The 138,870-nt window shown below is 33.8% G+C and overlaps 1 protein-coding gene across 3 annotated transcripts; it reads right to left on the reverse strand.

Annotated features, from left to right (window-relative positions):
* Nucleotides 1–4,060: 4,060 nt before the first annotated feature.
* On the reverse strand, nucleotides 4,061–118,337 carry ATG5 (autophagy related 5). Of its 3 annotated transcripts, none has more exons than XM_036220456.1 (8): nucleotides 118,081–118,337; nucleotides 111,272–111,437; nucleotides 100,707–100,834; nucleotides 92,973–93,051; nucleotides 77,102–77,264; nucleotides 55,028–55,122; nucleotides 20,510–20,627; nucleotides 4,061–4,839 (listed from the first exon to the last, which is right to left on the reverse strand). In XM_036220456.1, exons 2-8 carry the CDS (start codon nucleotides 111,377–111,379, stop codon nucleotides 4,703–4,705), a joined length of 828 nt encoding a protein of 275 aa, XP_036076349.1. In that variant the 5' UTR covers nucleotides 111,380–111,437; nucleotides 118,081–118,337; the 3' UTR covers nucleotides 4,061–4,702. The 3 variants fall into 3 exon arrangements, with proteins under 3 accessions (XP_036076349.1, XP_016011230.1, XP_036076355.1); XM_016155744.2 differs by having other exon boundaries at nucleotides 118,086–118,218; XM_036220462.1 differs by lacking the exon at nucleotides 118,081–118,337 and adding an exon at nucleotides 114,925–114,948.
* Between the last annotated feature and the right edge of the window lie 20,533 nt (nucleotides 118,338–138,870).

Below are 138,870 nucleotides of genomic sequence, written 5' to 3' on the forward strand. Positions count from 1 at the left end.
ATGCTCAGCGTGAGAAACAAATACCATACAGATATTTATTATAAACCGCAGTAGATGTTAATGAAGGAAAAGCTCATCGGCATTTTCTAACATCACGACGCAGACACCTCTTCCACTCAATATAAAAGATTGAAACCCAAATATTTCTCTTAAAGGTTTTCATGAGCATGGTTCTAACAGTCTACTTTAGTTTGAATAACCTTGCTCATAGGTCTAATACAATTTCCCTTGCTAAAGACGCGTTTACATTTTCACAAGTAAAATCTAGAGGCAAGACACAAACACTCATTTATGAAAAGGACAGAATTAATAAAAACCTCCAGATGCTTGATGAGAATAGCTCCAACATTAGGGGACGCTTAAATTAGAGTGATGTTGAAACACAAGATATGTACTGCGGTCTATGCTGCAACTAAAATGAATGTGGACTGACGCAAGGATCTCATCCACAGTGGTTCCTACTGAAAGTAGCAGATTTGAGTAAGCAAGTCAGAAATGCAAACCTGAACCAACTGCACTTGGTATATTGATTTCTAAACGACAGTGTTCTTCCTATTTTTATAGCTGGTATTTTTAACAGGAAAATACAATGATTTTAGTGTCCTTCAAGAATCTTGAGTTAGCTTTTTCTTCTTTTCATGCACATTTGCAAAGCACCAACTATGTGCTAGTCACAGCACATAGGACCAGGGAAAACAAAAAAGGAAAAGCCTGGTTGTGTTTTTATTTGTCCTTGTGATGCGGGGGTGGATAAGCCACAGAGGGAAGGCCAAATTAATCACTTTGAGAAGTAATCAAGTGTATGTCAAAGCATGCTGACTTCTAAATCTTCGGCTTCGGATTTGTCTTTATCTCACTGTTGGTCATTCCAGCACATTATCAGCTAACAAAAATTGTTAAGTATCTGAAAACAAACTTAATGAACCAGCTAAATGACTTTAAAATTGAGTTTTCACTCTGTTGTTGCCACATTGTGTCTACTAGATTCCACAGTACTACATTTGCTAAGTGTGGAGAATCAAATTTGTAATTCATGTTTGAGAAAATGTAAAGGATTCTCTCAAAGCTATAAATAGAATTTTATAATTACAAAGTGTCATTTAATCTCAAATTATTTGAAAAGAGGCATCCCTCTTTTCTCTCCTCCCCAGCACTCCCATGGGTTTTAATATTTTCGGACCAGGAGATGATTATATATAGATGATTATATATATAAAACACTTTAGAGGATGGTAGAGCCTAAGAGATTCCATCCATGTGGTTGACTATTGAAGGGGACCAATGTTTTGCCACTCTAAAGCTGCCTTTTGGGATATTGATTTTAAGCTGGTTATTAAGAAACAGAAGTCAGAAAGAACCTCTGACCCTCCTCCCTTTCCCACACAAGAGATTCAGATAGAAAAAACAAAAATAGCTTAATCACCTTAAGCATCAGACAGGAAGGACCTAAGCAGGGGCCTGTTTACTAGGTGCCCCGCTGTGCCTCATTGTTTCTGGGTTGCCAAGCAAAAATTTACCTGCCAAGTAGGTTCCCCTCTTCTTCAACCACCTGTAAATTACCAACTTCCTTTAAAATCTCAGACTCTACCCCTCCACCCTTTCTTCTTTGTCCAAAATGATATATATACCCGTTTGTCTATCTTTGGAATTTTCATGCTCATGTGAATTCCCTGTGTGCACATACTAAAATTTTGATTTTTCTCCTATTAATCTGTCTGTTAATTTCATTATTAGCAGAGCTAGAACTTAGAAGGTGGGAGGAAGAGTGTTACTTTGCAGCGCCCATACTATAAACATTGTCACACTTGATTTTTCCTTAACATACCCCAAGATTCTACACATCTACTTCGACTATGGTGGCATATCTAACAGGAAACCCAACTTAACCTCAGGCCTAAATACCAATAGTATGATAAATAAAAAGTGAGACTGTCATTTTTTGGCATGACCCATATAACTCAAATTTCTGAAAAATTAAAAAAAGGTTACCTCATATACCCTGTAAAAATAACCATTAAAAGTTATTGTCACTCAACATGAAATTTTGTATCTCATTTTCTTAGCAATTCCTTTCTAGTTTCTAGTGATTGAGGGGATAAACATAACAGGACTGACTAGTCACGGGTTCACTTCAGCCTGACTGGAATATAGCCCATACATCACCATGCTGTAAAGACTAATAGGTCAATTTTATTCAATTATGATCAGACTACTTTGAGTATTTAGATACGTAAGGTACTTATCAATTCAATTCTATCCATGATTAGAACTAAGGTCATCCGAATGAGAAAACATTATGAAGGACAAGCAATCATTTCCTTTTTTTAGGCTGAACTTATTCCTTCCTACTTAACAATGCCAGTAATTTTAAAACACATTTTCATTTTCTTACAGGGCTCACTACCAAGGATGAGTTAAACAAGCATGTAGATGTAGAGATCTGTGGCCTTCCCCAATTTTCTTTCATATGTTCTCCTTTATCCCTCATAGCTTTTTCTTCTTGGAGAAACTATTATGACTGGTTATAAAACTAAGGAAATTTTAGTGATTTCCGCAGTAGGTAACTTGCTTTATACAAATTTCATTTTTGACTTCTAGAAATAAAGACAGACACGAAATTTATTTAATTTTTTAATAAACCATAAAATTTAAATATTCAAATAAAAAGAAACAAAAATAGATATTTAAGCCAGCACTAATTTCTGTGTCTATTGTTCCTCTGGGTACTGGAGGCTTGACTTACCTGGGACTAGAGCAATATGGTTACGATGCTGGTATAAAAATGAACAAGTAAGTAAAAATGGGCAATAGCTTGATAAAATTTACTTTCAAATCTGGAAGTAAAGATCATCAGTAGCTCACTCAAGCCCACTGCAGAGACCTTGCAAAGGTATTGTCTGTGGAAAAGTATGGCTTACCGTTTTTACCACACTTTCTTCTTCACAGATTAGCACTCCCTGGCATTTTGATCCTTTTGCTCACTGAAGCTCACTTCAGTCTGTCAAAACATCAGGGGGAAAATCCCCAAACTGAATAGACGAATAAACACTTTTAATGTGAACAATCATATTCAGATCAACCTCTTTTGAAAAATACAAGTCAGTGGGTTTTTTAATCCTAAAGTAACTCAAATATTATTTTTTCTGCCTGCACTAAAATGGCACTTTTCGTTTTACTGACATTAACCAGCTATTTGCTACTTGCTTCTATTTTTCTCCAATCGCACTGGCACCCTGTTTTTCTTTTTGCTTGAGCCTTATACTTTCCATTCCAGAATATCTGACCTTTAACTAACTTTATCTCATTCTGTGAGTAAATCTGCTATTAATCAATGAAAATCACAGAAGGAGAGAGGAAGCAGTGAGCACTAGCAGGATCTCACTTCGATATTCATCTAATTTTTATAAGAAAAACATTCATTTTTATTATGCAATTTCAAACCATTATTGTATGACGCTATGTCTTTTAGCACACCCAAATGGGTCAACATTCAATATGGACAGCAAGCTAGCTTACAAGAAACAAAGTGTAATGCACAAATACTTTTGGTCAGCAGAGTCCCAGCAGTGTGGTAATAAAGTGCAGCAAAAATTTCCTTATATTGAATAAGAATCCAGTAACCGCTGAATATTTTTGGTAAAGTTAAGGAAAAACTACTGCAGTCAAGAGATCGGTAATCTTCAGACTTCACAGACTGGCTGCCCTGGACCACAGTGAAATATCAGACCTGAAGCCAATGAAAAACACTAGCTTGGAAAGGAATGGGCTTATCCCGAAACGCAAAGTTATCCTACACAGATGCTTGGCATACTATGATCTGACAGGTTTACAGTGGTAAACGGCAAAGATGAATGATAACATTATTTATACCGTTAGTGTGCTGAAGAACATAGATGTAAAAATTGGCAGCTAGAGATTCTATGACAGCTCTTGAGACACATTATCCTGTGCCCTACATTCATTTCATGCTGATGGCGACCAGTCTGAATGGTAACACATAGAGTAAAAACAGTGATCTACTGTATGTGAGTCAGAAAGTACTGGAAAAGTGACAAAATTGTATGATATTAAATGACAAAACATATTTTGAAGCTTTATTTAAAAATCTCTCACTGTTCATTATCAAAGTTACAAGATTGTTTGCATACCAATAGACAGACTGTAAACATAGGAAATTTTCATTAAGGAAAGATGAGTTTACTGTAATTTGATCTTTTACAAAAAATTACTGCAAGTTATTGATAACAGAATTTCTCTTTTACTTTCTTAAGTCTAATTCTCTTGAAAATTAAACCAATGTTTCCACTCCTTCGAGCTAAAGTTCAACCATGGTCACCTTAGGAAATACCCCTGTTTATTTGTTAATCAGAAATACAAATTGAGTGGCACATATTTCCATTTTCTTCTTAGGCCAAAGGTTTCAGCTTCATTATATTTTACAAGAAAACAGAAGACTTGCAGTGGTCCTGTAAAGTCTTTCATGTTGCAGCTGAGGTTTAATGACGGCAGCGGAGGGAAGCAGTGGTGATGCAAAGTAAGACCAGCCCGAGTGCCCTTATCACACATGGAATCTTTTTCCTGTTCGGCTTGCAGCAGTGTTTCTGGTCAGGTTGCCTCCACCACACCTGATTGAAGCAGAAGGGTGACATGCTCTGGTAAATCCTGTTTAAGGGTGATTCCGCTCAAGCAAATGGTTGATCCTTCAATCTACTGGTTGCGGGATGATACTAATATGAAGAAAATTATCCGGGTAGCTCAGATGTTCGCTCAGCCATTGCAGAGGTGTTTCCAACATTGGCTCAATTCCATGAATCATCACTTGATTCTTTTTTTCCCCATCTATTCCAAGAAAGAAATCCAATAATAAATCCAATCGATAAGACTCGAAACAGTTCAAGAAAAAATAATCTGTTGCCTTTAGAGAATCCTTAGTGAATTAAATGGATTTTACAGTTTTTACAGGTAAAACCTGGTCTATCTCCCGAGCAGGAAATGTGGACATGGAGAAAGTTCGAATGTTGCAATATGCATCACCCAAAACAGAAACCTGAGGGTTACAATGAATTCTGATAAAAATTCTGTTGCTATATGTGAAAGTATTCATTCTTTCTTAATTACTGTGCTTGCCTAAGATTGACGTTAATGAAACTATAGTGGAGAAGACAGCCAATTGTACCCACTGACCAAAATTTATTTTAGTTACACATTAAAAACTGTACTATATGGCAATTAAAAATGACAAGAACATGAAGTAGGTCATATTTAAAGTATTTAAAATATATAATATAGAAATGTGAGTAGAAGTCATCAATAATAATATCAGTGTCTATTTTAGGAAGATGTTTAAGAAAACAGATGAGAGCTGTAGGCTAATTTTCAGTAAAGTTGTTCAAACATGCATTAGAAAGTTTCAGAGACACTATTAGAATAAGAGTTAAAGTTTTAATGAGGAGGAACTAAGAGTCTGACTCAGGGATTTCTGCTTTAGAGTCATGAAACCTGATTGATTTTTGTTAACACCCATTCACTAATTAAAAGGATGCTGCAATTCACACTTTTCTTTTAAATTCATTTTATTACAAATTAAAGGTTAGTTTTGTGTCTTTTATTATTTTGGTATTATGTACTGACAGTCTTTAAAGTAAACAGAAGCACCCTTTGTTGTTATAGAAAAACAAAGAAAGCAAAACCGAACTCCTCTTTTGGAGAGGGGGAAAAAAAAACTTTCAAGAAACTTTGTGTCATTCCTTTAACACAATTCTCTTAGTCTCTTCAAAATGTCTACTCTTCTGTTTGCAGACAAAAGACAAGGAAAGAGAGAATTCAGGGAATTATATAAGAGGGAAATACCCTATTTTTTCCCTTTTTGCTCTGTTCAAAATGACTTTTGCATCTTTAGTGCTCTAATGTGTAGGCAAAAAGGGCTGATGATGTATGGTGATAATGGCTTGGCTGGCACCTGAAACAAGAGACCCTTTTAAAGAAATATTTAAACTTCCTGTTAGAGGCAGCACAATCTTGGGAGGTGACAGTCAACAGATTGACAACAAGAGAAGACAGAAAAACACTACGGAGAATTGCTAAAAGAATGCCGAAAATAAAAACCTAACAAATATACTATCAATCCCAAAGATAGCAAAAGAGAAGTTCCAAACAAACTCCTGAATCACTGTCATAATTTAAACTATTTCAGAAAAAAGATGTCACCTCACACTACTAACCTAAAAAATGTTTTCATTGTTTTGCTTGCCAATTTGTGTTGCATCTCTACATACTTTATACACAGCTGTGATCACAGTGTTAATACAACTAGTTTTCATAATGATGAGTATCATCTATAAATAAAAGATTAAGCTATATACTGAAACTGTAGAAAGTAGGGTATTAGTACTTTGAGAAGATTTTTAAATGCTGGCATTCAAATGGATAAACCCTTAGCTATCTGGAATGATTCATTCTTTTTAAGTACTAGATTGCCAAATTTTACTGTATTAAATCTTTCTTAGAATATTTGAAAACATTTCCAGTGTAGTTCTCTTTATATTCTTATATTTCTTTGAAATATTTTAATATTCTCAGAATTTTCCTCCTACTTAGCACTGAGTCAAAAAATGAAAGAGCACTGGTGTAAGAGTAAAAGTTCTTTATCTCTAAAGTTTTTCCTTAAGCCAGAGTCACTTCTGGATATTTTGAAACTGAGTAGAAGAAACAAGTCACAATTCAGTATCCAAAATACTGTGCCTCAAGTAGTATTTAAAGGTGGGAGCGAATACACTATGGCAAACTCATGCATAGAGTGCATGAAAGGCAAAAGACCAACCCTGTTACACAAAAGGGTAGATGAAGTTTGAGTTGTACAACAGAAGTTGCAGAACATAAATATGATTCAAACACTTTGTATAACAAATCCAATAAATCACATTATCAGAAACCTGAATACGTAGCACCGATTTTCTGTTTTAAATTGGGGACAGTTTCAATCTGCAACATAAACATATCACTAACTAAACTAAGACAACTAAGGAAGTAGACCTAGGACTATCATATCCCTCAATTTAACAATTTAAGATTTTAATTATTTTGTCAAGGCCTACATTTGTCCAAATATTTCACCTGTGTATATTTATCTTTTTTGTTTTCTGACTTCCTCCAATAACACACTGAAACTACGGGGATTCTTAGAATGGGGTAGCAGTTCCCTTGGAACTATTAACTTTAGTTTCTCTTATTTATCGCCGTATCCCCAGTTCCTAGCATGGTGTCTTGACAGTAATTAGTCAATAAACGTTTTCAGAGCTTGGATAATTCTGCTGCTGGTAGAATACATTGCCAAAAATAAATGTTTTGAAAATAGCTTACCATGGCTGATGCTACTACTCAGAAGAACCCTACCTATAAAGACTACTTTGGTTATTAAAACAAGAAAAAGTCAAAATGTTTCCAGATAAGCCATGAAGTTTATATACTATCACCTAAATTCATGATACTGTGGGGGCTAAAAAAAAATTAATACTTTTCCTTTCACTTTCTAAGTTCCTCTAGCTGGGCTAATAAATTAACAGAGACATATTAAGAGAGAAAATTAACAGAAAATCAAAATTCTAATACATGAACATGGGGAATTCACATAAGCATGAAAATTCCAAAGACAGTGAGGCAACATGGGGGTATATATGACATCTTTGGACAAAGGAGAAAAAGGGGGCGGGGAAGATAGGGTATTAGATTTCAGAAATGAGAATGGGTTATTTACAGGTAGTTGAGGAAGAAGAACACATAGCAGGCAAATTCTTGCTGGGAAACTCAGAAACAATAGGACACAGGGGGTGTCTAGCTAATGGGCTTGGAGTCTTCCTGACTAATTCTAGGGTGAAAATTCTTAAGGTAATTAAGCCCAGGCTCCTTACCCTTAGGTAGGTTTTTCTGTCTGAATCTCTGGGCAGGAAAGTGGGGAGTGCCAAAGGTTCTTTCTGAGTCTCATTTCTTTAAAAACAGCTTAAAATTAACATCCCCACAAGTCAGCTTCAGTATAGCAAAATTTTGGTTCCCTTCACTACCATAAATAACAAAGCATGACCATGTATATTCTGGCAATATCAGAACTAACGAAATGGAGCAGTGAAAAATTAGCAGATGTTCTTTTTTTTCCCTAACAGGAGAAAGAAAACATTTGATGATATTGCTAGAGTAAATCATGTTTTTTTGGTAAATATGTTTCTGTGTTTCAAAATGGGAATCTAGAATTTAATAATACTTGGGAATAATATACTATTATAAAGCAAATGACTCAGGAGAAAAACATTACTCCACACTTCACCCACTCAGATTTTTTTAGAGTTAGTTTGATGCTTTAAAGCAGGCAAATATTTGAGATAGTAATCAAATGAACTAGCTCCATATGAAACTCTCTTATACTGGGCAGTTTTTTGGGGTACCTTTAATTTTGATATAATTCTAAACTTATAGAAAAGTTGCCAGACTAGTACAAGAAAGTCCTCTTCACCCAGATTCATCAATTGCTTATATTTAGCCCAATTTGTTTTATCATTCTGTGTATATACATTTTCTGAATCATTTGAGAGTAAATCAGAAACAATGAGTCCTTTACCCTTATTTTAGTGTGTACTTTCTATCAAAGATATTCTTTTATATAACCACAGCACTGTTATCAAAATTAAAAATTAACATTGATATTAAAGGGGACCAAAGTTGTGTCACCCTAAAACTGCCTTTTGGGATACTGATTTGAAGCTGGTTGTTAAGAAACAAGAGATTCAGATGGAAAGACCTGTGTTCCCAGAAGGAAATCTTAGCTTATTCACCTTAGCCTAATTTGAATTAAGTATCATAGACAGAAAGATTCCAATTTGTTTGACATTCTCTTGCTACTTGTAAATTGACTGTTAGCACTTTTAAAATCTAAGATCCCCATTACCACTTTTCTCTTTTGTCCAAAATGACATATATACCCAAATTTGCCTGTCTTGGAATTTTCATGCTTATGTGAATACCCTCCCCATGTGCACGCATTAAATTTTGATTTTCTCCTGTTAACCTATGGTATGTCATTTTAATTATTAATCCAACTAGAAGAACTTAGAAGGTGGGTGAAAAAGTCTTTTTTTTTAGCCTCCACAATATATTATGTAATCATTTCAAATTTCATCAGCTTCCCCAATTATTTTCACTCCAGTGGAAGATCTAGTCCAGGAATCATACATTGCACTTAATTTTTATTTCTCTATACCCTGGACAGTTTTTAGCCTTTCTTTGCCTTTCTTAACCTTGACTATTTTGAAGAGTACGTGTCTTTATTGTGCAGAATGTCCACATAGCAATTTAAAAAACTAGTTATTTCAATTCATCTTCTAAACATAAAAATAGCCATTCATAAATACTTTGGATTTGTGAGTTAAGGAAAAAGACAGAAACAAATGTCAAATATATGTAGTTTCTTTAGGTAGAAATGGAATTAAATTCTCTTAAAGAGATCATACATAGAGACTATCACAATAAAATTTCATTTCTTACATGCAGAAGTCCAAGTATTATAAAATAAGATAAAGTATAAATGTAGCCTACAATTTTGTATTATCATCAATAGCCTAATAATTCAATACTGAACTAGCATCTACTTTAAAGTGAGTATTTTTAGAGTTGTGGGGCATTTTAAGACAAATATATTCAGGTAGATTTTGTCTGTATGATTAGAATAGTAAGAATTATATGTTAAAGCAAAAAGGAAAAAAATTCACATTAACAACACGAGTCATTAATGAAAATTATCAACTTAAAACAATGGTAGCTTCTTATGTATATATAAAAAATGATGCCTATATATGTACATATATATACACAAACAATGGATAAAATGATATACAATAATATAAACGAGACATAAAGGAAAAAGGGCTGGCTATGCACTGATAGTTAACAAGATGCTATTGAAAGATGGACGAACTGAGAGTTGGCAACTTGAATCTCAATTCTGGTAATTAAGGGCTCTGGGCATGCCTCACATTTTTTAAGTGTGTTTCTTTATATATAAAATGAAGATGTCTATCTAGATCCATGGTTTGCAAATCTGGCTGATGATCAGATTAATTTGGAGGATTTTAAAAAATACAGAAACTGGGCCCCTCCCCAATACCTTCTGAATCAATTTCCAGGGTAAAATCTGTTTTTTAAATATTCCCTTCATAATATGAGTGTAGAAGTTTTCTTCAAACAAAATCTTATGCAGAAACCCAATCTATAACACAGGTGAAGGTGGGGCAGCTTTGCTTGTTATGGGACTGAGTCTGTCCCCTAAGTTCTGCTGCTTGCTGATTTGTGACCCATAGTTGTCTCTAATGTAACAGTGGTCAGTTTATAAACCACTGGTCTAGAATAGAGGATCACTAATATGCCTTCCAGTTCCAGTATATGAGTCTTTATGCCTAAACAGTAACATATTTTAGACTTTAGATTGGCATGATTCCCTAGTTTTGAATTAGTGGGCAAATCACTTAACTTCTGTTTCTTCTTTTTATAGTGTCGATAAAGAAATCTAATCTCCAGGGATACATGGATGATTAAATGGAGCATCCAAGTAAGGCACTCTGCACAGGGTCTGGACAGAGCAGGTATTCAAAAAAGTGAGTGACTCTCTTCCTCATTCCTCCCTCCTGCTCATTCCCTAAAAAAATAAGTGTCAAATATATTACTTATAGAGTAAACGAAGACAGAGGACCACTTTTTTAAAGAGCATGGTTATTAACAAAAAGTAAACATCCACTGTAATTCTTTTCTTGCACACACAGTTATGGGAATAAGATAATTGTTTAAGTACTAGATATATCAAAAGATATATAAAAATCATGGATTTGATTATGTACTCAAAACGTGAAGGGCTGTGAGAATTCAGTTTCATGTTAATGTATACCCGACACTGCTCAGTCCCATTCCTATGCAGTGTGGAACATGAATTTAAAGAATGTGTTAAGAAAAAAAAGATGATAACAAAAACCCAAAGTCTCAATCATTATGCAAACAACAAAATGAATGATATTTCCAAAAAATTCCTTAAGCATTGTAAACCCTCTGGATTAAGCTAGCAGTGCTCTCAACATGTATATTCAGTACAGCACATCATGACAAGTAAAATGAGCCCTACTGTACTATGATTGTTATTTAAAAGGTCTTGGGTAAAGTTTTCATTTTTTTAAAAAAATGAAAACATTCAGGTCGGGGGGAGGGGAGACTTACAAAATCATTGTTATATATTTTTAAAATATCATTATTTGAGAACTCATAGTTTGTGATGCATCTCTCTTTTAGGCATTTCTATTAGCAATGGCTCATAGCCTTACCCATCTCAATCTGCATTTTAGTCCTTATTCTTCAGCCTATTTTCAACAAGGAATATGACCTAAATGTCTTTAAAAACAGGTCACTTGAGATTCTAGAAAGATGCATGAGTTTCATTCTTACTATTAACAAGTAAACTAAATATGTGAAATCTCTCTCAATTTAAAGGAAGCTAAAAAAATGGTATATCTTCATGGGAAAATGCTGTTAATCAGAAAATTTCGTTTAAAAAATACCATTTTTTTTAAGTTCATGCTTGTGAATACAGAAATAGTAGAAATATAAGGCCAAATGCTGTAACCACTGTGTTTAGCCTTGTGTATTCACATTTATATTTTATAATTCAGCAGAAAATAACTTGATTTGCTATTTTGGAATATATGATGCTGAAGGTAAAACTTTTAAACAATATTTAATACTTCTGAAAGTTTTAAATAAATAAAGAGATGAGCTTTTTGATTACCACCAGTCTGACAATTTTGGTCTGACAAATTCTTTAACCTCTGATATGTTCATTAGTAAAACGCCAACTAATTGAATCCATCGACATGAAAAACCACAGGCTGAAATCTGAAGTGCATACATCATGTTGAAGGATTTTGACTCAGCCTCAGCGGTAATAGTCAGTGAGGTCAGGTCAAAGAGGGTTAAACCAAGCCAGGATATAGCCAAAGGAATACATCAAACGCTGATTTTAAAAGGGCAATTAATCTTAGACAGAAATGCTTCCTGGGGAATGAGATCTCAATCTTAAGAGCACACTACATGATGTAGCAGTAAAAATGAACATATACAAGCTTACAGAGCTTTTATCCTATGATCACAAACAGAAGGAGAGTGCTGTTTATCAGAGAAATACAAACCCATTTAAAAATACTTACATTAACTTCTTCCGGATCTATACTCACTTAGCAGTATAGGTCTTAATGAACATATAATACCACAGTTAATATATACCACGTATCTCTTTTGAAGAACAAATTTTATACTTTATATATTTTTTTATTATTTCTGCCCACAATATTCTCAGAGCCTTGACTCTTAACATTTTATATAAGATTCTCAAAACATGTCATGTTAATTCTTTCACTAACTTTTGCTTACAATCTTTGTATTTCTTAATGAGAAAGACATAAACCAAAATTTAAACTAAAAAAAAACCCCATATAATTAGTTATAAGTATAAATAGAACACTATTAAATTAAGTGATTGTAAGAGTTTTTCAATAAACTAAAATTCTCTTGATAATAAGATATAAATGTGGTAAAAGTTAGAAATTACCACCCACCCAACATAAAACTTTTAAAATATAGGTTAAAATGTTTTATCTGCTTTCATAAAGTGACCCAGTAATTCTACCTGGGTATAACAGAGTCCATTAATATTTGTCAAGTATGCATTACAGAATAGTTCAGAATTGTTTCATTTAAAATAGGCAATAATTACACTGTTTATATATGGCCAGACTGAGTTTGCACAGGACTTGTTTTAATGATGACTAGCTTTTAATTGCCTGCATGTGTTATTATTTTGTTAAAAGAATTTTCTTTTCTTGTGCTAAAGATGAAATATTAATTGTGCAAGTGTCTGTTCCCACTTTGAAAAAGTCATGTTAATTTGTTTAACTTTTGAGACTTAAAGAACAATAACTGAGGGAAATCAGAGGCATCTTCTGACTGGTCCAGCAATCTCATCCTCATTAATGAAGAATAATGAAAATAACCAGTTTATTATTTCTTTTATTTTAGAAAAGACATATGTCAATGAATTAACTCATTAACAGATTCTGCCTCACTAAGACTGGTCTATGCTACCCATGTGCTGGGTGGGACAAAGCACATAGGTGGAGGAAAAATCAAACAGCCAAGGTAAAAAAACTGACACATTTTAGTTTAGAATTTGGTGGCATAATGATACATTTACAAAATATAATTATCAAGTTAAAATCGAGCCTAACAAATTGCTCTTTGAATTCCCACTGTGAATGATACTACATCACCCTTTTTAATAAAATATGCACCCAATGATAGAGAGAAAAAAATGAAACGCAGAGAATGCTAGAATGAGACTGAAAAGGCTGGGCTCTCATGAGAGCCCACTGACCCATGTCGGCTCACAGGATCTCAGCAAAATTACAACTGTACCTTCTTCTAGGGGTCTTCTTGCAAATAGCTGGAAAATTGAAATAAATGTGCATTCTGTTGCTTAGTCTTCAATGAAAAACTTTCACTAGTAACATTTTTGGACCTCTAGCCTTAAGATTTTTACTTTTAATATATTTTAACAAGTATATGATAATCAAGCTGGCCACAGTAACCATGGAGATGCCTTAGTAAAATAAGCTTATTTCTTCCTTAACAGAGCCACACTTTGGGCATTTCTAACTGTGTCCAGAATTTCTTAAAAAAAAAAAAAAAAAAAAAAATAATCAGTAGTATGGAACTCCTGCCATAATCTAAGGTATAAGCAGTTTACATTTAGAGTTCACTATACGTTCACACCTTCTGTGCAAAGGCTGAACATAAACAATTACTTGTCTCAGCAGAGTGGATTTATCAACAAATCATAATAAGAAAAAACAAAACTGCTTCTTACTAACTCGACTTTGTAAATCCCTTATGAGTACATTTATTTTTGAGAAAATATTTTAAAAAGTTAACTGTAAAATCTTGGAATAATATGATTATGAAATCCCATTTAAACAAACCTTTCATTCATTTAAACCCTACAACCATCCCATCCTATGAGAAATCTGGATCCATTACAGAAAATAAAACCCACTAAATGATCTTCCCACTCAAATAGTGTGAGAGTAGAAAGGGATACAAGAATGAAAACAAGTTCTAAATGAGTGAAAAAAAGAATTACTGATATTGTAAAACCATTATTATTCTTACTCATAAACCTGCATTCTAATGAAGTTTGGGGGGTTTGTAGGTTTTATGTTTCTGTGTTATGAGTTTACAAATTGCAATGCCACCTTTTTGGGGAACAGTGTTATCATTCTGACAGAAGTGATTATTGCTGGTTCAAACTTCAAATCAAAAGATCTGCCTCAGATGAATAACATAATATTTAGATACTTCTTTTCTCTAATTACTTTATGTCTGAAAAAATTATTATAACATCAGTTAATTCACTTTACAGCTACAATCTAATCATGTTGCAGAGCAAAAAAGAAAAAAATGTGAGTACATCATCTTTTCTTTTCGTAAAACTGTTCTGAGGTTTCTCATAAAGTATATCAAAAATGGCTTTGTAATGGCTGTCTGTAGTGCCAGACGGGTGCTAGAGTAATCGGAGGAACTACTTCATAAATTATATAAATGTCTCACCATTGTACTGTGTATCTAAAACTAACATTAAATAAAATTAAAAAAAATATATATATAAATTTCAAATTAGACTACCTAAATGGGGTATTATGACTCCCCTTGCTTCAAGGTATTAAAATCATCTTCCAATGTACTAACCAAGCAAAAAATAAATCAATTTTAAGTCAATTCCTCAGTGTTTTTCTTGCATTTCTGACCTCATTGGAAATTTTCTGCATATTTATAAGAGAAGAGAAAAATATGGCTAGTTCCTCAGCAAATAGAGTACAGACGTTTTAGATCAGCATTTTAGACCAGATATTAGCCCTTAGCAACTAGCCCCTGGGTAGCTGGTGAAAAATTCTTCTACAGTGGTCATGTGGTATGTGATCTGGTCTGGTCCTTTCTTTTCATCTAATTTCTGCTCATCTTTTAAGATTTGGCTCAGTCTTCATGACCTACTTCAGCATGACAGATAAGACAGTAATTCTAGGTGCTTCCTAATATTTTTTACATATCTCCATTCCTATACACATCATATATGTGTATCTTTTTGTCCATTCCAACTGGATCAAAGTTACTTAAAAGCAGGGACTATATCTTATACATTTTAATATCCTCGGTGCCAGAAGACAGTACCATGCAAAAAAACCCACATGATGAATAACGAAATCTACAATATCAAATGGAAACCAAAAGTTAAAATGGTAGTTGGGAAGGGTCTCACGGTAAATAAATTTCCAGGAAGCAGGTCAAAAATGGAAATGGGAAAAGGCAGTGATTACAGAATTGTACTTGTTAGTAAGAAAGATGCAGGGAATCTATTAATTTGCCATGGCGTGTAAAGCCTTTCTCTAGACAAACACCCAATTCATACAATATTAAGATGAGTTCAGGATTAAAACAGCCCAGCTGTTACAGAGGACTAATCAACTAGAACTCTGGCATAAATTTATAAAAGCAAGAATAGACATTTTATTCTCAGAAAACCTAACATACTAGGTTTTTATACATTACATTAGAAAACTGCGAAATGAAGTATCGTTAGGCAAAACTTATAGGTGGTTTTGTATTCTCTCAAGTAAAAGGAAAAAAGCTATGGTTTTAAACTTTTGTTGTTTTGTGTTTTTTTTTTAATATGTTGTTTTTAATGAACAAAGGAAAAAATATTTCATTTCAGGTCTGGTACAGAAGTTTAGCTCTCTGAGTCATTTTAGCTAAAGCTGACACCACAGAAAATATTTACCTGAGCTCACCTTTGCTTACTTCCTGTTGCCTCTAACTTGGCTAACTCCTCTAGCCACTTATAAAACAACAAAAAAGGAGCACACAAAGCATCCTTAGTTACTCCATAAGAACAATGACCTAAAGCACGTCTTCATAATTGTTAGTACATTATATCTTCGTATGATGAAATAAGGCAAAATTCCTTTACTTATGAATCAATTGTAAGGAGCAGACAATGGTGCCAGTGATACTTCAACTTTTATGAAGTACTTTCTCTCTTTATCATGTGATGACAGCCAATTCTTATCCATACACACCCAATCTTAAAGTCTTTCACTTTCAACCTAACTTGGGTGGAGGTGTTTCAAAATGCTTCACGTTTGACAATGAGACAGGTGTACTGGCAGTAAACAGTTCTTTACTGCAAGAGTAACCTGTTTTGGATATTCCCCACATATCCTGAAATGACAGTTATTTTCCAATATAAGGTGACAAAAGAAGGTAATACTTATATCATTTCAATGATCTATGTGCATGGCTTGTTTGTGTGTGTGTGTGTAAGTGTGTGTGTGTGTGTGTGTGTGTGTGTTCCTCAACTGATATGAGTAAGTGACAATAATTTGGGCGGGAAGTCTGTCACATAATGATATCCACCTATAGCATCTGAAATCACCTAAGAGGGAGGTTTGTGGATTACAGTTGTTAATGTTACCTCCTTGCCCCTCTTCAAAGAAATACAGGGGAAGTCACATTGTATATTCTTCAGGAACAGATGTGTAGGTAGAATGAGCTAAAAATTTAGAAGAGAACAAAGAATTGTCAAAAGAATAAAAAGCCTCACAAATGTGTGTGCCATTCTTGTACAGGGCCATGTTAATCTTGCGTGTTGTTGTGATCTGGGTGTAGGAATGGCAGAAGAGCAGGACGGCATGTTCTGACAGCACGCCAGCTCAAAGCACACTACTGCTTTTCATTTACATGCTTGAATGTCGCATGCACCATTTTAAAAAATTCAACAAGAGTGGTCAGAATTATATACAGGAACTCTAAAATAACAAAAGGAACAAAATGAAAATAGTAGAAGTTCAGGTTCATAAGAGCATACCAGCAAGAGAGAATAGCAGGAAGGCGAAATTAGGTACTAAACACAAATCACAGAATAAAGAGTAAGGAAAAAGCAACATTTCAGAATGTTATTTTAAACTAAGTGAAAAAGTTTAAAGGTTGAAAAAGAGAAAATGAAAAGAAATGGTAGCACAGTAAAGTGGAAAAACCAAAGGACCAGGAGATGGAGACTTGGGTTCTAAACCTAGTTCTGCAATTAAGTAGCTAAGAGATGTTTAGCAAATCATCTAAAAAAATTAAGAGAATGAATTAATAGTTCTAAGTTTCCACAGTTATATTATTCTTTAAAGATGTCAAATACAAATTAACACCCAACCAATTTCATCCTGCTCTTCTCTAGTAAGTGTTCTCTCACCATTCCATGCATTTGTTGACAAGTGTATTGCTGGTTGGGGCAGGGGATAGATCATTACAGTAGAACTGTTTTCTTCAAATGTTTTGAGCTTCATTGTGATGTTTGCACTCAACGGTCAGGATCTTATAAAGAACTATAGATTAAATGATACTTTTTTTTTAACGTAGATTGTCAGAAAACATCTATGAAAAATATGTAGCCATCTGAATATTAAGTTTTAGTTTAAATTTCAATTACTCTTAATTGATGCAGGCATTTTTTTCAAAGTACTTTAAAATACTACAAATTACTCAAAAAGAAAGATACAGTGGAGAGACATGAATAACTGAAAGCCAATGCTTTCAGTGGGGGCCTGGAATTAGGCTTATGGGTCCCATCTCTGTTAGTAATAAAAATGGTTAATCTCTTAATTATATTTCAAGTGAAAAAACTAGACTATATTCCTGAATCTTCAACAATGTAGCAAAACAGACATTAAAAACTAAAAAAAAAAAAAAAAAAACCTTATAGTATGGATAGTATGGAGAAAATAAATTGGTATAGCAAGTACTCCTGAATCAATAAAAGTTACTGAAAATAACCCAGCCAGAATTTCTATAACTTGACTTCAAAAATAAAAAGTTAGATAATTATCTCTATAACGATATACACGAAAATGGCAATATTAGTTGTCTCTGGAGAGAGGAGCTAGGTTAGGATTTGGTGGATAGGAACTGGGAGAGAAACTTTTCTCTAAATTCCTTTAAATGCTTTTTGATTTTAGAACTATATATATAAAAGCATTATCTATTAGAAAACAATTTTTAATTATTTAGCTGAGTAAAATACATTTAAAAACCTTGAAATTTAGGACTTCATCAAAATTACATACTTTTACTCTTCAAAAGAAAATGAAAAGATAAGTCTCAGACAAGGAGAAAATAAATGCAAGTCATGTCTGATAAAGGACTTATATCCAGAATATATAAATAATTCTTAACCAGTAACAAAAAGATAAATATTCTATGAAAAAAAATTGAGAAATGGATTTGAATAGACATTTAATCAAATATATAACAAGCACATGAAAACACTCAACATCATTAGTCATTAGGGAAAAAAAATTAAAACCACCATGAATTACCACTACACAACCACCAGGATGGCTATAAGACAAAAAAGTATTTGTTGGCAACTATGTGAAGAAAAGGGAATCCTCATACATTGCTGGTAGGACTGTAAAATGGTGCAGCTACTTTGGAAAAGTTGAGCAGTTTCTTAAAACATTAAACACAAACTTACCATACTACCCAGCCATTCCATTACTAGGAATCTAATCAGGAAGAATGAAAATGTCCACACAATGATCTGTATGTGAATGTTCATAGCAACATCATTCATAAAAGTGAGAAGGTAGAAACAATCCAAATGCCCATCAACTGGTGAATGAATAAACAAAATAAGATATACATACTCAGTGGAATACTATGCAGCAATAAAAAGGAACAAACTACTGAATCATGCTATAAATGGAACGAAATCAAAAATATTATGCTAAGTGAGGAAAAAAACAGTTGAAATTTTGTATAATTCCATTTATGTGAAATATCCAAAAGATGCAAATCACAGAAAGCAGACTGTCTACAATTGGCAGTGGGAGCAGAGATTAGCTGCAAATAAGCACAACTGAACTTTTGAGTTGATGGAAATGTGAATGATGACTGAACAACTCTATAAATTTACTAAAAAAAAAATCATTAAATTGACAAAAAAATTATTTAACTGAAACTTACTGAAAACTAAAATTACACAATAAAAATAGATTAGGATTCTAAGATAGTATTATAATCAACTTAATGTTAATTAAGCTATGATTAAATGTCATAAGTACTGTTTTCAGGTAATGATACAAAGAATGAGTTCAGTGATTAAAATCTTGAGTAAACACCTAATCCTTAGAGAAATGAGGACGTATAAGTCTACATCAAAAACCTTGACTATATGGTCTAGTAGAGTACAGAGATGACAAATGACAGTAAGACCTTATAAAATATATTTTTCACCTCTTAAACCAATGAAACCTGTTCAATTAAATAATTCTGACTAGTGGTCAATGATCTTTTTTTTTTTTTTTTTAAATTAATCTCATCTGGTACTGGTTCTGCTAGTGTTTTAGATGTGCACTTTCTCCCTCCATTGAGACTTTGTGCTAGACAAACAGGAATGCCAAAAAGGGCAAGCATATTTGATTAAGGAAAGTAAAGGTAAGAAATATTATTTTTACTATCTCATATTCCTTTAGAATGAAGAAACATAATGCAAGGTTAAAAATAATATTTACCAGAATTGATTTCACATATGAAAGACCCAGGACATCAAAACTGTGGTAAGAGGATAATTTAAGAGCATTTATTTGTAAAAATATATGTACCCTATGTTCACTGCAGCACTATTCAAGGTGGCCAAGACATAGAAACCACCGGTGTCCTTCTACAGATGACTGGATAAAGAAGATGTGGCACACGGATACTACTCAGCTAAAAGAAAAGATGAATTACTGCCATTTGTGACAACATGGATGGATCTTGAAAATATTAGGCTAAGCGAAACAAGTCAGATGGGAAAAGTTGAGAACCATGATTTCACTCATATGTGGGATGTAAAACTGAAAGCAACAAACTAACGAGACAAACTGACACAAACAACGGTATACTGGTTACCAGAGGGAAAAAGGGGGGTGGGGAGAGATAGAAAAGGTTAGAGGGGATCAAATATATGGTGATGGAATAGTATTTGACTTTGGGTGGCAAACACAATGGTATATATAGATGATGTATTACAGAACTGTACACTTGAAACCTATAAAATTTTATCAACCGATGTTGCCCCAATAAATAAAAAAATACTGAAATGTTCCCCCCAAAATACACAAAAAGAACAGTATGTTTTATTTTGTTAAAGAGAGTTGGATATTTTGTTGTTGTCAATGATTTATAAAATAATAAATATCAAGTGCTTCTGTTTAAAAGCTTTTTCCCTACAAGATAATGAAAATACCCTCCTGAAGTAACTAGCAAATGCTATTTATAAATGCAGAATGCTTTTGTTACCTCAGTGACAAAGAGAAATGAAATATTTTACTGTTGCTGACTATATTACCTTCAGGAGCAACTGCAGAAGGACAAACTTCTTTGAGGAGATCTCCTAATGTATGCAATTGCCCATCTGTAGCCACAGGACGAAAAAGTTTCTGAATAAAAGGTCGTTCAGTTGTTGTCTATTTGAAAAATGAAAAAAGAATTGAAACAATTAAGTTTTTGTTGCTATGAATACAAATTAATAGATCAGAAATTTAAAGTTTGCATTAGAAGTCTTCTGATATAGTATAATCTTGAGCACACATTACAGATGTGATATTATTGCCAAAAATGCTTAACATAAAGTCAGGTCAATCTAATAATGAGGCAGCAATCAGACAAACCCAGAAATGTGCAACATTCTAGAGACAACTGGCTTGGACTCTCCAGAAAAGTTTTCAAAGGCATTAAAAAATAAAACAACACAAAAATATTGAAAGAGATTGACAAGATGAAAGTACTAAATACAAAAAAATTAAATCATGACTGAATATTGGATTGGAGAAAGAAATCTTTAAAAAATCAGGTACAAAAGACATTTTTGGAATAACTTAGGAAATGAGGAATAAATATGAGATAATATTATTGAATTAATGTCAGATTTCCTAGAGGTGATAAAGTTATAAAGCCATATCCTTATACTTAAAAAATTCATGCTCAAGTATTTAGGAATGAGGTACCCATGATGTCTGAATCTTACTTTCCATTGATGAGAGAAGGAGGGGAAGGGAGAGAGAGAGAAGAAAGCAAATGTGGAAAAATGTTTAGTGTGAATCTAGGTGAAGCACATATATGATCTTAGTTGTTTTGTGATTTCAATTTCTCTGTATGTTTAAAATGTTTCAAAATTGTAGATGCAGCATTTCTTCTGACAATTGTTATTAGCGCTCTGTCATAACTTATTGCTAATAATTTCAATGTTCTACCCACTTTTAAAATTAAATTTAATTTTTCTAAACTACCTCTATAGGAGTATGTCAATGATGACGGGAACCTCATAATGACACAGAGAGCAGAGGCTCTGGAATCAGCCAGTCTATGAACAGCAGTATCATTTATGAGCTCTATGAGCCTGCACTCAGTTTCTTTGGAAATCTGGGACCTTTTACATCTCCTAAGTTTGTTGTGGGAATAACTGAAGAGCTGTGCCAAGTACAGAGTAAGTAAGTAAGTAAGTAAGTAAGTAAGTAATAAATAAATAAATAAATAAATAAATAAATAAATAAATAAATGGTGAAGAGAATAACCTCCCCCCCCCACCCAATTCCTTAACTGTTATTTTATTTTAAGATGCTAAGTTTTATTTTAAGATGGTCAGTTTTTATTTTAAGCTTCCTGGATGAAAAATAATAAAAACTTACAAATACAGAGTAATGCCTTATATTTTATAAGACAGTGATCTCAAATATTTAGCCATTAAGGACAATTTTTGTTTTCTTTTATCACAGGTATACCTCAACTTCTTCGACATAACTGTTATAGTGTTGGTAAAACTTTGGTTTTAAGTGTGGACCTACACTACAATGTAAAAAAAAAAAATGACAAAATAGATGTAGTGCAAGTATGTGAGAGTTACCTTTCCTAGTTTTACACTGTGTATTCAGTGGATACATAATAAATGTTAAAAATGGTATTCCAATAATACAGTTGTCTATGGCAAGTATGAAAAAAATGTAGAAAACCAAAACTTTGATAATTAGTATGCACTGAATATTATGCAATTCACTTCAATAACTGAACTCATTTTTTTAAAAAGCCTGATTAATATCCTTCAATGTAGGAAGCTCATACTTTTCACACAAGATGAAACTGAGAATGGTATCATACACAACCAAGAATTAATTATGCGAAGTTAATAAAGGTTAGGGGACTTCAGAGAAGAAATGAAAAGGAGACTGAAGTAATAATTTAAAAGAGCCACCACCTACTGAGGGCTTTCTATCTTCCAAGCAATGAAGAGGCTTTTAAGACTTTTTAGCAAAGGAAGTGACGTGATGAAAGAAGCTTTTTCTGAAGACTAATGGAAAGCAGCACTGTGTACAATGACTTGGTTAAGAGGCAACATCAGGATGACTGGTGAGAGAGGCTGTTTGAATAATGCAAGTCCATGTGATGACAACTGGGACTGGGTCAGTGGAAAAGAAAGGGAAGGACTGTATTCCTCGTTAAAAAAAAAAAATTAAAATGTACCATTCATAGTCTGATCTGAAAATACTAATGTTTGCAGCAAAGTCAAAGAAATCTTTTCAAGATTCAATTGCTCCCTACTTAGTGACAGAATTGAGAGATGGCTTAGTTATAATAACATAATATATAATAATATATAATAACTATAATAATATGTAACATAGTAATACAATAAAACAATATGCTAAACAGAAAAAGCCAACTAGTCTTAGCTACATTATTAAAATCCAGAAATTCTCCTTTACCTCCATTTTTTGGAGAAATGTCCTCTAATTGCTCTGCATTTCTTTTTCTACAATCTTATAATAAAGGTATGACCATCTTTATAATGATGTTATTTGCTTGGGGCAGCAGGGAAGCCCCAGTACTGTTAATAGTCTAAGTAAATTGTGTAGAATGGTAACCAAGAAAACGCTCAACAAAGTGAAGTGCTGTTTCTCATACAATAAAAAGCTTATTTTAAAAGACAAAGACCTAAATACCCTAATCAAAAATCTAATGAACATTCTGGGTCCTACTGATTAGTGTGCCTTTTTAAGAACTTATATTCTTTTTTTCCATCCTGCCCCCCAAACCTTTTATTCTTATTCTTAAAATTTTATTATGCTAAAAAAAAAAAGTGCACAAGTCAGTCACACCAAATACGGAAAATACTCAATTTCAGGAGTAACCCTTAAAACAAAACCTCTCCAGAGAGGTCATGCATTCAGGTACTTTACAGAGGTTCCAAAGGGCAACGGGACTAGAGAGTAAATTGAGGCATATTTCTTAAACAAATCTCATTAAACCTAAATTGGAGTTCAGCAGAGAATATTAAATTATGCTAGGAAGTAGTTAAAAGCTATTTTCCTTTTAAATATAGCAAGAATTTAAAAAATGTAAAAAGCTCCTCAAACATGAATTCTTTTAAACTTTGATTTAGTATACATGAAACCAGACAATGCTAACCACATACATGGTATTCTGAATCTTAGTCTGAGAGACAAGAATGCCGCTATAAGGAAATATAGCCAATACTTACTTAATCTAGCCATTAATTTATAAATATGTAAACTATTTCAGTGACTTCCAAGAAACACTATTACTCTCTCATAAGAAATATGACTTGGTAAAGTTATCTTTGAAAACAGCCCTTGTTACTTTAAAAATATAAAAATATGTTAGTCATTTCTTATATATGCCAAATGGAATATAATATTGGGGTGTTACTGGCTGGTTGTTCCCATGCCTCCTCTAGTCATGCACTCTCACCAATGAAATAACAACTTTTTCCTATGTGGAAAAGTTATATTGTTGATTTACTTTGGAGATAGAGTGAACGGAAGCAGCAGAACCAAATTAGTAAACTCTGAAAGTTAGATTTGTAACATTTTAGTGAATCTTACATATTTTCTTAGACTGATAGTTCAAGAGTGACACTTGAATTCTTATAATGTGTGTTACGACTACACATCAGTGTAGGCTAATCATGATATCATCAATTTTATACCTAAGAAGTAAAATACAAGGAAAGGTCTATTTCCAATATAGCCAAATAGGTTAACATTAAAAGTTGATAAAACAAGAAATGCTGACTGACTATAGTAGACAATGTAGTTGTACCTATTCTTAAAGTCCATACTTTAAGAATAGGTACAACTACATCACTAAGATCAAGTTTGGTTCTTATGAGTTACATAAAGTACATACTACAACAAAAAATATGAATTATTAAAGAGCATAGTGAGCTTTATAGCCAGAAAGAACTGGCTTCAAGTCCAGGTTCTTCTGTCTTTATTATAGGAGCATGGGGACAATTACCTAACTTTCCTGAACCTCAGTTTCCTCAACTGTGAAACAGAAATAGTTATAGGTGTATGTATACACACACATGCATGAATGTAAATGGAGATAATATCTACATTGTGGAATTTTTAAGATATATGTGCGCAAAATCATGGTACACATGACCACCTAAACACACATCTTAAAACGCAGACGAAAGCCATGATTAATAGTTTCAGAAGACTGGCACAGATATTTTAACTTACTACTATCCCAATTTAGCAGACTCAAGTTTTTATTTCCTTTTATTTCCTTTCAATCTTTTCTTCTCTAAGTTCACTTGTCTGTATGAAATTCAGCGTATGTTGCTAATGTATTTTTATATGGCAAGAGGAAAAGAGTCAGTCATTTTAGGACTACATTTATAACTGGTCTAGAAATTAACACCAAAAGCAAGATCCATAAAAGGAAATACTGATAAACTGGACTGCATCAAAAAACAACAATAAAACTTCTGCTCTGCAAAAGATCCTATGAAGATGAAAAGACAAGCCACAAACGGGGAGAATGTCTGTAAACCACCTATCCATATAAAGAACTCTAAAAATTCAACAATAAAAAAGCAAAGAATTAAATTACAAAATGGGCAAAAGACACAGACATTTCACCAAAGAGGGTATATAGATGGCACATAAGCACATGAAAAGATGACTGACACATCATTTGCCATTAAGGAAATGCAAATTAAAACCACAATGCCATGTCACTACACACCTACCAGTATGTCTAAAAAAAAAAAAAAATAACACAAATGCTGGTGAGTATGTGGAGAAAGTAGATCAGTCATATATCACTGGTACAAATGTAAAACGGTACAGCCCCTCTGGAAAGAGTATGGCAGTTTCTTACAAAACTAAACATACATTTACTATTATGACCTAGCAATTTTACTCTTGTGTATTCCTAGAGAAATAAACTTATGCTCTCAAAAAAACTGTATATACATGTTCATAGCAGCTTTACTTGTAATATCCAAAAACTGGACAATCCCTCTGTCTTTCAAAAGGAGTAGTATTCATACCACAGAATACTACTCAGCAATAATAATAATAATTTAAAAACTTATTAATATATGCAACAACTTAGATGGCGCTCAGGGGAATTATGTTGCATAAAAAAAAAAAGCCCATGTCAAAAGGTTACGTACTATAGGATTCCATTTACATAACATCAGTAAAATGATAAAATTTTAGAAATGAGAATCAATTAGTGGTTTTCAGAGGTTATAGCAAGAGGGAAATGAGGTGGCTGAGGTAGATGTCTGTGGCTATAAAAGGGTAGCCTTTGTGATAGCACAAAACTAATGGAGTATGAGTAAGGTTTATGGATTATATGACTATGAGTAAGGTTTGTGGATTATATCCATGTCAATTTCCTGGTTATGATATTGTACTATAGTTATACAAGATATCACTAATGGGGGAGACTGGGTGAAGAATATATAGGTCTTTCTGGATTATTTGTTACAACTATATGTAAAGATTATACGTTAATTAATGAAAGCATTTAGAACAATGCCTAGTGCATAGTAAATACTCGGTAAGTATTGTTAGTGTTCTTATTAATGTGACTTGACACTCAAGGGAAATTTATTAAATACTAATAAATATTTTGTATGGAGTTGTAATATAAAACATGGATGATTATAAGAAGATACACTAATCTTGTAGTCACTCTGTCACTACATATCAGTGCTAATTTTGTTGTTTTGATCACATATATTTTATCAACATGAAATATAAATTCTAAATGCAGTTTTTGTTAAAAATGACAGTTTACAGCTAGAAGGTACAAATCTGGCTCAGTGACTGTCAAGTCAATGACCATTAAGAGGAGGAAGAATCATATTAGATAGTAAAGAGAGATTCTATTCATAAAATGATTAAAAGTTATTAAGAAGAAAAACAAAAATTCAGAAAGGATACAACTTAAAAGATGTCCAGTAGATGCATGATTCACTGGGTTGTGAAACTTACAAATGGTCTTAATTACAAGGTGGGGTGTGGGGTGTGTGTGAAAGTGTGGTGGTGGTGGTGGTGGTGGTGGTGGTGGTGGTGGTGTCTCCTATTGACACAGCAGGCAGAACCTGATGATGACAAGGGGCCCAGTTTGTTAAAACAGCTCAGACAGAATTATCCTAGTAGTAATACCCAAGTTCAGGATCTCTAACCAATGACCTGAATTACTGTAAATTGAATCCATAACATTTGCTCCAGTTAGCCTTAGGTAGTCATTTTATTCTTCTTCGTTGAGGGGAAGAAACAAATATTATATTGTTGCTTCATATACATTGTATTTTTCTAGCTGTAGCAACAGGTTTTGATATTAACAGTTACTTTGTGTGTGTGCTTTGCTTTTAAGTCCTCTGATAGGATGATTTTCTACATTTATAAGTAAAAAACAAATTATTCAATTTATAAGAGCTGCTTCAGTATATCAAAGGATTTCCACTTGTTTGATTTACAGGTATTTTTTGAAAATCAGTTACACTGAACTATACCTGGAATTATCAATGTCTACTTATTGATCAATAAAGAATGTAATTAGATCTATAAGTAGTACTGTGGTTTAGAAGAATTAAATCCAAAAAAGGGATTAATTATAGAAATATCAAGAAGTGAAACAGATTGCTCTCATTTTTATACAAAATTTGTTATATTTATAACTAGCATAAATTGAACTGAAAGACATTAGAAAAACTAGATTTTACAATATACAAGTCTTATTAAAAATAAATAATTATAAGGATGCTATCCATGTACAAAAGCCACCTCCAATATTAAAAACCTCATCAACAATTACCAGGGCTATCAAAATCAGTATTTTCACTTGATACATGGTTTTAAAATAAACTGTATTTGAAAAGCTTTAAAAAACAAGTAGTAAAAGCTTCATTATTATCAAAATCGTGGCAGTAATACTTTCTGACGTGATAAAACCTTTTTTAAGATCCTTAAAGAAAATAAAATCACAATATACTTTATTTTTGAGAATCACGTAGTCACTGATATTACATAGTGGTGACAGGCATTACAAGGATATAAAGATAAATAAATTGCAATAAGGGATATTTTGTTTCCTGCCTATGCTAAAAAAGAAAAAGATATGAGATTGTTTATAACAAAAGCAATATAACAACTAAAACTATTAACACATATGTAGCTTGGAGAAGAGAGAAAGAGATAAGGCATTTTAGGCAAGTGGAATCTAAAAATAATACAAACAAAAAAAACAACTAAGCTCATAGATACAGACAACAGAATGGTGGTGGTTGCACGTGGGGGCTGAACTGTTTTTGTTTTAGTTGCAATTAATTAATTTAAAAAAAAAAGGACTAATCCTGCTATAATTTATAATATGAATTAAAACTGGGGAGAAACTGAAGAATTGGTGAGTCCCTTTAGTTATATGAGAATTAATGAGGATATTAACTTGCATGGTGGCAAAGGAAATGGAGAAAATGGATATAAGAAGTGTGGATAAATTATGTGATCTGAAAATAGATTTGTTTCATTGATTCATTCATTTATTCTTACTTTAATCCATTTCTTTTGTTGTATAAGGTACTTGTTAGTGGTATTCAGCAAAAAATGAGTAATGTAGTTTCTGCCCTCACAAATTTCTCTGACCAGCCCTAAGTAGCTCTTTTAATCTAGCAACTTAAAAATCAGTCCCACTCCCTAAATGTTCACAGCCTCAATCCAGAGGCATCCCACATCCTTTCAAATTGCTTCCTAGCCTTTTCCCAAACCTCAGTCTCTGATCACATCTTATTTTCTTGACTATGATTCCACTCCACTCCCTTGGCAGCACTCCAGCTTTCATCTCTGGTTTTACTCCTTGGATTCACTTCCTACTTCCTATTCTAGGTTAGGGCTGATTTCATATGCTTTGGAGAAATTCTTGCCTAATCCAGCCAAGCCCTGTGGTGTTTGCAACTAGGCACAGTGCATATGGCTGTCTCCCTTCCCCTCAAACAGCCCAGACCCAGGCACTCAGAGTCCAGCCATTAAAAAAAAAAAAGAAAAAGAAAAAAAAAAAAGATCCCAATAGTAGTAAGTACCTGGCCCAGGATCTCTAACTAATAAATAGAAGGCAAGGGTAAATTATATCATACATCCTCACTCATTAAATATTTAGTGAGTACTTACTAGGGTATCACTGTGCTAGGGGATACAAAGACGAATAAAGCACAGGTAAACAACTAATTGTAATACAGTGTTAAGTGATAACAAAGTGCTGTGAGCAAATTTAAAAGCCCAAGGACAAAATTTATTCTGGACTTTTTGGCAGTTAGAGCAAAACCAAAAATAAACCCCCCAAAACCATAACTGGTTACATAATCTCATTTTCTAAGAGAGGAAGATTCACAAGTAGGTACAAAATAAAATATGCTAAGTGTGGTAGAATGTAAGGTATTAAAAGAATAGAGAGTTCCAAAAGAGGATGAAAACAAAGGAGGGAATATAGGTCTTTAAGGTTCCAACTTGAAATATATAATTTTTTAAAAGAGAGAAAGAGATTAAGGCCTTTTAGGCAAGGGGTCAGTACCAATCCTTCCCTTTCACCCCCTTCACAAGTCTCCTCCCTAGGAAAGTATTCAGAGGGCAATTGGAATATAATGGGACCTGTGAGAAATTAGTGGATCAGAGAAGAAAAGTGCGCTAAGAGCTTAGCATGTAGAGTGTAATGTCAAATGCAGGGAGATTAAGAAAGGCTTGGTTGGAATCCCACCTCACAACGCAACTGACAGTGTATCTATGGCAAATTACACCAATTATTGGGAATCTGTTTCTAAATTTGAAAAATGGGAATAATATATATCTTTAAATGACTGCTGTGATAATTAAAGGAGATCCATAAAACACCTCATGCAACAGGTGCTTAATAACAAGTTATTTTCATTCGCCCTTTAAAAAATCACTGCTGAGTGTGGAACCAAAGAAATGTAACACTCTTTAGTCTCTACAGAACCAATAACGGAAAGAATAAAAACTGGTATTCAACCAAAGGTTCCTGCTGAAGTCGTGTTAATTAGAATAAATATGTGGCACAAATAAAAAGAGGGGTTTACACAGGATGTGCTCCCAGACTTTACCAACAATGACACATGATATGTGCTTCAAACTGTCACATGCATATTTGGCCTGAGATATATTCATGCATATCAAATTTTGCATCACATGCTTTTCAAAAGAAGCCTCATATTAAAATTAGCTTAAGAATATACACAATTATAATACCTCATTAAGTAAAAAGAACAGACCATTTTCAAATGAATGCTTTCAGACCTTTACAGTAAACAGTACTTTTGGTGGTGGGAAGTGGGGCAACACAGAGGGGAGCTGGGTGGGGAGTCTGTGCCACTTAATCAGACTACTTTTATCCTTTATGTAGGGAAATGGGAGACTTGAAAATAAGCACTTTCTGTAGTTATGCTACCAGAGTCTGAAGTCCACTTTTAATATTCATGACAACTCTAAAAAATAATAATTAACATTTGAAAAGCTGTCATTATTATAGTCAGGGACACTTAATCCTCAAAGCAGTAGTGTTTTAATTGAGACTATGATTAAATGAAAGCACCCATCAGAATTATATCCACACATCTGGTTTGAAATTTATGTTTTGTCTTATTTAAATTGTTATATTTATTATAATTCTGTCTAGACGATGTCAAATATACTTTGTCGCATAAATAGTTAAGCAAATTTTCTTCAAAAGCAGGCAACAGTTTGTATCTTCCTCATATCCCTTCACTGTATAAAATGTGTTTCAAGGAAGCACTATTTTCCTCTTGATCAAGATTGAGATCAATTTGGTGCTGTTTATGAGCCAATTTACAAAACAAGTTATATTGCTTAAAATTTTTTTATATGAAATTATTAATGGCCAAATGAGAAGCTTTCTATAAAAGTACTAGATTGATATTTTTAGTAATAGCTATTTTACTTCTAACATTTCTCCAAAAGATTTCAATATCATAAATTTCATTATCTACAAGAGCTTTAAAATATCTTTGCTAATTTTTCCAAAGCCACACTAAAAAGGTAGACCAATTACAAGAGTAATGTAACTAATAAAATATTTTCTACTGAAGAATCAAAGAACACTTTTACATAAGGATTATTTCTATATTTACATTATGCTCACATAAAATAAGTATAATTTTTAATTTGCACAAGAAATCAAAATAGCAAGAAGAAACATCTGAGTAAAAGAGGTTGTGCTGACCTCAGAACTGAAATTCTGTTCTCTTGATGCCCGGTCGAGTGTCTTATCCTCTATAAAAGTGTTTCTAAACCTGGGCTAGGAGCTAAGAAGCTCTATAAAATCCTCAGCTCTCTGAGCATGGTCTGTGGGTTTTACAGTGCATGCTAAATAAAGTTTATAATATGAGAATGTTGATAATTTTGTTTCTGACACGAATAATTGGCTTTGATTTTGGCAATGGTTTCTTAATGACAACCTGAAAGCACGAGCAACCAAAAAAGCGGGACTTCATCAATATTAAAACAATCTCTGTACTTTAAGAAAAGCAGAAAATCCACAGTATGAGAGAAGATATTTGCAAATCACATATCTGATAAGGGATCAGTATCCAGTTTATACAAAGAACTCTTTCAACTCAACAATAAAAGACAATGTAATTGAAAAATAAGCAAAGGATTTGAAGATACTTCTAAGATGATACAAAAATGGCTAGTAAGTGCATGAAAAGGTATTTAACATCATTAGTAACTGAGAAGTACAAATCAGAACCTAAATGATATACCCCTTTATACCCAGTAAGATGGCTATAATTAAAATGACAGAAAATAACAAATGTTGGCAAGGATGTAGACAAATTGGAGCTCTCATACATTACTGGAGAGAATTTAAAATGGTGTAGAAGCTTTGGAAAACAGTCTGGCAGCTCCTCAAAAGCTTAAATAAAAAATTACCATATAGCCCTGCAATTCCACTCCTAAGTATCTACCCAAGAGAACTGGAAATACATGTCAACGCAAAAGCTTGTATATTAATGTCCACAGCTGCAATTATTCATAATAGCTAAAAAGTAGAAACAATCCAAATGTCCATCAGTTGGTGAATGGATAAACAAAATGTAATGTTTCCATATAATGAAATATTACTTGGCCGTAAAAAGGGATATACTGAAATATGCTACAATGTTGATGAACTATGGAAATGTAATGCAAGCGAAAGAAGCTCGATATAAAAGACCCTATTATAAGATTCCTTTTATATGAAGTATTTGGAATAGGCGAATCCATAAAGATAGAAAACAGATTAGCGGTTGCCATGGCTGGAGGAAAGGGGAGAAAAAGAAGTGATTGCTAATGGGCTATGGGGTTTCTTTTGGGGGTGATAATGTTCTGGAACTACAGCAGGTCCCCAAATAACCTAGTTGCATTACAGCATTGATGAGATGCCACAGGAACTTAACTTCTTTATATCAATTAGCCTATAGCAAACTGTTTTGGTACACATTTTTTGTCATTTCGCTTAAAGTCGCATAACTTAACAACATTATGTGAGGACCTACTGTATATAAAGTGATGGTTCCACCAACTCTGTGAATATTTAAGAAAAAAATCAATAGTACACTTTAAAAGGGTGAACTTTACAGTACCAAACCTCAAAGCTTTTATTACAAAGAAAATGTAAGTAAAAATCCCTCATGTGAGAGGTAGGGGGAGTCCTTCTGGGTTGATAGCCTGGATTCATCATTGTTTGATTTATAACTATTCATCATACATGTTTGTTTCATGAGTTTTTAAAAACAATAATTATATCTCCATCAATTCTTTTTTTAAATTTTGAAGGAGGTCAAGAGCCCCCAAACAATAAGGATCAGAGAAATATTCCTGCCCTCATCAATTCAGAAAAAAATAGAGGTTTTTCTTTAAGAAGCTATATAGTGTCATGGCAATTTTAAAGTTGTCTGTGGGAATTTAAATAACTTTGCCTAACTGTCCAGCAAAATGCATTTAAAATCTATATTCTAACACTTAAAATGAAGCCAAAAAGTTTTGAAATTACAAAATGCTAGTTTAAAAGGGGGGAAGGCTTACTAAAGTAGATTCAGAATTTAATAATAAGCAGTTATATCAAATAGAAGTAATCTATATTACCACATAGTGTCTGGATCATAAAAAATGTCCTTATTGATAAACTGCTGCCCAGATTGTAGGCTCATTATGTCAACTGTTTCTGAGCTTTCCCAGGACTCTCTCCACCAGTCAGCACAGCAAAGGAACTCCTCATCGTCCTACTTCCTTCCTTACTAGCATGGAACCTCTGATTCCCACCCACACTGCTGTGACCTGAATGGGCAGGAAGGACTCTGCAGTAAAAGGGAACTCTTCTCGCAGATTCCCGAATTAGAATCGGAATGGTATATAAATGCAGTTAGGGTTTACAGTACTGCTGTCATAGTTCAATTTCATTGTTAATTACATGACCTATCTTGAGAATTTTATTATTCATGATACAAGTCCCTATCTCCATAAAAAATTCAAATTTTTGGAACACAGTATATGAAGAGAGGATGGTCTATGGAATTCAAAGTAGGGTGAATATCCCAACAGTATTTTATTTCAAGAAAATAATTCGACATCACCAATTGAGCAAGTCGAATTACAGGTTTCCTTTCCATAATGTAAGTTTTAAAATAGCATAAATATTTTGTTATTTAGTACACTGAAGTGATGATTTTTAAACAGGGTTTTAAGAGGACTGTAGACTTCGAAGATTAAGTCTTGTGTAATTTGACAATTTATTCATCTGAGAAAGGAAGACTGTGGTGAGGGGTCGAACAAGAGGCATTCTGCTCCAAAGGATTCACTAGCAAAAGAGGATACACTGTGGCTAAAAGCTGTAATCACAGCACTTATTTTAAAGTCTTCTCAGGGACCAGGTCTTAAAAGATGATAAACTTGGCTTCATGGATAGTTATCAGCCAAAATACAAAATGAGTGAAAGAATGTGATATTCCAACTTAAAAGATAGTGCTTTACTTAAGGAACTTTATTTACTGTTCCAAAAACAGTATCATTATTCCCCAGAACCAATTACAATGAAAGGAAATCTTCCGTGTTACACAGAATATGATTACAATGCTATTTAATGTGAACACTGTTAAAACATTCCAAAGTAATAAAACTATTCATTTACATGGGACATGGCTTAGGAAGGCACAGAAGACAAAAGTTTTAAAACTTTAAAATGATAATGTGGTTGGGAGAAAGGCAAATTTGTTAGTTCTACTCCATTAGGGTTCCTCAAGCAATGTGAAAACCAGAGTTCAAGTTACACTTTGATGTGTAGATCCTTTTGAAAGTTACTATACTGTTTTATATGAAGCATCTGTAGCTAAAATGAACACCTAGTGAAGAGTATGGATGCTACATTACATAAGCAGACGTCAGAACTGTCCCAAGCTGATTCTAAGTTACTTTAAACATGTACATACGCCCAGTCAGAAATTAGCTATGGCTTACTTAGAAGTAACAGATAATTACCCTCATCATGATGAAAAGGATTTTAAATGTAAGCTAATGGAGGTATTTTTCCTTTAACAAAGCTCTGCTTTTAAAAGTAAACTTCAAAACTTCAATTAAAATAGGAAATGCTTTACTATGTAGTAAAAATAAAAACACTTCTCAGATTAGTGAGGCAGAGAAAGGGAAGGACTCCAAAGGAAGAAAGGTGGGACAGAAAGATGAAGAAAAGAAAAAGTAAGGAGGAAAAAGAAAAAAGAGAAAGGAAGAACGACTAAAAGGACACAAGGGCCTCTTGAAATATATTCCTTCAAATTTTAATCTAGCAGGATAAATTCTTTCCTTTTTACATGAAATAACCAATGTTCCTTTCATTTATGGTTTGAGAGATCCAGACAAAATGTTAATATTAAGTACTACATGGGATTTCTGGGTCTTTAGCTCTGAAAACATGCTGTTTCTTATAAATACATGTTAATTTTCTACAATTCAAATGTAATTTCCATTTACAATGATATTTTGAAGACAAGTTTAATTTGGTGTAAAACATGGTTAAATGAAGTTCAATACTAAGTAACACATATTAGTCTGAATCCTCAGTTTCGTATAGATTAAATCAACGAACTCAATAATCATTTGAAATCTTCAACCTAGTACAATTTTAATTAATTTATGTTTTGTATATAATTGTGTCACAACATATGCATGCAGACAGGTAACTTTCATGAACAGATCACACTCAAGGTAGACATATAGTCTACTCAAATATGGTTTCCAAATGTAGACACAATTCTGTTAAACTTAATTATTATCAGACTCATCATTCCATTGATAGAGACCTTTCTCTACCCCCAGCCCCTCAGCAATACACTCAAACAGTGGCTCTCTGAACCGGCACTGACCTTCCTTTAAATTTATAGCCTTTTTTGAAGCAGACCTTTGAGAGATATATCCTGTTTAAGACAAGATATACAGTATTCTGTAAAATGCTCCCAAGGCATCAAAGTAAGACAATACAATTAAATGTTTAAACTAGGACATATTTCTTAACTGAGAATTAACATTTTAATATATCACAGTCTGCGAAAGAAGCCACCAGCCTCAATATTTGCAGTTTCAAATATCTCTATCAATATCAGTATCTGTATCTATATGGAATACCAATATAACTGTATACACATCAATATATCTATACATATATATCTGTACTTATGTCACCTCCTTAGGACTCATCTTATTATAAACAATCTGCATGGATCATAAAAGTATTATACAACCCCTCAAAACCTTGACAATTAAAAACAAAACAAGTATGATACAACAACTAAGACATACACATTATCAGGATATAAAATATCAAACGAAATTTTCTAGGATTAGGTCAGAAATAAAGAATAGAATATTGACCTTTATATTTTCTAAATGGAAGGTTTTTCCTTTTAATATTCCTAAATAATCATCCTATATATTAACCTACTTGAAATTACTAGTAAGTAGTTATTTTAAAAGTATGAGTAATTAGACCAAAAGCAACTCTCATATTTACCCAAAAGAAGGAACCACTACTAAGAATCAATGCCTAGTAATTCTGTTCTTAACAGACAGGTGTTGTGTGTTCTGGCATGTTCTATGAAAATCATTTATGAGAAGAACAGAAAAAAAAAAATCAGAAGGCAGTTTTCGCTATTGGAATAGTAAGTGATTAAGCAAATTTTCTTACACCATGCAATTGTCAATAGAGTAAAATGACTACCCTAAAGTGTATCATTTCTGGATGTGGGTATTCTCTGAGATGGAAAGAAAGGGACTGAAATCAGAAAAATGTGATAGGGACACAAAGAAACCAATTTGGGTCTTAGAGATTCTTTTTGAATAGCAGATTGAAGGAATGAAAGTTCTTTGGGAACTAAGCTTAGGCTTGCAACTGCCAAGACCTTATTAGGCCATAGGTAAATCAGGAAGCTAAAACCCACGTCTGAGAAAGTTAGGAAAAGATGGAAGACTGAATGTCAATCACTAAAACAGCAGCAAGACTGTAGCTGGCTGTCCTAAAGTACAGGTTATCTCGGGCATTTATTACCAGGGTTGGCAATTCCTCCAAGAAACTGAATATTAACTGTAATCTGAGTTACCTAAATAAATAAGAATAATAAGTCAAGAAATAAACTTAATTTAAAAATATTTTCTTAAGAGTTATATGCTAAGATTTTATTTTGTGATACAGATACTACTGAATACTTAGGAATGAACAACTCTTTTCATTTTAGTCAATGGTTATAACTTTTTAAGGTTATAAATTTTAAGCTCACATTTAACCTGAGCTTTTGTTACATTTCAAACTGACCAACTGGAATCTAACTTATTTTTACCATATTTACTCATATTCTCAAAGAGTGTATTAAGGAGAGGTAAAATTATCAAAAGCAAGGAAAGAAAATACATACCAACAACAGGTTAATTTTTACATATGTCAGAACATTATAATAAAACACTAAGCGTCTTACAGTCAAAAATTTCTTTGTAGAGGGAATTTTTAAAAAATCATTTTTTAGTGAAATAATTAAGACCGTCTTATCACGATCTCTGTCTCCTTTAAACGGGCTATTTGATATTTTGACTTCTAAAATTACCCCCACAGTACTACATGCTTAAGCATAGGGAATGAGGTTCATTCTAAGTTTGAGAGTTCAGTTTTAATATGAGCACTAAAAACTGCTTAATTGGTAATAAGAAAAAGAACATTCTGTAAATAAAAGACAAGAAAACCACATAATTTTATCTATCTGTTTCAATCTCACACTAAAGGCAGGATGTTATGTTTTACTTTCTGTCCATACATTTTCTATATTAGAAGGAAGAAATGGACTGAAGTCAGGAAGCAAGCAAAAGGATGGAGTAATAAGGAGCCTGATGTGTGTATAAAGTGGAAAACAGTCTCAAATGGAAAGTTATGATCCAAGGAGTAAGAAGATAAAAGTAATAAACTTAACAACATATCAAAAGGAATACTGATTAAGAGTGTGAATTCTGCAGCACTACTGCCTGGGTTCAAATCCCAGCTCTTCCATTAACTAAGCTGAGTGACTCTGGGCAAGTTACAATAACCAATCTTTATCTCAATTACCACATAGATTAATTGGGGATAGTAACAGCACACATCCCAAAGAACTATAGTGAGGATTAAATGATTGAATACATGTAAAATATTTAAAATAGTATCCAGCACATAGTAGCATCCTCAATAAATGTTAGTTATTATTTGTCTATAATTATCAGTAATGTTTTTTAATCTTGAAAATATTAAATGAAACAATAACCTAGCTTAGTGCAATAAATGAGTAATGAGAAAATGTTGACTTCATTTAATAATAGCTTTAGTAGTTTGGGATAATAATAACTTTACCTACTTTCATTTTTCTAGCAATAAATTAGGAAAAAAATTTGCCATAATATTCTGTTACTTTGAAATGAATAAAGCAAAATTTTAAAAAGCTCTAATAAATATTATTTTCTCTCATCCAATGCTTGAAAAACAAAACAGCAAATTATCTGCATCAGAAAGTTCTCATTCCTATACATGACAATTGTTTTAAAATATACCTGCCAAATAAGCTAATAATTTGTATTTGCTTTCATTTTTCAAGAAAATCCACATAGGAAGCAATTTAAATCTAAAACCATCTCAGAGAGTAGTAGCTAGCTTATTTTTATTTAGTAAGTGCTATCAAAACTTGCTGTGTTAGGCTGCCCCCTACTGGCCTCAATTTATCAATTTCTTTTAATTAAAAGGCTTGTAAGTAGGGAAGATCATTTGAGTTTTACACTAAGAATATTAATACTAAAGCAAAGTATTATTCACTCGTTTGTTTGTCATTTGTTCATTCATTCATTCTACCAGGAAACAGTCTCTGAGAAACATCTATAAAGATATAGAGAAAAATGAAACAATTCCTTGTCCTCCAAGAATCCACAGATGGGTGCTTACAGAGAAATTACATAGATTTCAACACATCCACAGTAAAATATTGCGAAATGGCTTCAGAAATGTCTATATTATATTATAATGCTGATATAAAAAGAACTAGGCTGAAAATCCAAGATTCAAGTTCTACTCCCATCTCGGCCATTGAATATCCAGTTGAACACTGGGTTAGAGTTTTGTGCAAGTTGTCTTTTATCTAAAATTAGGGGGTTTAATTAGATGATTCTTAAAGGCTTTCTCTGTTTCTAATATTCTATAATTACAATTGCCATAATATAAACTAGAAGGAAATGTTTTTAAAGAAAGTTAAAAGAAAGAAGAAACAATTTCTACATTGTATGGATCATTGGAGCACTTATGGAGAAGAAAGACTTTTTCCGGAAGGTGACATTTGAGGGAAGTTTAGAAGCATCCTGAGAGTAGATGCTATTCCTAGGAGTGAACAGTGTAAGAAAATGAAACATCAAGCATGTTTTGGGGAACACGTGATGTTCTTTGGTTAAAATCTCGCTGTGTTTTTGAAAATCTAACAGAAACTAAAAGTGCAAATGGCAAAAGGGGATAAATGCAAATGGTTCTGGTACATTACAACATACAGTTCTAAGAAATGGATCAAAAGTGATTCCATGGTATTGAGTCTGGGAACTTGAAAAAAAGTGATAAAGTATTAGAGAACTGAAACAGAAAAAGTAGGTTATGTGAGTCTTTGGTAGTGATGAGAAACTGATTTGGGGAACAGATAGAGCCTCACAGAGAAGACTATCCTAAGACCAGAAATACACAGATATATGAAGAGAGCTATTTGTCAGCTATGTTCAACTAGTCATAAAAATAAAAGAATATAGGAGGCATGGCAAGCCATCATCACTGCTGATAAAATAATTCACAGCAAAACTGTAATGAGTTAAGTCAATAACATCTGATAATAATGCAGTAAATAATTTGCACATTATTTACTATGTACCAGGCATAACACTATTAAAAGAACTACATTTAACCTTCATAATAACCATATGAAATATTATTATCTTTCTTTTACAGATGATAAAATTGAGGTCAGATATGTGAGGTGAATGCCCCAAATCTTTAACAGCTAGTTGAGACAGAAACTTAAAATTGCCTAAATGAAAACTTCTCTATCTTAACCACTTGCTATATCAATGAATGTTACAGATTCAATTATTTCAAATTTTTCTAATTTTTAATTTATCAGAAAAACTATGTGGAAAAAAATTCTAAAATAATCAAGTGTGTATGATTTTTACAAAAAATAATCATCTATCATTTATAGTAATATTCATGTTTTTAAGCAATATACTGAGTTAAAATTTTTATATTTATAAATAAGTAGAAAAAAATGATTTCTTTTTAAAACTTTAGAAAACTCCTTAGTCTTTTCTTCCTCAAATTTCTACCAAATTCACATATCCAAATTTGAAGGTTAAAAATCATTAGAAATGGTGATGTCATCAGTAATGGTGGAGTAAGGACCTCAAATATCCTTTCCTCTGTAAGAGCAATGAGAACACTGGTTAAAAAAAAAAAAATGTAGGAGTTCGCTCCATGGCGTAGTGGTTAGCACGTCTGCTTGACACAGAGAAGGTTTGCCCGGCCCCCCGCTGGGCGCTGCAAGCGGGTGGGAGGAGATGCCCCACCTTCGGAAATACAGTTTTTAAGGGGAGATGGCAACATCCCTAGGTCAGGGATGGAAGTGTGTGTATGTGTGTGTGTGGGGGGGGGGGACGGGAAGAGAGAATTAAAGAGGAGGGGGAAAAAACTATCAACAAACTGAATAGATCAATGACAAATCAGAGACTGAATTAGTAATCTGAAAAACTTCCCACAAAGCAATACCCGGGACCAGATGGCTTCATGGGTAAATTCTACCAATTATGAAAAGTTTAATACCAATCCTTCACAAACTTTTCAAAAACTAGAAAAAGAAACACTCCCCAACTTATTCTATGAGGCCGATATTGCTCTGATACTAAAACCATACAAAGACATCTTAAGAATACTGGAGACCAATAATCCTTATGAATATAGACACAAAATCCTCAACAAAAAACTAACAAAACAAATCTAGCTATATATGTTATATATTATGACCAAATGAGATCTATCTCGGAAATACGAGGTTGGTTCAACAGAGTCAATAAATGCGATATATACTAATAAAGGGGAAAAAGACACATAGTCTCCTGAATAGACACAGGAAAAAGTATCCGACAAAAATTCAAAACCCTTTAAGGATAAAAATACTCAACAAAATAGGAAGAGTAGGGAACTCAATCTTATAAAAGGCATCTATGAGAAACTTACAGGCTAACATCATATTCAATAGTGAAAGATTATAAGTTTTCCTTGCTCAGATAAAAAACAAGACAAGGATGTCTGCTTTTGTCACTTCTATTTTGACACTCTACTGGGGGTTCTGGTGAAGAAAATTAGATAAGAAAAAGAAATAAAAAGCATTAGAAAGTGGAAAGAGAATGATCACTGGAAAGAAGTAAAACTACCTCTATTTGTAGTGACATGATCTATACAGAAAATTCTAAGAAACCAGCAAAACTATTAGAATAAACCAGTTCAATAGGCTGCAAGATACAAAATCAATATACAAAATCAATATTACTTATATACACGAACAATGAGCAATTCAAATATAATAATAAAAGATGGTTGAAAAAAACAAAGAACTAAAGTGAATAGTAACCCTGTGTTCATGGCTTGGAAGACAATATTGTCTGTTAAGACAGTGATAATGCATAAATTGATCTACGTATTCAATTCCTATTAAAATCCAGTTGCCTTTTTGCATAAACTGACAACTTCGTTCTATTCCTAAGTATATACTCAGGAAAACTGAAAAGATATGCTCACCCAAAAACTTGTATAAAATTTTCATAAGAGCATACTCTTAACAGTCCCAAAGTGGAAACCACCCAAATGTTCATGAGCTGATGAACACATAGACAAAATGTGGTATATCAATACAATGGAATGTTATTCAGTCATAAAAAGGAAAAAGGTACATGCTATAAGATGCATGTACCTCAAAAATATTATGCCACGTGAAAGAAAGCAGACAAAAAAGGACATATACTATATGCTTCCATTCATATGTTATTAATACCCCATCCACAGAGACAGAAAGTAGATTAGTAATTGCCAGGGGCCAGGGGAGGAGGGAATAGGGATGACTGCTAATGGAGATGGGGTTTCTTTTTGAGGCAATTGAAATATTCTGAAATTAGATAACAGTAACAGTTATACAACTCTGTGACTATATTAAAATTGTGTATTTTAAAGGAATGAATTTCATGGTATGTGAATTATACCTCAAAAAAAATTAGAATAGTTGAGTAAATTTCATACAACTTTAGTTCTAGAGTCAAGTATCTTATTTTCTTCAGAAATCACTAAGCTCATACCTTACACTATGCCATTCTAGTTGTTTCCTGTTATCTATAATAACTTCTTTTCAATTCCTGATTAGCACTACCTTGTGGCTCTGAAGGTGCTTAAGATTTCGTATTTACACTTAGGAAAATAATGTAATAGTTATGCATACAAGAAAATTAAGACAAGCTTGTACCATAACTATATATAACACTATAACTGTTCTTGAATTATTCTGATTATTGTCAAAATGTGACCACAAATTGATGACTGAAATACAAATAGGATATAAAATCCTATCAATTAAAATTAGAAAAGAAAGAGGTTAGTTGCAATTTACACCGGGAAGAAGATAAAGAATCAGCTCAAATCAGGCAGAAAAGAAGTGTTTAAGATTAAGGTAAAACAAACAACAAAAACAATCAAAAATAAAACAAAACAACCCAGAACCTAAGCATATCACAAGAACCTATCCTAACAAGAAAGAGGAGCTTAAGCTGATTAATTTACAGTTTGGCCACGATTATCATGCAAGAAATTCCCATGACTCTCCCTAGTCCATAATCTAATCACCTAATTTTAAAGCTTAACTTTACAGAGGTATAAAATTACATATAATAAAATGAACACATTTTAAGTATATAGCTCAAACTGTCACAGTTATAGGACCACTGCCCCAATAAGATATAGATATTTCCATCATTCCCCATAGCTCCTTCTTGCTCCTTCTTAGTCCATTCCCACCATATCCTACCTACTAGGTCTGGCCCCCAGGCAACTACTTTTTGTCAGTACAAATTAATTTTGTCTGTTCTAGAACTTCATTAATTCAATTTTTAAAATAATTAAGACTTCAACTAATTTTAGAAAATAATTTGAGGGTTAGCATTCAAATATAGTACACAAAAAGCATATTTAAAATGAAAGGAGAACTAAACTAAAAATACTGGACTCTGTTTCCTTAATCCTTCAAAATTCAAATCACAATGCTCCAAATGAAGTCTTTATTAATTGAACCAATTTATGTCCATAAAGCATTACTCTCATATGTAATTACTAAAGTTTCAATAAACATTGATCTTTTTGCAAAAAAAGATACTCTTTTATAACTAGCTGTGTATCCTTTATCTGGTCATTAACTTCTGTCTTATAAAAAGAATATTTGTTATAAGGCATCCAAATTGGAAAGGAAGAAATCAAACTGTCATTTGCAGATAACATACTATATATGGAGAACCCTAACGGTTCCACAAGAAAAGCTGTTAGCACTGATAAATGAATTCAGTAAAGATCCAGGATACAAAGTTAATACTCAGAAATTAGTTGCATTTGTATATACCAATAATGAACTATTAGAAAGTGAAATTAAGAAAACAATCCCATTTATAATTGCATCAATGAAAAAAAAAACCTAGGCATAAATTGAACCAAGAAAGTAAAAGACGTGTTCTTGGAAAATGATTTTATTGAAGAAAGTAACTGAAGAAGATACACATAAATAGAAGCAAATACCATGCTCACGGTCCATACTACCCAGAACAATCTATAGAGTCAATGCAATCCCTATCAAATACCGATGTATTTTTCACAGAACTTGAACAAATAATGCTAAAATTTATATGGAACAATAAAAGACCCCCAAATAGCCACGAAAATCTTGAGAAAGAAGAACAAAGTTGGAGGTAATACAATACTTGACATCAAACTATACCACAAGGCTACAGTAATCAAAGCAGCATGGTACTAGCATAAAAACAGACACACAGATCAATAGAACAGAAAAGAGAGCCCAGAAATAAATACTCGCCTTTATGGTCATTTAATCTATGATAGAGAAGGCAAGAATATACAACAGGGTGAAGACAATCTATTCAATAAATGGTGTTGGGAAAACTGGACAGAAACATGCAAAAAAAAAAAAAAAAGAAACTGAACCACCTTCTTACACCATATACAAGAATAAACTTAAAACAGATTAAAGATTTAAATGTAAGACCCCAAACCATAAAACTCCTAGAAGAAAACACAGATAGTATACTCTGATTTTGCTCTTAGCAGTATTTTTTCTGATATATCTTTTTGGGCAAGTGAAACAAGAGAAAAAATAAACAGATTGGGACTACATCAAACCAAAATGGTTTTGCATAGCAAAAGAAACTATTAATAAAACAAAAAGACAACTTACTGAATGGGAGAAGGCATTTGTCAATGATATATGTGATAAGGGGTTAATAATTAAAATTTATAAAAAGCTCATACAACTTAACATCAAAAAAACAAACAATCCAATTAAAAAATGAGCAGAGGACCTGCACAGGCATTTCTCCAAAGAGGACATAGAGATGGTCAACAGACTTATGAAAAGATGCTCAAGATCGCTAATCGTTAAAGGAATGCAAATTAAAACCACAATGAGATATCACCTCACACCTGTTGGAATGATTATCATCAATAAATCGAAAACAGTAAGTTTTGGTTTGGATGTGGATAAAAAGGAACCCTTGTGCATTGTTGGTGGGACTGCAAATTGGTACAGGCACTACGGAAAATAGAGGCTCCTCAAAAAATTAAAAATAGAACCACCTATGACCCAGCAATTTCACTTCTGGGTAGTTATCTAAAGAAAACCAAAACACTAATTCAAAAAGATATATACACCCCTATGTTTACTGCAGTGCTATTTACAATAGTCAAGATATGGAAGAAATCTAAGTACCCACTGATAGTTGACTGGATAAAGAAGAGGTGGTATATACATACAATGGAATATTAGTCAGCTATCAAAAACAAGTGAAATTTTACCATCTGCAATGACATTGATGGACCCAGAGGGTATTATGCTAAGTGAAATAAGTCAGATGGAGAAAGACAAGTACCATATGATTTCACTTGTATGTGGAATCTAAAGAACAAAATAAATGAACAAACAAAACAGAAACAAACTCAAAGATACAGAGAACTAACTGGTGAGGGGAGGGAGATTCAGGGCTGGATGAAAAGGTGAAGGGATTAAGAAGTGCAAATTGGTAGTTACAAAATAGTCACTGGGAAGTGAAGTACAGCATAGGGAATATAGTCAATAATATTGTAATAAGTATGTATAGTGCCATGTGGGTACTTGACTAACTGGCGGAATCATTTTGTAAATTATATAAATGTCCAACCATTATGCTGTACACCTGAAACTAATATAAAATAATACTGAATGTCAACTCTAATTGAAAATTAAAATTAAAAAAAATATTTGTCCTGTTTATATTGTTTTGAAAATCAAATGAGGTAGCATGAAGGTATTTTATAAAACATAAAGTGCTATACAAATATGACTATTATTCTACATGCCATATTGCTTTCATATACAACTTTAAGGCAATAGCAGAAAATTATAGTTATTACCTAACAGAAAATCAAGCACAGAATTCTACAATAAAAACTGCAGTATGACCATTACGGTATAATTTATTATGAGCCCAGAATGACTACCGCTTTCACAGGTGATTCCAACTTCCTTATTCATACATTTTGTGTATTTATTGAGCGCATAGACATAAGTGCAGTACAGAGGCTCAGCTTCTTCTCTATGTTTACTATACAAGATTTCTCCTTAGCTGTTTAATAAATGTTTAAAATACTCTGAGAAGAAATTAACTTCATAAACTGACCTTATATTAATATCTATACAAAAATATAAAAATGAATGCTGTGCCTTCAGCTTCAAGTTATTTATCATGTTTTATACCTGTTATATTTACTTGGATCAAAAGTGAAGTTATTTTAAGAACTGAACATCCATGCTATACTACATTCTTGTCTTTCTTTACACGAGATACAAATCTTATTTTAAGCACAGATGTCTCAATATATATTTTAGCATTCTACTGCCACAGCTAAGGTGTGAATTAAGAATTAGACATGTTTCCCCAAGGATTACTGTTACATAATTCTTTACATAAATAATATTAACAACTATACATGGATGGGATTCTGGGAACACAGAAGCTAAATGTTTCCCCATCTCTCTTCTACCCCCAATTCTAACTCCTACCCAAAACAGCTGATCTCCTGAGCTAAAACAGCTGCTAGGGTGGGTGGGCAGGCAGGGCCTACATGGAGAAAGCTACAAACCTCTGCAGATTTGGTCTGAGAAAGCCTTAAAATCTTTTTTTTTTTTTTTTTACAATAAATAACAAAATCTGAATAATAAGAAAAGTGTCTCATGTTCTTAAGTGGGAAGATTTAATAAAATAAGAAGGTGAATTCTACCAAAATTAAAATAGAAATTTAATGTGTTTTCACTTATAATTAAACAGGACACTATGGGGAAATGAATAAAATAATTTAAAAAGTCACATGGCAAAATTAATGATGAACAACCATGAGAAGGATGATAAAAAAGGGGTGAACTGCCCTAGCAAATACCAGAAGACTAACATCATATAAAAATAACATTGGCATAAGAATAAGCGAATATAGAGAGTCCAGAAATAGGTCTCAGTAGTCAAACTATTTTAATGTAAAGCAGAGGTGGCATTTTTATTCAATAGGAAAAGGACAGTTTATATCAGCAGTCAATACACTATACACTAAGCCAAATTGTGCCCTTTGCCTGTTTTTGTAAATCAAGTTTTACTGGAACACAGCCATGCCCATCATCTGCAAACTATCTATATCTGCTTTCAAGCTACAGAGTTATGTAGTTGTGACAGAGACCATCTGGCCTGCCAAGCTGAAAATATTTACTATCTGGCTCTTTAAAGAAAAAATTTGCCAACCTTTAGTTTATATAATAAATGATCCTATTACAACCAGTTATCACCTGGAAGAAAATAAAGCTGTATCTCTATATTCCACACAGTATTTAAAAATAAGTTCCAGATGAGTTAAAGACATATATATAAAAAAACAATCTTACAAGAAAAACTAAGTAAGAAAAGTCTGTTTAACCTGCAAGTATAAGGGGAGGGTCCTTCAAAATAAATACATACATACACTAATAAGAAAAAAAGATATAATTGGCTATATAAGGAGTTAAAAATTTTTCTTAGAGACACCATAAAAATCAAGACAAATCTCACAGTTGTGATTATTTTTTACAAAGTGTTTGAAAAAAAAACTGGTTAATATATAAATCTTTTATAAACAAAATAAATAACACAAAAGAAAAATGTGCAGTACAAAACATGAGGCAATTTACAGAAAAATAAATCCACATGGTCAACAAAGGTGAATGGTGAGTGTGAGAGAAATACTTTAGAGTAAAAATGAGGTTATCTCTTTATACCCATAATACTTTTGTATGTCAAAGAGTTACAATGCCTACTACTGGTAGAGATATAAGATGAGAAGCACACTTTCATATTTTGTTGGTAGAAATCTGAATTCATACATTTTTGGAAAGTAACCTGGCAAATTTTTAAAAAATTTATATAATCTCTATCTTTTGACTCAAAAGTCCATTCCTGGGTGGCTATTATCTAGACCTAAAAGAATACATACATAATGCTGTTTACTGTAGCACTTTTGTAGTGATAAAAACTGGAAACAAACAACAAAAAACAATCCAGTTAAAAAAATAGCCAAAAGTCTTGAATAGACATTTCTCCAAAGATGTACAAATCTCCAAAAAACACATAAAAAGGTACTCAACATCACTAATATGCAGGGAAATTCAAATCAAAACCATAATGAGATGCTACTTCCCACCCATTAGGATGGCTACTATAAAAAGAAAAAAACAAAAAACAGTAAATAACAATTGTTGGTAAGGATGTGGAGAAACTGGAACCCTCATGCACTGTTGGTAGAAATGTAAAATGGTACAGCCACTATGGAGAATAGTATGGCAGTTCCTTAAAAATAAAGTTACCATATGATCTAGAACTTCACCCTAAAGAATTAAAAGCAGAGTCTCAAAGAAATATTTATATACCTATTGTAATGGTTAATTCTATGTCAACTTGGTTGCACCACAGTACCCAGATATTTGGTCAAACATTCTGGATGTTTCTGTAATGTGTTTTTTAGATGAGATTAACATTTAAATTGGTAAACTCTGAGTAAAGCAGATTACCCTTTATACTATGGGCGAGCCTCATCTAATCAGATGAAGACTTTGATAAAACAAAAACCTGACTTCCTTTGAGCATGAGGAATTCTGCCAGGAAACTATTTTTGGATTGAAACTGCAACTCTTCCCTGAGTTCCCAGCTTGCCCATCTATCCCATCAGATTTTGTGCTTACCAAGCCTCCATAACCATGCGAACCAATCTCTTAAAAAAAATCTCTTTCTATGTCCTGTTGATTTTGTTTCTCTGGACAACCCCTGACTAATACACCCACATTGATAGCAGTATCATTCGCAATAACTAAAAGGTGGAAACAACCTTAGTGTCCATCCATTCATCCATGAATGGATAAATAAAATGCGGTATAGACAGATATGCTACAACATAGAAGAATCTTGACACTAAGTGAAATAAACAAGTCACACACGAAAAAACTTTATGATTACACTTATATGGGGTAATAGAGTACTCAAATTCATAGTTGTTTAATGGGTATAGCTTCAGTTTGCAAGATGAGAGGTGTTTTAGAGACTGGATGCAAAACAATGTGAATGTCCTAATATTATTGAAGTATACACTTAAAAATAGGTAAGATAGTAAATTTTGTTATATGTCTTTTACCACAATTAAAATTATTTTTTTAATTTTTAAAGAAAGGTATTATAAATAATGCTTAAAAAATTACCATACCTTCAGCTGTGGAACTGAGAATATTTACATTCTATCTTGCTAAAGATATTAAAAATCTCTACAAAGTTCAAAATGTATTACAAATTACTCTGGTTCTGTTTGAAATGACCAAAAAAACAAAACTGAAAGTATTAATATTCAGTTTACTGCCCAGTAAGTCCCTCCTCTTGTTCTCTGGCCTTTCTGCTAGATATTATTGCAAAATATCGACTAAAATGGAAAACAATGAAAGAATAGAATTATAATTTCTCACCAAAATTGTCAAAATCCTGGAAGAGGAGTCCTAACACTGCCATAATTTGTTACACATTTCTATTGTCCTCATTTTTCAAGATTCATAAATAAACATCTCTGAAAATAAACTAAAATTTTGGCTGTTTCTTTAGTCTAGGATCAGGAAAGTATCGGCTTAATTTCTGACATCCTGGTTTCCATTTTTCAAAATGTACTCTCTCTCCAAACTCCTAAGTATCTAGATTCTTAAATATTTTAAAATAGAAGTTAAATTTGCTTAAGTAAAATGGCTAGTAAACTTCCCATTTAAACTAAAATATCAAGTGTTTTAATGTTATAAATGAACATTTTTACATTGAAATACCGAAGCTCTCTCTGCCCTCCCAAATTCTACTTAGAAGAATTAGGTATTTATATATATACCTAATTAGGTATTTATATATATACTTCTTCATAACATCAATCACAGCTGTGATTTTACATTTGCGTGTATACTTGTTTGATTATAAGCCCTATAAAGGATGATATTAATCACCACTTGCATCCCCTGTGCAAAGCACAGGGCATGGCATGCAAATACTTGTGAGTAAATGAACTTACTGAATTAATGACTGGATAAGACAAACTTTTCTTACACAAAGTACATTGGGCAGGATAACATTTGTGAATCCTTTGCTTCTTGAAAAACAGAAATAATGTGCCAAATATTCACTCTACAACCTAAATAACGATGCCTAGGACTTCACAGTCATTTTACTATCTTCTTAACAGATATCTTTATTAATCACCATCTGTTTACATGTGCTATTCTAAATAACATTTTAGTTACATTTCTGAAACACTTCTTGCCATTAACCTCATCTCTAGAATACTGGCTAATATGAGGCACCTGGATTTCAGGAACACAGACCTGAAACTCACACACCAAACTAAACTGTTATGTAAATGACAGAAATGACACATTTTGGTCTGTAATGGATCTCTAGACTACTTTCAGACCTATTTTACTTTTACCACTAAAATTCTGTCACTAGATTATGGTCATTTTGAGTCCATAATAATCGAATTACAGATGAAAAAGAACTAAAGTTTTCCAATAATCTATACAAAAGTCAGCCTTTAAGTAATATCACCAGTTAGAGATTTTCTAGGTTTTTATCAACTTATTTGGTCAAGGCAGACTTCACTTTATGTGATAATTACATCTAAAAATTCTGTAAACTTAATTTTTATAAATAAAATCATACTTTGTTTTTAAAGTCTCACTTAGGTCTGAATTCTAGCTCTTCCATTTTTCATTTCTGTGCCCATGAACGAGTGACTTAAAATCCCTCAATTTTAGTTTCTTCCTATGTAAAATCAGACAATGATCCCTACATCATTATAAGATGGTTTTGATGCTTCAAAAGATAAAATGAGCCTCACTCAAACATGCTCAGTGCCCTTCCTTTTTACCCCTTTTTATAAAGAAACTCTATTAGGATTCCGAAAACAAAAATAAGTAGTTTAGTCAATTCATTTATTTTATTAATAAGTCTGGATTTTTCAGGTATTATTTAAATTTACTTACTAACTTAAGGTCTCAAATAGTACAAAGATTTTATACCTAGTATGTTAAAGAAATAAAAGGTGCAGAGTAATGTAAATGCCACATAAGTAAAAGCTACATAAATCAATGGAATATTCCAACCATACGAATGAATCAGCTGTAAGAGAGTCAGCAATAGAAATTTGGTATTACCTTTATATCATATAATTAGAAAAATAGAAAGTAGAACCCCTCTTTCTTTGGTTGAGGCATGAATGAAGATTCAAAAATACAAAACAGGGAATGGAAAAAGCCAAGAAATGAACAACTGGCAAAAACTAAGGCTCCTAAATTTTTATATTCGCTTTTGTATCTCACTTCTAAAATTGTAACAAATTCATGTAAGAACCAAATTGGAAAGAGGTAAAGCCAACGAGAAAGTTACACAGGTCAACTGAGAACCTCAGGCTGTTTGAGGAAAAACTGCCAACTGTTGACACAGGAAAGATCAGGCGGCATGTTTTGCCCTAACAGAGGCCCCACCTGGCAACCAGGTTTCGTCAAATGTTGAGAATTCTCTAGCTTCCCACTTTCTATCTAATTATAGAACTTTATAAAAACCATTCTCTCTCTCATACACACACATTCTCTTTCTCTTTCCCTCTCTCTCTCTCACACACATCTCTCTCTCTAAATCTTTCTGTGTTATGATATATACTACAGTAAGGTGGATAATTTTCCTCCAAACAGAATGATAGATGTGAAAAGAAAGACCTCTCTGTTCTATATATCTGCACTATCCTAATAATCATAACCCCTATGTTAAATAATATAGTATAACACACTTTTCCTACAGGAGCTTAAAGTATTTACAATATAGAAACTCAGTATAGTTAAATATATATGCTGAAATCTAATTATCCAAATAAATGCTGGGAGGTATATGTCTCAAATTAGTTTTGGAGCTCTTCTTTTGGGGGTGTCTTCAGAGTTTATAATGTATTTTATTCAACTAAATTCCACAAATAAGATACTTTGCAAGGCTCTGGGAATGCATAATGTTACCATGGAGCTCGTGGTACAATGAAATAGTGCCAAATTAACTATTATGACTGATGAATGATTTAATGAATTAACAAATATTCAGCAATGTCTACTACATGCCAGGCACTTTCTAGACCCTGGACACACAGCATGAACAAAACAATTATTCTGCATTTATAAAAAAAAAAAAAATGAACCACTTGAAAAGTATAGATTTCATTTTTATAGATTAAAAATCATACAGCACCATAAGCAAGGGTCCCCAATGCCCGGGCCATGGACTGGTACCAGTCAATGGCCTGTCAGGAACCGGGCCGCACGGTAGAAGGTGAGCGGCGGGCAGGTGAGTGAACAAAGTTCCATCTGTATTTGCAAGTATTCTCCAACATTAGCATCACCGCCTCAGTTCCAGATCATCAGGCATTAGATCCTCAAAGGAGCACTGGTCCCTAGTGCCAAAAAGGTTGGAGACCACTGGTTTAAAGGACATCAGTCGAACAGTGCCATAAAGGAAAGGATGATTTTTGTTGTAAAAATGATAAATCTGCTCTTAAACTAGGAGTTTAAAATAATTAAAAAAATAAGAGTATGACTGTTATAATTATATAAATCAGTTATATGGCTTCTTTAAAGAACAAATGCAACCAGATGTATAAATTCACTCAGTCATGTACCTTTCATTTTATGGATGAGGAAACAGAGGCCTAGCAAGGCTGAGTAACCTCCTACGGATACTCAGCTAGTCCATGTCGGGCCTTCCACAGACCTTTAGAAGCATCCCTTCTAGTTCAGTGCTCTTTCCAGGAAACTTTTTTCATGGGAAATTATTTTATCCTTTGTCTCATACTCTTTACAACTTTCTGAGCTCTATGAGGTTTACATGGAGTCAGAAACTGTCAAACCAGAAAACTGAAGCAAAAAAAAAAAGGTAAAGATAATTTTCAGAGCAAGGCGAAATTGTGACCTTGATCATGCATTGTTTTTTATAATGCAACCCTTCCAACCATGCTTTTCAATTTGCTCCCATTCTTCTCCCATCATTTCATTTAATTTAAAAAATGTTTTGTGTTCCTCTACTACTATAATAGCATTGCCCTTGTTAAAACCACCATACATCTAAAACCAAAAAAAACTTGGCTAGCTTTTTCAGTTTTGAATTATTTGAACTATAAAATCTTTTTTTCAGCTTTAAAATTATGTGATCTTTGATGCTTTTAATACCTTAGGATTCAATTAGATACTTATGAAGCATGCACAGTGTATGAAACCCTGTGCTAAATCCTATCACACAGATTAAAAAAAAAAATTCTGCCCTTGCCTTTAAAGATATCACTAGCATGTTGAGGGCATTAGAGTATCCTGAGCGCTAGCAAGTATTAGAGTATCCTGAGTGCTAGCTAGATCAAGAACAACCTGACTTGTGGAAAGTACTACACCTGTCCAGGCCTAAACAGAAAGATTCTGTGCTTCAGAATTTCCATATACATTTGATCCTACAACTATTGGCCCCAGGAGCAGAGAGTCAAGCCCGCTCACCCCGTCTAAGCCTATAACTAAAGTGGGCTGCTGCTTTAAAAAATTTTGAAATCTACTCAGAAAACTTAAGTACTCTAAAATTCTATGATAATCTGTTAATTTTTAACTCGAATTCGAATCACCAATTATCTGTCATTGATGGTGAAATAGACTTTTCCTATTAGATTACAGACTGCATAAAGAATCCTACTCACTACAAATATTATACTTAGTCCATAAAATCTGACTCTATTTGGCTTTTTCTCTGTGGAATAAATAAATCCTATTACTACTAAACCCAGCTCTGTAAAATTACTCAAAATGTTTCTCTTAGGGAATACCGAGGTGGTCAGTATAGATTTATCTAATATGAGCTATTTCTTCTCTCAATATAAACAACTAAGCTTCCTGCAGTCTTTCCCACATTTTTTATGCAAATACAGGAACTGTTCTATTTGGCCACTATCAAACAGAACAGTTGCTGAAACTGTTAGTTTCTTCTTCTCAGCAAGATGGCTTTATTCCTTGCTACGCTGAGAAGACTGAGCAGCAACAATTTCCCCTCTCCTTTCCTTAACAATTCCATGCCAACTGCTCTTCTATTGGGTTAACCTTTACTGGTTAATCCCAATCCTCAACTGTCATGACCCATCAATTAATTTCCTTCTTATTTGATAGACACATTCCTACATAAAACAACTTAAAAATCTTTTCCATCTTAGCCTTTCTACTACTTTAATTCTTTATTAGACTGTGGATAATCCACGGCTTATGATGATACATTGCTTTTAGCTATCAAGGAGGGACACTTTAGGAAGCAGCATTACGGAAACTATTATTATCTTTTTATTGTAGGTAAGGTGTAAAGGATATTGTTATGCCCCCTCTAAATGAATTTATTTCCTATGTAACATCCAAGAAAGTTTAGCTTTCCCTGACGATCTATTAGGTTTTCATCTTGTTGAAAAACAAAACAACAACTTATCACATTTTCCCCCTTGCCCTGCTTACAAAAAATCTTGAGGTCAAATATGCAGGTCAATTTTAAGAAATTTAAGGATCTCATTTAGCCATAGCTTATGCAATTTCATGCTAAGTTTCCATTTTAAACTGTTAGTGGTTTTGATTTTACATTGAAACTTTTTCTATTTTGCGATTATATATTCTTGTAAATTGCCTCAGATTCTTCATGATACAAGATAAAGTATAAATAAACTATGGTATTTCCAAACCTACTGTGCCGCATCTGTGCTTAACAAAGACCTGTAGAATTAAAATTGTATTTTCCTATTAAAAAAGGGAAGCAGAGGAGTGTGGCTAATTAGGAAATCTGGTTTTATTGCATGGGGCATTTTTCTCATTTTATTCCTACTGTACATATTATGAAGCCATGAACTAAAAATAGTCTATTTGGCATTATGTTAATAAAATAAGTGAAAAGTAACCTTATATAAGTTAGATACTTTTCACTCTGAGTATACTGGGATTTTTGTTTACCTGTTTTAAATTGGACAATTTGTTTTTCTCCTTGAACATAATTACATGATGGCTCTGTAAGGCTTAAAAATAACTGTCAAAATAGCTATAAGTAAAGACTTATAAAATGGCTTATGAAGGGAAGTTACTACAACCTCTTTGAGTCTGAATGGAATTTCTGTTAGATCAGAGTCTATGTCTTTGATAATGTTTCCAATTCTTATTCTTAACTGCTCTTCCAAGAGAGTAGGTAACTTGATTTCTGGAATACTATTCATTCAACAAAAATTTACTATTTGCCATATGCACAACACAGGAATTTTAAAGTTAGTATACAGAAACATGGAGTTTCTTTACTCCTTGAAAATGTGCTGTTAAGAGCGCCTACTACCCATTTTGTTGAACAACAATGAAGACTCACTTTCTAAAACAAATAGTTGATTCTCTTTATTTGTGGTCGTTATTTAAAGAGGTCACCACAAACATGGAATTAGCAATACTGAACCACTGCTCCTAGGGAAATAAATACAGAATTGGGTAACCACAAGTCTTTGGTCGCATGCGCTTCAACTAGTCAATATATAACCTCGTGTTATATGTGTTTCTGTATAAAGACATCACTTCAGTGCTATGCTGAGGGGCCATTTCTAGTATCAAAATCACCAAAAAGCACAAAACTGTGAAAAACATGGCACTAAATAGACTGGGAAGAGTTACCTGGTTACAGTCTGAGAGCAGAAATAAGAAGGCACAGCACTGTTAAGAATGTGCATTGCGCAAATCAAATTTTTCAACCTTCTGCACATGTCCAGGATAGTGCTGTTGAGCATTGGCTTTGGGGTTTCAAATACATTCTAGCAAGTAGGCAAATGTGCAAATATAGAATCTGTGAATAATGAGGGTCAAATGCATATGAGTCAAATATTTCAATTCAGTCTCTCATTTGATTGCCACCAAAACAAAGAGATTTGGAAAGCCCTAATAAATACTATTCGGTTACCATGCAAATTTGGAGTTTTGGACTAGAGTGATTCAAGATGTCTAAGGCTTTCATAAATTGGTATTGTTAAAAATGTTACTTCCTACCTGATATATTCTAAAAGGGATGTAACGGAATCCATTTTCTTCTGCAGGATATTCCATGAGTTTCCGATTGATGGCCCAAAACTGGTCAAATCTGTCTGTAATGATAAATTATTTATTAAAAATGAACATTATAATTTAATACCTTACATGAAAAGAAAGTTACTAAACTTCCTTTTAGAAGTTGTTTAAAGGCATAATATACATATTATTTTTTCTTAAGCTTATGTTTCCATAACTAAACATAAAGATATAAAATTAATTTTTCATTATTGATTCCTCGTTCTAGATATTTGCATAGATGTATTTTTCCTCATAAGAGAAACCCTAAACTGATTTTGACTACCTGTGTTATCAAGGCAAAAAAACATTAGGCAGGGATGACTGTCTTGATTATCTTTGTCTTACTCCTCCTGTATAAATTATAAAGGCATAGCTTCGAGTGGCCTAAATTTTAACCAAAAATTGTTTAAAGAAATGAAGTAAAAATATCAAGCACAGTAAACATTAAACAGCAAGAAATATAAAATTCTAGGGAAGGCCTTGAAAGATATGTGAAACTGATACTTAAGAAATAACTGTCAACTGCCAGTTAATCTCAGACTGATTAAATAAATACCTTTAAAAAATTTTCAGGCTCAATTAAAAAACAACAAAAAAAAAACAAATAAAAGTGCTTTACTAAACTGTAACTCACATATCATAAAATTCACCATTTAAAAGTGTACACTTAATGTTTTTTTAATATATTCAGAGTTTAGAAAACACTGTAAATATTTAATTTCAGAAAACTTTCATCATCCCCAAATGAAACCTGTACCCATTAACAGTTATTCTTCCTCCCTCCTCCCCATCCCCTGGAAATCACTAATCTCTATTTTATTCCAGAAATTTTATATAAATGAATCATACAATATGTGGTCTTTTGCATTTTTTTTTATACTATGTTTTCAAGGTTCGTTCATGTTGTAGCATGAGATCAGAACTTCATTCATTTTTATGGCCTTGTAATATTTCATTGTATGGAGATATCACCTTTTGTTTACCCATTCATCAATTCATGGATGTTTGGGTTGTTTCCACTTTTTGGCTATTATGAACAATGCTACTATGAACATTCATGTACAAGTTCTTATGTAGACACATAATTTCAATTATCTTGTGCACCACATGTTTGTGTATATGTGCATGTTTGTGTATGTGAGCGCATATGTGTGTCTAGGAATGGAATTGCTGAATTATATGGTAATTGTTTAACTGCCATATGGTAACTATGTTTTGAGGAACTGCCAAACTGTTTTGCAAAGAGGCTGCACCAATTTACACTCCTGCCAGAAATGTATAAGGGTTCCAATTTGCCAACACACATGCCAACACTTGTTATTGTCCATCTTTATTATAGTCATCCTAGTTGGTATGAAGTGGTATCTCCTTAAGGTTTTAATTTGCATTCCCCTAAGAACTAATTATGTTGAGGATCAATCTTTTTACTTGTTTACTGGCCATTTATATATCTTCTTTGGAGAAGTGTCTATCAAATCCTTGTCCCTTTTTTAATTGGGTTGTTTACCTTTTTATTGCCGTGTATTGTAAGAGTTTATTATGTATTCTGGATACAAGTTCCTTATCTGATAAATGATATGCAAATTTTTTTTCCATTGTGTTACTTTTAACTCCTTTTTAATTCACCCAGAATTCTACCTTAAAATAAAAGTTTTTTTTTTTTCCTCAGAAATTTATCTCAGAATCAAGTATCTGGTAAAGCAAATCTATGAATAGCTCCAGAATTTCAGATCAGTTTGGTATTAGAGCACATTCTCTACTACTATACTTGCCTCAATTCAATTTACTGGCAATCTATTCATTCTGCTTAGGCTATCATAATTATAAAAAAGAATAAAACTTGTTTCCTCTTATACCCCTATTGTAGAAGACTGTGACTAGGACTTCTTTAGTCCCATCCTCAACTCGAATCTGGGGAAAGACTTATAATACATTGAAACTGGTAGAGAATTTAGTATCTAGTTAGTTCAATGCAATTTCACAAATGACAACTAAGGTTCAGGTTGTTATGAGTTTAACTCAGAACCAAGACCAGACTCTTGATCTTCTGATTCAAAGTCCACAACCGTTTTAACAGTTGCAACCACAAAACTGCTCCTTTGACCACAGTCCTTTCATATATGAATCAATTATTCTTTCAATGCTTTTTACAAAGTATCCTGTTTCCATCAAGTAAAAATGTGATAACTAAATAAAATAATTCTTCATACATACCTGAAATTTTACTCACTGCCTCATCATTAAATCTCTAGCTAGCACTTACCACAATGCATACATAATATATGGTCTTGAGTCAAAGAATAATAGAATACTATGCATATAACATTTCACTGAAAATCTGGGGTTCTAATCCTATGTCTGTAACTAAATAGCTAGGTGACTAGAAACAAATCAACTGAAGTCTACCCTAATTCACTTATAGATGAAATGAAGGAGTTAGATTAAAGAGCTTCTAATGCCTCTTCTAAAAACAAAATTTTATAATTTTATAAAATGTAAATTTTATAAAAGACACCCTCTTTTATTAAAATAGAAGTTGTTAAAAACCACAAACAAAACTTTATTAAATGAAAGATTTATAGTTCCTAACTGGGGGAGGAAAAAAAAAAAAAACGAGCTAAAGAAGATTTTGCTCCCGGGTGGGTCTGGAGACATTTTTGGTTGTCACAACTGTATGTGTGTTGCTAGCATCTAGTGGATAGAGGCCAGGGGTGTTGCTAACCACTTGACAATGCACAGTACAGCTCCCCACAACCAAGAATTATCTGACCCAAAATGTCAATAGGGTTAAGGGCAAGGAAGCAAGTACAACCATATAATAAAAAGTACAGAAAGGTAATTAGTAAAAAAGTCTTTACATACATATATGGCAAAAAAAACAAAAAACAAAAAAAAAAAAAAAAAACCAAAACAAAAAATATCCCACTGAAAAAAGAAACATTGCTGTGCACATCATTAAGTTAATGACTCTCAACTCCAAACTTACCCTTTAACATATGCACTGCCCTAATGGACACAATTTTGTTAAGCATCTCTACTGTGACAACCACATTAAGCTTTTTCAGAAGAGTGCTGAAAAAGACACTATAAGAGAAAGAGGCTCCTGCCTGTATAGGCACAGCGAAGGCCTCTTACCCTTGTCAGCACCCTGATTTCCTATGCCATATGGGTGGCTTGCCTGAGATTTCCCACAGAGCTACCACTCCCTCTGTAGGCCCATGACGCTTGTTGCTGGTGGCCTGCACTCTAGATTGTCTTGATTGCCCAGTGACTGCAGGCTAGCTCTACTCGGGGCAAAGTAGTGATTTTTTTTTTACTAATCCAGTAGGCCGACCTATACCTTCTCTAACAAGTTCTAAACTCAGCCTGAGAAAAAGGCTCCTTATAAGTGTGATCTTCCTCCCTTAGCCCTAGGGTACCATATACAGTCTTACATCTTTGTCACTCTGTTGTCAGAGTTTAATAATTCAGTCTGTAAAACTTACTCTGTTTAACTCTCTGTGGTTTCTATCACCACAGAGAGTTAAACAGAGTTTCAATCTGAAACAACTATGTTTAAAAAGAATAAAGATATAATAAAAGGTCTATATAATATTAGTTTTTAATCTTATAAAAATTTTGTTCTTATATAAAATAGGCATTTCCTCAATAATATCAAAAACGTTCTAACCAAGAAAAACTTTTATAAGTCAAAGCTATTAACAAAAAAGGCGTAAATAGAAAGAATTAAAAGAAAATTAGCGCTGAGGCTGAATGTATAAACAAATGCTTCTCACACTGGATTTTGTAATATCGGTATCTCTTCTATCCCCTAGTTGATAATTAAAATAAAATTGAAGTAAGGATGCATTACTACCTTCCCATATACTAATGAATCAAGACTACATTGACCTGTTGTTACCAAGCAATACTTTGAAAATCGAAACTATGCTTTTAGATATTATAATTAAGTCATAAAATTAGTTGTTTTATCAGGAATTAAACAGTACTTACAAGTAAAAGAAGCATTAATGGTCTTAAGCTGTTCATTTTTAAAACTATAAATGTAGGTAAATGTACATCAATTTCAGCAACTTCCAAATTAACTTAGTTCTAATTTTAAAATAAAACAAATGACTACGTAGGAAAAAATTAAAACTAGCAGTCAATTAACTTACTCAAAGAATGGAAGAAGATAACTTAAACATTTCTTGCCAGAGCTATTAACAATATGACTGATGAGTTTGTTTTTCAAAACTTAACATTCATTTAGAAAGGCTACCAAATCGAGGATCACAAAATTAAAGGACTGTCCTTAGAAAGTTGATTTATTTTTTTTTAAAACAAAGATATTAAAAAGAGAATTCCTCAAAACCTTGGTGGCCATCCAATTTTTTCTCACTGTCTGTTGAATTAAGCTTTTATCTTATCTTGGAAATTTTTTAAAATCTAGAAAAAATAATTTTTAAATCAACAATCTCCCTAAAAAGAATATAAGAAATAAAGTTGATTACACTGTATTCTTTGTTCCTCACATGGAAAAAAACTGCAGAAAAAAAGTAGCAATTTTAAAGAATGTATCTATTCCTCCACCTATGCTTTATGAGAGTTAAAAACTCAACATAAAATAATTTTTAACATTCTGATGCCACAAATAATGTATCTAAAAGCCTCCAAAGGAGATGTGGAAGACATCTTTGGATTGCTCACTCAGCCTTGTTCAGTAACGCGGTGTTGTTGGCTGAATCCCTTAAACTATAGAAAAGGGGCAAAATGGCCTCCACATGCACACACTATCCACTTCCTGCTCTTGTAATGTCTGTAATGTCAAAAAGAACAGATTTACAGCACCCCAAATAAGTATCAGATCATGACAGCATATATGACACAGACTCTGCTTTTCTTTGGAGAAAAGCAAATGATTGAAAATCACAATGAAGGGAATCCACTCTTCACAAAATTTTGCATTTATCAACATTATTCAAATCAATACTATAAGTGGCCATGTAATATATGTAGTATTTTGACCTGAGACTTTCAAAATATGTAACAGACAGCATATCCAGATATAGATCTATTTTGAATTAATTTCCCTTATATTTACCAAAAGTATTATTCTAGTTTCCTCTAAACATTTACTGTTACTTGAAATTAACCCTACTCACATGTTTACTTATTGTCTCTTTCCCCCAAGTAAAATATAAGCTCCATGAGGGCAAGGCATTTACCTACAGCCCTATAAAGTTCCTGGCACAAAGTACATGCTGGATGAATGTTTGTGAAATGACAAAATAACTAAATGAATTAGTTAAGTGATTTAGGCAAATAGGGAAAAACAAAATAAAGGAATCCCAAATGCAGCATAGCATAGTGGAAAAAGTAGACACTCTGAAGCCATATTGCCTGGGTTTGCTTCCTAATTTTGTCATTTATTAATTGCTGGGTGAGTTTAAGCAAAATACTTTTAAATTTTGTGAATCAATTTCCTCACCTATAAAATGCAAATATTAACAGTACATATTCATAAAGTTACTGGAAAGAATAAATGAGTTAATATACGTAAAATACTTACAACAATACCTGACACAAAGTAAGTGCTACATAAGCGTTTCGTCTCACAGTCTGCCTCGGATTCACTAAAAGACAGTGACCTTCTAGATTCAGCAAGAAGGCAACTGAAGGGTCAAAACCAATATGGGAAAGTGGTTCTACCAAAACCCCATCACCACAAGATTGCTGGAGTGCTCACTCAGTCTGACTCAGAGCCAGGGAGTTTATGCCACTCACCTCAGATGCTATGTGAATCCTGTCTCTTGAAATTATGCAATTGGATGTTGGGGAGAATAAGAGCAATAACACAATTCAGCTGCAACACTTTACAACATCAAATTCCCTTTATGTCTCTTTCTGCTTCCTCCAATTCTTTCAACTACCATATAAAGCCCTATTTTCTCACTCTGTTAATAATTTCGTTGCCATTTACCTTTGATCAATTTCAACAGCATCATCTCCAGCCATATCATGAAACAGTAGTAGGGGCAGGAACGGTGATCCAAGAACATCTAGGTCAACATCTGAGGAGTCCCTCCAGTCTTGGCAGGCTAGTCTGAGTTCCACCTCAACTACCTTTAATATCTAATATAACCATTCCTTCTCAACCCCTCTCTCCCCTAACATGTCTTAAAATATTAGGGGAGGGCAGAGTGAAAAAAAAAAAAAAGAGGTTTCTTGTTAATCTGTGAAGAGACTCTCAATTGTTATACTTTAATAGCATTAGTCTACAAATGAAGTCAGTCAAAATTAGGTACTTTACAGTTAAAAAAAAAATAGTGCTGGAGACTTAAAGAAAACTAATCTTACCAAGTATTGAAAAAAACAGGCTGTAAATTTTAATTTCAACATCACAAGCCAATAAACCATAACTGTACGTTACAACATCTTTAATGCATTCCAAGAATCAATCTCAGTAATTGACTTTTATTTTTAAGTAGACAGAATCCAATTACTGTATTCCAACCAATTAAGAAAAGTTTATTCACATTTACTTTGAAATTGGGCCAGTAAAAACATAAAAGGGATTTAAAATTCAAAAATTTAATAATGTAAAAAGACTAACATATTTTATGCGTTCATGTTAAAAAAAGGAGTGATCTTCAATTATACTCTAGTCTTCACTTACTTACTTTACAGGACAATCTTTAAAAGGTAGCTTGTGTGCCAAAAAGAGATTTGCAGAGATTTACAGCTGTAGCACAGTGGCAGGCCAAGACTAATTAACTAAATGTATTATTGTGTAAATCACCTATAGATTTATGACCAATAATCTGATTTATTACCTTTCAAAACTTCTGTAAATTGAGAAAATGTTTTTCCTCTTAGACTAAATTACAGTTTATCACTTTTCTAAATTCAGCCAGATACAAATTTAAGGAGTAATCAAGTTCATTTCACTCAAAGAATACCCCAAAGTCGTAAGACAAAAACAAAAATCTATTTTAATTTCTGAAAGACCAACAGAGAAAAAGATACTCCATTACAGTCACTATATCTTTGCTGTTTATTATGCAGGATGTTGTCTTTTCTAATACAAATCCCTCATGCTTCGCATGAGAAAATGTAAATGAGAAACTCCTATTAATAATTACTCATTGACAAATGACAAAATCTTTAAAGTACTAATGCCAGGCTCCCACTCTAGACCAACTATTTCAGATTCCCTGGCAACTATACTTTTGGGAAGCTCCCAGACAATTCTAGTATGTAGCCAGAGTTAACAACTTCCAGATATAATGAAAAATACTTTCATTTTCATTTTAGAATCAGAGATCTAGGTTCAAATCTTGATCCTATCTCTTACTAGCTCTGTAAGCTCATTTCCTCATTTTCAAAGTTGTTTATCTAATTCCTACAAGAAATCACTGAGATAATGCATAAAGTACCCAGGTCTCGGACATCACATGAATTTAGTAAATGTAATATAATTCCAGGTAAATTCTGTTTAATTTCAAATCCATCTAACCTGTCCTTAGTGGCTACATGAAAAATACACCTTTAAGAGAAGTTCCGAATTTACAAATGGTTCATATTATAAATCTTCATGCTAATTCTAAGCAAGGAAAAAAGAAAGAGTAAAACAGTTGATAGGCTGGTAAAGAAGTGGTATTATGCTAGAGTAAAAAGTTGTTGATTCTGATTATAGTAGGACCTCAGAGATCATTTTTATTACAAATAACATATCGGAACAAAATTTAGCCATTTAAAAAACCCCAATATAGGTTTTATGTTGTTTGATTTCTACAGCAACTTACTGAGGTAGCTATTGTTATTCTACTCAGGAGGTAAGTGACTTGCCTGAGATTACTGAGCCAGTAGGCTCTCATGGATGCTACTATATCATAGAAAACCTTCAGACACAATTCTATAAATAAAAACACTGCTTGCTTATTAAAACTCCAAGTTGAGTCAATTCAATAATCTATGATTAACAAGAATCTGGGAAACCATTAATGAATGGAACACTCATATTATCAAAAATTCTGGAGTTCTATACTTCAAAATTCATGGTAGTGTCAGGTATTACTAAATAGTGAAGGGAACCAAAGTTTTGCCACCTCAAAACTTTGCCTTTCGGGTTACTGATTTTAAGCTGGTTGGTAAGAAACAAGAGACTCAGAAAGAACCTTTGATCCTCTCCCTTTCCTAAGAGATTCAGATGGAAAGACTTGCTCCAGGAAGGTAAACAGCATATTCACCTTACCATACATAGGAAGGCTCCAGGGTGTGACCTGGTAACTAGATGCTCTCTCCTCTCATAGTTTCTGAGCTGCCTAGCAAGAATTTGCCTGCCACATGTGTTTTGCTCTTCCTGTAAATTGCCAATTCCTTTGGAATCTCAGACCCCTGCCCGCTTTCTCCTTTGTCCATATGGCATGTAAAAAGTGCCCAATGCATTTGGGGTCTCATTTTTATATGGCATCCCCCAAATGTGCATTCATATAATAAACTTTGTACAGTTTCTCCAGTTTGTCTGTCTTTGTTAATTTGATTAGCCCAGCTAGAGAGCTTAGAAGGTGAGAGAAAAAGTAATTTTTAGAGTTTCTACAATAGTTTAACAAATCTCATCTCTTTGGCAGTTTTAGATGTCAAAACTGAACAGTCAGCAGTCACTGCTGCAGAAATAATACTATTTGCTTCAACATTTTCATTAAGGTGTAATTTGTCAATGAGAACAGGAGAAATGCACTGAAAACATCACTTTATTAAAATCAACCTCTTAAAAGAAGGCAAGGACAATGATGAGCAAAACTGAAAAATCATAGTTCAAATTTTAGCCACTAAGATTATTCAGGTGTCATTTACTACAAAATTAATTTATTTTAATAACTCATTTACTGCTAAAACAAAGGTGATTCTTAAAATTACATACACATCTCAAAAATAGGGACACCCAATATTTTATAAACTATAATTTATTACTTCCTATAACAAATTTATTTTGGACTAAATACTATTATTTTAAATGTATTCAGTAGCTTTTAGTGATAAATGATACACACGATATATTCTACAAAGCACAAAATTTAATCAAGATTTCTAAAAATCCTAAGTAAAAATAGGAATAAAGTTATTAAAACTTGAAATTATTCTATCACTATTTCTCAACTTATTCATTTATAACTCAAATATCTGAATCTCACACAATATTCTTTTGAGTGGAATAACATTCTTCGAGTGTTGTATCATTAATTTGAGAGAGAACAATAATGGGGGGGGACTTCTAAATGTAAATAAACCCTTTCTCTTTAGCTCAACAAGCCTATAGGGAAAAAAACCTAAGAAATATATTAATACAAACAAGGAGCTAGTTTAAGAAAAACAGCCATAGTATCTTTAAGTTTTGTTTTGAGTGTGACTTATGGTAATTTAAAATAAAGTGAAAGCTTATTGATTAAATCTTTTGTGGGAATTAACTCCAATTAAAAATACTTTTGAGATATTTCATTGTTATCCTTCTACTGTTAAAGATAGAAATAAACTAGACGTAAAAAAGCCAAGAAAACAAGGATAGTCTTGAATTCTAAATGGACCCTGTGAGAAGAAATGCTTAAGTAGAAAGCCACTTTGAAGATAATAATCAGAACTTGACTAAACATCTACATCTTAGATGAACAAATTTGTTTATTTTGCACTCAATTTTTTTAATGGGCTCTTTCTTTTCTAGTTTTCTAGTATTTGGGTTAAAATCTTGCAACTCTCTGAATATTAATTAAAATACTGGCATAGTTTATAATATTTAAATGTGATTTTCACATAAAAGGATTTCTGAATCTTCTATAGTTTCTAAAACAAAAAAGAGACATGCAATGACTAATAAGAAATTAGCACTACTGTAGAACTGCACTTACTTCATGGTTCAAGAAAAGACATCATCAACATAGAGAATTCTGACATCCAGAACTCATCGCTGCCACAAAATCAGAACTGGTCTGCAAAGGCAGCAATGGAGTAAACAGGGATGCGGTAGGATAGTGGGGTGGGGAGGCTTGAAATTCTGAAATTCTCAATAAATTAATTTCTATGTGTTTGTGGAAAGGTGCGTGAAATAGGTACCTGGGAATAGGTAACGCACAGTCCAGCATTAATTACAGAGTTAAACTAAAATGTTTATCTGCCATCCAGACCTCAAAAAGATAAAAAAGGAATAGGCCAGAGACTAGGTAAATTTAAATGACAGGTAAGTTAGAAGGAAGGAAGGAAGTATTATTAACATACGCAGCACTAGATCAAGTGCCACACAGAAAGCTGGAGAGGGCTATGAAAAGAAGCAAAAGAAAGAAAAGAAAAAAATATAGAAGATGCAAGTTACTTCAAAAATGTAAGCATAATTAGTTTTACTGAAATGAAAGCATACTATTGATTCATTTGTCATTTAATAGTCACCTGAACGAAAATATTTCTCATAATCCAGAAACAATCATGGCTAAATTTACAATAAGAAGTTCACATTGCTAAGTTTACATATAAAAAAAGTGGTTAAAATAATTAATTGGTTTATATCTCAAATTATTTTTGTTTAAACAATATATAGTTCCAAATATAGTCTAAATGAGTCATTGCAACAACTAAATGTACTAGCAGTTCTCAAGGGCAAAGCTGGTGAAACAAGAGAAACTTCATAAATGGGTTGGCCTGAGCTTTTACACTTTCCAACATAACTTGCAAGGCTGTTGTGATGACAGCGATAATTCATATAAAGTATCCAGAACAGAACTTGGGGATTCAGTTAGTGGTCACTTCTACTATAAAGGAGATGCAGTTTTATTCATTAACCCTATCAGGTCTCTCCAGAGCAATGGTTCTCAAATGGGTGAGTCTACCACACCACTGAGGGAGTATTTGGCAAAGACTGAAGACATCCCCCATGTCTACATTTTTTAACATCATGACTAAGAGTGGGGAGTAATGTGCTACTGGTATCTAGTGAGTGGGTTGAGGCTACAAATGCTGCCAAACATCCTATAGTGCACAGGACAGCCCCATCCCTACCACTACTCAACTTCGAAGAATTATCCAGTCCAAAGTATCTATAATGCAGAAGTTGAGAGATCTAGTTCCAGAAGAGTGATTCTTAAACAATTACCTATAGAGAGCCTGCTGAACCACACATTGCAGGGACCCACCCCAGAGTTTCATTCGGTTGTGCATTTCTAATCAGTTCCTAGATAATGCTGATGCTTCTGGCCCATCGTCTATACTTTGAGAAACTCTGCTCTAGAGAAAAGTAATTCAAACTAATTGACAAAACAAGACAGATACTAGGAAAGTAAGTACTTATAGGATATTCAGTTCTCTTAAGGAGAATTATGAAATTAAGTTTTGAAACAAAACATTTAAAAACAATATAAGTTAAACTACTGTACACTGATGTAGGTCTTGACAATAATTTTTTGAATCTGACAGCAAAAGTGAGAGCAACAAAAGTAAAAATAAACAAGTGGGACTACATCAAACTAAAATGCTTCTACATAGCAAAGGAAACCATCAACAAAACAAAAAGGTGACCAACCAAATGGGAGAAGATATTTACGAATGATATTTCTGATAAGGCGTTAATATCCAAAATACATAAGGAATTCATACAACTCAACAGCAAAACAAAAACGAAAACAAAAACAAGAACAAAAAACCCAATTTGATTAAAATGAGCAGAATATCTGAAGACATTTTCCCAAAGAAGACATAACAGGTACATGAAAAGATGTGCAACATCACTTTTCATCAGAGAAATGCAAATCGAAACTCAACAAGATATCACCTCACACATTGGAATGGCCGTCATCAAAAAGATAAGAAATAAAAAGTGTTAGAGACAATATGGGAAAAAAGGGAACCCTTGTGCACTGTTGGTAGGAATGTAAACTGGTGCAGCCGCTATGGAAAAGAGTATGGAGAGTTCTCAAAAAATTAATACTAGAACTGCTACATGATTCAGCAATTTCACTTCTGGGTATTTATCTGGAAAAAAAAAAAATGAAAACACTAACTCGAACAGATGTATGCACCCTCATGTTCACTGCAGCATTATTTACAAAAGCCAACATATGGAAAAAAACTTAAGTGTCTACTGATGAAGAAATTGTGATACACACATACACACAAATGGAATATTATTCAGCCATAAAAAAATATTGTCTCTTGCAACTACATGGATGGACCTCGGAGGCGTTATGCTAAGTGAAACGAGTTAGACAGAGAAACACAAATACTGTATGATTTCAATGATATGTGGTATCTATACTGAATCATTATGCTGTATACCTGAAACTAGTTAATATTCATAAGGAAAGGCTTATAAACCTTGCTAAACTTAACTTATACAAAAACAATGAGAGTATGTTAGAAGGCATACATTTTTTAAAAAGTTTTTTAACTGGACCAAATAAAAAGATATAAAGTAGTCTTTTTACTACACATGATTTAATTTTTTTTTTGCAAATAAAATTTATTTTGCCTATGATTTGAAATTTTATTTAAAAGGACATTATAAACTAAACCTTTGTGTTTCTGTAGCACTGAGCTCACTAAAAATATTTTCAATTACTAATCAGAGTTAAGACTCAAGTATCAATCTAGTCATATAGATTTATGCATATATCAACTGAATCTCATATACAAAATGTATTCTTTACCATTGATGAACTCTGGGACATATGACCATTCACTGTTATTAATGGACTCTTTCCAATAAACCTAATGTTAGTATAATTTGTAGTATATTATAAATAACTGTCTAAATGGTTTTGCCAAGTTTTATTATCCATGACATTCACTGCTAAATATACCTAAAGCACAAGAGGCTATGATCCAAATTACTATCAAATTTATTCACTTAAATCATGTAATTTCCAAGAACAATATTTTTCCAGAGGACTAGCGAAATATCTCTATGGCTTTATATTAAAATGCCAATGCAAGAATTTTTTAGATTTCCACTACTGTTTTTAACTATAGCAAGTGGAATACTGAGAGACTGATTTAAAGTATGTAATGTAATATAGTAAAATGCTTGTTTCACAATAAACTTAGTTGAATAATCAAGCATTCTAAGTTGTAGGTTCTTGAATGCCACACACACAGCTTCAGACTGAACTTATTCACCTTACTGTATTGCAGGCAAAACAATAATGGAAATGACTAATGCAGCTGTATGCGGAAAGCTAAGCACATGATGGTTAGTGGATAACAAAGAATTTCCGAACATCGAAAATATATGAGATTGCTCCGTATTTCATTGTCTTGTATCACTAGGAACGTTAACTGTCATCTCATAATGATGAAATAATAAAGCTGGTATTTATTGTGAAAATAAATGAGTATAAAATTAGAAGCGGCAGCATTTGATTCAAATTTATTAAGCTTTTTCCATCTACTGCCACATACTCACAATACTTAACATCTAACTCAATACATCTCCCTGGGAATGTCTCAGAGACATTTCAAACTTTTGACCTCAAAGCTGACCTTCTCAATTAGGCTGTTTCCCAACCCAAACCTATTCTTTTATCTAACAATTTCACATCACAGTATAAAGTACACTGTCCATCTAGTTACCCAAGTCAAAACCCAGGAATGATTCTTTCTTTTCTTTTATCCTAAACTTATATCCAATCTATTAATTCTACCTCTAAACAAAGCCCCAGATTTATTGACTTTTCTCCATCTCGACTATTGTTACCCTAAAGCCAACTATCATCTTATTCCTGGACTTACCACCAGAGCCTGTCCACTTCCACACTTGGCTCTCTTTATTCCATTCTCCTTTCAGCAGCTAAAATGTTCTTATATCACATTCTATACCATTACTCAACTGCTTAAAAATCTCCCAATGGCTTCCTACTGCACTTAACACCTGAATTCTTTTCCTCGGCTAAAAAGGCCCTATATCATCTACCTCTTTCACATCTCCCCAACCTCATTTAATGTCACCCATCCTTCTTGGTCCATGTCACACCAGCCTTTCAACTCCCTAAACATACTAAATTTATTTTTGCCTCATGTCCTTGAAGCATGTTATGCCCTGGTGTGACTGGTTCCCTCCCATCCTTAAGATTTCGGCCTAAATACCATCTCCTCAAAGAGGTCTTCTCTAACGACCTTAATATAAACAGGTCCAATCCCAAATGGTTTCTATTCTTAGCAATTTGTTTATTGGTTTCAAAATAGTATAAAATCAACTGTTGAAAAAATATTTTGTGTTCCATGAGATAAGAACTAGATAGATAAAAGTGCCATTTTTGCTATATAGAATGCTCTAAAAAATGGTGAGTATACTATAGATTGGCCTCACAGGTAGAGGAGAAATATGACAAGTACACAAGAAGAAATGGTATTTTGGTGGTGGTGGTGTGTGTGGGGGGAGGGAGCTGTTATCTACTACATTTAAAAGCTACAAATAGCATTATGTTCTTCAAAAGTATCCAGCATTTTTCCCACCTCAGGGCCTTTGCCTTTGCTGTTTCCTCTACCAAGGATAATATTAATCTTCAAAAAATGCATGATGAGCCTGCTTCGAGTCTTCATTTAATGTCATCCAACCAGTAAGGCCTTCTGTGACCATCTGATTTAAAATAGCAATGTCCTTTCCCAACATAATCCCTTCCTATCTTCCCCTGCTTAATTTTCTCACATAGCACTCATCATCATAGAACATATAATGTATTTTACTTATTGTCTGTCTCTCCCACTATAATTTAAGCTGTATAAGGGCAAAAAGGGCAGGAATTTTGATCTATTGTTCATTACTTTATTTTCAGTATGAATTCAATTACTACCTGTTTAATGAATTAACATTAAAATATTACCCATAAAAGATGAGCCAAGTTATAGCAGGAATGTTATGGTTAATTTTATGTGTCAACTTGACTGGCCACAGGGTGTCCAGAGTAAACATTTCTAGGCTGGTCTGTGAGGGTGTTTCAGGATTAGAATAGCATTTGACTGGGTGGACTTTCAGTAGACTGCCCACCCCAATGTGGGTGGGCATTATCCAATCAGTTCTAAATAGAACAAAACAAAAGGCAGAGGGAAGAGAAATTTGTCCTTTTTTGTTTGCCCCATTACTTGAGCTGGGACTTCTCATCTTATCTTCCCCTGCCATCAGACAGATTTATATCATTGGCTCCCTGGTTCTCGGGCCTTGGGACTTGGACTGAATTACACTGCTGGCTTTCTTGGGTCTTCAGCACGCAGAAGGCAGGTTGTAGTAATTATATGAGCCAGATCCTCATTATAAATCTCCTTTTAGATACACATGCACATTTTTTAATTGATTCTATTTTTCTGGAAAACTCTAATACAAGGAACGTGTAAGAACAGTGGCAGGAAGGCCAATACCAAGCACAAAATGAGGCTTGTAAAATGTAAAGAAGAATGAAAACACAGCTAAAGTAAAAATGATGCTTTGATAAGCTTAGACATAATAATTAGAACTCTACTTTGGTAGTTATGCTGCTTTACATTAATGCAAGTCTTTGGATTAAGGGAAATTACTTCAGAGGACGCTAAAAGAACTTAAAGATAGGATTACAAAACCAATGCCAATAATCTTATGAAATAATGGAAAATGGGGGAGGTGCATGAGGTTAGGAGACAGGCAAATGTTTCAGCTTAAAAATATGAATGGATTTTATCATCTGGTAAGCTTGATGTCAATCTCTGGGAAAGTTATAGAATGTTTCTGAGCATTCTGATAGACTGTAATCAGTAGAAATTAGCATAAATTTAAAAATATGTATGGCATCAAATAGACCTACATTCCTTTTTATGATATTATTAAGGGACTGGGTATCAAAAAAGTAATTTATCTCAAATGTAATAATATAACAAAGATCTATTTCTGGATAATATGTGTAAGCTGAATGACAGTAGTCAGGAACACTCAGCAGTTTCTGTTCCATTTGGGAATCAGCCTTGACAGTTCCATTATATTACCTACCATATTCAACCAAACACTAAGTCCTAGCAATTCTATATCTCAAATATTTCTCAAAATTATCCACTTTGAGAACTGGACCTCCATTTGTAATCTGAGCAATTACCATCTGTCATCTAACCACTGAAATGGACTCCTACTTTGTCTTTTAATTCCTTATTTGTTCCCTTCTAATTCATTACCATACTGTAGCCAGAGAGATGTTTTAAAAAAGATTAACTGATTCTGTTATGTTCCTGCTTAAAAGCTTTCAGTAGTCCCTTATCTAGCTCCCCTCATTCCCTGGAGATTAAGCTCAATATCATTAAAAGGGTATATGAGGCCCTGAATAGATAGGGTCTCTGTCTAAACTGCAGTGTTACCTACTTGCTTCTCTCAATTTTGATCACCAGGCTCCAGTCAGAATGGCCTCTGAGCTCCCAGAACTTATTAAGCTCTTTTCTTTTCCTGAACTCAACCCAGGTGATTCCCTGTGCCTGGTGTGCCTGGAACACTTTCATCGCAATCACCCTACTCTCTATCCCTTCCAACTCCAGTTACAAATAATTATTTTAAAGCTATTGGTTTAGTGCTTGCCTCTCCTACAAGACTATAAACTCTGAGAAAACAGACCGTGCCCGTCACATTAACCCCAATGTCCCCTGTGCCTAGCACAGTGCCTAACACATAGATTCTTATAATTAGCTAATCCATACTATCAGGATCTGGGCATGACTCTCCTATAATAAATGTTTCCAAGACTTGATTAAATATCGGAGTATAAAATCTGTGAGGGATATAAACCTATGAGCAATATTTATGGCACTGGATGAAAGAATAAAAATTTCTATAAACTCAGAGTTGGGGAGGGGTGAGAATAGACGAAACAAGACTGGCCATATACTGATAACTGCTGAGGCTGAGTGATAGGCATGTAGCAATTTAGACTATTTTCTCTGCTCTTATTTTTAACATGTGATCCTAGTATTGTCACAACTGGCAAAAATCCGAATTTTTCTAAAGAAAGATGAGAAGCTTACCAAATATCAACCTTTCATTGAGACAAAAGGTTCAAGAAGAGTACTTAGACTTCCTAGTGACGATTCTACTTAGAATCTCCTTCCATATCACCCATTCCTAGAACAGTATCTGACACTGTAATAAAACCATAGAAATTTAAGCTTCGAAATACAGAGGTAAGTCCAAAAATCTTTTCTCTGTTTTAGTAGTCCTTCTATGACACTACATATTTCTGGGAAGTTATCTATTACCTTCCACCTAAGTCCTATTCAAAAAAGACAGGTGGGGCAATGGGGGTCAGTGGGGGGAGAGGAGGGAGGTGAGGAAAAGACAGAAAGAGGACAAGAGGGAGAGAAATGAAAAAAGAGAAATTATGAACAGTAATTATTATTTCGAGAAGTCCTCCTGGCATCTATTGAGAATATCTATCAGAATTCAGGAATATATGATTACTGCTTTACAGTACTTGAATTTGTCTTGTAAGGTTTTACTACTTTCACATTTATACAGAAACACCAAGTTAGAGAAAAAAGTGATCTGACAGGGCCACACAACCAATAAAGAGATAGTAAAGTAAAGATCAGGTCCAATGTTCCTTCTCTGAGCAACAAATTCTCACTCAAATACTTATTCTACTATATGCAACTGAAAAAAAAAAAAAAAAAACAAAGCAATGCAATTATAACCTAACTGTCTTTATCATATAACCCTCCTAAGAGCTAAGACCATTGCATTTATCTTTTACATCACCTACCAAACAAAAGTACTTTCAATGTTATGACTTGTTAAAAAATCATTACTTCTTCCTAGAAAACAGCTTCAAGTTAAAATGGTATACTACCAAATAACTGATTTCTCTAAAAACTTACTTAGCTCAAAAAAAGATTAATTGCACTTTAGAAACAATGTATATTTTCAACATACTTAGCAGTCAAAATGTGCATTTATTTGAAGGTTTATGGAATTTATTTAATGCCATCTTTTCCTTTTTAGTATACACAGATAATCAAGGCTGAAAATTCATATATTACGCTAAAAATATTTTTCAGAGATTTCCTCAAATCTCTAGCTTATAAGAAAAATAGCTTGAAATTTAATAGAAAATAGCTAACACATGTGAACTGCCGTATTAATAACAAAAATGCTACTTTCTTTTCTTTTTTGTGTGTGTTCACTAACTCTGTTTCACAGGAAGGTTAAATACTTTTATATCTAAAATGAAACCCATAAAAAACACAGAAAGACAGTATGTCTCAAATGAGTTTTCTTAGTTTCAAAAGCTTTTCTTATTTCTCTTTCACAGAGATCTGAAAAATTAAAATTAGCATTTGAAAGTATTCAAAAATTGTTTAAATTGTTGTTTAGTTGTTATGTTCTACAGGTGCAGTTCTGAATGAATTAAACTTACCATCTGCTATATCTAAATTTTGACCAGTTTACAATTATACTAACCAAAAGGTGAAATATCTTTAACTTCACAAGTTAACAAGACTTTCTATTGGATGGAAAAATTCTTAAAAAAAGAGAAATTCTTAAACATAAAATCTATTTCAGTAAATAAATTCAAACAAGGCACTTCCTCTATTTTATACTAATATTAAACTATTTATAAAAAGCTATAATATTACTTCTTTACAGTATTAGAAAGGAACAAAATAAAGGAGTCATTAGGTTAAGTGCTCAGGGTACAAAAATGATTCTAATCAGGAGAAATCTATATTCTAGCACAATATATGAGCTGTAACCATACCAGAGTGTGATAAAATAAATATGAGAGCAAACGTGCATATAAATGGACAAGGAGCTTTAACAATATAAAAACTCTACAACTGTATATAAGGTCCATGAAGACAGGGTTTATGTTTGCTCCATCACTGCTGGATGATTACTAGGTCCTAGTAATAGTGCCAGGCACATGTTTGGTTTTAAATAAATACTTATTGGCTAAAAAAGGAGGGAAGGCTTCACACAGAAGGTAACAAAAGAGATGAGCATTAAAACATAAGTAGGAGTTACATAGTCAAAAAATATGGGAAAGGGCATTCTATGCAGAAGGAACAAATGAATTACTACACCTATCTTTCACTAATTTATGTCATTGTAGATAACATTCAGACATTTAGCCCAAAATATACTTTAAGTTATACCAAGTTCTGAATGTGTGACATTTTGAGTCATGCTTTAGGTCAATGATAGAAGGAGCTGTTTATTTGGTCAACTTTCTACGAGCTGACAAATATTTTCCAAAAGGGTCAAAGACAGTAAATATTTTAGGCTGTGGGCCACAGGATCTCTGACACAAAAATTTAATTCAACTGTTGTAGCATGAAAGCAGCCATAGACAAAACATGAATGAATGGGTGTAGCAGGGTTCAAATAAATCTTCGCTTACAAAAACAGGTGGCTGGTCCATGACCACTGCTTGCCAACCCCGGTTCTAGATTCTCAAAGGGACTTCTTGATAATTCTTTTTATCAAGATATTTGCTTCCTTTCAAACACTTTCACACTGTATTAGTGTTTCCTTAAACCTTCTAAAGACACCAATTAAGAGAAATAGCAGAGAGTCTCTTGTTTTACAGATAAAGAAACTAAAGCTAAAAGTATTGAGTGACTTACCCTGAGGAGCTACTAGTAGAGTTGATACTAAAAATCAGGCCTGTTTTCATGATTCTTAACCATCACCCTCCATAGCCAAACCTCCAATGCCCCAACTGAAACATTTTCATCATTTTTAGAATTCTCTTCTGAATCCCTAAGCTCTCTATAGCTGACTCATCACGTTCACAACAGATTTCAAGAACATCTACTTAAACGTCCATTTAAATATTTACTTCAATTTTGAAGCCAAATTATTCTTAGATTCCTTTTCTCTTTAGAAGGTTCCTGTCATCTTCCACGTAGGCAATCCTCTGATTCACAAGTCTCCTAAAATGTCACTTCATCTTCAAGTAGACAGCCAGCAAGGAAAAGGGAAAAGTACACCTTAAGGGGTTTTAAATTCATGTAATCATTTAATAAGGCTATGTATTCAGTAATATAAATGAAGTGAAAAGCCTGATGTCTGTCTCTGCAATAATCTAGTTGAGAAATATCAAAGGTACAAAACAAAATTAAGGAGCAACTCCATGTAATTCAGGTCAAATCTAAGAAACTTAAAACAAATGAGGAAAATTAATTTACAGTACACGCTGTCATAAAATATGTGCCTTTTATACTACTAAAGTCAGATAATAATCTCTATTTTGCATTATGAAAGTTTATCGAGATAGACACTATGTAAGCGGTCCTTGCTCTGCATAGTAGTATGGGACTGGAAAAGTGACCATGCAAGATGTAAACATGCAAAGTGATCTTAATAGTTAATGGGAAAAATTATGATTGTCCTGTGATCTTAAAAAAATTGTCAAACATGAAAAACTGATAGTTATAAATGTATAGAAAAATGAAAAAAGTAAATAAAACAAGTATTTAGCACAGTAATTCAAAACATTAGAAACATGCAAAATAAAAAAAAATCTTAAGCATAGTTTGAATAGTGCTTGCTTCCTTGGCATATGACTTATAAGTAAGCATCTTTCATACACTGTGGTGAATTGTCATACCATTCTCTTAAGTTCAGATCAATTTCTAATGTATTAGTATTTGTACTTTCAGTGTCATAAAATTTCTCTGTTCCAATAATGAGTTTTCTGCCAGAGCCACTTCCTCTGAGATAACTTCATCCTTTTCTCACAACCAGTTTCTACATTTTTGTGGAAAAGTTAGCCTTCACTAATTTCCTGTGACTAATATCTAAACTCTGAAATAGCAGTAGTGTCCACATTCCCAGTCAGCTATGTCTTCTATAATTCCAGTACATTCTTTTCAAATACTTCTTCCAAAATTATCACTTTTCCTTTCTTTGCTATACTTTCACCTTTCTTGGCCTTTCCCTCTTTTGATTATCTTGTGTTATAAAATGTTCTGTGGGCTTATCACTGGAGGCAAGGCGGTAACACAACTACATGCTTTGTTGTCTGGAGGTGAAAATAACAGATACATAATGATGATTCACTGACAGACATTGAAAGAAGTGAAGTAATCAACTGATTATGATGCATATGTATTGTTACATAATGATTCATGGGCTGAGGAGCTAGCAATAAAGTTTGTACCTTATGTAATTATTCATAGTTAATATACCACACAAATTTGAACCATATTCTTCAGAAACTGGTTTTTCTTTTTTTATGTTGAAGTATAATTAACATATAACATTAGTTTCAGGTGTACAATGTAATAATATAATATCTGTATATGGTGCAAAACGATAAATCTACTTATCAATCACCACCATACAAAATTTTTTTTCTTTAAGATTTACTTTCATGATTTACTCTCTTGGCAACTGAGTATGGTATTATTTAACTAAAACATGATAACTAAAATTCATGCATACTGGATCTGTGCAAAGGACTACCTATATACACACAGAGCTGTTTGAAGGCTTTGGGAGGCAATCAACACAGGCCAAGATTAAAGAGGTATGATTTCTAAAAGATAAAGAATTCAGAAGTAAATTGCAGATTCCCCTCGGCTTTTTCCTTGAGTGTATTTTCTAAATTCCAGCCTAAGAGAGCAAGAGAATCCAAGCACAAAGTAAGTCTTAGTAATTCTTAGAAAAAAAAGGTTGGCGTTCACGCCCCACCAAGCGGACATACTTTGGTATGCACACCAGGGCATGCAGTTGCAATTCCAAAAAGATCATGATCAAGAGTACAAGAGTAAGGCACTTTTTCCAGAAGTAAAACACAGGAAGTTTACACTATCATATATTATGAGAAAAGCAATCAGTCTAATTCTGGGGAATTCAGGAAGAGAGAAATATTTGAAGGGTACAACATAAGGGATGACTAAAGGTGGCTTCTTCACAAAATTATGTGCTTAGAGACTGGAATCTAAACTTGGATCACCAATCCTAAAATATACCAATCACTCATAGAATTATAGTTACTTCATACTTTTATAAAGGGGTATTCTGAAATCAAACATTGCTATATTTACCATTATGTAATCCCATCCAGAGCTGCTTGTGATCTTTTTTCTGCATTTCATTGATTACTTGACTTTTGTGCTTTAAAGCATCAGCTTCTTTCACACAAGACATAAAATGAGCTTCAATTGCATCCTTAGATGGACAGTGCAGAAGGTCCTTTTCTGGAAAACCCTATCAAAAAAAAAAAAGTACACATATAAAACGGGTACTCACATTATAAAATTAGCTTCTTAAAGAACTATATTTCCCCCAGTTTTCCAATATTTTTCGCAAAATATCTCTTACTTTCCCAATAGATTTCAGTATATCTCTAAATACTTTTTAAATTAACTTAAAAATCTTCAGCTATCTTGAGTATTTTATACTATTTCCAAATAATCTTTATATAATATGATATGTGTTTAAACAACATGAAAAAAGATATGAAAGAGTAATAATTTTAAAACCAGCTTTCTGACTGACCATACCTGGTGTTGGCAAGAATGTGAAACGGAAATCTCACACACTGCTGGTGGAAATGTAAAATGATACAACTACTTTGGAAAATAGTTTGACAGTTTCTTTAAAAAGGTACACACACATCTACTGTCTGATGCAGTTATTCTACAACTAGGTATTTACCCTAAGAGAAAAAAGCATATATCCACACAAAAACTTGTACATGAATGTTCTTAGCAGCTTTATTCGTAACAGTCAAAAAAAGGAAACAACCTAAATGTCAACAGATAAATGAATATGTAAATTGTGGTATAAATTTATCAAAGGTCACACTTTAATATGTATAGTTTGCTACAGGTCAATTAGAGCTTAATAAAGCTGTTAAAATGTAGCTTTTAAAAAGGTCAAATAGCTCAATTTATATCCTATACCTTCAGTGAATCTTTTAGGCAGTTGAGATAATGATCACTGGTCAGATAAGCAGTTATGTAAATGAGATGACTAATATAATTTGAAAAAAAGAAAGATAACAATAATAACTAATACTAATTGAATAAGTGACAGACCTTATACTAAGATATTTTATATGATTATAATTTAATCTTTATAATGACCCTTTAGGTAAACACGATTGTGACTGCTATTTTATGGATTAAAAAAATTAAAGTTCAGAGAGTGGATAGTCATACAGCTTGCAAGTGGTACAGCTAGGATTAGTCTGACTCAAGAGTACCAGCTCTTAACCACTATGCAATACCACTTCCTCCATAACATCTAAATACTTAATGATTATATTTCGACATTATTTTACAGAAAAAGACTTTTTTTTCTGTAAGCCCCATAATAAAAAGTCAAACAATAATGGTAGAAAACAGCATTTAGTTGTAGCCTACTCATGTTACTATATTAATAGACAACATTCAATTATTCCAAATCATGGAAAGCTCCTGAATGATTAAAAAACTTACAGTAGATGCCCTCCTACTAAGAAAGTCACTTTACTATGTACAGCTATTTCCTAAAGTATATTCTTTAAATGCAAATAAACAGTCATACCTCCATTCTGTTCTCATAGAGTCTGATTTCATAGTTCCTGCTGAGTAAAAGGGGAGCCACTATATGAACTACCCACTGGTCACAGCTGCCCAGAGCAGAAAGAAACAGCTGAGACAATCAAACTGTTTCTCTAGGTACAAAAGGATTCCAGATGCATTAGAGGTGCTGTTGCATTAGAGGTCCGTAAAAAACTAAGGCGGATGTTTTCAGACACAGGAACACAAAGGCAAAGAATAACAAAAAATATAAAATTTCATAAAAATGAAAAGGCATAAGGAGACTGAGAGATAGAAGACAAAAATAAGAGATGGGAGAGGATATGGGTGGTGCAGGGAGAAAGATATCTGCCTTAATCAACTTTACAATCAGCTGTATTTGCTTTGATTCAGCTAGACTAAGTGAATTTGCCCTGGCTTCCTGATCAAAACAAATTAAATATGTATCATAACAATTCTATCTAGTCAAATGAATTAGCATTATGATAATTATTTCTATTTAGGAAAATTCTGACTTTGTTAAACTTGATCTGTAAGTTTAGAATGGATTTTTCAGATATTGTACAGTTCTCTGTGCTGCTATTTACCCACTTTGGTTATGAATGAGTAGCAGAAAATATGAAAGTAGTTTCATGTAGTTTGAATTTATGATCTATGTGAGCTTAAATACTGTTAGAATGTTAAACTTGTACACAAGCTGATTATGGGAAAAAGAGTTAGGATCTCTCAAAAAAGTAGTTTGAGATAGTAGGAAGGAGGATCCTATCATTTTTAAGTGTTGCTTCAGAGTTGGCTGCTAAGTCTCTCAATGGTGCTTGCAACCAGAGAGGGTACTTAAGTTTTGCTTTTCCTGGATTTCTATTGTTTTACAGGTTTCTAAACTTAACTAATGCTGACTGACACCTAAAATTGAAAACTGACCATTACAAATGACTAGTCTTTACAGCAAATGAAGGGGGCCCATCAAGAAAGTGCAGATATTTGCATATCTATCCTTCAAGAGAGGTGAATTCTTTTATAAAATGAACTCAGGGGAAACATGAGAGCAGTAACAGAAAAAGCAGAAAACTGTTTAGGCAGCCACAGCAGTTGAATTAATTGTGGCAATGAATAAAGTAACTGATGTCTCAAAGTCCTCTCAGCTCCCCCTCATGAAATGCTCTTCTTTTCCATGATTAGCTTGGGGTAGGGATGGAAAATCTCTTTTTCTTAAAGCTTCACAGTAAAACTGAGCAGACTCTTGACTCATTACAATTCTAATCTCTTCTTAGATATATTAGCAGTTGTATGTATGTGCGAGTCTTCAGTCCAAACCAACCTTGAAAATTAAGGTGAGTTTGAGACCAGGTTTACTTACTTTCATTAATCCTCCATGTCTGAATGCCTAATAAACTAAATGTAATTTTACTTTTACACAATTGATCTAAAAGGTTCCATTTACTTAGATATTATTACTTGTGTCCTTTAATTAAAATATTAATTTAGACAATCTGGACTATGTCCAGACATATTAGAAATAACCAAATAACACCAAACTAAACAACACTAATCTAAAACTACCTACAAGGTAAGTGGCAGGGACGGGGCGGGGGTGAGGGGGAACTTTCAATCTATTAATAACACCACAAGCTCTATTGAGACAATGGAGCAAAACAAACAAACAAACAAAAAAAACATTTTCCCTATAATCAATAAAAAATCTAACATCACATTAAAAACACAAAAGTTGCCAATACATAGTGTTATGGACTTAGCGTTTGTGTCCTCCGCGCAATAGTCACATGTTTAAAGCCGCGATAAAAGGATAGCAGTATTTGGAGATGGGGCCTCTAAAGAAGAAATTAAGATTAAATGAGGTCATAAGGGTAGGGTCCTCATCCAATAGGCTTAGTGTCCTTATAAGAAAACACAGCAGAAAGTCCAGTCTCTCTCTCCCCAGAGATAAGGAGGAAAGCCATCAAGAAGAGAGACCTTACCAGAAACCAACCATGCTGGCCCTTGACTTGATCTTGGACTTTCCAGCCTCCTGAACTATGAGAAAATAAATTTCTGTTGTTGAAGCCACCCAGTCTGTAGTATTTTGTTATGGCAGTCCAAGCAAACTAACATACACAGCAATGTGATTTTATTTAATGTCGATTTACCTTCTAATAGCAGACACAGCATTCTGGCAGGGCAAATATGAGGCCACAGTTCGAAGACTGACTTTTATAAAATCTAAAATGTTCTTTCAGCAATTGTTTTGGGGGGTGTGTGTGTGTGTGTGTGTAAATCGAAAGGGAGAGGAGTTTTCAAATGTTTCTATCAAAATATTATTTTTAGGAGAAAGGCACATACTACGTAAAACATGCTAACAAGAGTTAGCTGAATCAATGCTAAAATCAGCATTAAAATCTGTTAAACTTTCTTGATTTTCTTAAATCTTCTAATTTTACCACAATCCCATCTACAAACTTACCGGCAACCAATCTTCTTCTTCTGTTCTGGTACAATCTAAGGAGTATCTTCCATCCTGTTTTCTAGATACCATTTTTTTTTTTTTTTAACTTTGAAACCCAGTTCAACTACTTATTTCTCTCTGTTCCTGTAACATTATCTTTAACGATTTTTCTCTGTAATTACCATTTCCCATTAGTTGTTCTTAAAAATAAAACCACCCCCTAAAAACAAAAAACAAAACCTTTCCCTCAACCTCAACTTCCCTCTGGCTGCTGCCCTCCTTCTCTTCTCCCCATCAGAGCCAACCTTTACACTCACTTAGCTGGCATGCAGCTCTTACTTACCATCCATGGAATCTGTCTGCTACCCTTACCATTCCACTGAAACAGCTCTCTTCAAGGTCAACAATGATGCCTTTCAGTCCTTAATTGTTTTAAGTCCTCACCAAATATCTAACACTTTTGACTATCTTTCTTGAAGCAGTCACCCTCAAAGTTGTTACTATACTTCTCATTTTTCTCTTATTTTTTCTCACTCTCATTTGCAGAAGCCTATTTCTGGGCCATCCTTTAAATGCTGAGTTTTGCAAGTTTCTAGCCTAGAATCTCTTTGCTTTTTTTCATTCTATATACTTGCTTTAAATAAGCTTACCTACTTCCATACTGTGTGAACTAAGGAGTCTCGGTATCTGTCTCCACCCAAGATCCTTCTCGTGATCCCAGAACCCAGATATCCATTAATCTAGTAGACATATGTCAGTAGGTGCATGAAACTCAACAAATCCAAAAGTAAACAAATGATTTTCCCTCTTGACTCTTCCTCCTATTTCCCACATCTCCTCTAGTTCTCTTGCATCCACATTCTAAGTATATCTGAATCCACTCACTTTCAAGATTCTCAGTGCCACTTTCCTAGTACAAACTAAGCAACCATCTAATATTTCTTATAATTGGGTTCCAAAGTGTTAATATGCCTTTAATTCATTTTTCACATTTGGAGTCACACTGATCATCCTAAAATGCAAATCTGACCTTCTCACTCAGCTAGCTGCTCTGCTCTATTTTTAGGATAAAATCAAACTTCTCCTAAAACCTTCAATTTTCTGAATGACTTACATCTCTGCTAACCTCTCTAGCATAATCCCTCACTCCCATTTCATATACTCCATTCTCTTTCCCTTCTGTCATCTGCTCATTGTTTCAGCCATACTCTCTCATTTCAGTGCCTTCGCACAAACTGTTTCCTCTTCCTGGAGCTCTTTATATTTGCCTATCTCTCAACCACTTATAAGCCTACTCCCAAAAAATCCTCCTCAATCTTCAAGTTGTTTTGACATCACTTTCTCCAGGAAATTTCTTATTTCCCAAGTCTAGGTTCAGTTTATAAAGTCCTTATACTTGCTCTGTATCATTTATATTCTTGTGTCACACTACTTTTAAAGCTCCAAAAAGAAGAGACCATGATTATTCTTACTTCTCTGTCCTCTCTTGATATTTAAAAATAAATTTTACTACAGTGAAATGCAAAAATTTGAAGTATATAGTTACATGAATTTTGACACCACATAACTGTCAGCTCAAACAAGGTATAGAATATTATCACCCTCAAAATTCCTTGGTGTTCTTTGCAATCAGTTCCCTCATTTTAACCCCAACTAATCACTGAATGATTTACATCACCAGAGACTAGTTTTGCCTGTAATATAACTGCATATAAATAGAATCATATAATATGCAGTATTGTGTAATATAGCATCTTTCACTTAACATAATGCTTTTGAGATTCATCTCCATTACTACATGTATTAGTAGTTAGTTCCTTTTTGTTTCTGAGTAGTATACCACAACCTTCAAATCTAAAAACCTATCAGCAGACACTAAGACTCTATTCAGATTTGGGCTATTATTAAGAGAGCTGCTGTGACATGTGTTTAAGTCTTTTATAAACATGTTTTCATTTTTTCAGGTATATACCTTGAAACAGAAATGTTGGGTCACAGAGTAAGTATATGTTTAACTTTATTTAAAAATTGCCAAGCTGTTTTCCAAGGTGATAGTACAATTTTACACTCCCACTAGCAATGTATGAGAATTCTGGTTATTATGGAGCCTTCCAACTTGGTACTGTCAGTCTTTTTAATTTGTCATACTAGAGTCTGAAGGAATATCTCATTGTGATTTTAATACACATTTCCCTGATAACCTAAGATGATGAATACCTTTTCATGTGCTAACTTGTGATTCCCATATAAATACATATATACACATGTACATATATATGTATATATGTACATGTGTATATATGTTGTCCAAATCTTTTGAATTTGTTCCAAAATGAAAAATATATTTGGGAACAATTAAAACAGTTAATTTCATGCTTACTTTTGTAAATACTGTTCATAAGTAACACTAGGTGAACACGGAAAACTGTACCCAGTTAAGTCAAGCCACATAACAATACACAAAACACACATACCTCAGAAATGGACCTGCTGCTTCAATTCACATTATGAGCCATCCATATCCAATGTTACAATTTTATCTGATTTCAGATAACTTTCCTTTCACCACTTCACAAAAACTGAGAAGCTGCAAACCATTCCAATGCTCATTTCTACAAGCAAATTTCCAGTCTTTTTCTAAATAAAAAGTCATTTTTGTAGTTTTTTTTGTATTTATTAACCATTTAACATGTTTAAACTTGTGCTTTTTAAAAATTAGGTTCCTATCTTTTTCATTTGTCACTAATGAAGTTTCGGGTTTTATGTCCCTAACTTTCCCCATAAGTCCTGTAATTTTTAACAGCAGTCCTTTTTAGAAATACATATTTTACAGTAGAGTAAAACTGCCTATAGAAATGGTGGAAGTAGACGTCCTTGCCTTTTTCCTGTTCTTACAGTGAAACATTCAATAAATCCCTATTTAGCATGATTTTTAGTAGTAGGTTTTTCACATTTACTGTCAAATTGAGGAAATTCCCTTCTATTCAAAAGTTTGCTAAGAGTTTTGATGATATATGGGTACTAAATTCTGTCAAAAGCTTTTTCTGCATTTATTTATCTGCTCATACGAGTTTTCTACTTTTTTCTGTTAAATGTGATGAATTACACTGATTCACTGATATTTGAAAATATCACGCTTCTATTCCTGAGACAATCTCAATGCAGTCATGGCGTACTGTCTTCTTAACATATTGCTAGATCAATTTGCTAGTATGTTCTTGAGAGTGTTTGCATCTATGTTCATGCATTTTTGGGGGCGGTTGTATTTTCTTTTAATATTTTTAACAGGTTTTGGTATCAGAGTTATTCTGGCCTGTAAGACAAATTGGGAAATATTCCCTTCCCTTCTATTTTCTAGAAAAAGTCTGTAAAGATTGATATTATTTATTCCTTAAATATTAGAATTCAAAAATGAAATGGCAAGAAATATAACTTTGTGAGGAAGTTGTTTTTAATTACAAATCCAATACTAAAGGGTTATTCGTATCTGCTACTACTTCTAGCAGTTTTGGTAAATTGTATTTTCACTCAATTTGTCCATTTGTCAAATTTGCTGGCATAAAGTTATAGTATCTCCTATTATCCTTTAAATGGCTATAGGATCTGTGGTAATACCCCATTTTTCATCACTGATGTCAGTAAATTGTGTTTTCCTACTATGGAAAGAGAAAGTTTTAAATTCCCTCTAAGCACTGCTTTAGGTGAATCCCATAGATTTCAGTATGTTATATTTCCATTATGATTTAGCTTGAAATATTTTAAAATTTCCCTTGTGATTTCCTCTGATCCATAGCTAACTGACAATTTAGTGGTCCCATCCTTTAGACAAGTGTGGTCATATATTTTACTTATACAGACATAAACCCTTCCTTAAAATTATGCTATTCTTGCTTGAGACAGTCATTTCTCTTTTCAAGAAGTTAAAAAATGTTATCTTTTATATTTACCATTTATTTACCATTGCTGGTACTCTTCATTCCTGCCTGTAGCTTCTTTCAGTCCTTTAACATGTCATTCCAGTGTCTTTTGATCTCCACTATTTGATGAGAAGCCAGCCATCATTTACCTTACTGTTCACTTTTATGTCATGTGTCACTTTTTGTGTGTGGTTGCTTTCAAGATTTTCTATTTATAACTGTTTTTTTTTTTTCTTTCAGCAGTTTAATTAGGATGTGTCTGGGTACAGTTTTCTATATATTTATATGCTTGAGATCTGCTAAGCTTCTTTGACACCCAAACTAATTTTTTTTCCTCCCAAATTTGGAAAATTAGTAAACATTATTTTTAAATTGAGACATAATTCATACACAAATCACTTAAAATTCGCCATTTTAAAGAGGATGATTCAGTGGTTTCTAGTATAGTCACAAGGTTGTACGACCATCGCTACTAATTATACAATATTTTCATCACTCCAGATGAAAATATTCATATCTATAAGCAGTCACTCCCCATTCTGCCCTCTCTCCAGCCCTTGAAAACCACAAATATACTTTCTATCTCTATAGATTTGCATATTCTGGATATTTCATATCTAAGTCATATAACATGCAGCCTTTTGAGTCTGTTTTCCTTCACTCAGCATGCTGTTTCAAGGTTCATCTATGCTGTAGCATGTATCAGTACTTCATTGCTTTTCATGGTCAAATTATACTTTGTTGTATGGATATACATTTGTTTATAAACATTTGGGTTGCTAAACATTTAGGATGCATCCACCTTTTGGCTGTTATGATTAAGGCTGCTATGAACATTATGTACAAGTTTTTGGATGGACATGTTTTCAATTCCCTTGGGTATATGACTATAGCATAATTAGTGGGTCATAAGGCAAGTCTATGTTTAATCATTTAAGGAAATACTAGACTGTTCTCCAAAGTGGCTCCATCATTTTATATTCCCAATAGTAACATGTAACATATGAGAGTAACGATTAGTCAATACTCTCTTTACTTGTTATTGTCCAGCTTTTTGATTATGGCTATTTTAGTGGGCATGAAAGAGTGACCTACTGGGGTCTCTCTTTGCATTTTCTCAATGACTCATTATGCTGACCATCTTTTCATGTGCCTACTGGCCACTTATTTATCTTTTTTGGAGAAATGTCTACTTAAATCCTTTGCTCATTTTTAACTGTGTTATTTACCTTTTTATTATTGAATTCTAAGTTTTTTAAAATATATATGTCCTGGATACTATATCGTTATTAGATATATAATTTTGCAAATATTTTTTCCTATTCTGTGGGATGTCTTTTCACTTCCTTTGAGACATGAAAGTTTTTCATTTTGATAAAGTCCAATACATCTATTGTTTCTTGTGCTTTAAGTGTCATACCTAAGAAATCACTGCCTAATCCAAGGTCACAAAATATACTCCTATTTTTTTCCTAAGCATTTTAAACTTTATCTTTTTTATTTAGGTCTTTGAGCCATTCTTTATTTTTTTTTTATATGAGTCAATTTCATTCTTTTGCATGTGGATATCCAGTTGTTCTAGCATCCAGTTGAAAACTATTCTACCCCTCACTGAACTGTCTTTGCACCCATACAAAAAATCAACTGCCCATAAATATGTGTGTTTATATCTGGACTTTCACTTCTGTTCCATTTATCTGTCTATCCTTATATGCCAGTGCCACACAGTTTTGGTGTCTGTATCTTGGAAACCAAGAAATGTGATGAGTCTAATCATTATTTCTTAAAAATAATTTTCTGGCCCATTCCCTTTCCTCTCCGTCTAGGACTCCAATTACATGTACATTAGACTGCCTGATATTATCCTAGAGGTCACTGAGTCTCTGTCCCACCCCTACTCCTCGTTTTCTTCTCTCAGTTCTTCACACTGGATAATTTCTACGGCTCTGTCATAAAGTTCACAGGATCTTTCTTGTATCATCCTCAATTCCCTGTTAAGCCCATCCAGGGAATTTTACATTTCAGATATTGTTCTTTTTAGTTCTACAATTTTGTGATCTTATTTTAAGTCATTTGAGTTTTTAATAGTTGCTTTAATTCATTTTTTGCTAATTCCAAATATAGGTTACCTCAGGATCAGTTTCTACCCACAGCATTTCTTCCCCCTGATATGGTTCAAGCTTTCTTGCTTATTTGCATCTCTAGTAATAGCTGATTATACACTGGTATTTTGAATACAGTGTAAAGGTTAGAGATCATACTTTCTTGTTGAGTTTTGTTTTGCCTGATGCTGCTCTTTAATCATAAAAAAAGCCTTAATTTTAGGATATATTAAGGAAGATTCTGAGTAATTCTTACTCTATAATAGGAATTGGCGAATTTCTTCTGTAAAGAGCTAGATGGTAAATGTATTAGACTTGTGGGCCACACAGTGTCTACAACAAGTGCTCAATTCTGCCGTTGAAGCCCAAAAGCAATATGTAAATGAATTAGCATAGATGCTGAATTTCAGTACTTTACTTATGGTCACTAGAATTTACATGCCACATAATTTTTACATGTTGCAAAATATAATTTTTTTCAGCTATGACAAAACATAAAAATCATCCTGAGATCACAGGCCATACAAAAATTGCCAGTGGGCTAGATTTGGTACACAGGCCAACCCTCCTCTGAAGTATAATCCTTACTCCTACAGCATGGACTTTCTGGTGTCTCAGATAAATGCCCAGTATGTTAACTAGGTCCCTCCCACTGTGGATGGGCTGGCATCCAACATCTCCAGGCATCATGGGACCTGTCCCACGCAATCCCCCTATCACACACTCTCTACTAGGCCTTAAGAAATACCACCTATACATGTATAGTCCAGCCCTCACCCAAGTATTTATTTGTTCCCTCTTCTCTGATACTCTGGCTGGCAAGTTCCAGATGCTTCACAGCCCAGAACTCTAATCTCTCCATTCTCAGCTCAGCAGAACTTTCTTACTCTGCTTGAGTTTGACTCCCCATTACAAGTCAGAAAATTGCCCTGAAGCACAGATAGGCTGAATGTGGAGCTCACCTTTTTTGTTCTCTTTCTCTCTAATGTCCAGTGCCTGAAACAGCTCTACTTCATATATTTTGTCCAGTTTTACAGCTGTTTATGGTTGGAGAAAAAATCCAATCCAGTTACTCTGTCATAGCTGAAAGCAAATGTTAACCTCAATAAATATTTGATGAATAAATTAATGACTAAACAAACTATATTTCATAAAGTTTTAAGTATATATGACCCTCAGTGATCTCTACCTCTTGGTATTCACACCTTTCTTTAATTCCTTCCCCCTGGAATGTGGGCAGGACCTGTGATCTGCATTCAACCAAAAGAATGTGGTAAAGGTTATGTGATATTACTATGAGTAAGTAGCATTATATAAAACTCCAGTCTTGCTAACAAACTAGCTCTGGAGGCTCATTTTGTTGACTCAATGAAGTAAGCTGATATATTGGGAAAGTACATATGGCAAGGAACTTCGAGCAGCCATTAGATGCTGAGTATGGCTTCTAGATGACAGACAGCAAGAAGACATAGCCCTCAGCCCTACAATCACAAGGAAATGAATTCTGCCAGCAAACTGAATGAGCTTGAAAGCAGATTCTCACGTCTCCAGGCAAGAATGTAGCCCAGTTAACATCTTGATTGCAGTCTTGTGAGACCCTAAGCAGATAACCCAGGTAAGTCTGACCCGCAGAAACTGTGAGATAATAAATGTTTGTTGTTTTAAGCCGCTACATTTGTGGTGATCTGTCACATGGCAACAGAGAACTAATATCGTATACTATTGATATATATTATAAAACAGCTACTAATATTGAGAGCCAGGAAGTACAGGTATCAGAAGTATGGGAGAGACTATGAAATATACTCAAGAACAAGAAAAGCTACTTCAGACTTGTCATCACCACAGTGGAAAGAACCTAGATATGGTATGTTACCTGAGACATACACAGTGGCTCTTGGCCTAGCAAGAAAGAACTTGTCCATCAGAAAAGGGGTGTGGTCAGTCACACAAGTATACTTAAAGAAAAAGTCCAGTCAGGACCACTGGTAGGTCTAAAAATTTAACTTTGTCTGGTCATCATCCCTCAGCAATGTTTTGCACAGCATCACTTGCCTTAATGCTGACCCTATTTTGCCCAGTAAATGTCAGCTTTTGCCCTTAATAATCACTGTCAAAATTCAAAACTAAAATTTCTCCTCTTATAAGATCAAAAGACAACTTAGTACCATGTTATCAAGCAAGAAAGAGATAAAAACATTAAATTATTGTTGATTCTGTTTACTCTATGAAACTTTATTTAGGATATGCAGTAGAACTGGGCATTTTAAATGGCCCAATATTTTCACTTGATGTTACTAAATTTTGAATCACACTAACGTCCCTTTTAAAAATTCCACACTGTTAGTAACCTTTTGATTGTAATTTGCAAGCCTACAGAAATAATGAAAATATCAAAGAAAAAAAGACAGAGAAGTAAAGCAGAGGTAGCAAAATGTTAACAACTGACAAATCCAGATGAAAGGTACATGGATGTAAACTGGAGAATTCAAATGTTGGTCCCCCAACCCTCATCCATGAATCTACTCTGAACTACAAACTGACTACGTGTGGAGAGCAGGCAGCAGGCAGCAGGTCTCCTGGAGACTTTAGTGCTGCGTGTGTGTGTGTGTGTGTGTGTGTGTGTGTGTGTGTGTGTGTAATGCCTGCTAAAAGACTGAAATCTAGGTTAAAATATATCATTGCTACCCATTTATTTCTTCGTTCAACAATTACTGAAAATCTAATAAAAATCAATATATATCTTTGAAAGCAAATATAAAAGAAATAAATTCCAAGCAGTCTGGTTAAAACACAGACATCATTTGACATACTCACTACAATATCATAAAACAAATACTGACATACCAACTGACAAAGTTGTTACTTAATAAATTTAATCTGTTGATAAAATATTGTCTAGAAATTTAAAACCTGCTTCCTCACTCTGAAAGCACCGCTTCTCTATCTGAAAATATAATGTTTACTCATTTTTGTCACAATCAATCAAAAGCCGTTAAGTTAAGGTAATACAACAGAAGTGGGCTTACAACAATCAATATAAGCTATCGGTCAAACACCTGGGGACAACCTTAGAGATAAGCTAAGTCTTATAACCCTAAATAAAGAGAATTTAGTATATACACAGAAATATGGGCAACGGTTTTCCTCCAACAGAGACAAGAGAACAAATAAGAGCAGCTAAGAGAAACACATCAGTAATTTGAGAAAATTTGTTACATCCTCTATGATTTCCTTATTAGCTGTAGAATTCTGCTTTTTATTTGATTTATCTAATAAACTTTACATCTGGGAAGAAAAATGTATGACCTACTGAGGACCCCAAAGAGCAATTCATTTTAAAATACAAAGAATAAACCCATTACATGTTAACATACAAATCCTCTTTTTGTAAAAAAGTAGCTATATTTTCCAGAACAGCAATAACAACAACAAAAAAATCTAGGGAGAAGACTGGAACTGTTTTTACAGTTTTGCAAATAATGTCTGACTTAATAGAAAATATATGGATTATGTTATTTGCTTCTACATTCAGTATTCTGTAATGTTGTTTTGAAGTATATAAATATACAGACATAAAATTATGCAGTTGGAAAAAAAGAGTAGCGTTTTAATAGTCTTGTCATATTTATGGATATTCTTTTTTGATACTACACTAAATTCAGTAAGTATAGTTTATTATAACATTAATGTGGAATCTGAAATCACATCAATAAACATTTCAACCTGTGTTATATTAAAATCCTGATTCACAATCTAAATGGCTCTTTCATACATGTATGATTTTGTAACAGCATGCATTGGTCATTTGGAAAATATTTGTTGAGTTAATGTAGATTTCCAAATGTCGACACAATTCATTACATAAAATTCCTTAAAAATCAGATTTGTTAAAACAACCACCAATCTCATTAAAAAAAAAAAAACCCTTTTAAGAATAATGAAGCTGTCAAGCTTATTGTAGCAGATACATGTTTTCCAAAATTCTAATTTTCACTTAAAAGTTCAAATTTTGTCATTGGGAACAAATACTGTCAGTTGTTTCACTTGCAATGACAGGTTCACTTTATTTTCAAGAAACTGAGTGGCTAATACCCAAGTATGAATAGCTACAGTTGTTCTATCAGTCAATCTTTCAAATAAAAAATGGTGTTTCATGAGAAAAGTGGCTTGTTCAGCGTGCAATTCAAACAAGGGCACAAGCACTTGCACTTTTCCTTAGGACAACCACAATATCTGGCGTACAGTGTTAAGTGTTTTATGTGTATTTCCCATTTATCACACAGGAGATTAAAAAGACATGTACTTAAGAGTCAAAATAAATATTAATAATTTGTACTGCTTCATCCAAAACAGTCAGTGTGTGGTGGTGAAGAATATAATGACTACTAGTACAGTTTGGTGTATTGTCTTACTTTGTGCTAAGGGGCCAACAGTTTTACCCACCAACACTTTTGCAGACCATTACAAAATGTAAACACAGTGGAAAGGGCAAATAGCATTTTAATATTATTAAGGAAATAGATTTGACCTCATGAATCCCTTGACAGGATTCTGGAAAGTCCCATGGGTCCACTCTGAGAATCATTACACTATGCCAATCCTAACATTTCTAAACCTTTCCTGTCATTATTACAATCCATCAGCTCATTCCATTGATAATTTTGGAGGGCTTAGTATGTAGTACCAGTAACTACCATAAAATATCTGAGTGTTTGAGTGTCTTGGTGTCATTCACCCAAGCTCCTAGAACAGTGCCTGGCTGGCACATAGCAGGCTCTCCACAACTGTTGAATGAATAAAGAATGGATAGCCATGATATATTCTAACCTACATTTCAAAGTTTTTCAGCATGTACTACACACACGTGTGTGCGCGCGCGCGCACACACACACACACACAATCTAATTATTGAGTTTATTTTTCAACATAAAATGGGAAAGACTTGTTAGAAAATACAGGACCTCTGCCCTTGTTATGCTTGGAGCAATTTTATCTTCACACCATTCTAAATGTTAATTATTATATATACAGACAGTCCTTGCCTTGGACGGTACCATGGGAACTGACACTCATATATATCAGAATCATGTCCTCACTGTGTATAATTCCATGATGACTAAAATCTGTAGTAACATAGTACTGTGCAAAGCACATTAGTGCAAATAATAGGGAAATAAATTCCAATAACCTACAAATTCAATTTCAGTAAGAGAGGAAAGAAAGCATCTTAGGAAGAATGAATGGGCCATCTTTGGGCAGTGACTTTAAATGAGTGCCCCTTATGGAAAAGCAAATCAAACTAAATGACTTTTCAAACTTTTAATATGCCTCCCTCCCACTACCCCTCACCACCTGAGAATTACTGCCTCAAGATCATATAATAGAAGTGGTTCAATCCTTCAAAGGTGTTTATGAATTGCTTGAGGGGCAAGGATGGAGAATCAAGATGATTAGGGAGAAAGAGGGACCAGCACTTTATAAAATATTGAGACAAAATTAGGTTTTAATAAATCTCAAAACAGAATTAGATCAATTCTTTAGACTTTTCTCTCCTAATCTTTCTTTCCAAAATTACTCAGTGTTGTCTCCTTCCCTACTCGCATGCCCACATCTGCACTCAAGACTTTGTTCTTCTTATCTGCAATTTTTCAAAAAAGAATATGAATATCCCAAAATATTATAAATTATAAGCACAGTTTATTTGGCTCCAACAAAGAATAGGTGTTTATACATTAAATGTTTAAATGGTTCTGCAAAGAGTCAAGAAAAAAATTGAAAGGTATTTTATAAGCACTAATGGCAGCTTAGCAATTAAAAAGTGCCATAGAAAAGGCACTAAATAACTTCGCTCTTTAAAAAATTCTATTCTAAGTCTACTTACTATGTACCACAAGTGGGACAAATGGGAAATGCTATTTAAACTATACCTTAAAATGTACTGTGATGTTCCAAGGAAGAGCTGAACTTGATGCAAGAAGATCAAATAGCAAACCAATTGGATAATGCCTAAAAATGAAAGAGTATATTTTAAGAAAGAATAAATAAAGTTATAACTACAACTCCAAAATCAATTTCTAGCACACTCTAATGTCAAATAGCAGGGGTCTTTAACCATGAATTGTGGGAACGTGACATTTTATACTGTTACTTGCCTGGGCTAATATGGTATAATTTTCAGGCATCCAGTGGTTTTCCTTCTAATCATTTCATTCCCCAGCAAAGCCTCAATGTACATAACGGGACTGTGCTAAGGTATATTTTATCAGCGTGAGCAGTGTGATATTACAGTACTGTAGCATCGATCATCCCAGCATTCATATTGGGCAACCAGATTTTAAAAATTTATTTAAATATATTTCTGATTTTTAAAACAATTTAAAAGTAAGAATTGAGAAGAGCAGCTAAAAGAATATGCAGTTGCCTATTCTGTGGTTATCACTATACAGCACATAAATTTCCAGTCTTTTACTTCTGCATGCAAATCTAAATTTAGATTAAGCCTTTCCTTTACAAAGTGCTTTTTTCACATAACAATATGGCAACATTTCCCAAAGTCATTGACTGTTCTTCTTGCAACCTAATTCTAAAGTGTTTTTTTTTAAATAAAATTTGGACTTCCCAAATAAGAGAACATCTCCTAATATAACCATTACTCACAGTGATGCAAATTATTCAGCAATAAACAAAATTAGTAACACAAACCATGCAGATTCCAATGGACAAACCTTATTTTTTAAATCGCCCTTTTAAAAAATCTAAGCTTCCTTAGTGACTCAGAATTAAATAATAACTCCCAACAAAGGCAAAAAGAGGACTGCTTGGTGTGATGTACAATCCTGTTCTTTCCTATATACTAGTGAATTACTCCTAGATTTAAGAGGTGAAAAATTTGAAAATACATCTTATTTCTCTCAAAACAAGTGATCCAATGTACTACCTAAGATTCAAATATTAGCTAATCTATATGTTTGCTTATGTGTACATAATTGTAGAAAAGTCATTGGTCGTTGGAGATTATATATTTATTTAGAATGAATTTAGGATGAATGCCCTGCTAGTAAAGTAAAATAGTGATAGCTTTAGTCATATAAGTTGTATCTCTTAATAATAACCCTTAACCTCCTCTCTATTCGAAAGTCAACATCTACCACGAATCTTTGAGAGACAGAGATGAATACTGAATGAAATTTTGGACTACCTAAATAGTAGGATGTTTACTTCAGAAAATTTTGAAGCTGGAAAAAACTCTGGTCTCGATCAAAACTTAAAATAAAAATAATTTTTAAAAAATATTACACTAGAGACAAGTTATAGAATTCTATCCAATTCTGGTCTTTCTCTCTGACTCTTAAAATTGTACAAGCTCTACATAATGCCTTGTACTTTTACAAAAGTGACCTTTTTATTCTTCATTCCTTTTTTTTTTTTAAAGAGTGTTCCTCTTAAGTATTCACAACTAAGTTAAGAATGAACACGGGTATTTACACTAAAAGAGCAGCTATTGCTTTCAAACTCTATGCAGTACTGCAGATATAATTAAAGAATCCTTTTAGCAAGTTCAGCAGTTGAGCTGTTGGATAGATTTGCCACTGATTCTATAAAATGGCTAGCAATTCAGTATTGTACACTTTCTCTGCCATTCACAATGGAATTGTACGCAAATTCTAAAGTTAAATCAAATATTATCTTAAGGTAATCTATAATGTCATAGAAAATCAAATATAATTTTTAAAATAAATAGTATTTGGGTCAGAATACAAATTAAACATAAGACTCATAATCGATTATTTTTATACCTTAAATATTAAAAAAAGACTAAGCACCCAGAATCTTGAACAAAGTAGATGATAAAAAGTTGTGAATAAATAAATCACAGAGCCAGAGAAGAGTTAACCCTCAGTCTATCATAAAGATCATATGGCCTCAATTTTAGGTTCTAAATGTCTTTTCTTAGCAGTTCTAGTTTAGGTTTGATCCTATATAACTTTTACTCTTTCTTAAAGATCTTCCAAAAACCACAGAGAAAATTCACTTCAAAAAAAAAAAGAAAATTCTACCTAGTAATTTTCATGTAGACCACTGGACCCTTTTATAAATCTATGATACATTATGAGATTTTGGTAATCTTATTTTCTCCTCTATCTTAAAATGTTTTGTGAATTCATCATTCTAGAAATTATTTTATCATTCCTTACCAATTATTCCCAACTACAATTTAAAAAAATGAAAACAGTAAGAATTTAAAATAATGGCATGCCTAAAAGGGTGATACAATAATGCATCTTTCTTCCATCTTCTTACTGTCACCTAAAATATTACATACGTCATATTTCAATAGTTAAAAAAAAAGAAGATGCAGCTTTCATCTTTGGAATCTGCATCATTAATACAGTTGAAAATTCGAAATGTTTTATTTTCCTTCTATAACGGAAAAAAGAAAATTTAAAAAAGATGTTACACAATTATTAGATAAATCAGATTTTTGCAGAGACAACACTACTTTAGAATTTAATGAAAGTGGTAAAATTGGTCATTTAAGTAAAATCTTGGACTGAATCTTTAGATGATGATATACTAGATGAATTTTACAGAACTCAATAACCAATGAATAAACAATATATTTCTAAGGACAGATGCCATTCTTATCCACTTAGTCATTCAACAGAAAAAATTTTACCATGCAATATTTTATGACAAAAACCTGGACCATTCCATGTTGCTAAAAAGATGTTTGACAGTATTTTTTCATCTTTTATGCCATTTGTGCACTGCAATTTGCTTGATGGTAAGTGGGCAAATGCTAAAGGCAGATTTATACACAAAGATGACTAAAGGAATCTGATGGTGTAGAAATGAAAAAGTGTTCAACTGATCATTCTAACTAGTGTTTACTAATGTAAAAAAGAAAACATTTTACAATAAAAGCATAAACTGCCAAAGGTTTTAAAATTTTCTTCAAGCATTGCTGTTAAGTGCAAGAGCCAGAAGCAATGATAAGCTAGACATTCTTAGAAGCTTATGACTGTATGACAACTAATAAGCAGTTAGTTCAACTAATAAGCAGTTAGTTGCATTCAGATGATGTTGCCCATTTCAGGTATGTGTGTGTGTGTGTGTGTGTGTGTGTGTGTGTGTGTGTGTGTGTGTGTGTGTGTGTGTGTGTATATACCTTCAAAACTAGGAAACTATACAGTTAAAATATAAATTTGCTGTGTTTAAATGCTTATTCCAATTTCTAATAAAGTTCTCTTACACTATTCCTTAATTCTTACTTCTGTAGGTTACTTATAAAATGATTTAAATATATAAAGTTCATTGATCTCAAGTGGTAAATGATGATGACTCTTTTTCCTCATATACTAAGGATTAGAATGAAATTTAAATATTATGGTTTCTAAAAGTTATATTTATGTCGGAATGATTTTGATGCAAGGACACCAACTCCAAACAATTATCCGGATTAACTGGTTCTAAGATGACTTGTTTCTAACAAACCTATTAATATGCAAGAAAATCTCTAAAAGAAATCAGAACCAGCAAAAATTAAAGGTACTGAATTTTTCTTACACTATAGTCTGATTTACGTCAAAGATTTCAAAAGTACTAATTTGTATAATTCCTATAAAGAGATATTCTATGTAGTTTTGTCAGGAGGCTCCTAACCCAAAACACAGAAACTACATAAGCCATAACTATAAGTAAATCATAATGTAGTCATTTGGCTATTATGTTGTTACTCATGCCAATCTAACCCAGCTAAAGGTTCATCTAGTGCCCTAAAAAAAATTGATTGCACCAGAATATTTAGTGTTAGGTCTATTTTCACATTTTATTCAATTTTTTCTCTTTCTTAAATTGCTCTAGTCTTTTCTATATTCAATTCTCAAAATGAGTATTTTCAAATTTTTTGCATAAGGTGTTTCTTCTTCACTCTTTCATTACTGCTAAAATAGTTATATAAATATTGGCACAAAGCACAGCAATATGGATATTCTCTGAAGTTGGCCAGTGGTGCTCGTTCTAATCTAAACATCTACAGTCAGACAGCAAACCAGCATTCTAATAGCAGCATTGAAAGGAATCTTCCCCATATACTACAGAACTAGCTCCCCACTCCATTTCACTGAAATAAATGCATCCTATTCATAAGTTTTCTACATTAGTGATTCTCTGGAAACAGGATTAAATTGCAGTGAACAAAAACGTGTAACTCAAATGTAAACCAAAGTAATTTAATGATGAGAACCAATTTTGCCTTACTCTATGTATGGTATAAACATGGGTAGACTAGCACTGTTTCACAGCTTTTCAGCCTATCTTTATGTACAAAAAGGTATAAAAATAACCAATAACCAAGGGATTACTACTACATGTATAAGATACTAAGTAAGCCACACTTCAAAAATCTAGTTTACAGGGTAATTTATAAAATTCTAGAAATTTGCAACCCCAGAAAAATGATTAGACAAGAGAGAAGAGCCTGCACACTATTTATACTTAAGATGTTAAAGTTATTTTGTTAATATTTATTTTTGAAATCACATAGGTACAGTATTAAATTCTGGGTCATTCTATTACATCTATGTTTAAAATCAACATTGATATTTGCTTTACTCTTTTAAATTAAAAGGTAGTTTCAACTTCTTACTTTCAACAACCAGTCCTGAAATAAGTCCATTTACACAAAATAATATCCTATTAGAGATAACTGTTTTATAGTTGACAAAAAGAGAAGCTTTTTTTAACTCTTGTACCTGAAGGCCTAAAATTTAAATCAATATTAGAGTATATTGACAAAGTATTCTTTAAAAGAACCAAGATCAGTTCTGTAAAAATAAGTCTAATATATAAGTAACAATTACAGATTTTGAACACTTGAGTTAGACTTTACCCCTTAAAATGCAATGTTAGAGCACCCTCTGCTGACTATCAACTAAATATCTCTTTAAAAAAAATAGGTCCCTATGTTTGAGTTAATAAACACTTTCCACTTTCTATGTAATTTTTAAAAGTTAAACTGTAGAAGATAAAGCACTAATCAGATAAAACCTCTTTGAAATCTCTCTACAAATCAACAATATATTAAGTATTCATTGTGTGCATGCCACTGTTCTTAAATATTTTTCTGTTCCTGGAAAGACAAACTAACATGAGCAATTAGGGAAAAAATATAAAACTGGAGAACACCAACAACTGACAAAAAGAATATCAGCAGGAGTGGTAGAGAAGAGCCCTGAACTGAGACTCTCAAAATCTGGTCCCATTTGCTCATTTGAACAAGTTATTTTATTTACTTTAGCCTCAGTTTCCTCAATAAAAAGAAGAGACTAATTTAGATTCATTCATTCATTAAACAAACATTGACCTAGTTCCTCTTACATGCTACCACTTAAGGTACTTACCCAGGTACTTAAGGTACTGCGTTAAGTATCTTACCCAGATGTTTAAACAATGTAACAACAAATACAAACAGGAGAAGGAATATCAATGCTTTCTGTTATTATGGATTGTCTAAACTGGTGTTCAGTTTCCTTTCTCACCTGAATTTTTTTAAAACTGCAAAGAATCAAGTATAAGAAAGATGTTATCATCCTACTCAAATAAATGTTCCTACTCTTAAGACACCTGTACAGTCTCAAAAGCCCAAGTCCTACAAAGCTTCAGCGGTAACTGCTTCTCTGTCCTGGATTAAACTCAGGCCTCTGCAAGTTATTCATTCCTCAAATACATGGAATACTTAATGATACTAAAGGAAAATTGTACCAAAAGCCATTAAATACAATGAACTTCTAACAAGACATAACTATGCAAGTGATATACATAAAAAGTTAATACCCCAAAAACTTAAAAGAAGATAAGTGAACATAATTACATTCACTTACTCTCTAAAAGGGAAAATAATTTCATTAAATAAAAGACTTTCAAAGGCATAAATAATGAAAAAGTACTAACATTATATATTTAAGCCAAAATATTACTCTGTAGTAACAGGGAGAAATGGTTCCAAACATTATTTATTGAATACAAATCATATCAAATATAAAAATAACCTTCACATAAGACAGATTAAAACAGGAACTGAAGAATGATGACTTAACATTAACTATAAAAGCTAAACTGAGGTTCCCAACGTTTCCAGTTTCTCAAGTACAGGTGGTTTTGCATCCCACACAAAACACTTATCACGACTGAAGTGAATGCTTACTGGAGCTGGTGGGTGGTCAGGGCTGCTGTAAAAACTCCTACTATGTACAGGGTAGCTCTCCCACAACAAAGAATTATCTAGGTCAAAATGTCAATAGGGCCCTATTAAGAAATCTTGCTTTACAATGGTAAAACAGAAAACTTGGTGCCAGTTGCACAAATTCTTAAAATAATCTATAATTAATACACATAGAGTGATATAATTATAATATCCAACTAATATATAGATTTGTCAAGAACATAGATATATTCTATTGCTACACACCCACAATCTTTCCTTCTCCCTTCTTTCCCTCTATTCTCCTGATCTTGTTCTTTTTACACTTCTTTTAAGTCATCTTCCCATTCTAAATCCTCCAATTCTTCTGAGAAATAAAAGACATAAAAAGCATCAACTTATCTATGTTGCTTATTCAAAAGTCATGAGTCTGATACATGATCACGAAGTTTAACATTCTGTGTAGATTTAAAAATTTTTAAAGAATTTTGTCACCTCTTCCCAGAACCACCTCAAAAAGGTATAACTCAATATAAAATATCATCTTGTATGTTTCTATATCATGAAAAATTTACTCATTCTAGAGAATTCGTCAGCACAACATGAGTTCTAAAAATCCACTCCTTATTTCTAAGCACTCGTTGGATTCAACAGCATTTATTAAACAACTGTTAGCTTCTTTTAAGTCTTTTAGAACCCATTTTAATATTCCCAGATTCGGAGAAGCAAGTCCATTTTAAACCTATATCTACTTTTCCCATTTCATTTAAATTTTGATGTAGTCTCTTTTTCATTCAACTATATCCATATGGCTGCATTTCAACACATATCCTAGTGTACCTTGAACCATTTTGTTATATTCTTCTTTCATTAAATATTTTGAAGCAGAGTGAACAAAACTCCCAATAATAGAGGAAGTTTAAAAATTCATCATCTGCGCATGGTAAAACCAGATTTAGGATTTATTTTCAATATATTTCTTAAAAATTATATACCAAAATTATTTTTCACATAAAAGAAAATCAATATTTTAAATACTAAACCGAGGTTAGATTAAGAGGTGCTTATGGCACAGTTATCAACTAAATGTGGTAATCAGTTTGAAAGATATCACTGTAGGTAATCAAGTGTATATAAAGATCTGTAAAGATTTCAAAGATAAAAACAAAATTGAATAGTGTCACAGAATGACTTATTTATATAGAAGTTTTAAATACATCTGCAAAACAAACAAAACTAGTGAAAATATAAAAATCTGTCCAGTTTTTCATGCATCCAAATAGAAAACAAATATTTTCAATAAAACATTCTAACAATAGTTTAAATTTTCATTATTATATTATTGTATGAGCTAGATCAGTGATTTAATAGAATATTTTTAAAAACTGTTTTAGGACACTATACCTTCTTAATGAAAGCATATACTCTATGCTTAATAATGCAAAAAAAATCCACTCACCATTTCAGTGGTGTGCCTTCATATTCAAACCATATCTCACTGATGTCTTCTTGTCTCATAACCTTCTGAAAATGCTTTTTCACTTTATCAGTTACCAACGTCAAATAACTTATTCTTGGCAAAAGCAACTGAAATGAAAATTTGTGGAACCATATTTATGTACTATTTAAAATATATATATATAAAATAAATAGGCTTTTTTAATTTTAAGGGAAAACACCATGTTCTTTGCATTATTTTAATATTCAAATGCTTTTTATAACAAATCAAAGGCTAAAGGTTAAGGTGCTTTAAAATTTCTTATGAGGTCATTACTTTAAGAATGGGTTATAGCATAAATGCCTAGAATAAGTAACACAAACCTATGTACAATCTTTCCATAATAATTTTCTCCAAGTAAAAGAACAATGTAATCAGATGTCATACTATTTAGGGTACTTATTTCTATCAAATTTGACTTTAAAATATGATTCACCTGAGTTAATTAAACTGTCTTAAGAGAATAATCAACTCAGTATTAATGTACCTCTGACTTATCAATCAGGATTTCTCAACTGGTCTATCATGTTTTGATAATCTATTGTGTATTAGATTAGTTGCAACTAAGAACACCAAGACACAGACATAATCTGTCCTATTCTATAAGAGGCTAAAATACAAGTTAAAGAAATGAGTATTTTTTAAAGTACAAAAAGGTCATTTAAAGGTCAAACAAATTTTCATTTGAGGAACAACAAGGGCCCACTATGATACCATGAATAAAAGGATGGCATGATGAGAAACAGTATTTGAGGAATGTTCTAGCAGTTGTACACAAAAGATTGAAAGAAGAAAAGATTATAGACAGGAAATCTGTTAAGGAAATATTATATGAAGAGATGGGTTGAAGGCATGGAAAAGTGGGAACAGTCTAGAAAGCAGTCAGAAGAGGTTTTGGTGATTACTAATGAAGAAATCAAAGGAGAGAGAAGTTTGAAATGACTGACTTTTGAGCAACACATTTAAATCTTTAAGGTGCAATAAAGCACAAGCCAAAGGTATAATGCTAGACTGGTGATCAATTAACTCCCTCAATCCTGTACTGTGGAGGCTGGGCCCACTTGGACTTTTGAGAGAGAAAAGTCTGGGAGGGAATGTTGGGCTAGGTAAAGCCTCAATTGGAACAGTGTGAAGGCCATCAATGTTTTTCCCCCAGGGAAGGTGCCCAGAAAGAAAACATAAGACAGTGTTTGAAAAAAAGATAGTTAGGACTTATATAAAGAACCCACAAGCAAATAAAAGGAGAAAACTGGCAAAAATACATGTCTTTTCCTCCTTTGCAGTAGTCACTCTAGCATTTCTTGCTTTCCTAAACTTCTGTCTTCCTTTTCTGGTAAAGTTGTTTGGGTACTCTCTCTCAGCTGCTTTTGTGAATCTAATTCTCCATCATTTTTCATGCTGCTTATTCAAGGTTATGTCTTTTGATCAGTAAGTCAAGTAAAGCTATAAGGCTGGGGAATACATACAAAGATATATATTCTGGTTAAAGAAACTGATATTTAATCACTGAAGCTCAGGATAGCAGGTCCCAAGTAGGTAAGAGAACATGACAGTGGTCCTAAGTACTATTGGGTACAAGGGTGCGAGAGGTACTTGGCATACTCTAGCATCGAATATAAGGTACAAGCTCGTGAATAGTATTGTGGATTTGACAAAACATAAGATGCTTATATTCTTTTGTAAAAAAACAACTAGAATGTGATTAGGGAAGAAAAAGGAAGCTAATACTGTGTATAAGAAAAAGCACTAGTTATTTTACAGAAAATATTATCACTTCTATTATATATAGCTTAAATAATTTGCCAAAATCATATTCTATTAAATAAGTGGCAAAGAAAAGATTCATTAGAGTAAGAAATGACAGAATCAAATACAGATGTAACAAGACAGCCTCTAAGAAATTAAAACAGCATGGTAAATTAGTCATTTAAAAAATAAATACAACATTTGTTCTTCTCAAACTATTCTAAAGCTCAAGAGGGAAGGCTCCTTAACTCCTTTTATGAGGCCATCATTACCTTGGTTCCAAAATCAGACAAAGACACTACAAAAAAAGAAAACTATAGGCTCTTATCTCTTATGAACATTGATGAAAAAATCTTCATCAAAAAGTTAGCAAACCGAATTCAGCAATACATTAAAAATATCGTACGTCATAATCAAGTTGGATTTATTCCTGGGATGCAAGGTTGGTACAATAGCCACAAATCGGTTAATGTGATACACCACATTAACAAATCAAAAGATAAAAACCATATGAACATATCAATAGATGGAGAAAAACCTTTCAACAAAATTCAGCATCTATTTAGGATAAAAACTCTCAGCAATGGGAGTGGGAATAGAGGGAACATATTTCGATGTAATAAAAGCCATATATGACAAACCTACAGCTAACATCGGACTCAATGGGGAAAGGCTAAAAGCGTTTTCCTTAAGATCAGGAACAAGATAAGGATACCCACTCTCACCACTACTCTTCAATATTGTATTGGAAGCCTTAGCCACAGCACTAAGACAAGAAAGAGAAATAGAAGGAATCCGAATTGGAAAGAAATAAACTCTCATTATTTGCCAATGACATGATACCATATAGACAGAACCCTAAAGATTCCACCAAAAAACTGTTTGATGAATGAATTCAGTGAGGCAGCAGGTTATAAAATTAATATTCAGAAGTCAGTGGCATTTTTACACACCAATGATGAACTTTCAGAAAGAGATATTAAGAAAATAATACCATTTGCAATGCATTGAAAACAATAAAATATCTGGGAATCGAATTAACCATAGAGGTAAAAGATCTGTTCTCAAAAAATTGTAAGTCATTGAAAAAAAACTGAAGATACAAATAAATGTAAGCATATACTGTGCTCATGGGTAGGAAGAATAAACATCATTAAAATGGCCATACTAACCAAAGCAAGCTATAGATTCAATGTAATCCCTATCAAAATACTAATGGCATTTTTCAAAGAGCTAGAACAAATATCCTAAAATTTATATGGAATCATAAAAGATCCTGGATAGTCACAGCAATCTTGAGACAGAAGAATAAAGTTGGAGGTACCGCACTACCCGATATCAAACTATACAAGGCTATAGTAATCAAAACAGTATGGTACTGGCATGTACCATATATCGATTACTGGAACAGAATAGAAACACCATAAGTAAATCCAAACCTATGCACTCACTTAATATATCACAAAGGGGGCAAGAATACACAATGGAGTAAAAATAGTCTTTTCAATAAATGGTGTTGGAAAAATTGGACAATACATGCAATAAAAGAAACTGGACCACCTTCTTACACCATATACAAGAATAGACTCAGAATGTATTAAAGTTTAAATGTAAGACCAAAAACTATAAAACATGTAGAAGAAAACATAGGCAGTAAACTCTCTGATATTGCTAACAGTAATTTCTTTTCAGACATATCTCCTCCGGCAAGGAACACAAAAGAAAAAATAAATAATGGTACTACATCAAACTAAAAAGTTTTTATATAGCAAAGGAAACCACTGACAAAACAAAAAGACAGCCGACTGATTGGGAGAAGATATTTGCTCATGATACATCTGATAAGAGGTTAATATCCAAAATATATAAAGGACTCATACAACTCAACAACAAAAAAGTAATCCAATTAAAAAATGGACAGAAGACCTGAACAGATATATCTCCAAAGAGGAAATATAGATAGCCAATAGATACATGAAAAGATACTCAAGGTCACTAATCATCAGAGAAATGCAAATTAAAACCACAATGAGATTTCACCTTATACCCGTTAGAATGGCTATCATCAATAAATCAAAGAACAACAAGAAGTGTTGGCAAGGATGCAGACAAAAAGGAACTTTCAAACACTGTTGGTAGGATTGCAAATTGGTACAACCACTATGGAAAACACTCTGGAGGTTTCTCAAAACATTAAAAATGGGCATACCTTTTGACCTAGCAATTGTACTTCTAGGTATTTATCCAAAGAAAACAAAAACAATAATTCATAAAGATCTATGCACCCCAATGTTCACGGCAGCACAATTTACAATAGCCAAGATATGGAAGCAACCTAAATGTCCATCAACAGAAGATTGGATAAAGAAATTATGGTTCATATATACAATGGAATATTATCCAGCCATTAAAAAAAATAAAATCCTATCATTTGCAACGACATGGATGGACCTAGAGGTTATTCTGCTGAGTGAAATAAGTCAGACAGAGGAAAATGAATAACATATGACTTCACTTATATGCAGAATCTAAGGAATAAGAAGAAAAAAACTAATCAAAAACAGACTCGCAAATGTAGAAGACAATCTGGTGACAGCTGGAGAGGTGTTGGGGGGCGGGGGTTGGGAATGGAGTGAAGGGTTAAAGAATTACAAATTAGTAGTTGACAGATAGTCACAGGGATGGGGAGCATGGCATAGGGAATGCAGTTAACATTAATGTAATGGCTAGGTGGAGAACCAGAGGCCAGAGAAAGAGCAATTAGGGGGATCATTTTATAAACTATATAAATGTCTAACCAATGTACTATATACTTGAAACTAATAAAATAAAAATTGAAATCAATAAATATGTATATAATCTATCAGTCCATTAAGTTCTATAAGTCCGAAACTTTAATTTAAAATGTCTCGCAGGCATTACATAATACTGTTTTGTAGAGAATGATATAACCTATGGAGACTGTAAGAACAATACACAATAGGGCTAATGAGTATGGATATCAGCTCCTGATTTTGAAGAGTGTTGTACAACATGCCTAGAGTTCAATCAAAGTTGCTGAAAAATTCACAAGTGATTTTCATGATACAAAACCTTTACCATAAAGTATGAGGAACATTAGATTGTAAGCTCCATTAAGATAGGAATATTTGTTTTGTTCACTGCTACATTACCAATGCCCAAAATAGTGCCTATATTATAGTAGGCACAAAATAAATATTTGCTGAATGAATCAGAGATATCAAAGGTTAAAGTAAAACAAAAGGCCGAAAACATTAATTAATAAAGAATGCCCATCCTTTAGACAAATTACAGTGAAATGTAGTTGGAATCTTTTGTTCCAAACTGGCCTATTGGAGTAATATGTAATTGCTTTAAATATCCACATTAGCTCTATAAAATAACTCTAAGATTTAAGAATGACTATACTAGATACAAGTTATCTAGTAAATTTTAAGTAGGTAAAGTTTCTAGTAAATATTTTAACAGTTGAAAATAAAAAGAAAATAACAGTAAAAAGACGTCATCCTGCCTTCTACATCCAGACTATACCACTCTCTTTCTTAGATGTGTTTCACTGGTTTAAGTTCCTTTTTTTTAATTGTGATAAAGTATACCTAGCATAAAATTCACCATTTTAACTCTTTTTCAATGTACTGTTCAGTGGCATTAAATACATTTACACTGTTGTGCGACAATCTCCAATATCCATCTCCAGATCTTTTTAGCATCCCAAATTCAAATATTATACCTATTAAACAATAACTCCCCTATTTTCCTCTCCCCTTGGCTCTAGGTAATTACTTCTCTACTTTCTGTCTTTTGAATTAGACTATTCTGGGTACCTCATATAAGTGGAATCATAAAATATTTGTCCTTTTGTTTCTGGCTTATTTCTCTTCCATTAATGTCTTCAAAGTTCTTTAAGTCCTCTTATTACAAAAAGAATTGGACCCCCTCTGGAGACAGTGTCAACCACATGGAATCCAACATTCTTATTTTTCATTCATCACCGTCAAGTATCCAATGAATATGACACAAGTGGTTCATTTTTTTTCCTATACAGCTTGTAAGGAATACATGTTTTTTATAGTTGTTTTGCTTACTTATGTTTCTGAAAAAGGTGCCTGTAACAGTATTTGTTTATGCCAAATCCTATTTTGTCCAACAATTTTTAATAATACAATGAGAGATTTACCTATCCAGAACAAAAGTAGAATTAAAATATACTAGAATTCTGTTCCATTTTAATGTGTGAGGCATCACAACAGGCAACAAGGAGAAACACTGAATAAAACAGAAAGTTCTCCCTCTCATGGAGCTTACAGGCTGGAAAAGAAGACAGTAAAAACAAAATTACAAATGTGATAAATTCAAGGAGGACGTAAAGCATGTCATAAGAACAAGCAGCAAAGGAATTTAACCTAATCTAGGGCTCTGGAAAGGCCTTGATAGGAAGTCTATTTTGAGGCAAGAGTCAAAAGGCAAACAGGAGTGAACCAAACATGGCTGGGTGTGGATGTTTGGGTATGAGTACAAGTGGGAGATATGGCTGCTTATTCCAAAGAAAATGTGAGAAGGCATGCAGTGAATACAAAAAGACAAAAACTGGCACGTCTGACAAACTTTAAGATGAATATGATAGAAATACAGAGGGCTGGGACGGAAAAGTACCACAAAAAGAAAAGTACCAAAATGTACCAGCAAGGGACCAGATCGTGGAGAACCTTGTAAACTACATTAAGGATCCTAATGATGATGAAAGCCACTAAAGGTTTTAAGCAGGCAGATGAGAAGATCAGACATGTGTTTTAAAAAGATTGCTCCAACTGCAGACTGGAAAGTGGAAAGAGGGCAAGACCAAAACCAGGGAAATTAGTACTAGTAATCCATCAGTTTTTAAATGGTGGTCTGAATAGGCTGTTGTAGTTGGTATGAAAAAAGTTGGAGAAATTTGAGAGATATCTGAGATGCAAAATCAAAGGGACTAAATTATTGACCAAAGGTAAGGGATATGGGGGAAAAAAGCATCGAAGAATGAGTCCCATGTTAATTACTGGTAATTAATTAGCCAGATGATAGTTCTACTTGACACAGTAGGAAGGAAATACAGCAGCAGATGACCAGACTGTTTGAGGATAAAGATGATGAGTCCAGTTTCAAACATAATCCGTTTGAGTTCCTTCAAGATATCTAAGTGAGGATATCCACCAGACACACATCAACATCCAGAACTCAGGAGTAAAATCTTGGGAGATGTTGAGGTAAAAATGCTCAACAAAGACATAAACATGCATGAGAAGTCTGGGGGGGAAATGTGAAGTGAAAAATAATAAAGACAAAGCCCCAAAGAATGCCAGTATTGAGGAAGAAGCAAAGGAAGGAAATCTGGTAAAAAAAAAAAAAAAAAAAAAGCCCACAAAAAAGCCCCCCAAAAACAAACACGAAAAAAAAATCCCAATGACCCAGAAAAGTGGAAGCAAAACCAGGAATATAAGGCAGTACAGAGCAAGAGAGAACAATGCCACAAAATGGAGAAAACAGCCAACAATATAAAATACTGCTGAGAGAGCAAGCAAATGAAAATTTGAAAACAGACTCTAGGTTTGGCAAAACAGATGTCGTTAGTGACTTTGGCAAGAATGGTTCTGTTGGAGTTGTGTGAAAATGTGATTACAGTGAAGTAAGTGGTGGGAGGTGAGAAGGAGACAATGAATATAGACAACCATTTAGCAAGTCGGGCTGTGAAGGGAAAGTCAGAGGTTTAAAGACAGAGAAGTCAACAGAGGATTGTTTTAAGATAGGAAGGATTTAAGACAATATCAATGTTGTAGAGAAGGAGCTAGTAAATAGAAGTTAAAAGAAAAATAAATAGAGAAGGCAGCTGTGGGGAAAGGAGAATATTAGAAGCCACCGGCTTCCTGAGAAGGCAGGAGATGGGATCCAGAACACAAATGGCAGGTTGGGCCTTGCTATGAGAAAGGATACCTCTTCCATTAAAACAAGAGAGACGTAGACATGTCAGTACAGATAGGTTTTACAGACTTGGTGGCAGAAAGTTAAGGAAGGTTCTATCACATGGTTTCTCTTTTTTTTGTGGAGTAGGAAGTAAGGTCACCTGTTAAGAGCGAAAGATGAAGTCAGGGCTCAGAAAAACGGTCATAATGGAAAAGAACAGACACACCTAAGGAAACATAAAAGGCAATGTTTAGGGTCTACTCAGATTGATGACCATGTGTTTGAGTGGGTGAATTCCTCTGGTAACAAGTCACAATATACGAATGCAAATTACTATGTTTTCACATTAGATAATCTAAAAACGCAATAGTTTAAATGAAGATAAAAACAACAAAAACTGAAAAGTTGCCTAGATTCTAATAAATTTCCTTCCTAATATTCTCTGCAAAATAAGATGTAATTCTCAATGACATACAGACATAATCCAGCCTGAAAGATTTATGAGGAGACAATAAATCAAAATCAGAAACAAACAGGGATAGATTTTAACATTAATATGCTTTTCCAATAGAAAAAGAAAATTCTAAAAGACTCTGAATAATATTTAATTTAAAACTTTGGTATGTGTGGGTATTTTTAAATCTAGTTTTTAAGAAATAAACTATAAGCATGATAAAAAGTAAACTATATTCCCATTCACCTATACTTACTGCACCTGAACCTGAATGGGCTTTTCAGGCCATGGTAACCACCCACAGCTTTGAGAATGTCTGGGAAAGGTACACTGGCTCTTTGGCAATGATATTTTTACCTCATTTCATCTAGAATCTTTAAAATGTTATCATTATTATAAACTAAATCAATTAAAAATATTTTCAAGCGCAATTTACAACTAAAACGCATGTAAACTAAAATCATACGGGCACGAAAATTTTCACCTATAATTCAAAGACAAACACTGCTGATGGTTTTGTATATTTTCTTCCTGTAGATACTAACTTATACTTAAGTATACGTGTATTTAAAGAGGAAAATCTGGATTACACTATATGATGTTAAACCATAGTTTTTGTTTAAAATTTATTATGTATGTCACCCAATAATCTTCAAAAACATAATCATAATGACTATGTAAGAGTTTCCTTTTGGTAAAGAATTAGGAAGAATTCAAGAAAAAATCAATTACCTATTAGGAAAATAATCCTCCGTCTCCTACAGTTATCCCCAATATTTCCTGCCTTTCGATTTGATTAGAAATAACTAGAAAACTACTTACAATCTAGTTCTCACAACAGTCTTTTCATACTTATGCAGACATATATAAAGAAGTAAAAATTTCATATTCTTTACTGGGTTTTTTAACTACAGAAAGTGTGCCAAACAACATTCTGATTTAAAAGTAAACAGACTTAAATTACATATTTTTCAGTTTTTGCCACTTGAACCAACATATATACTCCTTTGTTTAGATACTATTAGAAAGCCATCCAATGTTAAAGTTTTAATTAAAATACCGAAAACTAGTTTTGAAACGAAATGTAAACGATATCCTAACTCATACTACAGAAAAAGAGGAAAAATACATCTAATGAAACTCTTCTCAAAATAAACTTATTTTTTAACTATAAAAGTTTTGTTTTTAATTATAGAAGTTTTTATAAAGGCAGAAAACTTGAGATTGCCAAAGTTAAAGTGACTCAAGTGTAGTCAATCAGTTATTATAATGTAAGTACTAGTAACAAAAGACTACCCAATTTCTCTGAAATTATCATTTCCAGTAAGAAAACCCAAAGAGACTATTTAAAACAAAACCCCAACATGTGTGGGGAGGGTTTTATACACTGAGAATCTACCACTTGCATGACCTATGTCAGATGATGAGGATGAACAGAGAAAAATGAAATAGTTCTTGTACCCAAAAAGTTAGTGAGTAGGCTCCTTAAGTAGTTTCCTCCAGCAGTCTGACTTCCCATAGCTGGAGCAGGCTGCGGAGCAGTGCTGTCTCCCAGACAGACAAGGGAGAGAGCAAAAGGCAAGCTTTATTAAGATGAAACAAGAAACAGTCCAGCACCACAAACACATTTCCACTTTTCCAGATCCTCCTGGGTAAACGATATCATGTGTACCTGAGACACAAAAAGAAAAAACTCAAATAATGACAACTGAGAATGTGCTCTGCCTATTAGGGGCTATTCAGTAAACAGGCAGGATACTATTATCTCTGAATGACAGATGCCTAAGTTCAGATTACATACAAACTCAGAAAAGGAAAAAAAACTAGGCTAAATTCAGAAGATATGATACTCATTTTTAGAACAAATATTGTACTAACAAACCTACGAGTGCATAAATTTGTTATTAAATATATTTTACATAATATGTATTAGCTCATCAACATATGAAAACACACATATGTTCATATGTTCACTTAGCTATAATAAAGAACTTGTTAAATTATTGCTTGGAACCACCTAAATACAAAAGAATCAAATCTAAACTTATTATTTTCAAAATAGCTTCCAGTTAAAAAACAGCTCATAACTTATGATTCTATTATCATATATTATATATATATCTATGCATAAGAAAGTCAAGAAGGTCCCATGTCAACATGTCAACAGTGGTTTTTTCCTCTGGATGGTAAGAACAGAAGTAATTTTAATTTCCTTCTTTTTGCTGATCTGTGTTTTCTTATTGTTTTCCATAATAAGCATGGATTACTTGTACATAAAATGTTAGTTAACAGCCTCCAGGTTCTTAGAGCTTTATTTACAAAAATAAACAAAGTTAGACATTCCATTTGTCATCACTGACATACTTACATAATATGGTTCTGCCTCCCGTTCAGTTATCTCATCCTGATACAGGGTGAAGCAAGTTGGAATTCGTCCAAACCACACATCTCGAAGCACATCTTTGTCATCTGTCATTCTTCCAGTGGTTAAAGCAGTACATATAGGCTAAATTCTTTTTTCAACCAAAGCCAAACTGAAAATAAAATGAACATTAGTCAGATCCTTGCAAAGATGAATGAACCTGCTCCAAAACAAAGAATAATTATAGAAAAAATGAATGCCAAAATCAGTACAACGAATTCTAAATGTAGAGCTATTATTAAAGGGATCACAGAAGTAACCAATTCGAAATTATGTATTCTAACATACACAACTAATGAACCACAGCCAAAGTAAAACTATTCTTGCATTGTTCTCTTAAGCCTTATCTATAATGAACTAATATCCTATGGCTCATTATAGCCTAACTCCAAAATATCACCCCCACAATTATCCCTGCCCCATATTTTAATCTCACACTTCAGACTCTCTTCCTGCAAAACACACACACACACACACACACACACACACACACCCCACACACACACACACAAAAAACACCTCTCATCTTGGAAAAAAATCTTGTTATAAACCTATTATTCCATTCTAAATTTCATCCTGTACACAATTTGATTCCACCAATATTTCCAGTCTTTTTAACTATACTGCTTTTTAAACCCTCTAGCAAAACTGGCCCCTTAAACACCTTGCTCTCTGTTCTACCATCCCCCCTGATTAGTATGCTCTTCTCTCACATGTTCAAATCATACCCACTCTGCAAACCTAGCTCACAATTTTCTGACCCAATGAAATAGTAAAAGTTCTACTTTGAATGCAGAATATTCCCTGCACCACAAATACAGCACTAAATCTGCAAATTCAAACATTATGGGTATGGTAGAAGGACATGTCATTTTGACCTCTGTAATATCCAAGTGTCTTCCAGAGCTAATATTCTAGAACTAGACACCACTAGATTATACTGTATGAGTAAATGCTGAAATAAATACTGTTGGTACCTTACTACTGAGATTCGATAGCCTTCTACATATATATATATATATATATATGTATATATATATATATATATATACACACACACACACATATATATGATAAATATATCCCATCTTTTGTAGGCTAGCTAATTCAAAATTTATCATAATGTATCCTGTGGAAACATTTTAAATAACTATATTAGTTTAGCCAAATATCAATTACTAACACTGAATTATTAAAGGAGCTTTTCTCTCTCTTTTCCACTGACCAACGCCAAGTACATCAAGACTGTCATAAATTAGTCTAAGAGAAAAAAACTCAAATTTTGTATCACTATACTTAAATGTACATTGGAGGTAAATTGGATGCAATGTCATCTACAGGTAAATAAACGAAAAGAGGTGAAAAAATTTGCCAATGTAATAAAAGCATTAATTACCAGTCAAACCAGGATTAGTACTCTGGTCACTTGAACTGAGTCCAGTCTCTTTCCAGCATACTGCAGTGTTTTAACTTTTATTAAAATATATCCATAAACAAAATTCAAGTCTTGAGAGGCACTACACTATGGGGATTCAAAATTTAGAATATGGAGCCAGACTGCCAAGATTTAAAAACTAGCTCCAATCACTTACTATGTGACCTTAAGTAAGTCACCTAACTTCTCTGTCTCAGTTTCCTCATCTGTAAAATGGAATAATAGCACTTAACAAATAAGATAGATATAAAAATTAAATTTATAGAGGTAAAGCCCTTAGAACAATGCCTATAACATAGTTCTATAAAACACATATGCATAATTTACAGGACAAGAGCATGTCTCAAAAAATGTTTAAAAGCCATAAACACTTCAAGAACCAAGAATAATCAAAAGAATTATATAATGTAAGCAGGAATTATAAGAGTAAAGGAAAATAACTAAAAATTGTTCACTGAACATTGCTAATAACCCTTAATATAAAGTCAATAAATACTAAATCATTTGATATGCCCAGCTCTATTGCAGTTGCTGAAAGAATACACAATAATGACAATTATAATAACAACATCTTTCTAAAAACCTCAGGCATTGCCCAGAATGTAATATCGCTAAATCTACTAACCATACCATGTACTTTCATGTCCTTTCCATGGCTATGCTCATGCTGGTGGTTCCTTACTCTAAAGTAGTCTTTTCTACTGTGTCTTTCCAACTTAGACATCCTTCAGGACCCAGAACAAATATCTTTTCTTCAATGCATGACTCCGACAGAACCTGTTTCCTTAAAGCACCTTTATTTTCCTCTACTACAGCACTTCTAAGCTTATTGTAAAGATTTCTCATCTCTGATTTCCAATCTCATATTCTTTCCATCAGACCACACTGGCTATCAGCATCCCATCCAACCCCAAAATGTCCATGGTTATAATGAAATGTTACTTTTAGAAAGCTTTCATAAGGGAGGAGGGCAGAGGGGAAGAAGTAAAATATTAACGTATTCTATAGTGTTCAGGGAAGAATTTTAAAAGATATGGAAATTGAAAGAATGGGTAGAATATGGACAGGCAAGGAGAAGGATACAAATATTCCACGCACGGCAAAAGAGCATCAGCAAAAAAGTCAGGAAGTGAGCAGGAACAATGTGTATACCAACAGCTTAGGAAACTCTGGGTTCGATAAAGTAGATAATCAGAGCTGACACTGTGAAGTCTTAATATCACATGTAGAGCCTAGTCAAGTCACTTTATTTCACTAAACCTCAATTTCCTTACCTGCAAAATTCACCTGGTTATTCTGAAAAAATTAAAATCTTTGAAGTGTTTGACACAATATAAGGGCAGAGAAATATGAGCAATTATTATTCTTTTAATATCAAATCTGTAAATGTAAAATAAGACGATTATGAAGCATATCAAATAGAAGATTATGGGTTCTTAATTTCATCCAATAAGCCCAGACAACCTGTAAGGTTTTATAATGGAGAAATAAAAACTGGTAACAGTACAGAAAAGGAGATCTCAAGTCAAAGAGAAGATAGCCAGGAAGCAAGTTCAGCAACTATGCATATAATAATGAGTGCCTGACCTAGACTGGCAGTAGTGGAATGAGAGACAGATAAAATGTTTTTCCAAAAAAGAAAGAATAAAAGTTGGTGAAAAACTGGCTTAGGGATAAAGAACAATGGCAGGGAACATTTAAATGCTAACAGCGGGCAATAGAGTAAGGTAGTTAAGGGGTTTTAAAATCAGATTGACATTAATTTCACCAATAAGCTGTGTGTCCTTAGACAACAAACCTGACATCTCTGAACATTATATCTGTAAACTGAAGATAATTCTAATTTCACAGGAATGTTGGGTGTTCAGCAGCTTGTAAACACTCAATAAATGGTATATGTATTTAATACATGGCTTTTTCGTGTTCCCATGGCCCCTCTGCTTGAACAGCTTTTCCCTCTTCTTGGCCAACTCTTATTCCTCTTTTAAAGAGTCAGTTTAACATCAGCTCCTTGGGAAGCTTTCCACTAAGCAACCTCCAATCTAATTACTTCTATAATAGCATGAGCATGTTATAACCATGCATTGCTGTTTTGTTAATCTTGTCTCTTGCCCATCCCCCAAAGAACTGAGTTCCTTGACAGCAGAAACTGAGTCATATTTACCTGTATAGCCAAAATATTAGCATAATTAGCATATAGCAGCCTCTGCAATTTTTGTAAGCTGGAAAATATAAATACATAAAATATATAAATCCAAAAGTTACACTATCTACTTAAGAAATTTTTCCATCTAAATGCTTTTCCAAATCAGTACTATCACACTTTAAATCTAGCAAATTTCATTATTTTAGAAAAAGATTTTTCCCTCTCATATAAATGCTACACTATCATTACCACGCACTTCATTTGAAGGCAATGTTCTAGGAGCACAAAAATTCCAACCCATGATGCAACCTACTAGAAGTAAGCTTCTTGAGTACAGGGTCTACTTTTAATTGCTGTATTCTCTGCATCTATCTCAGGACCTAAAATAGAGTAGGTGCCCAATTAAAAACATTTAGCAAATAGCATAGTGAGTTATGATAAAAATATAATGTACAATGAACAGTTCCTTTGACACTACAAACCGAGAAAGGTTAACCTATTATCCAAAGCTATTTTGCTGACAAAATCCTCATCTAGAAATTACTCAAAATATCAAATGTCTACCAGTTGTAAACATCTAAAAATAATAATCTGTGCTGACTGGTCGCCCTTTAAACTAATGAAAACTAACCTCAAAAGTGGGCCCTGAGTACTGCCCAAATTTCCCTAGTCCATTTATTCTCCCACTGTCCTAGACCTCCATTTCATACCTTCTCCCTCCTCAAATTTCCACATCTCATTCCTCACTCTATCTCAGCTAAGGCTCTGGCTTTCTATGTCCTTCTATCTTGTAACTAAGTGGTTCTCAACAAAGGTTTCAGTTAACAGTCCCATGCCTTTCCTGGAAGATAGTCACCAACCTCCAAATGCTCAAGTGCCCCAGGGCTCGGTCCTTGAAACATGCCTTTAGAGGTATCTCATGTCTTCGAATATCATTTATACATTAGCAATTCCCACATTCATATCTTCAGCCCAGACTTCTCTTCTGAATTCCAGTTTCATATATACTATTGCACACTGATATCTCATTTGAAAATTTAGCATGTTGTAAAACAGAATGATTTCAGATTTTCCTCCCCCCTCTCCCTATTATTTTGTGGTCTTTCCCAGATTACTAAGTGGTAACTCTATTCTTTAGTGGATCGAGTCATTAACCTAGAGTGATCCTTGACACTAGATGGCTCTAGCTTAGACACAAGTCAAAAATATCTGCCATTCCTCACCAACTCCACTGTTACCACCTATACAAGTCCCTATGTCCTTTAACCTGGATAAATGCAATGGCCTACTGACAGATATCACTTCTGCCCTCGCAACAGACAGACAACACAGCAATCAGAAAGGGCCTTTTAAACGTAAGTCAGATTAGTTTACTCTCACTCAAAGTAAAAACTAAAGTTTTAACAAAGCCCAATAAGACCCTTTATGACCTGACTCCATTCTGACCTGATCATTTACTTCTCTTCCCCCTGGCTTACTCGGTTCCAGTCAAACTAGCTGGTATACTCCTGCCTCCAGAACTCTGTAGTTGCTCTGATGTATCTTTCCACTATATCTACATGGTACCCTTTTTTGTCACTACTAGGTCTCTGCTCAAATATCTCTTCGAAGTCCACCACTACAATTTTCTACACTCGTCATCCCATTCCCTTTCATTGCTTTATTTTTTTTCTAGCACATCTCACCACCTGATATATATTTTAATTAAATTTTTATATTGTCTTCCATCCTACCCTCAAGATGAACTTCATAATGGCAGGAATTTTTATTTTGATCATTGTTTGCTTTGTCTACTTTTTGCTCAGTGCCTGGTACATAACAGGCATTGAGTATTCGTTAAATTAATAAAGCTAATCTACACTTGAAGTGTGTGCATTATTCTAAAAACTTATACCCACAAATTACCATTCTGCTCATTTCCCCCCCAACTTTAGCCAACGTATCTTTGAGGATCAAAGCACATGCTTAAATCTACTTTAAAATTCTAAAATTTTCCTCAATAACTACCTCAGCCCAACATCCTTACTTTATTTTTATTATTATTTATTAAAATTACTAGAGTGGTTAATAAAATCAAATAGGTTTCAAGTGTACAATAATACATCCTATGTATATTGCATTGTGTTCACCACCCAAAGTTAAATTTCCTTCCACTACCAAATATCTGACCCCACCACTTACACCTATCTACCTCCTCCCCCAGCCCCTTAGCTCAGGTAACCACTAATTCACTGTCCAAGTCCATGAGTCTCTATTTGCCATGTTTGTTTTAGTTTTATATTCCACATGAGTGGAATCATATTGTTCTCAACTTTTTCTGCCTGACTTATTTTGCTTAGCATAATTTCAAGATTCATCCATGTTCTCACAAATAGCAATAGTTCATCATTTCTCATGGCTGACCAACATCTTTACTTTCAAATTCAAAATTCAACTAACAACTTCCTCCATGGAAATCACAAATAATTCAGTTCAGATCAAAGTATCCATACTCCCCCACACTCTGAGATTTATCAAGTGAATTCTGGAACACTTTGGAAGTTCAGTACTGTTTTAGTCTCCAGATTCTGATTCTTGCTGAAGACCTGCTGTGCCTTCCTAACCCTCAGAAAAATCTAGAACCAATCCAGTTTCTCTAGGTTCCTTAAATTCGGGTATGATTTGAAAATAATCCAAAGTATAATTAAAGCACGCGAAAATGCTCTGCCAACAGAAAATGGCTCTGTTAGCACTAAATATTATTAAAAGACTTAATGAATGCCGTTGAGATAAATTGAAGGAAATACCCACCCAACTCGGATAGAATTGAACTGCTTGTGAAATAATTATGATTTAAATAAGTGTTCCAAGAAAAATTCAGATTCTGAACTTATAAACTCTAGCGCCTGCGATAAGACCCTGGGCTTCCTACCTCAGTATGGAACAGACGTATTCCCCAAGAGAGAGCTCACAGGTTACACCCTCCTGCCAGCCTAAGGGCTCCGGGGGCGTGGGGGGGGGGGCGACGCCTGGCCAGCCTCACCTCCCCCAGAGGAACCACCTTTACCCGCCACTGCCGCCTGGGGGAGCGCTCCTCCAGCCCGCCACTCGCCCCTCCTTCTTACCACACCTACCTGGCCCGACCCTCCTCTTTCGGGCTTTTCCTTACTCTGGGGCACACATACATACACACACCCTACCAGAAGCTCTGGCTCCTCCTCCGCCTTCCTGCACCGGTGAAGATGATCGGGTCCCTGGCTCTGATGGGGTGGCGGCGCTGGGTACTTAACACACTGTCCCGAAGGGGCGCGGGAGGCAGCAGTCCCAAGAAACCGCGCAGCCGCAGAAGACACCGGCGCGGTGGTCGGAGCCGAGCCCTGCTGCACTTCCGCCCTCCGGTATCCAGCCAATACAACCCGCAGCGCAGCGGAGCCCGGAGAGCCCACCCCAAGTACAGTCACCCCCGGCGCCCGGAGATGACGTCACGGGACCACACGTGGCCCGCACTCCGCCCTCGGAGTTCCGCCCAACCCCGCAAGGAGGCCAGAGCCGCTCTTGAGCATGCGCAGAAGGAGCGGAATGCGTGAATGTGGCGTTTTAACTCCTGGCAAATAAATTTATAGTGCTACCCTCTTACCGGAGTCTCGCGTCTTCGACGTAGTCGTTGGTGTTTGGGGAGGTTAATGTAACAGTTCTGTGAGAGCAGAGAGTTTTAAAAATACGGAGACATTGCCTCATTGGAGCTTGATTGCAGCATCCCTTTCCTGGCTTCACAAAATATTAATAAAACATTGGTTTTTAAAGTGTTTTCATATCTATTTTCTCATTTGATCGCAACTTCATCAGAGCCACAGCAGAGATTAATAGCCGCATTTCACGAAAGACGTATACTTGACTACTGAAGCTCTTCCATCCATCCAATAGTGCATATCCATAGTTTCCTGTTTGTGAAGATAATGAGCAATAACCAAACTTATTCCCAGTGTTTGAATTAGATCTATCAAAATTTTTATCAGGCTTTTAATGATTTTCTCTTAATTATGCTAGCCATACAACTTAATGCTTGCTATAGCTAAGTAAATACTATGTCGACACTCAAAATAGATTCCTGATCGTTGGAAAGATTAGGGAAAATCTAGTAGTAGCCACAGGATTCTTTAAGAAAGAAGAATCCTGAAGGTTGATTAGTCCAATCATTTTCAAATAGTGAATCAATCCAATAGTGATTCAAGTTAGGCCATGACTAGTACTTTTGAAAGGAAATAAAATAGCAAATATTAGCATGCTTCACACATGTTCAAGTTCAGTACTGTTTTCTAAAATTATTACCTAAGTATGTATGTTGTATAAAATGAATAGGTATGTGAAATACATTTCTTCGTATGGGTAGCAGTCAAAAAGGTTGAAACCCGGAGTCTGTTTCACTCCACCTTCTTAATGCAGAAATCCCCTCTTACAGCACCTCCAACAAATAGGCATTAGCTTCCATTAAAAAAGCTCTTGGGATTAAGTTGCCTCACCTTCCCAAAGGTAGCCAAAACTATATGAAATTTACTTTAAAATGCATTCCTAAAATTCAATCGATGGAAAGAGTGACGGATAAATGAATGCATACATGATAACTCAAGTACAAATAAAATGTTAATGGTAGAATCTAGGTGGTGAATAAATGGGCATTCACTGTAAAATTACTTCTACTTTGTTATAGGTTAGAAAATTTCCTTAAAAAAATGTTGAGAGGAGACTATGTATGGAGAACCGATAGCAAGAAAGTGATTATATTGAGCTAAAATCCAGTTTCATGTAACTTAAGAGTTGACCCTGTTTTCTTCCTTCCTCCTCTTTTTCTTCTCTCACTCTATGACTACAACCTACAATAGAAATATTTAACTCCTGTTCTACTAGACAGTAGTTCAGATATGAAAAAAATAGCTGTCATGCCCCATAACCCATTCAGGGATAAGCACTGTTCCAGAATGGTTGAAAAGTTTTTTCAACCATTATTCACATGGCATATTTACTCTAGATATGGTCCATTTTTCAGTGTCCCTATTAAATAGTTGTACTCTTTCCCATCTCGTGATTATGCTGCTTGAGCAAAATTTGGAAATAAGGATTTTATATTTGTTATCTGTCATTTTCAATTGTTAATATTATGTTTTCTCTCCACATCTTTTAATATTTTTTTCTATGAAGATAACTTTAAAAGAGCTCTTTCTGATTGGCCTTACCATTTTCTCCAAGCCTCAACTCATTCTGGGTGACATCAGGCAGACGTTTGAGATCTGTGAACTTGCTTATAAAGTCTTCCTTTCACCAAAAGTCAAATACACAAGTCCTCTCAAATTCTGATTCAAAGGAGAGACTCCAGAAACTCTCTGTTAATAATATGCTTTCTTTTCTTCTCACTGTAATAGTTTGTAGTTGTAAGGTCTGGCTTTTATTTTTGCATGCCTCACAACTTCTAAGACTCAAAGCTGTGGGATCACAACTTTCTTTGCTTTAGATTTACTTAAATTTGCTTTCCTAAACTCTAACATGTCTCTATTACCCCTATGTATTACTTCCTGACCTCCATCCCATCTACTCTCTTTTCTCTCCAACCTGCTAGTTTCAGAGGATGAGTCAAGCCAAATTTAATTATTCTACTTCAGCTCTAGCTCCTCTGACTGCACTCCAACCAACTAACCTGTCTCCTTGATTTTCCTTACTCCTGGTTTTTTCCTGTAGCCTACAGACATGCTCAAATATAGTTCCATCCTATTAAATTCTTTATCACTTCTTACCTGAACGATTTGGATAGCCTCCCGACTGGTATTCCTGCTCCAGTCTTGTTCCACTTGCCCCAGAGAACATTTATACTTGACTTCAATTTCAATCAGAGTGGATTATCTAAAATGCACTCCAATCATGTCACTCTCTGATACTTAAAAGCTTTTAGTGATTCCTTCTGGACAACTTTCTAGTTTCTTAGCATGATCAGCTCGTTCGTTTTTTCCTTCTTAAGTCTCATTTCTCAGTATTCTTTTCCTTGAGCTTCGAACTTCAATAATATCAAACATTTTGCAGTTTTGTGCACTCAGGCTATGTGATGCTTGTATACTATCATTCCTGATGTTCCTGCTGTTTAACATGCTAACCGCCACCAGACTCATCACTGCATCCCTTCTTCTGTAGTTGGCATACAACAGTCCATCTACACGACTCAGTTCAGGTGCTGGAAGGTTTTCCATGATCCACCCAATTCGGGTTAGGTGCTCTTTATAGTTGCCTCAAGCATTTTTTGAATTCCCAGTGCCAGCGCAATGCTTGGCATTCAATAAATGTCTGGTGAAATAAACTCAACAGAACATAAGTGTCCTTCCATAATTCCCATGACTTTCACCCTAGGAACTAAATTCTTTCTTGTAGCTTAGAGTTTAAGTAGAAAGTGGTGGTTTTCTTTATTACTTCATCAATTTCAAAATTATCAGCAAGGAAAGTAGAAAGTGACTGAGGTACACTGCTATTAGCAGAGTGAGAGTCCTTCAAGCACCTGGCAGTAAAAGGCCACCACTACTACATTCTGTCTCTGAGCCAGTGTTGTGATCTGTGTGGGAAAGGCAGTATTGCTTTTTCCATCTGACTGGGCACTCCGCAGTGTATTTGCAGAACACGATCACATTTCTGTTCTTCTATCCTTTTATCCTTACTCAAATGACTCCTCTAAATGATGCAAAATGGAACTCCTAGGAAGCAGGAATGAATTTTTATATATGAAAGTTTGTACACTGGGGTTCTACAGGCCAAAACTGGGCCAATGGTATGACACTATAATGTATTTGAATCTACTTTGTCATACACACTGTGATATTACACATATGCTAGTTTAAGCTTCATTTCTAGTTGCCCAAACTGAGAATTCTATGCTCCAGAGGTGATCAGGTACCAACACATCAGAAAGACCACATTCCAGAGCTATCACAAGGCTATATGTTATCACTATCTTGATTCATACCACATGGTTCGCTAATTAGCATAGTGAATGTCAAAGATAGGTTTTTACTTTTGGCTGACTTGAAAGTATGATAAATGTTAGAAATGAGATTTCATTTATGAAATTAGCAGTATTTAAGATATGCAGCTTGACTAAAACATTTTAGAGATTCTTGCCACCCTTGCATGAACAGAGTATAGGAATCCATGAAGCCTGCGGCTCAATCTCTAAATTTTATTATGTCTTCTCTAAAGGTTACAAAATTCAGCCTCAAGAGGGGTGTTACGTCTTCCTTAAGAGAATCTTTCTTGCAGGGAAATAGTGAGCCCACCTTAAAGAGCAGGGAGTTGAGGTATTATCGAGCTTATAGGGCAGGTTGTATAATTGTTTTGTTTAATAAATATTATGTGCGTGCATCAGAATTTGCTCTAAGACTGGCTTCCATTATAATCTCATAACCAGATTATGGAGAAATAATTCTCACCCACCTCAATTTCTTTGATTGCTAGATATCTATTTATGGAAAAAGAATGTAAGAGTTACGCATGATCAAATTAGTCTTGGTCAGTTAGAAAGAGTGGCAGATGTACAGTTGACCCTTGAGTATAATTTTCGAGTCCCCCAAATTTATTAACAGCCTACTGTTAACTGGAAACCTTACCGATAGTATATGATATGTAGTATATACTACATTCTCACAATAAAGTAAGCTAGAGAAAAGAAAGTGTTATTAAGAAAATTATAAGGAAGAGAAAATACATTTACAGTATTTATTGAAAAGCAATCACATACGTATAAGTAGACCTGTGTAATTCGAACCTGTTTTGTTCAATGGTCAACTGTATTCTTTGTCTTTTAAAGTGTTTTTCAAACTCTAAAAAAAAAATAAATTAAATTAAATGGCAACAGGTTTCACAAAGTTGGGATTTCTAGCTTTTCTTAGAATCTGACAACCTGGGCCCACATTCCCACATGGTAACCATGTGCTAGAGTAGAGCAGCAGCTGCTCCATTTTAGACTGGGCTTGCCTTCTCCAGTTTACCACTGTCCCCACACTATAACTTATTTGGGCATTAAATTATCTACCTGGACACTAGAGGTACTGGACCTTAACACTTCTGTGTAGCTCTTCATTTTTCTAAGGTACCACCTGCCTTCATTGCATATAAATGTTAACATTGAACTAAAAGCCAAAATAACCAGTTCAGAATGCATTATACTGAAGAATTTAACACGCGTTTGATTGTGATTGTGATCATATTTATGGTTCTAATATTTTACTTTTAAGCAATTCTAAGACACATGCTTAAAACTTAGGAAAGTATTATTATATACTGTATCATTATTAGTGTTTTATCTAATAAGGTAAGAGAACATTTGGAGGATTTGAATATTATTTTGAGAATTTCAATGCTCAACAAGAATAGGAAATCCATTCGTATCTATTTAATTAACATTTTAAAATCAACCCAGGAACTGGACAGACCCTTTTAGCTTTAATGATAGATTTTAAGTCACTGTGTCTTAAACTCTCCATTTAGTCATTTAAACATTTCTTGAGTTTAAATTATTATGTGCTTGGTAAAGTGAAAATAGCTCTTCAACAACAGCAAAGGAACTCCAAATTTTAAATATATATTTTAAAATCATAATTTGAAACAGCTTTCTAATGACTACCATATCATGAACCATATGTGATTCTGTCACTGCTAGATATAAAATGTGGGTTTCTATTGAAAATATTATATTATAAGACTGTATAATTATAGTTACTCAAGAACTCTTTACCTACTTATTTACAGAGATGGATTCTGTAGAAGTGAATTACAGCAATAGACCAAATATTTAGAAATACATATGTAAATATAATTCATAACTCTTATGCATTTGTGTTTCAATATTTGATTCCATAAGTCAATATCATTCTGAAGTTTTTTGAATTAGATTATTTGACTATTCCCACGTAAATATTTTTCTATTAAAGACTTATTAAAAACTGGGACAGATCAGCCAGGCAGTTTTCACTCTGTTTTTTCAATGTGTAAAGAAGAAAAATAGTCTGGAAAGTTTAAAACTTAAAGAGAAGTCTTAAAAAACAAACAAACAAAAGCCCTAAACAGCCCAATTCTTGAAACAGCAAAATGAATTCTTGCAATAACACATTGTTGTCACCAGATGTCACAAATGACTTCGTATAAAGCTCAGTGCTCCCAGCCAGCAAGGCCTGTCAACAGCACACTTAATGATGTAATAGTGTTTCTTAATAGGAAACTTCTGGTTATCCAAGAGGTCTTGTGAAAGTCTAAAAAATTCTCAAAATGAAATTATTTTAATTGCAAAAATGAAACAGAACAAAACAAAAACTGACTTTGTAAACTTTGTCAATACTGACAAAAATCTCTTTTAAATCCATTTTCCTCGCCTTCTCATTCTGTTCTTGAATCATAAGTTAATACAGCATAACATAGCTGAAGACATGGGTGCTTAAGTCTCATATCTGACATCTATTATCTGTGTGGCCATGGGCAACATAATTCAAGTGGGACTTGCTATGTACTCGCCATGGTCAGTGCAAAATGAAAATGAGGGCCCTTTGTAAGAAAAAGAATTTCAAGATGGCAACAGCAGAGCGTAAAATCAAGTGCTATGCTATGGAACAGGTCGCTCACCCAAGAACCTGGCTCTTTATGTAACTTCTCAAAGTCGCCACTTCTCTATTTTCCTTGTGGTAAAATGAAAATAATGATAGCATCTGCTTGGTAGACGTGTTTTGAAGATCATGTGCAATGATGCTCATAAAACATTTATAACAGTGCTTGGCACATAGTGAGCTCTCAATAAATGAAAGATGTTGTTTTTGTATCTTTTATTAGACTCTGTGCCTAATATTTTTAAATTAAGTTATTCAGTTTATCTAATAAAAAAGTCTATCATGTAGTAACTTTTGAAGTTCTGAAAAGTCGATTTTATGATCCTGACCTTTTCGTATTCACCTGTCAGATCCGACGCCACAGCCAGCCTATACCTTGCACCTTTATCTTTCTCCCTTAGTGTTATCCCTGCCACACACGCGTGCCATGGTTTACTTTTTAAGTTTTTCTAAACACTACAAGCGAAACCTTCTATTACTATCACTGTGTTTCTAAGATCCATTTATTACCTTGGGCTTTAAAGAAGTGGCATGATTTAAGAAGCTAAAAAAGAAGGGAAAGGTACAGAATTTTTAGGGAAGGAATAAAGAGTGACAAAAAACAAGGAGGAAACACATTTATGCTGGGTGTGGTGAGTGTATTTTATTTCGCAAATGTGAAATACTACATGTCAGGATGTTATAAAGTTCTTCATACATGCATAATTTATGTAGTTAGTTAACATATGCACAGCATAGCATGTGCTAGGCACAATTCTATAACACTTTTCTAATATTCTAACCAGAGTCGCAATGCTCATACAATTTGCGAGGGCCTGTTTAGAAAGCACGCATATTCACAAATAACTTAAAAATACAAAATTAAGTGACCTTAGAAAGGTCCTATGATAGAGAAGGGTCTTGAAAGTTTAGCTTCATAGTAAACACTCCTCTGTTTCTAACCATGGAGAGACTGAAGTTAATAAGTAACCTTCAGGCAGCCTGACCCGTCACCTGTCTCAGGTTCTAAGACTGCTTCTGTCCTGTGATCTAATCTCTGTAGAAAAACAGTTTGACTTGGTTGTAATTCCATTAGCATAAAGGGCAAAATTAAACAAGACTCTTTCATGTTTTGCCAGCCATGCATTATGATCCACCATTTAAGCGCCTTTATTTTATTCACTGCCTTATTCTAGGCAGATTTTCTAACTTTCTCTTCATCCACTAACCATAATATGAAATTTCTGTATTTCTGAAAGACATACAGTAAAGTATCATTTTCTCCCCCTTCTTCACACTTTCCCAGCAATTTATAAAATGATTAGTGTTCTCACAAACAGTGTGTTCATTCCTTTGTTAGGCTTTTACACATAAGCCTGTGCAAGGTACTCAGGATACTAAGATGCACCAGAAATAATTTTTTCCCTCAAGGAACTCACATTTCAGTGTGGCAGAGAACTTATAAGTAAACATATGACTGCAGCAGTCCCTAACAGGCTGTCATAGAACCATGTACAACTGTCATGGGAACCTGGTTTCAAGAACAACTAGCAGAGAACAAACTGATGGTTGCCAGATGTGAGGGGATTGGGAGTGCTGGGTGAAAAAAGGTGAAGGGATAAAGAACTACAAATTGGCAGTTACGAAATAGTCATGGGGATGTAAAGTACAGCATTGAGAATACAGTCAATAACACTGTAATAACCATATGATGCCAGGTGGGTACTAGGCTTATCAGAGGGATCACTTCGTAAGTTACATAAATGTCTAACCATTATGCCGTACACCTGAAACTAATATAATATTAAATATAAGCTGTAATTGAAAATTTTTTTTTAAAGAACAACCAGTAGCAGTGTATAAAAGTAATCTTGTAAGATAAATAGAATACAGCAGGTGGACAAGGGAAGAAAGAACTTTTAAGTCCAGGGCTCTTAATCAAAGAGTCCATGATTCAAGTTTAGGGGTTTGAAGAATTTAAATGAGAAACCAATTACATCTTTATTTGTATCAATATCCAGTTAGAAATTTACCATTTTTTTCAATTATAAATATAGGCCACAAAATGGATAGTATTAGCAATACTTGTACCTTGTCACCAATAGAAATAGAGATATATTCAATTCACCTGACAGTTGACACAGATTCTTGAAATGTCATTTATACTCATCATTACTTTGAAATTATAGTACGAATTAGACCCACTGTGACACATTATTATTTATTGCATTAATAAAAACAGCATACTACAATTCAAACTTATTTTCCTAATATTTTGATAATCACATATAAATAGAATTGAGTGTCTATGTAGGAATATGTATGTCTATGCATTTAAACATGTTATTCTGAAAAAGGCTCCATAGACATCACTAGACTGTCTAAGGGATTCATTGCTAAGAAAAAAATAAACAAAAAGGTTACGAACCCTTGTTCTAGGCAAAGGGAACAGAAGACACAGCAAGAGTAAAAGATGAGAACTTGTTCAAGAATTCAATTACTAATGCTGCGTTTTCATTCTCGTGACTCTAAATTATTCTCACTTCTCTTCTCTTACTCTCTTACTTCCGCTCCCTTAGTTTGAGGCACCTGTATCTCTGGCTCTACTCCAATCCATTTTGCACTCTTCCCCAGAATGCTCTATTTAGAATGTCAATACCATGCTACTGCTATTTGGGTCAAAGAGAGGAAGGAGAGCCCTACCTGCCTGACCTTCATCTTGCCTCTCCCTGCAGTCTCCAAAACACCTTACCATGGAGCCCTTGGGATCCTTGGGACAGATTTTAAAACATCTGGCCTGAAAGAGCGAGTATGGCTTTCAACACCCTACATAGGGAGTTCAATACCTCTTCATCTTCATCTCCTAACATGCGCCCTGAGCTCTGTCCTACAACCTCACTGAAACATTTTCATTCTTCATAAAGGTCTTGTTTTCTCTTGCCTCTGGGGCTACAAACAAGTTATTTACTTATCATAGAACACTATTTCTCAGTATTCTTTTTTCCTGATTAACTCCTATTTATGCCAGTGTCAATTTAGAGGTCTCTTCTGGGAAATTCTTTCTATAGAATAGCGTAAGTACACCTCCTATGTGCTGCCTCAACAGTCTGTATTTTTCATTTTATCATCAAATGGTGATAGACTTTCTACTGGTCTGTGCTCCACAAAAACCTGCACACTCTTATCTGCTTGGCACCGAGCCTTTACTCTCTGTTTAATTCCCCACATAGTGCCTGACAGATAGTAAGCATAAAGAGGTCATTTACTGGGGAAATGAATAAATTAACAAAGCTAAAATTGTTGTTGGGATTATATCAGGAAAATGCTTGGAAACAAAGGTAAAGAGTTTGAACTTTATTCTATAGACCAGACTTTTTCAAACTGTAAGTTATGATCTATTAGTAGATTATGAGATCGATTTAGTAGTTAGCAATAATTGTGTGCAGAATAGAATTTTACAGAGTAGAATAAAATAAAATAAAATAGAAAATGTTGGATTGCATCACAAGTAGTAACGGTAAATTTGTTTTCTAACACTTTTACTTCAGTTATGCATTTTTATGCATATATATGCATATCCTATATAAGAATATGTGGATTGTGTTGTGATGCAGAATTTATAGCTTCCTGTAGGTCATGCCAACTAGATTCTAAAGATGCTGCTGTAACCACCGGGGAGCCATTGAAAGGTCTCAATTAAGGACACGATAGCATAAAATTTGTAATTTTGGATACTTCCTCTGCATGATTGGAATTTTGACCGAAATTGTCTCTGGAGGTAATAAGAGTAACTAAAAAGCTACTAAAGACAACTGAGAAATGACAAGCGATGAAATGGCAATGGGATGAAAAGCCAAGGATGGGAAGGAGGGAGAAATAGCTACTGAATGGAAAGTGTGTATGAGGGAGGCTGAAGTTTTTAGTTAATAATATTCTTGCCAAGACAGAACCATATTAGAAAGAGCTTTCTGTGAAGAATTCTTGGGAAAATTTGTAGTAACATCTAAAGAGGTTTAGAGTTTGAGAGAGAGAGAAGTCCAGACTGGAGGCTTTTCCATAGGGAGTAATCCATCACTTATGATAGTCTGGGTGCTCCCAGAAGCAGACACCAAGATGGGATTAAACTTGCAAAGATGTCATTAGGAGAAATCTCTGTAATAGAAAATGGGGAGGGAGACAGGAGAAATTGGGAGAGACATAAGTCAGCTCGTGTAACCTGAGCAAGGTGGACCAAGGAATTTTGAGGAATCCTGGAGCCAAAGTTGTCAGAAGAGGCCCTATCTCCCAAGAATAGGACTGCTTTAGAGTCTGTGCTGTGCTCAGTCACTGGCCATGCAAGGCCCATGGGAAGCATGGGAAGTGTGAATTTCAAAGCCAGCCCTGGGCCCTTAATCAGTTACTCTCATTAGCAGTTAGACATCTGTGAGGTGTATTGTCCTGGCTGCCACTACACTTTAATGAACAAACACTCACTATCATTTAATGCATACACATCGGTATAAACAAAAGTCCAATTTTGTAAATTGCCCTTTTTAATTAACAAGTTCTGGAAAGCAGTCAATAGCTTTGCCTCTCCTAGTGATTGTTTCAGACCATTTTTCCTCCATCTTAGGTTTCTCTTTTGTTCCTGGCACTCATTTACTAGCTATTTAGGAGTTAATGGTGAAAACTGTTCATTATGAATTGCTCTTGCCTTGCTTTCTTTGCCTACATATCATAATCTGACACTCATTTAGAAAGTAGGATGTCGTTTTGAGAGCTAATGCTCCTCTACTCCTCTTTGGGCAAAAAAACTTTTGCTACTAGACCTTACCCATTTATTCCAAGATTAAGACAAATTCTTATTTTGTCCTTATACGTTTGGGCATGATCTCATCTTGGTAGGGAGTCGTGGTGGGAGGAAGGGAAGATTAAGTAGAGGCACAGCATGATGTTTAGAATGCCAGGACAGTTGACTTTCTAACTCCCAGTACCTCAGAATGTAACATTATCTGTATAGAGGGTCTTTAAAGAAATGATTAAGTTAAAATGAGGTCTTTAAGGTGGGCCCTAACCCGATATGACTGGCATCCTTATTAGCAGAGGAGATTAACACAGAGACACACAGATGACATGTGAAGACAGTGAGAAGACAGCCATATACAAGCCAGAGAAAGGCCTCAGATCTCAGATGCCAATACCTCCAGAACTGTGGGAAAATAAATTTTTATTGTTTAAGCAAAAAAAAAAAAAGAAATTAAAAAAAGAATCCTAGCTCTACCACCAATAAACTGTGTAACCACAGGTAAATTTAAAACTTTTCTAAGCTTCACTCTTCTCACCTGTAAAATAGGGATAATAATAGTTAAAACCTCACAAGATTGCTGTAAGTAACAAATTATATATAACACATAAACACAGTGTCTGTCATATTGTGAGCACTCCATAAAAATCAAGTATAATAATTATTTTTAATATATCGTTGCTTTTTATTTCCCTGCCCTTGGATTCCCTTGTATTTTCACGTCAATTAATTAATTAAAGCTTTTCTACCGTACTTTCTATTTACTAGATCTCACATATAATAATCACCATTTTTTTGGCAACCATTTTGGGTCTGTGTTATTTGACTGCAGATGGCAGAAAACTCAGCCCAAAGAGAGAAGTGTTATTTTTCACATTGGAAGAAGACTACAGGTAGGTATCTAGCTGGGGTAGTGACTACATGATGTCGTCATCATCCCAGGATGCTTCTATTTTCCTGTCCCACAATCCTTTTGGCCATGAAGATGGATTTGGCTTCTTTGGCATAATCTATGTCCTAAGAGGGAAGAAGAAAAGAAGATGAAAAGGATGGCGGCCAAGGACTTTTTCCTTTCAAAAGTTTACTATCTTATTTAAGAGGTGAATGATCCCCAGGGACATCAACCTATCTCTCACTGGCCAAAATGGTGTCAAATGGCCACCCCCAGCTGGAAAAGAGAATAGGATATCAAGTATTTTTAGTTGGGTATACATCTCACCTGACATATAATCAGGATAATGTTTTAAAGAAGAGAAAATGGATATCAGGGTAGACAACTAGCCATGTCTGCTACATGATCTTATTTAATTTTACTTTTAAAAATAGCAGTCTGTTTAAGATCTGATGCTGTGAGCTTGAATCTAGAATTCAGTAATTTAGGTAATGGGTACCTCATAGTCAATGTCAATTCAGTAGGAAGAAAAGCAATTATACTAACTTTTGCATTGAATTGATTCCTTCATTTAGTCGGAACAATTAGTCCACATTGACAGGAATTGTTCTGGATACTAAATATAGTAACTAATGGGCTAGATTGTCTCATGTATAAATTACTCATAACTAACCATTTAATGAATGTTCAAATCTGATTGCTTAAACATTTAAGCTACTTTTGTTATGTTATTACTACAGCGTATGAAATCATATTCTATGTTTTGAGTAGGGAAATCAAACTACATAGCCCATTACTTATGTTTATCTATATTTTACTCATTTACTTCAAATATTTTTTTCAGAACAAGGCAAATATGAATTTTAAAAAATCCAGTAATATATAATTCATACAACTTAATAAGCATCAATAAATGAGAGGAAATAGTATTATTTCCATTTCTTCATATAATAATTATGTCATCTCTTGCAAAGTCCTCATTTGTCTGGAAGAATTATATAATGTTCTTAATTTACTACGGCTAAAAATGCTTTATCTGGGTGCTATGTATCATAACTTAATTGCAGAATGAGACCTCATCCAAGTGATCTGAATGTTTCAGTAGATCAAATATGGGTGTTGTCCTGACATTATTTAGGACAAACTAGGAAGAGAGGACGAGTAATGGTGGAATAAAGTGCAGCCAAGGACTGAGACTAAAATTAAGTTCGCTAATTTTTATGCATTAGATTAGTAATCTAATGATAAAATAATGGTTAAAAACTCACACTAAAGCAGCAACTTCATTATTTGGTTCTGAAATCACCTAATATTTGCTTTTGCTTTAAACTATAAACAATATTGGAATTACTCAAAGCATCAACAGACTCTTTTGCAATTGCTTTTAAACCCAGTTAAAGAAAGAGAAGAAAAACAATTCGCATTATTTTAAAAATAAAGATAACTTTTATATTATCCTTCCTGAAAAAAAGTACCTGTTTGGATCATCTACTTTATTCACCGTATTTGGCTTTAGATAACTCTTGGTTGTGTTAAAAAAAAAATTGTCCCTGAAGAATAAATTTGTAGTCATTAAATGTACTGAAATAAACATGACATAAAATTATTCTAATACATTAAATCTTCTTATGACGAAATCCTAAGCTAGGGACACAAGCTTTACATAGTGAGGACTGTCAATAATTAACCTATATACCACTCTCTCTAGGCATTCTTAAATTTGCTCAAGCATTAATATTAATAATACACTAATAAAAGGGAGAAATTTCAGAATGTGTCTCCTGGGACTCAAAGTTGATTAATAACAATTATGTTTGTAATAATTTCATCATTGGGTGCCATAGAACTAAATTTTGTGACTATAAGCAAACGTCTAGAAACAAAGATATATGTTGAATATGGATATATAATTAGCTTAAGCAACATATTTGGCTTCAGATTAAGCAATGGAAATGTTTGTCTACTTCTAAGCTTTGAAAGATTCTTTGCTAGAGTACATGTTTTAAGGGTTATTAATATATTTTTCTAAAACAGATTAGGTTTTAGCCGTTAACTAATTAATTAGTTGTTTACTACATTCTTGAGGCCATCTTCACACAAGGGTAAGATAAAGGTGGCTCTGTAAGGCTGACTCTCTGGCTTGGACTGCTTTTTCAGCTCTGCAATAGTCAATAGAGAGGTTTTGAAAATCAGGAAGACCAGAGCAGAGTCAGGTCTAGCTATGGCTATCATAATATCAGAACTCAAAATAAAACCCTAATGCAGATAATCTTTTTATTTTCTGTGAAACTCAAAGGTAAGCTACTTGAGGACAGGACCATCTGGGTCTGACATGTCAGGCAGCCACCAACTCCCCATTTTTATCCTAAGGTATTTCTAGATTCAAGTGACTAATAGATTTCTCAGTTATGAAGTGGAATAAGTTAAAACTCACAGCTACTGATATATTCGCTACCATATCAATGAACTAAAAATTTACTTGCTTTTAATCTTGTGCAATAACGAAAGTATACACCTCTAATTTGACATGAAATTAATCTTGTAACTCATTTATCCTGTTTGAGTATTTTTGAAAGTTTCATTTTTATTTCCTCTTGTTTTGACAGTTCTACGGCCATGTCATTATGTAACAAAATGTGAAATACAATGCTGAACAAATAGCATACAACAAAATAATAATGGAGTGGTGGAATGCTTAAGTCATGAGATTTAGAGTCCAACAGATCTTGGCTGGAGTCCAGGCTCTGCCATTTACTGTGTAAACCTGAATAAATTATTCAAGTGCTCTTATCCTCAGTTTTTCTTCTCCAAAAAAATAAAAATAAAAAAATAAAGGAATAATAAATATGAATATCTACGAAAGTACTCAAGAGGATTAAATATTGTGTGTAAAGGGGACATAAGAGGATTTTGGGGGGATCGAAATATATCATATCATGATTGTGATGGTAATTACATAACTATGCATTTGTCAAAATCATAGAACTATACACAAAAGAGTATGGATTTTACTGAATCTCAAGTATGCCTCAATAAATCTGACTTTAAAAAATAAAATAATAAAAATTTTAAATGTATGCAAAGTATTTAGCATGGTGTTTGACACTGCATGTATTTACTCTTGTCTATTTTTCATGCACAATGTGTTGTGGCGTTTAAAAAAATTTTTTCTGGCTGCATTGAAAATATATATATATATATTTCCCACCCCTTTCTGGAACTACAATTACACCTTGACACACCACTTGATATTATCCCACAATTTGTGATATTATCCCACAATTTGCCAAGGCTCCTTCTCTCCTCCCTCCCTCTTTCTTCCTCCCTCCTTCCAATCTTTCCTTTCTTCCTTCCTTCTTTTGTTTTTCCTTTATCTAGAAACTATCTGAAGAATTTCTATTGCTGTATCTACAGATTCATTGATTATTTTTTCTGCAGTGAATAGTCTGATGTTAATCCCATCCAGTAATTTCTTTTCTTTTTAGATATTACGTTTTTCTCTTTAGACATTTTATTTAGTGCTTTTTTATAACTTTTCTTTCTCTCATTATGTTTATGCTTTCCTTTAAGTCCCTGGGTATATTTATAAGTTCTTGTCTGTTATTTCCATCACCTCTGCCATTTCTGGGTGAGTTTCAATAAACTGATTTTTCCTTTGTGTATGGGTCTTATTTTTCTGCTTCTTTATCTGTGTAGTAATTTTTATTGGATATAAGACATGGTACTTTGTTGAGTGATGAATTTTGTTTTCTCCCTCCAAAGAGTTTCACATTGTTTTTCTGAGTTTTAATTAAATTACTTGTGGATCTGTCTTCTTGCAGAGTGTTGGTCTTTGTCTTGTTAAATTACTTGTGTAGCAGTGTGATGCTCTTAGGCTTGTTCTCAAGCTTCTTTTCTTTACAGTGGATTTTCAGTAGACTTTGCTCTGGATTAGTTTAGTCCTTCTACTAAAGTTTGTTCCTTCTGGGATCTCTACTATTGCCTTAATATTCAATGAGTACTCATTACTCTGGCTGATCAGAATTCTAATATATCTAAGTCTTGTGTGAGCTCTGGAAGTTATTCAGCTGACTAGTTATTATTTACTATTTGCTCTTTCTTGTAGAGTTTCATCTTACATATGCATAGAATGGTATTCCGCAACAGATTTAAGAGACTTTTCCCCGCTCTATGAATATTTATAAGTATACACATGTATTTTTAAAAATTGTATATATACACATTTTTTTCCTGTGTAGCAACTTCTTCTGCAATTCCCTGCCCTACAAAATCTAGCCACTTCAGCCTCCTCAAAATCGAATCTCTGTCCCCTCAAGTAAGCGAGAAAGCTTTTCTTTTCTTAGGATCATCTAACTTCTAATGCCTTCCAGTAAGTGTCCAAGGCTGAAAGCAAGGGCAAGTGTAGTGCTTCCCATATCTGTTTTCCTTTTCCTGGATCATAGTCCTGTGTTACCCACTGCCCCAATATCTGTAAACAATTTTTTCAAATTTATTTTGTTCTAGTTACTAGGCATTTATGATGAAAGGTCAGTCCTCTTCCAGTCACCTCATTATGGCCAGAAGCAAAATTTTCTACATTATTCTATTCTTGAAACTTTTCTGTATGTTTGAAATTTTTTAAAAGAAAACATTTTGGAAGAAGAAGTATGTAGCCAAGGATGGAGGATACAAACAGCTGAAATTCTAAATCTGGTGGTCTTGGCATCTAGACCTGGCCCTCATATCTGAAGATTCCAGGCCACAAGAAGAGACCCTAGGTTCAAGAGAAAGGGGATTGAATGGAAACTCAGGTTCTTGAGGATCTAAATTTCTACAATGACCTCAGTCCATCTGATCCAAAATGATGGGAGAAGTCAAGAAGAATTGGTTCCTGGTCTTATTGTGTTCCTTTTCACCACGTAGTATATTATTTCATAGAAACAGTTTTACAAGTGGTGGTGGCAAGCTCTCAGGCAAACCCACAAAGTAGTGAGCATTAATAGGAGAATTATATTCTATGGCTTGTCATTGCAAATAAGTATTCGAGTTCATTATATGTTAAATCCACTCCTGTGGGCTAGTCTATGAAGTGAACCACTAAATGAATCTGTTTCTATGAGACACTATATTCCAAACTCCCAACAATTGACCCAAATTAGATCTAATTTGTACTTTGAAGACTTCAAAAATATGACTTGATTTTAATAATAGTTGAAGAGAACAGATTTTAATCCTTTAGTATCTATATCAGTTTTCTGCTGTCTATTGCTGCCTAACAAGTCCTCAAATTTAGTGACTTAATTGTACACTATCTTTCTAATGTAGTACAAGTGTACTATAAAAGTGGTTATGATATTAAGTCCAGTTTGAGGATTCTCTTTTCCATCTATTAAAATGATTTTAAAGTAGATTTGTAAATTCATCTAATCCAGGTAAACACTTTGTAACTGATTTGGGGTAGATGCATTTTCTTATTAAGTAGTTTGAACATAATTAAATCTTTATGTGGCAGTTCAAGATTTTCCATTCCCTCCATTTATTGTACGTCTCTGAGATTAAGACACAAATGGAGCTGGCCGTTTAGGCCTTAGGCCAGGTCAGTGCTTTTATTTCTTTAATAAATATTTTTAGACAAAGAAAACTTAGTCATTTAAAACAGCATCATTTCATTGGATCATGATTCTGCTGGGCTGTTCTGGTCTGGAACAGTCAGCTGATCTCCAATGACCTCTTTCATGCGTCAGGGACCAGTGGCAGTTTAACTGGGGGCTAGTTGGTCCCAGATGGTCTCACTTATCTCTGTGAAGGCTGCCTGTTGGCTGGAGGTGGTGCAGGTGACTTGATCATGCATCTATCATCATCTAGCAGGCTAGTCTAAGCATATTTATCTAGCAGCAATGTCCCAAGAGAAGCAAGGAGGTAAGCCCAATGTGCAAACTCTTCAAGTACTGCTTTGCTTATCATGTGCTAACGTTTCATTTGCCATTGTAAGTCCCATTGCTAATCCAGCTTTAGGGAGTGAAAGAATAAACTCTGCTTCTTTATGAGAAGAGTAAAGAATTGTGTGCATTTTTATAATTTATAATAATGTCAACTTAAATTCAATAGAAAGTGTTATAGAAAGCTAAAAAGAGAGAGAGAAAAATCAGTGCAGAAGAGGGTGAGTGGAGATCCGAAATGGACCTCAGATTGTTGACAGGGGAGAGGAGTGCAAAGGGCATTATAAGATAGATGGAGGACCCACCTCTGTCTATGAAAATTTTGAAGCTAGAAATCACTCAACCTTCCCAAGGGATAACACTCTCCCCTTCTTTGGCTGCTGTGTCTCACCTTTACCTGAATGATAGATACATAAATGTGAGTGTTACTGTTAAGGTTTTGTCTTTACTCCTCTTTCATCTTTATTCTAACATTTTCCTGAGTGATCCCATCTTCTCAGTGATGATGTCTAAATCTACCTTCATAGCCCTGACCTGTGACCTCCAGAACCACATTTTTTCAGTGAATTAAACATCTCTGCCTGTATAGCCTCCAAGCACTTCAGCCTCAGTATGTTCAAAATCAAACTTATTTTCATGCCCAGAGGTCCTGAAGTTTCTTCTCTTTTCCTGTTTTTAGTTAATGGTTTTGCTTCCACTCACTTATCTGAGCTGGAAATCTCACCTTATAGTTATCTTAGATTGCTCCTATTACATTTGTTACAATTCCTGGCAATTCCAATTCCTACAGGTATTTTGTGTTTACACACTCTTTTCCATTCCCACCCCACTGCCTTGGTGTGGGCTCCCATCACCTTGGACCTGACTTCTTGTAGCAGCCCCTTAACTGTTCTTCCTCAAATAGTTTCACCTTCCTAAGTTCTCCTGACTCCACTTGATTCAGAGTACACTTTATAAAATCAGAGTTTGATCACGTCATTCCTTTACTTAAAAAATATAAACTGAGTCCCTATTACCTACAAAGCTAAGTCCGAATTCCTTAAAACATGGCTTACCAAGTGCTTAGCAATCTGGCTCCACCTGATTTTACCAACATCATCTTTTGACACTCTGCCTTACCCGCTCCCTCTTTTTTCCAAACTCACTGAGCTTCTCACTATAGCCAAACAACAACACACCCTCTTTCATAATCCTGGGCCTTGGCTCATGTTGTTTACTCTTCCTGGATTGCCAGCCCTCTCATTTCCATCTGGTAAATTCTATTCACCAGCATAGCTCATGAACCTGTCACCTCCCTGCTGATGACTTCCTTGAACCATCCAGAGTTAGTTACTTCTGTGTTCCCATAGTCTTTTGTCCTTTCCTGTGGCAGTGACCATCTTTCATGCGTTTGGCTGCCTTGACTTTTTTGAATACCTGTGCTATGTGTGGCAAATTTTTTAGCCACATGAATTCCATCTCTCTGAAGTAGAACCCAGAAATTTTAAATTTCCCTTGCATCTAGAAAGCCATTAAATGACCCAGTCTCCACCGATTAGATGTAGCTACAGGGAATTTTTTTTTTTTTCAGAAGTGGGCAGCATGTATCTCCGGGGGGTGAAGTGGGGAACTGATCTGTTAAGAGTGGTAGGATTGGGCCTTTGATTCTTGGGGTGGCAGTGGTAGTGCTGCTGGTGTGTAGCCTCTAGTGCTGAGAGGAGGTAAGAGTGGTGTTTGCTTGACCAGCTCTCTGGTGTGGGTGCTGTTTGAGCCTCAGAGTCTTGCTCTCTGGCTCTGTGCGATATTCTATGAGCTACCTAATATGCTATGATAAATTAATTTATTATTTAAAGAAACTTGAGTGGATCTGCTTCTGCAATGACTGAAAAACAATGAAACACCTTAGAACACTCATATTTTATTGTACAAGTTGTATTGCATTTAGGTATTTGTTTCCCTCACCGGATTATTCACAAATACTTTATCTTATGCTTCTATGCATAATTCTAATTTCTTATATAATTCATACGAAATATGTCTTGAGTGCCTACTTGTGCCATGCTCTATGTTAGTCATTGGGGATACAATAGTGAAAAAGACACATGTGATCTTTGCTCTTACAAAAGTGTACAGTCTAAAAAATCTGTGCCTAAAACATTCTGGGTATCCAATTAAGTTAGCATATCAATTCATTTGGTTATAGTTCACTTAATGGACATTCATGTCTTGAAAATATAAAAATAAATAAGAAATGTCTCTAAGTTTCTCTCAGGCTAATAGGAGACATGGATATGAAAATAAATAATGTCTATGCAATATGAACAGTGTGATCACTGAAATATGTTCCAGATTCACTGGTGGGACAGAGGAGGGGTGGCATTCTGCTTAGAGGAGTCAGGAATGAAAGACTGAATCACTGAACTTATAAATATTTGAGCAAGCGTGTGTCAGAAGATGTCTTTTATTTCCTCTTCCCTTTTCCCTCTTTGCTTTTTTTTCTCCTCTCTTTCCTTCTCTTCCCTTTTTCTTACTGTTTCCTTTGCTCTTTAAGGTTCAACTTGAGGGCCAGTTTTAATAAATTCTCACTGACCACTCCTCTTTCTCCTTCCCAAACTCCCAGGCCAGGTTAGTAATATTTTCAAGCTCCCATACCTTGTACATACCTATACTAATTCTTTTACTCTTTGATTTATGTCACCTATATATCTATCACTCACCCTCCTTCACCCCCAAGTCAGGGCCCAGAACATAATCAGTACTCAATAAATTCAATAAATATTTCTTGAGGGAACATAAATTAAAATTGCA

This window comes from Rousettus aegyptiacus, unplaced genomic scaffold (genome assembly GCF_014176215.1).
Source record: "Rousettus aegyptiacus isolate mRouAeg1 unplaced genomic scaffold, mRouAeg1.p scaffold_m13_p_1, whole genome shotgun sequence".
Lineage (NCBI taxonomy): Eukaryota > Metazoa > Chordata > Mammalia > Chiroptera > Pteropodidae > Rousettus > Rousettus aegyptiacus.

Excerpts from the sequence above, each read along its gene's own strand:
- ATG5 (XM_036220456.1), bottom strand. The coding sequence starts at position 111,379 with ATGACAGATGACAAAGATGTGCTTCGAGATGTGTGGTTTGGACGAATT. Across the intron at positions 77,265-92,972 it reads ACATCACAGTACATTTTAAG|GGTTTTCCAGAAAAGGACCT; the intron begins GTATAGTTTAAA and ends TTTTTTTGATAG. Across the intron at positions 4,840-20,509 it reads TTCTGCAGTTGCTCCTGAAG|ATGGGGAAAAAAAGAATCAA; the intron begins GTAATATAGTCA and ends TTCTTGGAATAG.